Raw genomic sequence first — 117320 nt, 5'->3', positions numbered from 1 at the left:
GCCCCGCGTCACCATGGCGACCGGAAACCTTCACGCGCGGCAGCAACGGGAGGCCACGAGGAAGTAGCAGACAGGGACAGTCGCGGTGACGTCAGTAGGTTGCGCCGTGTTGCCGCGGCACGGTGTGTTGTCCCCGGCGAGTGGCGCCAGCTTCGGATTCAGCGGGTCCCGCGTGTGCGAGGCCGAGATCGCGGGCAAAGAGCTCGACCCTCAACAGTGAGTGAGTGAGGAAGGGCGCGGCGGCCTCCCTCCTCCCCCATCAGTCCGGGCAGGGCCAGGAGCGGGAGGAGGAGGAGGAGGAGGCCCCGCGCCCTCATTGAGGGGGCGGCGGCCAGCAGTGCCAGTGTTAGAGCGGGCGAAGATCCTGGAAGCCGTAGCTGTCGGTGCCGGGCTGCGAATGAGTGCCTCTTCTCCCCTAGCCCATCCATCTAGCTCTCGGCTTCGAGTCGCTCTCTCCCGCGCAGTAATTAATGTCTGACGGGGGAAGGACAAGAGGGGTTGAATGGATTAGGGTCAAGGAATTGGCGATCACACCCACCAGGGCCTTCTCCTAGTCAGTTGCGGGATTTCGTAGGGCAGGGGCGGCCAACGTACGGCCCTCCAGATGATGTTGGACCGCAAATCCCATCTTCTCTCATGATTGATTATGTTGCTTAGGCCTGAGGGGAGTTGTAGGATGCCCTCTCCTCTCGTAAGGAAATGTCCTTGGGCAGGGGGATGGGTATACAAAGCCTCCTCCCACCAAGACCCCTAACGCACAGAGTCTTCTTTTGCAGTTCATGAATTTAAACTTAATCATGATGATGATGGTAAAAAACGTACTGTTAAAAGCATCAGCACGCAGACAGAGTGTACACTTACACCAGCACCTCTCTCAAAATAGAGTGACAGAAAAGATGTCCTTGGCATCTGGCTATCTCCTGAAATCCTTCTCTCTTGTATATTTGCACCTGCCAGTTTCTTTCCTCTCCGTCCTATCCCTCCATATTTAAAAAATCAACCACAGCCTATCACTTGCTGTCCACATTCTTCCCAGAATTTTTCTCCAATATTGATCTTTTCCAGGCAAATTTTCCATGTATCGTTGTATGAAGACCCTCTGTCCCAGTCGTCCTCCACTTCACTAGATTTTCCAGGCTCCTAACTGTTCTGTAACTGTTGCCCTAAAAAACCGAAGTGAATCTAGAACTCTTCAGTTCTTCACTCTTTTCTGTGCTTAGAGTGCATCTGTGTTCTAGACAGATTGGAAGTCCTAGACTTTCTGGACCACTGAGTGTCAGAAAATGAATCCTGTGAAGACAAGGGAGAGCATGTAAGGTTTATGCAGAGAAACTTGGCAAATGGGGTCAAATATATGTTTTCTACCTATCTGTCGTTTTAGAGAGCACTTTAAAATCCTGTTACAATAATTTTGGGGGTGTCTCTAGTTAGAGCTTCAGGCTACATGTGAGCCTTCCTTACTACAGTTATAGTCACCCTGATGTTAGAGAACACAATTCAGCATAATGCTGTATTGTGGTTTGGTGAAGCCTTGGACTCCCACACTCCTCCCCCCCCCCCCCAGTCTTCCTCCGGTGCAGCCCTTTCACTTTGCTCAATTTCTGGCTTGACTTTATGTGCAAACCAGGAATTGTGGTTTATAATAAACTCTAGTGATTAATTGCTACCCCTGGATTGTTTAGCTGCCTTAAGTAATGTAAATACTAGTTTGTTAAAACACAGTTCCTGGTGGCAAGCAAATGGAATCCTGGTTTATTCCTTCTCCTATCTGAGAGGGGAAGTGCTTCAGCCTGGCACTTTGCATTGGCTCCTTCCTGCTTGTGCATGTAAACAGCCCTTGCATGTGAAAGAGCTGTGTGTGTGCACGCCCGCACACATCCATTCACTAGAATTGTTTGGCCAGTTGGGAGTAGCAATTGGATTTAGGCCATTATCTCCCTTTCAAAAGAGAAACAAATAACAGAATAAGGATGTTTCTCTAATGTACCAGAGTTTGCTACATTGCATACACTAATGTATCAAAAGCACATTGGTGGCATCTTCCTTTCCCTTCCAATATTTTTGAATAATTTCACTGCTGCCATCATACAACATCTCTTACTTTCCCATATAACTACTGGTCCCAGGCAAAGAGAATCTAGACATACTCTAATTTTTAATTTTTAATTAATTTTTGTAAACAGCCCAGAGAGCTTTGGCTATAGGGCAGTATATAAATTAAATAAAAAAATAAAAAAATAAAATTGAGACCTAAATGTTTATACATAACACTACACTCTGGGCTGAACTATGCTGCTGCTGTGAATATCCACAATGTTCAAAAGAGCCAGACACATTTTGTTTCTTTATGTATACATTATTGCTAGTAACCTAGTCTTTATAGGATTTTTCCTATTAATTTTCATGTTTCTTCAGGTGTTAATATTTCCCAGTTAGTGTAAAAACTAAACCGATACAAATGCATTCACACCTAAATAAAATCTTCCTCCTAGACTACAGTAATATATATTTAAAAAATATTTAAATCTTTAACATTATATGACAACAGATAAATCGTACACATAAACACAAATAGTAATAACAATAAATGATATTAATAATAATAATAATAATAATAATAATAATAAGTGCACCCCACCCCGGGACCATTATTCTACTTTCCAAAATTGTAATGACTCTTGTGAAAGTGTGCACCCTTCCCCTTTATTAAAACAAACTCTACAAATAATCTCCATGTCTCTTCAAATTCATTTCCATTTAATAATCCTCTTTTAACTTTAATACAGTAATATATTTAACTGCCCCAGATCGGGTGGGTGGGTTGTCAACTACATTTCAGGATGTGAAAGAACAGTATAGGAGATCTTTATCCACTTCTATCCTTTTCCTCTCTTGTTCACCTGTGTCAAATTTTAGATTATAAGCTTCATGGGGCAGTGACTTGTCCTCTTACACCATACAGCATCATGCATACTGGTAGCAGTATATAAATCAGAAATAATAACTATTGCATTGTATTAAAAAGTTGTGTAAAATATCCCTATATGTTATACAGAGAGTTGAACCTAGTTGTGTCCTTCTGTGAACAGAAAGATTTCTTCCATTCTTGGGAGGACTCCGATCCAGCAAAGGCTCCTGCCAGACGAAGAGGGGAAAGCAATTTTCACCAATTCCCCCTTCAGCCCTCTTATGTTACCCCCCATATGCCATTTCCCTTTTGTCTGGCCTTTTTTATCCCCCAACTATTTGATTGCCTTAGACAGTGATCACCTAGGGGGACAGAGCTATTAACATGGGGTGGGGGGAGGGGAATGCTGTAAGACACTGGCTCAGTTCAGAGGGACTCCACACACAACATGTTCTAACTCCACCGTTGTGTGAGTGTGGGCCACCGTTTGAGTGACAGTTCCTCTGCCCTCTCTCCTCCCCTGGTCCTTCTGATGGTATCCCATCAGCCGTTGCTGCGAAGAAACAATCCCACCAGCTCTCCTTAGAGTGGCACTCCCTCCTTTCGCTGCTCTTGCCAGAGAACTCTGTAGCCAGTGGGAAAAGTCAACTCAATGCATCAGAAAAACTCCATGGAGCCCGCCACACAACATGAAACACAGTGGTTGTGCAGGAACTCTCCTCTGCACAGTGTGGGTATTCTGCATGGAGTGTTTTCCAAAAACACCCTCCACCGTTGTGTGGAGTTTGCCCGGTAGACGACATGTTTCTCAACAGTGGTGTAAAAACTCTACCATGGAGTTCTAAAACCACCATTGACTAATGTGTTGTCTGAACTGAGCCACTCAGAAGCCTTGGGATAATCAGGATAGGTAAAAATAAATTATTTAAAAAGTAATTAATTAAAAACGACTTTCTAAAATAAAATATTTTTCTCTCACTAAAAAATTATATAAGTTGCAATTAAACCTAATTGCAACCCTGCTAAGCCTATACTTACAGTGTCATAAAAATGAATAAACGGCTCTGTCACACTCACACCATTTCATTTTTTTTCCTCTCATAAAAATAACTTTGTCCAACATAACTATCGGCTTTTGGTTTTTCATTCTGGGCTCTGCTATAACTCTATGGTAGAGCACACATTTTACACACAGAAAGTCCCAGGTTTAATCTCCAGTATAGAATCCTCCTTGAAACCCTGGAGAGCTGTGACAGTTAGTGTTGACAATACTGGGCTTATATGTACTAGTGGTTTGGCTCAATCTAAGGCAGCATCCTATATTCCTCTGACTAAAGTCACATGTGCAAAAACACAGGATGGATAGGACTGTTGTTCCGTGTTTATGTGGTTGTAGAGTTCAGTCAAGCAACTCAGAAGAATTAGTTACAAAATAGAGACATTGAGTTCACACAGCATACTAACCCATGATTGTTTATTTTCCAGAACTGTGGGATGGGTTAGTGCATTGTGGGATGTTCTCCCCTCCCCCCACATCCATGGTGGGTTATTTCCCCCCAAGTAAGCCACACTGAGAACCCCAGTACTTCAGTAAAGGTTATTTTACATATGGTGGGTTAGCGTGTTGTTTGTTGCACAACGTGGGTTACAGAGATCACCTCCAAAGCTTCTTGGCAAGAGTGGCCAAAAATGCTGCTCTCTCAAGGAATGTCTACTCCTGCTGCAAAGGAAGCTGGGATACCTGCCTTGCTGGGCAGGAGGACTAGAGGAGGAGGAGGAGCCGCCTTCCTTGGTGTTGTAAAATGCAGCATTGAATTATAAATTAACATGTTTTAATTCTGTATCATTGTTTAAGAAATATGTGAAGAACTATCAGTGGCAAACTGGTCTTTTCTTGGTGATTTAAATCTATCCACCTTGGATAGAGCAGGGTATAAATCAAATAATTAAATATTTGATCGCTTTGGATTGTGTTGAAATACGGACCAGCGATTTGTAATAATAACCTTCCTAATCTGTAAAAACGGACCTGTTTTTTCTGAGAAGGAAAAGATAATGTGTGCATGGGGAGGGGCAGGTCTTTATTCCGCCTCCTGGTTGAAGAGCAATACAAGTAGAAGGAATGGTTGGGGGGGGGGGGGGAAACCCTATTTTAATGTGTTTTTATTCTATTTTATCTTGTACACCACTTTGAATTTTTTAATGGGGAGCGGTATATAAATATTGTAAATAAATAGAAGAGCTTGTGGAGATGTGTAGTGCAATCCTGTGCATCTTAACTCAGAAGTTAGTACTACTGCATTCAGTGGAGTTACTCCCAGGAAAGATGGCATAGGATTGCAGCCTTAATATATAGATGTATAAGACAACCCAAAGTACCAGTTATGTTGGTACTTTGAATGTGAAACTTGGCTCTTATTGCGAGAGCCCTGAGTCTTGACTCAGATGCTTGAAATAAGCATTATTTAATTGAATAAAATATGTGCAGTCTGTATTTTATCAAGTTACCAAGAGAGCAAAAGGAGACAATACAATATACACCTTGTAGTAATCCAATTTTATGCCTTTGGAGACGATTGTAGCTGATAGTTGTAGAAAGCTGACTTTATTTTCCTACAATATGAAGGTAGCAGGGAGCTTGCATGACTTTTCCGGAAAGTTTCGTCTTGTAAATATGTGCCTTTTATATATGTTGTGAGCTTGGTGAGGGCAAATTTGTTTGCTTCCTAATTTTCTTTTTAATTACACTAAAATTGTTCTCTCTTTTTAATTCAACCAAGTTGTATTTTGGCAAATATACTAATGAAACATTGAGGTTCTGTTACTTAATGTTTTGTTTTAATCAGATAGCTAAGTAATTATAATTCACACTTAAAAGGGGAAGATGTTTGAGAACAAATTTATGTTCTATGGAAAATAACTAATTAGAATTCTCTGTTCAGTAGAACAGCTTCTTTGTGCACTGAAACAGATGCTTAATGAATGCAAATATGCCTGGAAAATTCTGCCTTTTGTGTGTCTAATGCTAAAGCTGCGAAGGCCTGTTTTTTATTTAGACATGTATAAATTTTTGTGGCTAGACTGGGGTTATTGAAATTATCTACATAAAAGCAACTAGTTTCCATAAAAGTATTTGAAATAAGAAAAACAACTGATATTATGATTCTGTAAAGTGTCAAATTTATAGTAATGTCTTTGAGATCGCAGATTTATTTCATGTTTTTTGCCCTGTATTGTGCTTTGGAAGGGGGTTGCTGAATAACTATGGCCACAGCTAGACCTAAGGTTTACCCTGGGATCATCCAGGGTTCGCCCCTGCCTGAGCACTGGATCCCCTGTGTGTCACCTAGATGAACATGAACAGGTTTGACCCCTGGACAATCCAGGGATAAACCTTAGGTCTAGCTATGGCCAATGTCATTGTTGGTTTCAGTCATGGGTGTTTCTATTTCTATTTGTAATTGCTTTTAATTATTGGACATTGTATTGAAAGGTGGGGTATAAATATTTAATAAAGAAACAGACTATGTAGGAGATGTCATAATTTTAGAAAAATCTTGTTAAGAAGGAAACTTGAAGCATTATAACATGTTTTGTCTGTAACCTACGTAGAGTCCTGGTTAGTAACTAGCTTTCCTGAAGGAAGGCCACTTTACAAAACTTGGGAGGAGTGGTGAGTTGATGCCTTAACCTCCACTGCCTGAAGTGGTTCCACATGCTACTTCCTCTGCATATCTTAAGCCACTAGTTGGCTGTTGAATAGTTGGCATCCTTCTTAGCCAAATTTGGTCCAGGGGCCTCTAGTTGCTGATTCCTATTGTAAAAAATTGCAGCACATAATGGCTGAGTTCGGACAACACGCTAATCAGTGGTTGTTTCCCATTCTGTTCCTATTACCCCCACACACACACCCGGTTGATTAGTGTGTCATCCGAACTCAGCCATTGTATTTTTTTTGTGGGATGAAACTAGTTTAACTCCTTTTCTCAAGGTCTCTTTTGGTTTATGTTAGAATACAAGCAGGTGCATGTCCTGCTTGTGGGTTCCTGGCCGACAGCTGGTTGGCCATTATGTGAACAGAGGGCTGGACTAGATGGACCTGTAGTCTGATTCAGCATGGCTCTTCTTATGTTCTTACCTTAAAACTTTAACATGTCCGTTTCGGTGCTACAACTTGTGAGGTACCTCCACTTTTTTTCACCCACATGTATATGACAGAAGCATGCTTGCTTCCTTATGCGTGTTCTTATTAATGCATATTGCAGAAGAGATATTGTGGCTCAGTAGTAGAGCACATGCCTTGCTTGTGGGAGGCCCCTGGGTCAATCCTTGGCATCTCCAGGCAGGACTAGGAAAAATTCCTGCCTGAAACTAGAGGGCCACTGCCAGTCTGCATCAACAATACTGGGCTATATAGACTAGTGGTCTGTTTCTAGATAAGGCAACCTCTCATGGAAGACCTGTACTCACCTCATAGGTTATAGGTTAAAAGTGGGAACTACACTAACTGTGCAATCCTATACCTGCTGCTCAGAATTAATTCCCATTTAGCTAAATGGGATTTACTCCCAGGTAAATTTACTTACGTTCTTACCTTTGACAGATTTTCATGGATATCAATAGTGCCAGCAGCGTTGTTCTTCAGGTCTTGACCCAAGCCACCAGTCAAGATACTGCTGTGCTGAAACCAGCGGAGGAACAACTGAAACAGTGGGAGACACAACCGGGTTTCTATTCAGTATTGTTGGTAAGCTGCAGCAATTAAGTACGATTTCCGAAGTGTTTTTCTCAATCTTAATCGCTTCTTCTTCTTCTTTTTTCTGATTCCCCCCAGCTTTACTAAAATGAAGAACAAGATACATATTGCTTTGCTCTGCGTATTTATATTGTAAAGCAGGGGTGGGGAATACATGGGCCGCATGTGGCCCCCATCCTCCAGTGCAGCCCCTACCTAAATTAGGCAGTGTAGCAATGTCAAAAAAAGAGTGATTTGCTGCCAGATTTCGGTGGCATACTGCCAGGTTTCTTGCCTCAGCATCACCATGTGGCTGTGGCATGGCAGCAGCAGGAACGTGGTATACGGGGCAGGGAGTTGGGGTAGAAATTATCCGCCCCTGCTGTAAAGAGGCAAAATCCGTCTTTACTGGTGCTGAAAATAGTTTTTTTTTTTTACCTGTTGTAGCAATTAATACTTTTTCAGCAGTGCTTTAGCATATCTTAATACTGTTAAAGATTAGAGGTGATAATAGATCAGCATTCCCAGTAGATGAGATGCAGCTGAGTGGGCACTTACTAGAGATGTACAAGTTCCAGAAATTTTGAGACAATGGGATGAAAGCAGTTTGGAAATTTTGGAAAAATTGAAACATATGCAATACAATGTTTTTAGTGCAGTTTACAGATCTAAAGTATCTTTGTTGTTTTAAGACATCCTTCCCAACCTGATGCATGCGCTCCAGAGATTTTGGATTTCAGATTCCATTAGCCTCAGGTTGGGGGAGGGCTGCTTTAGGAATATAAAGCAGCCTTTCTGTTCCGAAACCTATTTTATGTATTACTTAATTGTATGAGCAAACAATCACTATATTTTTTTTAAATTTTAAAGTAAACTCAGTAAATTTGTAATTTTTGCCTGAATAGATTAGAACTATATTAAATGACTGCTACAGCATCAGAAACTCAGGACTCTATAGAACAAAACCCAAACCGTCAAGAATGCCCAGTGGTTACTCTACTCGCATTTTGGGAAACTGAGCATAAATGTCTATAAGGAACATATACTTTAGATCAATAATTTTAATAAGGAATGAAAGAAATAACTATGCTGGGAAACTTACAAAAGGGGATTAAAAAGAAACATTTCCCCCCATGGCTTCATTTTTTCCAGACATTTTATATCTTGAGTCTTTCTATAAAGATGTTTGTATGGCATAACTTTTAGAAATCATTTTGGGTGAGTAAAAGCTAGGTAACAATGTATAAATACTTTGTCTTAAATGTTAAAATAATACATTTTAAAATCCTAAGCTGTTCAATTTTTTCAGTTGTTTTGGAAAAAAACAGAAATGGTTGCTGGAAAAAATGGGTGGAGGGAAATAATTTTTCCCGAATTTTTCCATTCCCCCCCAGTCCTTCACGTCTCTAGTACTTGCTCTATTTTGTAAATGTCTTGATGGCTTCCAGTTGCTGTTTGAGACAAATAATTATAGATAAGTCTATTAATTGACTTGCTTAAGTGCCTCTTCTCCTTAAAAGTGCAGCTGTCCCCCCCCCAACAAAAGAATCCTATCTAAACAAACACATAAATGACATTTTGTCAAGCTTTCAGCTTTAGCTTGTTGAAATCATGAAGGTTATGGATGTGATTAGCCCTTAAGTGCAGGTAATGTTTAAGACGCAGGATTTTTAAAGATAGTTTTTAAGGCTCTCTGCAGACTACTTTGCTACTTTAGGTGCTGACTTGGAGCACATTTGAATGAGTGCTAGCTGAATGCCTGCCATTTGTGGAATGGGTGGGGAGTGAATGAAGGGCGAGAAGCTTCTTGTGAGGTTTGAAGTTGCCCCCATGATGAGCAAGGGGCGCTATCATTTTTCCCTTGTCTTCATGGGCTTTGTTACACAGGCCTTGAGACTGGGGGATAAAAGTATCTCCAGCAGTGCGATCCTCTACGACGTGTTTCCTTGGAAGCATGCCCCAATGCATTCAACTGGGAATTAATCCCAGGCAAGTGTGCATTGGATTGCAGCTCAAATAGACACTAGCATTATCGCTATATTTGATGCTTAGATCTCAAATCATTCATAGACAGGGATATCAAAGGGTGGAATCCAATGAAGTTCCCCCAGTGATGAGACATGAAGGGGTGTGTTTCTGCTTTGGCCCTGCAGCCCTCCATGGGCCTGTTCAGAAGACATCATAAACCCTGCTAGTTAAGGCTTTCGGTTAAGCAGCAGAGTTTAAGGTCTCTTGTGCGATGCGTTTTGCTAATCCCTGCTCACTCACTAACCACAGTCTGCGGCAAGGTTAGCGGCTCTAACTGTGGCTTAATGTGTTGCGTGCAACAGCATGGCTTGCAGTTAGTGCTTACTCCAGAGCAGTCCCAAGGGCTATTTATGTTAATCCATTTCGTTTAATAACAATTTGACATGGGTCGCGTTTTAAATGATTGAAAATAAGTTTGGGCAGATGTTTTATTGATGTGCCTAGCCTAATGTCATGGAATGTCAATAAAGAATTAAGTGACATAAAAGACAAAATTTAGAACTATAAACAGTGAATATGTGTAAGCCGTATAATGTCAGAAATTTTGCTGTCCTTAATTTTGTTCATTTTCAACAGGCACATTGATGACTATTATCTTAACCTATTCAATTGAACATTGTAAGAACTGAAATATGTATAAAAGGAGGAAAAGAGGGTACATGGAAGTAGCAATCACTGCAAATAAGACACATTGTAGAATATGTTCTCCTATATAGAAGCAGTCTTTGATTTTGCAGTTATTAAAAAGCTACCGTTTTGCTTTGAGATATCACTTAGCAGCATTAAAAACTCTAGAATAACTTTGGTGCAAACTATCCAGCACTGCTCATGTGCAACACATTGACCAACACACTGCTGATCTGCAACACATCATGCCAGTTCCTTGGTTGTTTAACCCAGGAATTGTCAGGGCCTAGCAATAGCGAGTACATAATTTGCTTTTGTTCCTGGGTTGTTGTCATGACCATGGTTTGTTAGGTTAACTCTGGCTTGTTTAACCCCTAAATAACACAGAGTTCTGGGTTCAGACATTACGATAACCCAGGAATGGGGTGTTCCTGGTTTGTTGATTGAAAGCAGAAGTAGCGAGCATGGAGGAGGTAGCATGCTTAGAGGCTGCCACACGGCCACAACTAACTGGGTTAAACAAACCATAGTTAGCCGCTGTGTGCAAAGCGGGTCATAGGCTGCATTCAAATAATCATATCTTGGTTTATTAAGCTGAGATATGCACAACATTTTGTTCACGTGTAGAGTTGCTTTGTGTGAGTTTATTTATTTATTTATTTATTGCATTTAAACCAAGGAGTTGCAATTAAACCAAGGATGCTTCCAAACAGATCGCTCCTAGTGCTGATAAGCAATTGTGCATTATGCAGCTATTCTATTTTGCTTTCTCTTTGTGGATTTTTTTATGTTAAGAAAAAGATGGAAATAAATGGAAAAACGTATGTGGGTTAGAAATGGAAGATGATGATTTCCTTGTTGAATTAGGACAATTGCACAATAAGATCCTCATCTGGAAGCACCTCAAGAGTAGTTTCCCAATTAGTCAGTTACCAGCTTCGGAACACGCCCAGATTTTAAGCAATCATCTGAAGGTGGTTCATGTCTTGGCTTAACACTCCTTTGTTGATGGATTTACTGTGTTTCTTTGTAAACTTGTTTTTTAGCAAATCCAAAATGCTTTATAGTCCCATGTACTTCTCAACAGTCCTCAAAGCAAGTATTTTGCATGATAATTAGTCTTGCAAAGGAACTGAGCTACGTTGCAGAGTGTTTTGCTTTAATACAGCAAGCTGAGCTCTTGGGCAGCCTTGCGTGCCAATAATTTTGCGTACAAAAAGTAATTGAATGTGAAGATGTCTGCAGCAAAGGATAGTCAATTCTGAAGCAGAGGAACCGCAATGCTCCTTCTGCTAAAGCGTATGCTATACAGCAGCTTTGAACACCTCTCAGTGTCGTGATTCCAAGCCCTCCCACTGAGATGTGAGACAATAAAGAGGTCTGCTGTGCAATCCATAAAGCTGTATTCAGTAAATACACATCTCTTCAAACTGCTAGGAGCCATCATCTGAACTTAATTAGCCTAACAAAGCAAGGCAATTGCCTATCAACTAAATGGTCAGTTGCCTGCAGTGCCCAACAGGATTTTTACTGAATCCCCTCTTTAGGGAAGGTTTTCAAGTTGAAACCTCTGGTGAGTGGGCAGCCTAGCGGATCGCCTCCCATTCCTCTCAACTCTACCTGCTTGTCCCTGTGCTGGACTCTGGGATCTGTCAACTCCGATGTTCTCTACCCTTCCGACAAAAACTCAGTTCCCAGGGGTGGGGAGGACAATCCCTGAGCCTGGGTGTCCTGTCTGATAAGCTCCTGGGAAGATTCTTCCTTGACTCCTGGGGAGTCTTGGACAATTCCCTCCCCCGCTTCCTGTCTTGGCTGGTGTATTTTTCCTTCTTCAGACTCTGAGTCCTATTCAGGCTCTGACACCCAGTCTGGGCCTGATCCAGAAACTCTGTCAATTATACAACTACGTGGCCATGAATTATCTTGTGATGCTTGTCGTGACATAGTGGTGGTACAGCTGCTGTTGCACCTTACCCTAAAATTTTATTTGAAGTGCAATAAAAATGCATATAAAACTTGGCCTTAACTCCTGGATCAATTTATCCAAATAATCTGGAATTGGAATACGTGTTTCAGCATGCGTGCACTCGCACACACAAGACATATATTCTGAGTTACTTGCAGTGAATCAAAGTATTAGTATGAACCTCCTTTTATGCCCCTCAAGAAAGATGGGAGCACGTGGTCATAAAAAACTGCCAGTTGATGCTGGTGGCTGGCTCTTCCCTTTTCTCCACTTCTAATCCAGTTTGTGCTCTTCTAAGGAGTGTTGAGTGAGGAAGAGGACTGGAGGGTGTTGATTTTATGCATTCAATATCCTGTGCAAATTAGAGTGTGCTCTACAGCCCCCTCCAGTTCAAACACAGCTGCAGCAGCATGGATAAAGAGTTCTGCAGTCTGTGTCTGCAGACTGTGTCTGCAAGGAATGAGGCCGTTGGGACTTCCTCTTCTTACTTACTCATATTGTGGCAGTAATGGCCTACATCACAAGTGGAGGGAGAGCTCCTCCCTCTAACCCTCCCAAGCCTATATCACAGTCTCAGGCATTTGTTCCCCACAGATAGTGAGAGGAATATAGCAACTTAGGCAAAAGGTAAAGCTTAAACCCTCTGTGTACAATCTGTTGGGTGTCAAGGGAAGTGGCAGGAGAAGGGGAGGAGAGCAGTGCAATGGTAGTGCTGGCCTTACAAGGGATAAAAGGTAAGAGCAGGTTATGTCTTATTAGGCCAAAGATTATGGCCAACTTTTATATTATATCCTATTTTGGTTTTATTTTCGATTAAAACAGTTCAGTATTATCTAGGTTCCTCCAGCAGTAGTACCATTTTCCAGTGCTATGTTGATATGTATGTATGTATGTAATATATGTAGAGCTGTGCTGAACTCTATATTTTCTTACAGAATATTGTCACAAATCACAGCTTGGATGTAAATGTGAGGTGGTTAGCTGTGCTGTACTTCAAAAATGGAATTGACCGCTATTGGAGACGTGTGGCGCCACAGTAAGGAATAAATTTCTTGTCTCTCTGTTTTACAGTGGAAGGTTGTAACAACGTTGCAGTTATTGTGGGGGAGGGGGTGCTGATTTCCTGACTTGTAGTGTTGGAAAAGTGTCTTGTAGGAAACTACCGTGGAATACATTGTGATTTTCACCAGTTCGCAAGTAGAAAGGTGTACACAAAGACAGCTTGAAAAAACAGTTACCATGGTGATGGCCCTACTCCCTCCCTGTTCCCAATTTAATGTGTTGAGGGAGTCTCATCACATTGCTGTTCAGCATCACATGTCTCGTATTTACATCGATAACCAAAATTAACCAAACAGTTCTATCCTTAATCACTTACAAACTATAGAAACTGAAAAATATATGTCCAAACCCAACAAAATTCTACTATAAATACCAATATCTAACTCAGATTAAAACAATTTAATTAGCAGTCAGAAATGCCCCTCATTATATCACATACAGGCTGTACATATTCACAATGCTAATTTCTCAAACACATAGGCAGTTCATAATCACAATACCAATAGGCCAAACACATTTTGACCAATTTGGCCCTCTTCAGTGGGAGAAAATATAGAGATAAATAATCGTTACAGCCCTTACTAAGACATGATTACTGTCATACTTGAATTCGTACCCAGAACCAGTAGTTAATATACATACAGAAACTAAAACTGCAACATTCAACTGGTAACTGAAAAAAATGAAAATGGGAAAAACATTGCCTCCTATGTTCAAAATTATTAATGCCTTCTATCTGTAGCAGCCGTTTACCATGACCAAAATTAATAAAGCTGTTGTTCAGACCAATTTTTTGAATGCTAACTAATCAACTGTTTCCCAAAAAGGACTTAGATGCTATGCTTGAAGGAAAATTGCTAAATTATAAACCGTTTTCTGATAGTGTGACTATTCTGTGAGGAATAAAGGTATCACTTCTACCATCCTGCAGATGTCAGTAGTGCATCACACAAGCAGTTACCAAAAGTTCTTCCTTTTTTATTTTTAATATCCGCATAAAGCCTTATGTTTAAAATGCTTTGGGAAAATGACACCTGAATAGAACTGTGAATTTATCCCGTCCTCAATTTTTTAGCCTGGTACGCATTTTCACGGTTGGCAAAATGTTCCAGATGCCTAACAAGTAACAAGTCCCTGAGTCCTCATAGACTTCCACAAATGTACTTATACACATATACAAGATGCAGAGACTTTTCTTAATGCAAACATTTTAAGGTGGCCTCTGGTAGTGCTTCAATTTGTAAATTACTTTGATAATTATTGAAAATTTGGATTTCTTGGCTGCCATCCAGGTAACTACAAGGGAAGAGCTGCATAGAGGGGAAGTTTCTTTCTTAATAAGAGCTGTTCCTTATTCCACTTGGCCATCTTATTTTAATATGCCTCTGAGTTCGGGGGGTGGGGGAGGCTTCCTGGGCATGGCCCTTGGGCTAGAAAGAAGCAAATAAAGGTTGGCCTCTCACTCATACTCTTGAGTAGAGAGCTTCCCTGCTCCTATGGATTATTGTTAACATTTAAACTTCTCAACTATCTCTCCTTTGCTCCTATTTGCTGGCATAAATGAGCAAGACAAGCCAACCCAAGTATTCATTCCTCCTATGGTATCATGTGGTTGGATCTGAAAGTGTCTTCCATGCCTGGAAATGCTGTTCTCACATGCTAGAACAGGGGAAGGCAATTTGGTGCCTTCCAGATATTTTGGGCTATTACTTTCACAATTCCCGACCATTAGATAGGCTGGCTAGGGCTGATGGGAAATGTAGTCAAAAACATCTGGAGGGTAACAGGTTGCCTACCCCAGTACTAGCACATTCTTCAACTTGCACAGAAAACATAATAGCTAGAACCTACCTGTAGCGCTGCATGAAATCTTATGCGAGCTCTTGCACAAGTGTTTGCAGAACAGGGGTAGGTCACATCTTTAGATCGAACCCATAGACTTCGGACATCTCTCATATCTTTGACTGGATGTCTTCTTGTACTTAAATTCAGAAACTTGAGCCATGAAGCTTTATTTTTGAACCAAACTGTTTTGCCATTTGCCCTTGCATTTGCTCATAACCGAGAAAAAGAGGCACATTTAATCATGTTTCTATCCTGCTCTTCCTCCAGCACTCCCCATTTGATCCTTCCAACTACCCTGCGAAGGCAGGCTAGGGTTAGAGAAAGTGACTAGCCCAAACTCACCCAGCTAGGTTCATAGCTGAGTCTATGAGGTTCAGTGCCTGAATCCATGGGGCCATATCGAACGGGATGCTTACACGGCAACTGATTCCTTTCAACAAGTGTTGAGCACCGCTTGAGAATGAAGATTTTGTGCTTCCAGGCGCAACACGAAATGAGTGAAAAAACTCTTTGCTGGAATAGGGCAGATCAGCAAAGCTCGTGCAAGGGAGTGTAAGTGCCCGATTGGATACCGACCATGAAGTTTAAGTTCTAGTCTTCTTGATCCAAGTCTAATATTATCCACTGCTTCTTGTTGGTTCTCAAAATGGGTTGTGTATATTTTCAGTCATTTCTTAAAAGATAGTAATATGTAGAAGGCTATAAAACATAACAATTTCTACAGTGCTATTGTTGGTCTGTCACCTTAGATCTCTCCATTTTACAAAATATCAGAACGTTTCTTCTGTAGTCTAAAGAAGTTGAGCATTACTAAAAGCATGCTTCAGTTTTCCAGTATTGCCAAGTGCAAAACACTGTCAAATGTTTCAATTTTAAGAAATTGGAAGTTACCTATTCACGTACGTTACTGATGATGGCTTTAATTCTCCAATAAACAGTGCTCTTTCAGAAGAAGAGAAATCTACATTGCGTGCAGGGCTGATTGCCAATTTCAATGAGCCAATAAATCAGGTTAGTGATGATATAAAAGATAAATCTTAAACCTTTCTAAAGATGTGTCTTGAAATCCATTACGTATTTGAGGAACTACTTTGTGTTGGATTTGATAAAGAAATATACTTAATGATAGTGAATTAGCATATACAGCAACTATATACACTTGTGCATTTAGAAAATGAAACAGAAATCCAAAAAGTAAGTCATTTTTACTGTTCCCCCCCTTTCTTAATTTTCAATAGAATTAAAGGCAAAACAAAACATGAGAGGCTTAAATATTTTATTTGGCATAATGAATTCATAGATGATGACCTACCCTAGTCTATCCCAACCAGATGCCCATGAGATGTTTTGGACTGCAACTCCCACCAGCTTCAGTAACATGGCCAATGGTCAGGAATGCTGGGAGTTGTAGTCCATACATCTCGAGGGAACCAGGCTGGGGAAAACTGTCCTATTTTTAGATCCATGACATGATCCAAGAAAATGGGAGTCGAAGGGTGCCTGCATAGATGTGGGCGAACAGAGTCATAGTTGTCTGTCAAGATTCACAGGAAGAAAAATATTGAGCCTTTGTTAGTCTTGAAGATTAACTAGTGTTAACAAGGTGAGAATTAATTTTTGAAAAGGTGTCTTGATTGCTAGAATAAAATTACAGAATTTTTGCATGCTAATTCCAGATAGCAAGATGTCTTTCAGGAAAATTCTCATAGGCAGTGCTGGGAGGCGAATGGTGGACAAGTATCTCCCCGAAACACCTGCCCCCCTCCCCCATTTCTGGCCTCTGTTTTTAATTGAAGGAAAGGCACTTCCCCCATACAAATTATACTGGAAATCTACAAATCTACAAATCATAGACTGGAAATGAAAATAAGTTTGCAATCCTGAGCATTCTTACTTGAAAGTTATCTTCATCAAAACCAATATAATAGTAAGCTACATTGTTAATGCGAAGACTAAAGAGGAAAGTAACCAAGTTGTGGGCAGTGTATCATTCCCTCTATTTCTGAAGTTCAGAGTTGAGTGCCAAGCCTTGTGTAGCCAAAATAACACCATCTGCACACAAGAGGGGAGGTATTAGCAGGATTGGGGGAAGCCCAGTTAGTGGGAGTAGAAAAAATGTTTAGAGAAAAAGGCCTAAGGTGGGGACCCTAAATAGAGTCCAGTAAGGGCAGGGTGTGATCAGAAGCTATGGTAAGCTAATTGACTATTGAGCAGGACTGTTGGAGTTGGAGGGGGGACAGAATGGAGGGCTGACTTGCTGGCAAAGGGAACAGGAACACTCCACGGCACAACATTTTGTTTCTGGTTCCACCTACCTTAAATATTACTTTGTTCTTACAGCATTAATCTTGAATTGAATGAACAGAGCTGTTCAAACAACACTTTAACACTTTGTTTTGAACCGTGGGTTGTTTGTGGAACTGTGGGTTTGCATGTTGTCTGAACACAGAATGTTTTCCGCAGGGTGGGGTAGCATGTTGTTTGAACGCAGCCAGTGTGGCTTGCTAACCATGTAGTGTAGCTTGTTAACCAACCTGAACAACCCAACAACAAACCATGGTTCCCAAACTGGCTTGTTCGAGAAAGTAAGCCACACTGCATAGTTAACAGGTCACCTTGGTTGTATTCAGACAAACGGCTAACCCACAGTTCAACAAACAATCCACAGTTCAAAACAACCCACACTCAACTACTGAGTGTTGGTTAGCATATTGTTTAAACAGCCCTAATTCATTCAATTCAGTGACCTGGTTTGCATGACACAACCCACCATGGGTAATCACTCATTGGGGAATTAGTGTGTTGTGTGAACAACTTCATTGTATCTGCCCTGTGTAACTTACCAAAACGTTGGCTTACATTTCAGCAGTGGCATGACGCTAATTAAAGCGGAAATCAGTTGGTTTAACCACACCTGTCGATGTATTAATTGAGTCCATCATGTACCTGCTTTCTTAACTGTGGGGATTTCCTTTGATTATCTTTGCAGATTGCCACACAGATTTCTGTTCTGATTGCAAAAGTTGCTAGGCTGGATTGTCCGAGGCAGTGGCCAGAACTTATTCCAACCCTTGTAGAATCTGTTAAAATTCAGGATGATCTTCGCCAACATAGAGCTTTACTTACTTTCTATCATGTCACAAAGACTTTGGCATCTAAACGGCTTGCTGCAGATAGAAAACTTTTCTATGATGTAAGTATCACTTCCAGTAATGCACCATTTTAGCCAGGCTGGTTTCTCCTATCAGGCATGCCGTTTCATTGCTTCCGATCCACACCGTTGAGAAACAGAGTAAAGTAACAACAGCACCCAACTGGAAACATGGAAAGCTGCTTTTCAAGTGACCTTCAAGTTGAAAGCATTTCTTTTTAACTTTTAATGTAGTTGATGGCAGTTTGTTAGCAAACTGTGTTGTTTTGAGAATGAGCTCCGTTGCAGCATAAAATCAGTAAATTGGGTGAATTTGCCCCAGTACAAAACAGTACATCCCAGTGTCTTAACCATAATTAAAAGATCAGGAGTGTCCTGTGAGCTTGAATGATCCCAAACTCCCCTCCCCCATAGTGAATCTTCCCTTTTCCTTTCCTTTTCTGCATTAACTCCATTGTAGCATTATGTCTGCACCTAGGCTAACACTGGTCAAAGTTAGCTTTAAACCAAAGTTTGCAACTAGTGTCAAACCCTCATTTCAGGCTCTGCTTTCAAGGAGAACCACTGTCCTTGCTATCCTCACTGTAGATATAACACCATCATTAATGTGAAAAGGGTGGAGGGAACGCATGAGCCCCACACAATACATTAACAATTATCAAGACATATATGACATGAAAAGTTATGTTTTATTGTCAATGTCAGGCTGAATGTGGTTGGTTTTATTTTTTTATGTAGGAATGCACCTTTTTCTTTGTATGCCATTTTGTTTTGTTTTTTTCAATAGAAAAAATATTAAAAATATTTTAAATCACTGATTTGTAAATCCACTACAAACTGTAGTTGCCTATCCTGCTTTGCAGCCAATCCTTAACCACGGTATAGGTTCAGATGGAACATTTAACCATGACCAAGGAAAACAAGCCACATTTAAGTGTTATGTTTGCATTGGCTTACAGTAGTGAGGGTGATCTATTCATTTAATAACATCTGTGCTATGGATATGGTTTAAACATTAAAAGTTATGAAATAAAGATGGGCATCATGCTAGTGTAATGACTTTGTATTTTGGGAATATAATAAGCTTCTCACCTTGTCTTATATCTTTGTAACGTATTCTTTAAGTCACAACCCCCACAGAAGAAGTTTAATTTTTATGAGCTCCATACAAATGAGTTTACCGTGGAGATGCATTTCTTCCACCGTAAACAGTTTTTAACTATAGGGAAACTGCTAACAAGTAAGGATTTGGAATCACGACACTTGTTTTGTTGGGAGCAACAACTTCATAATTCATTGATATATATATATATATATATATATATATATATATATATATATATGGCTAGAATCAAAAGGCCTATAAAAGTAGTTTTGTGATCTCAAAACGCACTTTGCTCAAACAGCAGCCCACCACCCCAAAAATATCTTTAAAAGCTGAGGGGATTATCAAAAGAGTTTGTGGTATGACATGGGGGTGAGGGACAGGAGTCAGCTGTTCAGAGATAAAAATGTCAAAATACCCACTGGGTTGGTACAAGCCCCTTGTAAGAGCTTATACTGAGCTTTGGCTATTGAGCAGTGTAGAAATTTAATAAATAAATAAATAAAGTTCTTTGGATTCTGGCTCGGATCCAGTTAAACTTTAGTCATGAGTAAAGCTGCAATAGAAAATGTTCTTATTAAGAAGTAAGCTCCAATGAACTAAATTGAACTTATTCTGAGTAAGCATTTTTCGGATTGCACTGCATGTCCCAATAAGTCCAGCGGAACAACTTGGCCATTACTAACTTAAATCTCATTACTTTTATGACTCACTGTAGCTGGATTAGGGTCACTGTGTTCCCATACCAAGGACTCCTTTGGCGACACTTGTTTTTTCTATATCAAGCGTTATGATTTTTTTGTTATTACAGCTAGCTTCTGGAATTTATAGCTTTACCTGTTCCTTGTGGAATCACCATACAGATACATTCCTGCAACAGATTTGTACTAGAGATGAAACAGCTATGTCTAATTCATTAGAAAGAACTCTGTTGTCCTTGAAAGGTAATTGACAAATTGAAAGGTTATTGACAAAATGTGTTAAATCAATATAAATGCATACAGTAAGGTGGACTCTCAGTTTTTCCACTCAGGAGTAAAGCATTCTAGTTCTTTAGAGTTTAATATACAGTCTTTTGCCTTCTGATGGCACTCGGTGCTGAATCGTGCAAATTTTGCTGCTTATTATATCCTTAGCATTCTTTTTCTAAGTTGTTTGTGCATTTTGTTTGGAATTGCAGCTATTTAAAGAACCTATTGCATTTCTGAAGGTATGGAGCAGTGGGTGAAAAGATCCTATTCTCTCTTGGAACATCAACAAAAAAATCTTAAGGGCCTTTTGAATTATTTAATACAATTTTCTTTTCTTTATTTATGTACCAGGACTGTGTCTTAGGTTTATAGTACAAAATTTGTCATGACAGAATGCGGATGTTCGCACGTAACCGTGGCAAATCATGTGTTAATTAACTCACAATTTGCTGTGGTGCTTGCTGGATGCGTTCCACAGCCTTTTTGAATATTCAACCACTGATTGGGGTGGATGGGTGTTTGCCTCCATTACAAGCTGTAGCACACAAGTTGTAGCAATGTGTTGGCTATTAGACAACAAGTATCTTTTATGAGAGTAGTAATATTTCGATGAGGCAGTAATATTGTTTCATTTTTTCAGTGCTTCGTAAATTGACTGTTCATGGGTTTGTGGAACCTCACCGGAACGTAGAGGTGATGGTAAGTAAAGCATGTAAATTTGAAGAGTGACCTTTGGAAGAACGACCAAGCATATCAGTGACTGAATATGGACAGTCAGTGGAGGAAAAAAAGCCACTACCCATACCACTCACGCACCCACTCTAACTAGCCTCACCGTAGCCACGTTGTCTGAAGCTGGCGAGGTGTGCAGTGGGGGTAGCTTCCAACCCACCTACCCCGTAACCCCTACAACAAGCCATGGGTTGCAGTGGGGTTTGGAAGCCATCCTGGCAGGGCACCTTGCCAGGTTTAGGCAACATGGCAACCTGCCCTGCGGCGAGCATAATTAGGGGAATGGCGGGCACGCAAGCAGCATGCGCTGGGCGGGGGAAGAAGCCACTGGCTTCTTTTGCACACTAATTGCCCGAACCCAGCCAGTGTAGCATATTTGATATGACTGAAGTCTTTTAAGGTAGTGACAATTTATTCAAAAGGAATATGAAATATGGCTTGTATGTGTGTGTATGATATATGAGAAAGAGAGAGAGAAATTGCAGTGATATGATAGCAAAAGCTTTTATGTTTTTTCCTTGTTTTTATCATAATGTCAGTAGACTAAAATTAGAATCCCAGCACATTTTCAGGGGGGAAAACTGCAAAGCTACTTTTGTTTGTGTCTGTTGTTTTAAATTTCCATGACCACATCTACTTCCATGCTGAACAGCCTGCTCTGCTCTGTGAGTCTGAGTAAACCTAGATTTTGCTTTTATTTAATGTGCCTTTATTTTATATTTATTTACTTATTTCAAGGTCCAATCAGAATCAAGGCCGTGCAAACAGTGCAGAATGGAAGGCCCAAGGGGGCTAAACCTGAGTTTTCGTTGCTCCCAACTTTTCCCCTCTGGGATTCCCCAGAAGCCCCCTGCCCTGGGCCCACCATCTTCTCCCCAACTACTAATTGTTCTGTGGCCTCCTCCCAGCTTTTGTACCACTTTTTCCCGTTACAGAAGGTGGGGAAAAGCCTCTCTGAAGGCTTCGCTGCTGGCACTAAATATGCTGGCATTTTGGACCTTACCCCCTTTTGCCTTTGGCCCCACCCACCACTGGAATGTGCTCCACCCCCAAGAGCTTCTCTGAAATTGAATTTGACCCTTGGACTAAAAGAGGTCCTGCACCCCTGCTTTGCATACGTGTCGTGGTCCATGATGAAGCACCACCCCTCCCCAGCTGTCATTGGTCCTGGCTGGAAGCTTCCATTCCCCCCTTTCCCGTGGTTGCTATTTAAATAACAAAAATCAGATAGGTTAAATGGATGTACACATTTAGCATAAGTTTAGCCCTCGGTTACCCTGCTCCTCCACTCCCCCTGTCCCATAGCTGTTCTGCTCCCTCCCCGTATTTCACTTGTCTTCCTTGCCAATACCACTGCTGCACAGGGCTCCCCTACACCGTTGATGTCCCTAACAGGTTGCTTAAATCATTTTTAGTGCTTGTATTTCCCTCAACTTATTTTAGGGCCAACATAGCACAATTGGTTTAATGTATGTTGCTTTTACATTTTCTAGGGATTCCTCCATGCAGTATTTGAGCGGCTAAAGCAATTTTTGGAATGTAGTAAGTATTTCAAGGCTTACGTTCAACTTATGCATTCTGTTTTAAAGCCCAAGACAAATAGAATCAGTTGAGTGAGTAGTAAAATACGTAATGAAGTGCAAGTGTGTTCTATTGCATTCAGTCTGTGTGTTTAGGATTGCTCACTTACAATGAAATATGCCCCATTGAACTTGATGGATTGTACTTCTGAGTAAACCTGCTTAGGAGTGCTCTCTTAGTTTCTGTTGCCAAATAACAGAATGCCTCTTAACAAAAGGATGTATTACTAGAAATGATTATTGTAAAAAATAAACTACTCAACTAAGACGTTCACAAAAGATATATCTGTATACTGTAAGAAAAGAATGCATGTCACTTGAGTTCTGAAATTTTCTATTGAGGGTATGAGCATTGGTTGTACTTCTGGTTGTACTTCTTTCATATTTGGAGATTTTTGGATCCAACCTTTGGTTGTTATCTTTTCTGGGAGTACTTAATTATGGCAGGCTTGCATGAGTCTTGAATGTTAGGTGTTTTAAGTTGGAAGCAATTGTGCTTTAGAGTATTAAAAGTGCTTCATATGCATTAGCCTGCTGCAATCTTTACAACAACCCTGTAATGTTGGTCGGTATTATTATTCCCCCATATTGTAGATTAGGGACTGGGACTGAGGGAGTGTGACTTGGGTTAAGGCCATCTAGACTCCTGGTTCACATGTAACAATGATCCAGTTTGGTTTATTTAAAAAGCCTGGGTTGTTGTGAACATGCCAGTGTGCTAGTTCATGTTGCTTGATTGCTCCTGCGTGGCTTCTTCTGTTAGTAAGAACAGCTAAACAACCCAGGAATACTCCATCCCTGGGTTGTTTTCCATGAAATCTGAACCTGGACCTCTGGTTGTCTTTCCCCTCGACAAGGGTTTTAAAAAATCCTGTGTTGTTGTTGTTTGTAAACTTGCCCAGTGAGTTCATGGCAAAAGTGTGATTTCACCTGGGATTTCCTGGTGCAGTCTCATTGCTACTGCACTACCTATATAGAATATATAAATTGCTATCCGTTCTTATACTATGTTGCTTCTGGGTGTTATTTATTTGTTGCTTCACAGCCTCTGTACACTTAATCTGCACAATTTACTAACCTGGAATATTGTTAATTCTCTGGCACCAACATTCCTTTGCAAAATGCAACTGATGTTTGAGTTAAACTTAATAAATTAAAGCTTATGCCATAATAGTTCTGTTAGTCTTTAAGGTGTCACAATCTTTTATATATCTTTTTTTTTTAATGTTAACGAACTAGTATGGCTGCTCCTTTGGAATTTAAGACAATTGAAATTAATGTTTTTATTATCATTATTTACCAGGTAGAAGTATAGAAGCAGATCACGTCTGCAGAGATAGACTGGAAAAGACTATAATTCTTTTCACTAAAGTGGTAAGTTATGGAATGTTTTTAGCTGAATAAAACTAAGTCCAAAGTTTTTTTAAAAAATCTTTTATGTGCCTTTTAAGTAGATGCTTGGACTTGTTTTTAGTACTGATGTTAGAAAATCAAGTCTTACAAAACTTGGTTTGGACGGATGAGTAGAATAAATAGCTTTAGTGAAAGGAAAGGACCTGGGGAGAAAGTAGGCATATAGTACCTGTTAATCTTTTTGGTATCTTCTATTGCAACTACAAGAGTGAGGAAACTCCCCCTTCCATTCTTCCATCACTGCTTTCTTATATTTTTCTGTAACTCGGGATTTGTCCATGACTAGTTTTCTGCTCCCTCTTTCCAGCTGTGCCTTCTACCTTTCCTCATTCTTTCCTCATCTCCTGGCCTTGGGGCCCATTGATCCTTCTGCTGCTCAGAGCCACCTATCAGCTCTTCCTTCCCACCTTGAGCTCCTGCTCCAGTTTGGGAAGTGGTTTCTGCAATTACGTGGTGTACAATATTTGCCAGTAATGCAAATCAAGCACATTTGATTTGTGTATTTTCTACTGGGTTCTTTTCTGCCAAGAGTTGGGGAAAGAGGAGTGGGACAGTTTTATTTGGGGGGAGCAAACTAGAGGTGAATTTTAATTGTGTGAATTCAATTTATGTGCATGTACTTTGTTGTGTAAACAGCAAAAGTGGGGAAACCTGAGCAGCTCTGGAACATGGGATGAGGGGTGGAAGTTAACTCTTTCACTTCCTACCAGGGCCCCAACAGAAATTGCCTCTTAGGCCACAGCTAGACCTAAGGTTTATCCTGGGATCATTCAGGGTTCGCCCCTGCCTGAGCACTGGATCCCCTGTGTATCACCTAGATGAACAGATTTGACCCCTGGACGATCCAGTGATAAACCTTAGGTCTAGCTATGGCCATTGAAGCTGCTGTTTGAATTTTAAGTAAGCTCTAATTGGTGCTAATGAAGGCTTTGCTTAAAACAGAAATAGCAGCTTCCAAAAAGCATTTTGTCAGGACTGCAGCAAGTAGAGAACTCCCCTTAACAGGATTTCAGGGCTGTTAGGGCTTACTTGTGGTTGCTTTTCAATAACAAAAACATGCACATTTAAGGGTGCAATCCTATGCATGTTTAGATAGAAAAAAGTCTTACAATTCCCAGCATGCCCCAGCCATCCAGGACTTCTTTCTGTCTAAATACGCATGAATGTAACACAGCTATGCGAAACTCTATAGTGGCTGGTTGCTAATTGCAATAAACTTGACTTGGCCTTGGCATGGCATTGCACCCTAACTTGCATTCACATGCTTGTTGTTCTGGTTTGACCCTCACCCATTCCAGGACGGAGTCTTCTCTCTTATCTGCTCTGCTTTTCTATCTTTTCTGAGTATGAGAGTGCAGTAAAATATATTGGAGAGGGATGGTGAAGGTTGTTTTGTTCTATTACTGCTTATGGCTTCTTCATTGAGTATGAAAATATAAGTTTTCTCCCAAGACTTGAACTTTCTACACACATCTATTAAAAGCATACAAACAAAGATACTCCTCTTTAGAGTTTAGCCTTGTTTAGAAAGAAATGCAATGTCTCATGCACATCCTCTAAATTAGTCCCATTGATTTCTGTGGGATTAGTATAAATGGTTTTGTAGCCTTAGAGTCCAATCCTAATTTGGCTAAATCTCTGGGGAACCTCCAAGGGTCAAATTGGGGGCCCCAAGCCTGAGGATCCCCTCCCTTGTGATAGAGATTATTCGATCCAAAGGGAGAGGTGGGTAAGAAATAAATATATTATTATTATTATTATTATTATTATTATTATTATTATTATTATTATTTTGAAATGCTATTTACTGTATTTTAATAAATCTAGTTCTAGAACACTTAACACAAAGTAATTAGGGTGTTTTCATTATCCCATTAGGCATGTGAAACTTTTAATATCTGATAATCATTTCAAACCACTTGAAGCTTCAGCAGTTATCATAATCTGTAAACAAAATCTACTATTTAGTTTTTGTGTGTAGTATGTAATTATACTAGATATGGGTTATTGATTATTACTGTTTAGAATTTGAATTTTTCTTGTACTTGAATGGGTAAAAAAATAATAATTAAACATTAAATGCCAAGTAGATCCTACCAATTAAAGTAAAGGTTGAAAGATGGTTTAGAAGTCAGTTTTTTCTGTTTGGGAAGAAACCACCCAGAGAGCTTTGGCTGTTGGGCGGTATATAAATTTAATAAATAAATAAAATAAATAAATAAGAAAAACAATAACAACATCCAATGTGTTGTATTGCTGAAATGGAGTAGTATCCAAAGTTAGTCCTACATAGAGTAGAACCATTGAAATTAATGGGACATAAGTTAGTTGTGACTAATTTAGATTTCATTCATTTCAATTGGTCTACTCTACTCTACTCTACAGAGGACTAACATTGGATACTCCCTTCTGATTGTTAGTGGCTGTTACTACCAAAATCGTTGATTGGAAAGATAAGCTATATAGAAAAAATGAATATATCAGCAGTAGATCCTTTATTGTAATCAATTTCCATTTTTTTAAGCTTTTGTTAGTATCACTTTGTTGTGTTTTTGGTTTGTATTTATCTTATGATCAACCTTTATGTTTTTCTCACTTAACTTTTAGCTTTTAGACTTCTTGGACCAACATCCTTTTTCATTCATCCCTCTAATTCAGAGATCATTGGAATTTGCTGTAAGCTATGTTTTCACAGAGGCCGGTGAAGGAGTTGTGTTTGAGCGATTTATTGTCCAGTGCATGAATCTGATTAAGATGATCGTCAAAAACTATGCTTATAAGCCATCCAAAAATATGGAAGGTAGTGTGGCTGATTTTACTTTTGAAATGTTATTTAAGTATTGATAGTTGCTTATTCCTTTGTAATCATATATTACTAAAGTATGTATCTATTTAATGGAACTCTTTATTACAGAGAGCAGCCCTGAAACTCTTGAAGCTCATAAGATAAAGGCATCATTCTTCACATACCCAACATTAACAGAGATATGCAGGCGGTTAGTCACACAGTATTTCCTGTTAACCGAGGAAGAGTTAACAATGTGGGAAGAGGACCCAGAAGGCTTTAGTAAGAAACTATTAATTCTTTTCAGCTGAAAACTATTTTAATGCATCATATGCTAGTTTTCCATGGTATCTAGGAAGAATGTAAAAGTTAAGAGCATGTCTAATGCCGGATAATTAATTTCCACAAACACTTTGTATGTACAAAGTCACATTTTTTAATTTAAATTCCATGTTTGTATCTACTCATACTTTTGCGAGACACTAAAATGAAAACGATTATATACTTGTGTAAAATTTACTTTAATATTTGTATGCTGCAGTTGTGGAAGAGACAGGAGGAGATTCTTGGAAATACAGTATTAGGGTAAGCATACCTCATCTAACTTAAGTAGACATCTTATTAATGTGTTAATGTGTTTTAGGATGTAGTCCATCAAAGTGCTTTCTTGTACTGACAGGACCCTCCTACACCCTCACAAAGACATCCACAAACTGGCAAACCCCTGAGGATTGGAGAGTGTGCAGGCCAAAACTAAGGATGTATGGCTTTTGAAAAGTCCGTCCCGGCTGCATTTCATGGATTGACAAGTTCCTTTCGTTCCGTCGTCCACTCATTGATAGAATTGGATTTTTTCCAATTTCCCAAACTTAAACAAATTCGCATTTACGCAAATTCCCACTTGCAATAATACACAAATCTGAACACCCACCCACCCCCAAATGCACAAATCTCCCCAAAATGCTTTATGTACGGGGAAAGTGCACATTTTTGTCTGCTGATTTTTTTATTTAATGTAGTTTTCTACGAATAAATTTGAATACAGTTCTGGAAAGTCAAAAACAAACAAAAAACAGGTTGTACTCCCATGGAATCTGTGTGATTTGGGAAAAGCCTGTCTGCTATGGAATCCGCAGGTCAGATTCATAAAAATCCAAACTCACTTGATTCCGATGAATTAAAATGAATAGGAGCAATATAGGTATACTCTATGTAGGACTAACATAGGTAGTATCCAATGTGTGGAAAGAGCCCTGGCTCAAGAATTTATTTATATTTATTTATTTATTTTAAACATTTCTAGGCCACCTTTCAGGGTCGAAGCACTCATAGTGACGCTTACAACAATAAATACATAAAAACAGTTAAAATGGAATTGCAGGAAGCTCTGCTTATTCTGGGCAATGTTGGTCTTGGGCGCTCTTCAGTAGAGATGTTGTTCCGTTAACTGCAGAAATAACCATTGCCAATGATGGGAACAACAACAGTGTATGATTGAGAGCTCTATTCAGTTATATTCATGGCTTCATGCTGTTTCAGGCCTATTCTGAAAATTAGCTGTTTCAGACAGCTAATTGCATTTCTGCACTATCATATCAATTCTTCTATTGGTTCAGTGATATTTACTTTGCACATCATACCTTGAAAACCATGAACTTTTGATTCAAAAAACTTTGATGATTATGATAATTTCTTTTTCTTTTTAGGCCCTGTTTTGACATTAGTTGAAGAATGTCTTGCATGTTTGTTTCATGTCCTATTTAGCAATGTTCTTAATATCCTATTTTTTAAAACCTAACTTGTTTAATCTATTTTTGCCTTTTATAATAAACAACTGTAACTTCTTTTCAGCCATGCACAGAAGTGCTCTTCATTGATATTTTTCATGAATATAATCAGACTCTTACTCCAGTTCTTCTAGAAATGGTTCACACTCTACAAGGTAGTTTTAAAGTACTATTTAAATTATATGATATATAGAATGAATACTTATATTTTGAAGATGTTAAGCTTCTATTGTTTTATAAATATTTGGCTACTATTCTCTAAGTTGGGCTCTTATTGGGACTACACTGAAGATTCCTGGAAACAGGTAACTCTTCTGGGGGGGAAATTAGAAGTGTATTAAGGAAATGCAATTAGCTGTCATGTTCTTTTCTTCTGGGATGTTCACCAGCTAGAGTTAGTATAGGAATGTATCCATGAGGCTTATAGCATTTGATTTCGCTAAATTATATCAATCAGTTTTAATTCTTTGCTAAATTAAACATTTCTGAAATCTACACTTCTACAATCAATATTCTTCTTATGATTTTAATGAGCTACCTTGTCCAACATTTATTGAAATGCCTGGGAGCACCCTGTCAATTAAATTAATAAATAAAAGTACAAGTTCGTTTCTTGGACAATCATTGAGTAAGGATGAATATCTTTTATCAAGGTGGAGACAACACTGCCTGAAAATATTACCCAGAGCTGAAATACTGCTCCCCTATGTGCTCCAAGGAATTCCTTGTTAATACAAGACTTTGTACCATACTTAAATGGTGCAAGTACTGCACTTAGTTGTAGAAGTTTTACATATTGTTTGTTGTCAAACACACACATAAAAAAAGGGAAAATGCTAGATTTTTCCAAATTAGTTTAGTGATTTCACTTTCCCTCTAGATGGAGAATGTAACAAAATGAGCCATGTCCCCTAACAAGTAGAGGAGGCAGTTTTTGGGTGATTCAAAAGGATCTCACTCAAATTCAGTAGCCGCATGCAAGTATTACAATCTCTAATTTTCCAAACTGTAATTTGGGGGATTGAGAATGAGCAGCTTGTGTGATTGGGAATGAGTAGCATCCCATTCCCAGTCCTCCAAACCATGATTTGAAAGTTCAGAGAATATGACTTCTGAAAGTGCCCTGCTTTTGTTTCATGTTTATAGGGAACTTTAGTGCTGATAATGCGAGCAGTTGCCTCAGCAGTACACTATACTGCTAGTGCACTCCTACTCTTTCTGTTGCAGCAGCAGGACCCTCCACTACCTCATCAAGAAACTAGGACTGGGTTCGGACAGCATGATAGTCAGTGGTTGATTAAATAGTCAACTGTTGCTTAAATAGTCAACCGTTGACTATTGTGTTGTCTGGCGAGCCTTTTAAGCACCACACTTTATTTCCCTTAAACAACCAATGCAAATAATCAAAAATGTGCAGTGTTGACTATTTGCACAACCGTTGATTATTGTGTCATGTGGTGGGCTCTGTTGACTATTTCACATACCTGCAGACTCCCGGGAAGCACGGCCATGCAACTCACAGTCGATTATTATTATGTTGTGTGTGGGGTGTACCCCCTAAATAGTCAACCATGTAGTTGACTATTAACGCATGGTTGACTATTGTGTCATCTGAACGTGCCCTAGCACTTCTTAAAGCCACCCCAGAAACTAGTGGAAATGCTCATTTTTGGAATGTGCCGTAGAGCTCCCTTCAACCAGCTCCGCTGAGCTGCCCCATTCCGGAAACCAGCGTTTCGGCATGTTTCCCTTTATTTACATATCTGCTAGGTTCATGATGTGCTAATGATGGGTCCCACTAACATGTGGGCAACATCAGATACTGCCCATTGGTATCCACATTCCCTTTCCTAGTACTGTCTGCCCCTCATTATGGAGTGTATCTTCCCACTTTGAGGATTATGCTCTTTAAAAAGCTAATGTATATTCCTTGACATTTGCAACATGCACAATTTATTCATAAGTACACTGGAATATTTATTAATTTATTTATTATTTATGTTCCACCTTTTTTCCTCTTGCAAGGAACCCAAGGGGCTTACATGGTCTTGCTCTCTGTTTTTCTGCATTATAGTTTAACTCACGAATTATTTTTTACACACTTGGTGTGGTTTTTTTTAGTAGTTTTTTATTTTTCAGCTTAATTATTGAAATAAAGTTTCTTTTCTTTTAGGTCCCACCAACATGGATAATACTCAAACTCTGCTGATTAAAGATGCTGGTAAATTACATTTCTCATATTTTACATTTGCAGACGTGTTGTTGCTTGTCTTCTGAACTCTTCTAATAATGAGCAACATTTTAACGCTCCGAGGTTTTGAAAACAAATGTCGAAATAAACAGTGGAAATAGTCCAGCGAGAAGAGCCTGGGATTTTTTTTTTAGCAAAGTTTTTTTTTAGAACTCATCTTTTACATTGCTCTTCCAAGGCTCCACTTTTTGGAGAGTGAGAACTCAGTGGGACTTCTGAGTAGACATAGGGTTGTGCTGTAAAACATATTTTTGGGTGTGTGTATTTGGATGTATGTGTGTATATGTATTCACGTGTACAAGTAGATTCAGGAGAAATTGTAATCTCAAGCTTAGTGAATGGAGATATAGGGAAGGTTTGCTTGATTGGGGAGGGAAAAGAAGTTATTTTCCCACCCCGTGTATGCCCATTGTGCTCTGCCTAATTACCATAATTACCCTTGCTAGGTTCAGTTTGGCATGACGTTTGAACCCGGAGAAGGGAGGTGGTGGGGGTGGTTTTCGACCCTGCAAGCCTAGAACAAGCCATGGTTCCAACCCTGCAAGCCTGGAAAAATCCATGGTTCCAAAATCCCAGCCAAGCTGTGTTCCGAAAAATAAGCCAATATTTTCCCACCCCAATCATGTAAACCCGATCATAGTCTTTTTTCTCTTTATTGTGAACCGCCCAGAGAGCTCCGGCTATTGGGCGGTATAGAAATGTAATAAATAAATAAATTTATACAGTAGGTGTAAAAATTATGTCCAACGATTGCAGAATAATGGTCACTTGCTGCATTGATTCCGAAAGGATTTTTTTTAAAAAAATAAATGATTAACCATAAGAGCTAAATAGACCTTTCTTGTTCAGATGCAGTGGGCTGCTAATTACCAGATACTGGGCACACATACAATGACCTGTTTTGCATGTAATGCTAACTCATGGTTTATTTAAACAATTGTTAGTTTCCTTTGTCAGGCAGATGAGAGGACAAACCATGGTTCGATTTCTCAACCCTTGGGATGTTTCCTCACTGTAGTACTAGCATGTAGTACTGCTGAGGTTTTTTTTTTACCACTCTCCTGGTACCTCTCTAGCCTGGCGAAACAACCCTTGAACAATCCACAGTTCTGGGTTCACATGTAATGGTAATCCACGGTTTAAACAACCCAGAGTTCACAACCAAACAACAAATCATAGGTTCCCTGTGTTGTTCGTGGTTAACAAGCAATGGTAGTTAGCATGTCGGATCGCACATCACGGCAACTAAGATTTCAACAGCCCCTGAGTTAAATAATGCATGGGTTAGCATTATGTGCTAACCAAGTCATTAGGAAATTGCTATCTCCCCTGTTTTCTTCGTGTGAGATTCCAAAGCTAGCCACTGTTAGAATGCTGGCTGGGTTAGATGGTCCTATTGAGCAATGCAATGTTTGCATTTTCTTGAGCTTCCTTAAAATAAGTTTCTCAATGTTTTCAATGTGTTTTAATATGTGTGACCAAACAGAGAGGTTTTAGAATGTGCAGTTATACATTTAGGGTTTTGCCTTCCTCATTTACACCGTTGGGATTGGAAATAACAGCTCATGTCCTGCTTGTGGACTTCCCATCGTCATTTCATTGGCTACTGTGGGAGCAAAATTCTTGATTAGAAAGGCCTTTGGTCTGATCCACCATGGCTCTTTTTGTGTTCTTGTGCTTGGAGCCAAGGCAATAGTTTTAAAAACCACACATGTGGTGTGTGTGTATGTGAGAGAGAGAGAAAGAGAAGGTGTGGATGAAATAACCTTTTGAACTAAGATGTTTACTTAATTTTAAATATGTATCTTAAGTAGTTTTGTTTAAAAACGAAAGGTTATGACATTTAATTCCTCTCCCATCCAGTGTATAATGCAGTTGGACTGGCAGCATATGAGCTATTTGACAGTGTGGATTTTGACCATTGGTTTAAAAACCAGCTACTAGCAGAATTGCAAGTCACTCATAACAGGTACATGCCCTTTCTTATTTGCTGTTGATATAAATTCAGCAATGTTTTGATCTAAAAAGAGCAAAGTCTTCTTTCTTCAGTTATGTTTTACAGTTCAGGAAAATGACTTTTACTTTCATGGTGATATGGACAGTGGCTTGATCCACTCTCCTTTTTTGGTCCATCTTCTTTTAGCCTAAGAGTATAACTGCTTTGAGCTGTATAGCACCCCCACCCGCCACCCCGTTCTAGACCTTGGCTCTGAGATAAATGCTGGAGTAGCAGGTGCTTTGGTTGCTGTTGCTCCTCTCAGTTCTCCTCCCTTAATATGCAGTGGGCTGCGTGCAGCTTTGATGGGTTTGGAGGAGGGACGCATGCATCATGCCACGGTGCTCTGAGTAATAGCTCCGTTTGGGTTGCAGTGTTACAAGGCACCCAGTATTTATTATTTCATAACCTTTGCATTATGGTTTGGCTTAAGATGCAGCAATTTGTAAGTAAATTTAAGGGGACGTAGCTCAGTGTGATAGAGCACCTGCTTTACATGCAGAAGGTCCCAAGTTCAATCCCCGGCTTCTTCAGGTAGGGCAAGGAAAAGAATTGGGGAGCTGCTGCCAATCAGTGTTGACAATACTGGGCTAGATGAACCAATGCTCTGACTCATTATAGGGCAGCTTCCTGTGCTCCTAGGTGACTGCAGAGTCAATGTTACAGATGCAGTAGTACTTTGAATACTTAAAGGTATGCTGTAAATATAATCTGGATGCAAATTTATATTGTATTTTGTATTATGCTTTTATACTGTTTGTTTTATATTTTGAATGGTTTTTATGGCTCTAATTTTTGTAAACCACCCAGAAAGCTTCGGCTATTGGGTGGTATAAAAATACAATAAATAAATAAAATTTCAATATCTTTAATGTATTATACATATATACATACCCATGCACAATCAAGCTCTATATGAAATGATCTAAAGCTAAAGCATTGCTTCTAAGGCTTTTAATTATTATTTTTTAATGAAGAATATTAAATACTGTGGGAGCTATAGATTCCAAATATGTCAATGTTCGCAGTGACTACAGAAAATAAATTCATAGAATGTCTATCTAATTTCACTTCTGGAATGCTTGTCTGGTATGAAAAGTTCTGTAAACAAACATATTATTTCTCTTTGATATGATTAAAACACTGCGGATGCATGTTGTATGTTTTCTCCTAAAAACATCTGTCAATGATTTCTTCTGCAGTATTCTAACCCTGCTAAGTCTGCTGGGGGCAAGGCAGAGAGGTGAAGAGCAAGGCAGTCTATTGATTAAAAAAAGAAGATGTGTGTTGTACTTCGTTGGTAGAAATGATAAACTAATGGAAAATGTTTTGAACATTAACCCTTAAGCAGTTCAGTTCAATACAATTTTAATGATCCTCCCTTTAAACACTGATTATTGTTACATTTAAAGGTATAAACCAATACGTCGGCGAGTGATCTGGCTAATTGGACAATGGATTTCTGTGAAATTCAAGTCTGACTTGAGACCTATGTTATATGAAGCGATCTGTAATTTGCTTCAGGACCAAGACTTAGTGGTATGTATATCTCTTGGATAGATATTTTGGATTAATCATATACCCAGATGTTCTTTTCCAGTTTGCAGGCAGTAGGCTAAAATCAATCTTGCATGAGCAGACTTCAGCTCTTGTAGTAGGAGTTTCCCTTCTCCTAATTTCGCCCACACACACACACACACACACACACACCTCTTTAAATCTGCTGTGGGGAATTCCCCAACCCTTGGGAGCAGATTTGGAGGGGACTATAGGAGAAGGAGTAATTTAGGATACAGTCCTGCGAGGATAGTCAGCTGACCCCTAACTTTGAGGTTGCTGAGTATCCAATGCAGGATGGCTTGGGCGTGGAGACAGTCTTCACCTCCATTCTCCAGACAATCTGCATTTCTGCTAAGTGGGTGCTTTCACCCATCTAGCAGCAGTGCTTCAGAGGGAGAGGGAAAGTGACTGGCAGCTATAGGAAAAGCCATGTGGCCACAGTCCCAGTCTCCTCCTCTCCCCACCCCTCGGGAACGCCCCCCTTTCCCATCTCTGCACTGCATTTCCAAGCGTGGAGATGTAACCAAATCTACACTGGCTACAAGAGGGAGGAGGAGGAGGGTGATGGGCTATTTCAGAGTCAGGGAACATTCAGAATAATAGCTGTGTGCTATTCAGATGTATGCAGACAAAGGTGGATTAGCAAAGTTGGTGACTTTTACATGTTTTTGTTGTAATCATAAACCTTTACATCTGTTTTCCTATATATATATATATATATAAATATATATATATATATATATATATATTCTGTAATCTTTAGTACATCTATTACTTTCATTGGCTTGTCTTTGAGAGAACAGTGGATATTTCTCTGTATAGTTTTAACTTGGGCAACGTATCTCTGTTTCCAAATCTGTTTAGATTGTGTTATGAAATTACATTTACCAAGTAGAGCTATAATGCAAGTTTATAGCTCCTGAATTGGTAGTTCTGACTGGCAGGTAGTTCAAATAGCAAAAAGAAAAGCCTTGAAAGGGTAACATTTTTAATAAAAAAGATAAGACACACTGCAAGGCATATCAGTCTGAAGAAAACTCATATTGCTCTGAATAATTTCCACCACAGGCTTATTGCACAATATGATTTTTTTTCTATCTCTTAGCCGGAATATTGTCAATTTCAAACAAAGAAAATAAATGCACTTTACTTTTGTCCTCAAATGTGAAAGTTGAGTGCCATTTTGGTTGTCAAATGTGAGAGAAAGTTATTTATGGATATCATATCAATATCATTCATTTCAGATACATTAAAATATCTATATATTTAATAAGCATGATGCAGAGTTAAAAAGCACTTTGGGAAGATGTTTAAGGACAAAGTGATCTGCACAAGTTCTTAAATGTAAGATTTTAAAAGCTAAACTGTGTTTTAATTGAAAGCTCTTGAGCTAACTGTGTTGGAATGTATAGCAAGTTTTTCTTTTAAAAGTATTAAGTGTTTCTTTGGAAAATACTTTATAAGGAATGGTAACATGCTGGGAAACATACATTCTGATTCAATTATTTTCTTTCAGGTTCGTATTGAGACAGCTACAACTCTGAAACTTAATATCCTTTTCACCATTTAAAATATTTTGAAATCATATTGATTTGGTGGTGTTTATTTCAAAACATTCTTTATGCAAAGAAATCCATTTTTCTTAACTGTATTTACCTGTGGACGACTTTGAGTTTAGGACTGACCAGTTCTTACCAGTAAGTCCTTTTATTTGTAAGAATAGATGAATAGCTCATTTACCTGGATTTTTTCCTTCTTAAAATACTCTGATTGCCACAGTTAATGTGATATGTATTGTTTTTCAAATGCTCTAAATTTAAAAGCAAAGAATCTCTTCTTGTGGTGGTGTTAGAATTTAACAGTGACTGGAATCAGACAACACGATAACCAATGGTGGTTTAAATAGACAATGGTTGGTTATTTAACCCACCGTGTGTTAACGGCTTGTGTGGAGGGAGTTTTTTTAACCAATGGTTGGTTATTTGGCTGAGATAACCAATGCAAATAACCAAAGATGTGCAGAGTTGACTATTTGAACCACCATTGGTTATTGTGTTATATGGAGGGCACCTTTGGTTATTTCCTTGGCCACCGTTGGTTATTTTGTCAGCCACAAAGTCACAAGGCAAGAGTGGTCAAAGTGGTGGCAGCTGCTCTAGTCCAGCCGGCAGGATAGATTTTTGGCAGCAATGGCTGATGGGATACTAGTAGAAGGACTGGGGAGGGAGAGAGGGCAGGAGCTAAGTGAGTCAATTCAGCATGAACTAATAGTCTACTCAACGCTGATCCTAATCCATGTCACGGTTGATTATTATCATTTCATGTGGGGAGTACCTCCTAGATAAACAACTGTTGAGTTGATTATTATGTCACCGTTGACTATTGTGTTGTCCAAACGCAGCCAGTGATTTCTTAAGTGAAATCTGAAGTTCCCTTAAAGTTCCACATGCTACCATTGCCTTGAGAGTTCTTCTGAACTCTTAACTGAAGGTGTCAGAGTACAACTAAAGTATTTAAAGTCAGTTGTAGAGGCTCTATTCTACATATGATTATCTTGCTGCAGACATGTATTATATGTAAACATATAATGGGATTGTTAGGGTGCATCCTTAGCAGGCTGTCATTTGGGCTGTTTATAAGCCTCTTCGTCACCCTTCCCTCTTTTGCAGTTCCTGATATATGTCTTGTTACTTATTCTTCGGTGGTGCATAACTGGTAGATGTTGTACCCTTAATGAGGCCTATCATTGGTTTTTCCCCCCAAAGCAAATAGAGTAGTTTTCATTTCAATAGCATTTCAAATATTTTAAAACTGCTAGGCATAAGCTGAGAAGGAGAGAAAGGCAGGGGAGAAAAGACAAAAGGTAGGATGTTGAGGAAAAGAGCAACAACGAATAAAAGACGGCCAGGACAAAAAAGTCGTACAGATGTCAGAACAAGAAGGGACTGTGTGCTGGTAGTGACTAAAACGATATCTAATGTTGGGCCTCTATTTCAGATGGTGAACTGACTATTCAAATATTTTTGTTTCAGGTCCCTGGAACAATTGAATGTTCAGTCAAGATCTGTACCAATGTCCCCACTAACTCAGACCCGTATTATCTCTCTCTTACAGTATCTAGAATCTGTGTTTACCCTGCTCTTTCAGCTTCTTCAAGAGGTTAGAGAATGTGACACAAAAATGCATGTGCTTCATGTTCTCTCTTGTGTAATTGAAAGAGTCAGTTTGCAGGTAAGTTAGTGAACATGTAACATGAAATCTCTTTTGCGCTTCTAAATACACAGCTTAAGCTAATGTGTCTTCAGTGATTTGACAGTTTATATAAATATATATATATATTGTGAATACATGAATGTTAATTCCCATTTCTGCGTGTATGCATCCACACACACTCAGCACATTTTTTTTAATTGAGGAAAAAAATAATTTCAAGCAATAATTGAATAAAAATTAGGTTGCCTAAAAATACCACCAAAACAGCTGAAGACAAAACAAAATTAAATAGCAGCATTGCATTACATTAAAATTGTTAGAACGCCCCAAAAGAGAACTGAAAGACAACTGTCTTGGCCTTGCATGTAAAAGCAGGGGTGGAATAACATGCACATTCCCAGTAGGGAGTTCTATCATTGAACTTCCATTGCCTCTTTAGATTCTGATGGAAACACACACACACACACACACACACACACACACACACACACACAGAGAGAGAGAGAGAGAGATGGGTGTCCTCAGTGTATTGATGGGATTGCACCCCAGATCTCCAGATGACCACAACCAACAGTTTCATACAGATATTAAATAGTATGGGATGGGCACCATAACTTCGTGATTACTGGCTGCCCGATTAAAATATTTACATTATATATGTTTTAATAACTCTGTCCATTCCTTTAATCCAGCTTTCATTCACAAGCACTCCAAAGCTGCAAGCCTGAACCTTATGGGGGAATAGAACCCTATCCCAAAGTGGCTGCACATCTATCCCTGTTTGATTATATATAAGTTGTGGGGGACTACATTTTCAAGTAACTGCAGTATCTAAAGGAGGTGGAAAACCTACAGCCGGTGGACCAGATAGTGGGTCCTTCACTTAACATCATCCGGCCCATGGGCATGTTCACCGTGCTATCATCAACACCCCCAGTAAAGGCATGTAATGAGAGAGGCCAGCTGAGCATCTTCCAGCAGCAATTCCCCCCAGCCCCACTGGGCCTTTCCTGAGTGAAGGAGAGCAGCCGATTGGGCAGAAATGTCCCATGATAGGAGCTGGTCTGAGTCTTCACCTGCTTCCATCTCCAGGGATAACTAGAGTATTGTTCTACTCTGTTCTACTTCTCCTGTTAGTCTGTTGATCCAACCTAAGTATAATCCAAGATTCATGTGATGGCAGCACCACAACACTATCTTCCTAAGCATTATAATATTTTTATTGATTTATGGTATTTACAATACAATTAAGAACTTATAATACAATTAATATAATTAAGCAATTGATTAATAATTATGTGTGGTCTACAACTGGGTTTTTTTCTGTAGGTCAGTGACAATTGATACCAAAAAGGTTGCCACTCCCGATCGAAAACAAAAAAAAATTGTTAAAAGGTGGATAAGTCAGGAAATGGGTATTTCTAAAGGCAGATTAGCATAACACTAGATTGTTTCACTCGCAAGAGAAAAAAACTGAACAAAGATACACTTAAGAAGCAAAATATCATGTGAATGTTAAAAGTATTATGACTTTAATATTACTCAGACTAGAGATGGTCATCTGGTATCGATGGACCGTGAGCTGTCTTCAGATACCACCCCCCAGAAAAAAACCACGTTGTTATGAAAACCCTTTTATCAATATCGGAATGAACATTTAGATGTAAAGTACAGGTGCCGTGTCACAATCCCAAATTCTCTCTCAAGAGTTCTGAGAAAATTCTAATGTTACTTGTTTTTAAGCCTTTTTCTTGACGCTCTTCCTACAAAATCTTATGTGGATCAATATCATTTATATTTTAGACAAGTTTTTTTCTACCATGAGAACATTAAAAGTTACAACTAATAGCCATCAGTACTGTGTTACCTGATGGTTTCACTTATTTTTTGTGGAAATTATGAAAATATCTATGTTCTTGTAAATAAGCAATCATGGAGCTTCTCAGAGCCTTCATGAGCGCAACTGTGAACAAAGGAGATGTTTCTTTGATTTCATAACTGTAGAGCTGAGAGCTCATTTAATTTCAGAACAAATGCATTAATCTATTAAAACGGTGTTGCTTTCATTTTAATTACAGATACGGCCGTATGTAGGGTGTTTGGTTCAGTATTTACCTCTTCTTTGGAAACAAAGTGAAGAACACAATATGTTGAGATGTGCCATCCTCACTACCCTAATTCATCTTGTCCAGGTAAAATATCTACATCTTCTCTCTTTTCCTTTTGTTATCGTTGGCTTGTGTAGTAATGGTATCCTGGCAGGGTATCCCTTTGTCTTTCCTTCCTCCTGAAACAGCCCTCTAGTGCAGGGAAAGGAGTGTGTGTGTTTTAGCCTCCAGGATACTTATTACAAGCTATTAGTAGCTTGAACAGGCCAGTTTCCTCTCTCCCTGACTTCCATTTTACTTTCCCCCTCAACTTTCCACTGGCATCCAAACATTTCATGTCTCAATTGTTCTCAGCCATACATTTAATTGCTAGACTCCTCCTGGAAGCTTGTGGGGTTTTGTTTTTGCTTTTCCAAGGGAAGATTCCATTTTTTAGATGGAATTCCTCCACAAATCTGCTTTCCGGATGCATTTCAGTGTATACTTGAAGTGAAACGAATGGGAAAGTCTGCTTTCCCCTCTGGACTAGAGGTATGAATCTCTTTTATGGGGTCACAACTTGATAATGTGCATAAAGAGATTTGACCTATTTGGCATAACCAGTCCTTGTCCAGAGGGAGATACTTATTGCTGTTTAAAGTTAGGTGGTGCTGTTGCTGCATCTGGCGTATCTTACAAAATAATATTTGAGTAAATTAATTTAATTGGGTGGCTTTTTAGAAATGTTATTAATCTCAGAAACCAATATTTCTTTAGGATCTGTCTCTAACAATCTCTGCTAACGTGATAGCAAATCTCAGCACTTTGCTTGCAATCTAGTAGTTCTTGGATTCTGTCTAGATCAATGCCAGGCAACTGAATTACATAGAAGTCCAAGTGGTTATTACAGAAGTACTGGTAGTGTCCAGATCCTGCCCAAAAACATATATACAAGAGTATATTAATCTGGAATAATTACCATTCCCCATACTGATTAATTGGGGGGCCACTACTGAAAAGGCCCTCTCCCTTGTTTCCATCCTCCTCCCTTTAAGGAGGCATTCATGGGGCTAATAATAAGCTCTCTTACTGCAACAATTTGACCAATCTCCTAAACTGGATTAACTAAGAACAGTGAGTGCACATTTTGTCCCCTTGCTGATCTCCTTCTGTGAGCTTGATGTATGATCAAAGAAAGAAAATAGTTTAAGAATGGTACGCTGTCTGTTTTGTATCTACACTTTGATCCACAGTATTTAGTATTTTATCTAATTCTGGTAGTTCTAATTCTTCTAGTTCATATCCCTGCTTAGCCGTGTCTTATCTAAATACTACCTATTTTATTAGTTTGAATTATAGCCGCCTGCCTGTGTTCTGTTGTGCTTATTTGTACCATTCTGGTCTGAAACTCATTTATTTATAATATTTATATACCGCTCCCCATTCAAGAATTTCGGAGCAGTGAACAAATTGAATGAAAGAATGAAAACAAAATAAAAACACATTAAAAATACATTTTTAAATTGCAGTCATCTGTCATTAATTGCAGTCATCTGTCATCCCTCTGGTTAGCTGGAGCAGAAGTAGCAGCAAGTATTCAGATCGTCTAACCAATGTTTGCTCTTTCCATAGGGCTTAGGAGCAGATAGCAAGAATCTTTATCCTTTCCTGCTCCCGGTTATTCAGCTAAGCACTGATGTTTCCCAGCCCCCTCATGTGTACCTTCTTGAAGACGGATTAGAATTGTGGTATGTCTGCCTTCCTTTCGTGCCGTTGACAAGAGAAAAAACATTGCATTCTATATTGGAATATGGCTAAGCTTAGACCTACTCTGTCAGTCTGGCCAGTTTCCCATTGTGGATTCTGCTCGCCTGTTTTCCAATCTAGCTTTCCCCAAATCAGAGGCAAACGGGGAAGCTGAACAGGTGGGGAAAGAGCATGGCCAGCTGGGAGGGGCGTGGCCTCCAAGGAAACGCCTCAGGAGGCCAGAGGAGGCAAAAATAAGATACTATAACTCCAGCAAATGTGGCTTTAAAAGGAGCCGCGGTGAAGCTGCAAGAACAGAAGGAAATAGGGACAAAGATGACCAGGGAGAACAGGGTCCCAGCTCGCAGTGAGAGAACTGGTATAAGGACCCCCCTGAGAGTTAGAAATCAAGGCTCAGGCTATGAAGCCATCTAGAAAAAGAAGCTTAACTTGACCCTGGGGATTAGGAAGGAGGCATGAAGAGAATCCAGAAGAGAAGGCCAGTTAGTCTGGGAAGAAGAACACACTAAAAAGAAGGGAGCATATAGCCTATGCTGCAAGCCCACTTGGCCAGGGTAGGATGGGCAAGTGCAGTAGTGAAGCCACAAGTAGTCAAGTCTCCTTATACTTGCTAGGATTATTAACATTTTATTGTTTTGAAGGAGCTTGTCTTGTATCCTAACATCCTAATGGAGAAGACAAGCAAAAGGGTAAAGAATTGAGCAATCAGGGCTGAACCTTTCCATAATGCATTTTAAAACACATGCACTGTTATGAATGACTGATTTTGAGATTCACCTGCTCCTTTATGGGTTTTTGTTGTTGTCATCTTTTATTGCTGCATAATGATTGTAGTGAGCCACTTTGAAGGTCTTTTAACTGAAACACTGAAAATTGAAATATTTTAAATTGATAAATTGGATGAATTTGACTGGTGGGATTGTTCTGTAGACATTTCCTGCGTCTTCCAGTGATTCTAATTATTAAGGTCAGAGTACAGGACATCGTATCTACTAGGACCTTGTGTTTAAACAAAGTATTTTATTGCTGACATATAGCAGAAGCTAAAGGATCATTCAGGCTGAAATTGATGCCATTATATAAGGAGAGAGAATGAGAGTTGTGGCTCTAATTTAAAAGACATTTAAAAGATAAATTTAACACATTATTTTAACAATAAACTGCACTGTATATTAATGTTTTATGAAACAATAGCTTCTGAACTTTTATGCACAGTTTCCAGTTGACAAGCACTACTGTTTATAGCCAGGAATAGTCTGAGATGTGTGCTATGGACTACTTTTGAACCAAAGGCCTCTCAATCCCAACCTTGAAAATGGCATACTGTCACTTGTGCAGTAGTTTATATGCAAGAACATGGTATATGGAGATGAAGAGGAGGGAACCTATGCCTGCTGTTGAACATGAATATCCTATCTGGTGTACTGAGCCACTATTCTACATCTTTTCTAAGATGGATAGGACTGTGGCAGAGAGAGAAGCAGGTCTGCAAACAAAAACACTGGCAACCTGTCCCTTCCAGAAATCAGTGTTTTCACTGGTATCAGAGCTTGCTCCCAGAAGTCCTATGTCACAGCCATATGGACCAGAGCCCGGTGGGTCTGGCCATGTGCACTTGGTCCCTATTGGTTACTATCCAAAGTACTGAAGATGGGGGAGGGGGGCAGAAAGTACAGATGGGATAAATTAAGGTTACAGTGAGGAAAATAATATAGGGTTATTTATTAGTCATTCACCTTGGAGTGACATTATAAAGCCAGCATCTTTAAGCCCTTTCCCTTCTTTCTGTTTAATAGTTCATTTCTTCATTGCATAAATATCTCAGCACCTTTAACCAATCTTTTTTAAAAATAAAATAATAAATGTGAGTGACAAATTTATAAACCTTGAAAGCTGACCAGAGTGCTTCACTTTCAATGTTTTCTGTTGACTGTCTTTCAAAACCGTGTTTGATTTTTTTCTTCTTCTTCCTTAGGCTAGTGACATTAGAGAATAGTCCTTGCCTTACCCAAGAGCTGCTGAGAATTTTTCAGAACATGTCTGCTCTTCTTGGTGAGCTATTACTATTAGAACCTATATGCGAACTGTATGGATGTTACCATATTTATGAGTTACACAAGCCTTCTTTATGTACAAAGTTGGTTACTATCTTCACTTTGTTCATCTAAACAGCTCAGGATGAACTTGGAGATAAGATGTAATAGTATTTTTAAAACTGTAGTATGTCTTCTGAAACAGACAGAATTTTCCTTCCACATATGTTCTGTATTTTCTTGTATCCATAAAAGCTGCAATCCAAGAACAGTTATGAATAACAACACATGGATTGCATCCTACATTTAAAAATTCCCACTATATTATTTTTTATTTCTACATCATCATCTTTTTATTATTGTTATATTAGATTTTTAAACCACCCTTCGTCTAGAGATATCATTTTTTTAATTTCAAACAAGTAATGTCATTTATTATTTCTGATTTTTCTTTTAAAGGTAAGAATTGTTGATGGTTGCCTTAGATGCAAACGTTTTAGTTTTGATAAACACTTTTGTGCTAACATTCTGTTTTCATTGACCAAGTATAATGAAATTGTATTTGGGATCACATTGGAGAATTAAAAATAAAAGATATTCCTTTGGCCTTTTGAAAGCACAATGGTTTTAATAGGTTTTGTGACTCTGATACTGTAAGGCACCCTACACTGCTGTATCCCATCTCTTCTCTGCAGGTGTAATTGAAAACAGCTTCTTTCTAAAGCCCCCTGCATATCAGTAAGGGGAGCATGTATAAAGATATTTTCTGTGACTTTGCCACAGCTTGCAACCTCTTTTCTTCCTGACAATTTTCCAGGCATTTATCAAAGCCCAGACTTGAGTAAAGTTGTTTGTGTATAGGCTAATGTACAGTGGTTAGGAATATGTAGGGCTTTGGTTTTAACTGCATGTTTAATATATTTTATATTTATTTCATAGTGTAGTTTTAAACATTTTTAGAGAGGTAGTGGAGGGAGCAATCCTATGGCCCCTAGATAGAGTTTGGGGGACGGGGCATAGGATAGTTTGAATTCCTGGTTCTGAGGTCAGAGCAAGCACTCCGACCTTGGAGCCAGGAATCCAAGCTCCCTCCCCTTCCCCTCGCAGATGGCATGAAGAGAAGTTGATCTCAGAGATGAGGGAAAGGGGGCATGTCAGTGGGAGGGGAGGGGACTGGGGAGGCCAACTTACGAGGTATTCTCATGCCTCCCCAGCCACCTTCCTTCCTGCTCCACAGAGCCCCAGCTAGTGAGGCGAAAAAGCCCATCTAGCCAAAATGCAGAGTGAATTGAGTGAGGAGGCAAAGATCACTTCTGCCGCTCCTCCTGCTCTGCATTGGATGGCCATAAGCATACGGGTTTGGAGGCTTACGGCCGTCCTAATAGGCTTGTGCCCTAACCCACTCTTGAAACTTCGAATATGTCCGACTGTGAAGTGTTTTTCAGATTGTGGGTTTAGGGGCATTGTGCTTAGCTGCTATTGGAATTTGCTCCAAGGAAGGCAAGGGCTACTGAGAGGGAAGCACTTACTCCTGAGTCCGGCTTCTGCTTTGTCAGTCATGGCTAACAGGGAGTCAGCATTATTTTTGCACAGACTCTTTCTAGCAAGTCACAGAATGAAGAGAGAATTTCCATGTGGGCAGATTGTATCTTTTGAAGACTTGAAGCTTTGTGCGTAAGCTTCCTTATTTCTAGGAATAACCATTTGCAAGTTTGCTTTGTTTTTAAAGTCTGTTGTTTCCCATTATTGCATGGTGTGGTAACTATAGGTTGAGTGTTTGGAAACACAGTGATGACATATGCCAGTAGTTCTGGGAGAGTAGTACTTAACCCTTTTTAGTTGAGCGAAACTCTTTAACAGCACCTGCCCTTCCACTTATTCTTTTTGCTGAAATATTTGTTTCCCCTGAGGTAGGAGAGTTCTACTTTGCTCCTTATCTTTTCTTCTCTCAAACGTAGTGGGAGGAGGCAAGGGTGGTTACCACAGTCAGAAACTTTATGACTCGAAATTGCAGTGGGGAGTACTTATGGAGTTTGTAGATACATGTTGGCTACATTTAGACAATGCTAAACCATGATTTAGCGTTATAAGAACCAGCACTTCTTTCTCTCGTCCAGTTTTAGTATGTTATCCAAGCCCTAAGCCGTAGTTAATTTTAACTATGTTTAATTGAAACAAGCCAGCTTCATAAACTATGGTTTGAAGTTGGTTTGTTTCCCTTAAATGCAGTTAAGATTAACCACAGCTTGTCCAGGTTCAAATGACATGGCAAGCAGTAGTTAATCTAAAATGGAGGCAAAAGCTTCCAAACTTTTCCTTACAGCTCTGCCAGAGGAGGAAGGGTGAGTGCATGTGCCCAGGGCTCTCTGGAGCTCATTCGCATAACTCTAAACTATGGCTTAGCATGATGTCCAAACCAGCCAAGTACGTTAAATTCAATGCCGATTAGATGATAGAATTCTGCCATTATAGATAATGTGCAAAGAATTGTGCGTCTGAAAGGTTTTTCAGTCAGCAACGGATTTTGTATTGAAATTAGCACAAAGGCTTAGTATAATTCTGGTCCACGGGCATAGCATTCAATTAGTATTTCACTGCTATTTCTAAATGTCTAAATTAAGCATGATGTTTTCTTAATAATACACTGGTAATTTTAGAGGTGTTTTTTGGGGAGGGGTTTCTTTGCTCTATAATGTGATTTTTGTGATTTTTTGTGTGTGAAAGCACCTCTATGATTCCCTCAATTAGAAAAGTATGGCTGTTCAGACAGACCTTATGACTATGTGATTCACTAATATACTGGGCTTGACAAAAGCAGGCCATGTTACATTTTTGCCTCTTTTGAAATGAAGAGGAAATACTTGATATGAACACCTCGTTCCCAGCTTATTTGGGCAATGTGATTAATGCTTAGTTTTAAGTATATAACAGCGAAATCCTGTGCTTTCTGAGGGAGCACTCTGTCAGAGTACTCCAAATATCTAGCGGTCTGCTGGAAGATGTCCGGTAGAACAGAAGGAGTGATCTTCGCCTCTCCATCCTCCTTTTACTTTTATAACTAGACACACATTTGAGCTCGTCTAGTGAAGATGCAAGAGCTGGGATTGCTCAGGATATAGTGGGTCCTCAGCACCTCCCCTCCTTACTCCCTTCTCCCTTGTTTGCATCCTTTTCTGAGGTTGGGCAGGGGGAAACCATCTCTGTTCAGACCTCCCATCCTGAGGTCGTAGCAATGTCTATGGCCTTGGAAGGAAAACTCCGAAATATCCTATGGTTCCTGGAACAGTCTTCCAGGGATCATAGGATTGTTGCTCCGCTTAATGTCTCAGCTTTACTGATATATCTTAGTTTAAATGGATGGATGCTTTCATTACATCTGCTCATCCTAAGGTATTTATTTTAGTTCCATAACTCTGAATACTGTTGTCCACATCACACCTATACTGAAGTACTCAAGAACTAGGCGATAAGCTGATTTTCTTGTGAAGAGCTATCCTTTGGCATGGCGTCTTTTGATTCAACTTGACTATGTACAAATGGGAATTTTGTAACAAATCTATTTTGTGTTGTTTGATTAGAATAAAATGACAGTTCTTTAACTAAGGGAACAGAATATAAACTGTTTACTATTATTTGAACAAATTAAATATAGTGAGAATTCTGGTAGTTGGTTCGGATATCTCTATACTGTGTTGTGTTTCTCAATCTTTGGAATCACCCATTCTCTGTAGCAAACTACCTGAAGAAAAACCACGTTTTTTTCAGTCATTTGGCATAAGGACCATTGTGGGACACACTGGATTGCTGATGCGATCACTTCTGGCATTTCAGGGATGCTTTGAGCATTCTGTTAATTGTATGAGACTACATTTAGGGAAATTCCAGCATGAATGGGAACTGATTCTCTTTTCAGAATGCTTTCTTTCTTTTTTTCCAAGTGATGGTCTGTGCTGCTTTCATGAGTGAGAACGCAGATCTTTTGTATTTGGAGTTAAGCATTGTTTCGTTGATTGTGCTGATGCATGCAGCTTTGAGTGTTGTTGCTTGTGCATTTAAGCTGCTTTTTCTAAGAGTACCCCAAACCACACCCAAGGTAAAATGCAATTTAAAAACAATTCAGTGCAGTAAGTTCCCTTACAGAAAAAAAATGGTGAAATACAATTTGGTGAAATACAATAAAATAGCAACAATAAAATGTACTCATTGCCTAAAACACAGGGTGAGATGTCTTTCCCTAATCTTTTTGCCTTATGACAGGTACTTCTCATTCATGGATGAGGAGCAGATAGCTATACCTATTTCATCCAAGAACTCTATTACTGGCATACAAGTAATCCCAGCCTCTTCTGTGCCATTACCATGTACTGTGGCTCAGTGGCCCCATATCCCTGAAAACCGGCTCTAGATGTTTGAGGGATAAATTCTCCAGAGTTCTGTTCCATACAATAGAGGACCAGTTTCTATTCATGCTGGAATTTCACTAAATGTAGTCTCTAAAACCAAACCAAAAAGTTAGCGCCTGTATTCATCTGCAAATACTATAGAAACATACATTTAAAAAAAAATGGGGAAGAGATTTTTAGGAGGCAGAATTCTGCCCCCAGTATTAAAGTGAATATTAGGTCATTGTCATTTCCTCTTTTTCCATTGTTCAGAGGTGAGTGGCACAGGTAATGTAGCCAAACGAACTTCATCCGTGCTCCAGAGGGTCGGGGTGGGGGTGGGGGTATCAACAGGCTTCAGGAAACCCCAGGGTTTGAAGAAATACAACAAAGGGGAAGGGAAAAATGTTAAAGGAGTGAGGGACCTGACCAGTGGAAGCTGGTGGCTCTGATTCTGGTGGGGCTTTGAATCCATTCTGGGTTTCATTCAGGAACAGCCAGCCCTTTAAAGGAGTTAGCAGCTTGGATAACTCAGAGTTATGGCTGGTTCTGACTGAAATTCAGAATGGATTCACAGCCCCACCAAAATTGGAGCCACCAGCCTTCACTGCTTGAGCCTGAGAGTATTCAGTAACCACAGAATGCTGATTGGGAAGATTTAGGTGAATAATGAGATTTGAGTAGGTAAAGTGCTTTCCAGTAAACTGGCCTCTCTGGATGAAATGAGATCAGGACCATAGTTGAGTGGTAAAGCACATGCTTTACCACTCAACAACCAGCACCTTCGGCTTAAAAAGGATTAGGTGATACGAAAGAGCTGTAGCCTCAGACACTGCTGGCCAGAGTAGCTAATCCTGGTCAGGATGAGCTGATCTGGTGTGAAGTGATTTCCTGTGCTCCTAAACATCTGAAGTTCCTCTTGGTATTGTAGCAAAACATTTTCTAGCAGTTCTTTTTAGAAATGTATCTACTGTCATTTGGCTGAGTAGGTTGGGAAAAAAGAATTCTGGAGCTCTGATTGAACACACATTCCCAAAGAACCAAATTAGGTGTTCGCAATTACGCTTGCGAATTAACTCCGTTATCTAAATCTTCTTGTTTACTCTGTGTTAAACATGTTAATTGGGTCACTTGAATCAATAGTTCGTAACCGCCAGGAAAGAGCTGAGCTCAGCAGCTGCCTGCAGTTGGATGTGGCACTATGTGCCTCTTCTGCTAGAATTAAGAGTCTGCTGCTCCTCACCGGCAGATTCCTTTTCCCCTATGGGTAGTACAACTTAATGTCTACTTTCCAGTGGTAGCTGATGGAAGGAGCAATTTTGTACTGATGTGAATGCTCTTTGAACACTGCGATTGCAAACTAAACTTGAGAGAGCAGCAGTTACCATGAGATACGTTTAGGGTGAGGATAGTGGTCTTTGCCCATAAGAACATTAACAGGAAATAGTCTTGTATTTGCCCTACTAAACTTTAGCACTAATGGGAATGGAGCAGGCTTTTTATTACCATCTAATTGTTACCTAGTATAGCTATAAATGAGATTTATGCACTCTTATTTCTAGGCCCTCAGGACCTCACTTTTCTTTTAAAAAGATATCAATATTTTTCAGGATTCTGATAAATCTCCTGCACTCAGCGTGTGAGGGGAGGAGCTTAGGCATGCAATTTTTCATACAAACGTAAATATGCACAGTAAAGTGTTTTTAGAATACATTGTGCAGTAACCAATGGAGTGCTTATGCCTCTACTGATTCTTTTTCGCCCCGTCGACTCCATTGCGCAATAGCAATGCAGCACTTCCAGGAGCAAGTTAAAAGAAGTGCAAATGTTCATTTCTGGAATGGGTCAGGTCAGCAGAGCATGCAGAAAGGAGCTCCGCCGAGCTGTCCCAGTCCAGAAGAGAGTGGTCTGCTTATTCCGGGAATGCCTTTGGAAGCGCTGAATCTCTGATGTGTAAGCGTTGGCTCCCTCAAGAGAATTTGTGGGGTGGAAAGGAATTGCTGCAGGTGTGAGCTCCCCGTTGGATTCTGCCCATTATAAGAAGAAAAATGTTCTTTTAAAAATGGTGTGTCAATGTCAGCAATTATAATGTATGTTAACATGATTTTAGATTAAGGCCAAAATACTAAAATGATCTGATGCTTACTTTGTAGAATTAAGTTCAGAAAACCTCAGAACCTGCTTTAAGATCATCAATGGCTATATTTTTTTGTCTCCAACTGAATTCCTTCAGGTATGTATAAAGTCTGATTCATGATTCCATATTGCATGAAACTTTGTAAGCATAGTTTTGCTTTGAATTATGGTAACTAACTGTGCAAGCCAATTTTTTGTTTGTTGAACATTGAGCCTGTTCAGATGACATGGTAAGCCGTAGTTAAGCATTTTGAGCTAAACATTATGGCTTAGTGTGTCATGTGAACCATGACTTAGGTTGTCATATGACCCATTCCTAACCATGATGGCTACATAACCATGCTTTAAACATTAACCATTTGCTGCAAAAGGCCCATTGAAGAGGGAGGGCATATTCAGACAATATGCTAAGCCATGGTTAGGCTGCTAACCCTTTTGCAGCAAATGATTAGTGAGTGTGTTTAAACCATGGTTATGTAGCAACCATGGTTAGGAATGGTTCACATGACATGCTAAGTCATGGTTCACACAACATGCTAAGCCATACTTTTTAAATGCTTAACCACCGTGGCTTAGCGTGACATCTGAACAGGGTCAAAGAGACCACTTCAGTTCTCACTGGCTGCATTCAGACGTAACACTAAGCGATAGTTTGCAAAGTCAAACCCTGGTTTGGTGTTATGTCTGAACTAACACCAGCTTAGAAACCATGACTGTCAAGGGGCTGCCAGGCTAGGTTAGCAAACCACAGATTGTTTAGGAGCTAAACAACCCAGTGGTTAAACCAACAGGAAGCCATAGTTTAACCACTGTGTTGTTTAGCCCCTAAATAACCTTTCAGTCTGGATTATTTAGGGGCTGGGTTATAGAAACTGAAAGCGGCTCACAGGCAGCATGTTTTCCCGCAAATCATAGGTTAAGTAAACCATGATTTACTGCTAATACATGTGAACTGGGTCACTGACTACTAAAAGGGGGCTAGCCACCTTTGGAAACTCCCAACAAGCTGTTTTGTGCCCATGCCTGAGTTCAGGTGCTTTTGCCATGCATCTAGAAGCATCTTTACTTTGTCCCATAGATGCAAGCATTCTGTTTAGGAGTTTAGGGCAAGGGAGGAGAACTGCAGTAACAAAATCTGCTTTACAGGAGTATTTTCCATAGTGAAGTGTGAATGCTCCTTTTTTGGCTCAAGGGTCATATTCCATTTTGGAGAAACTCCTAGAGGAGTGCATTCCCATAGTGGGCAAAGCTAGCACCTCCCCAATTCCATTGTTACTAATTTATAGTAGGAAGCATGTCCATTCAGCAGTAAGCACGAGCAACATGTCTACTCACAAGTAAGCAGGGCAAGCCTCTGCATGAATAATCACAAGTACGCAGGACTGAATCACTCAGCAGCTGAGAGGAGAGTCTTTTTCAGTGCTAAGCAGGGGAAAGGCCTTATCTCCAGTCAGTGGCTGATTATTATTATTTTTATTTTATTTATATATTTTATTTATTTATTATGATCAGAGGTAAGAGCTTTTCCCTCTGTGCCAAAGATGGGGACCAGAAGTTCCCCATCCATAGTTTACAGTTTTGTTGAAGATAAAGATGGTGTTTTATTGAAAGGTACTGTAATGCTTTTCTAAGCTTACTGTATACCCTAATACTGTGGGATTAAAATAAATAAAACCATATTTTAAAAGCTGCTGAGTTTATCCTGCAAGCTCTAAGCTTCTGAACTAACCAATAGAGATTAAAAATACAGTTCCTTTTTTCACACTCATTAATGTTCATTACATCATAATGTGTCTTACCACTTGTTGGGTGGTATAAAGTGACAATACGATGTTCATATATAAATTTAGCATAGATTCTGACCTAGAATACGAAGACTGTTTGCAGCTAAACTGGATTTTACTCCTTTCTTGGGTATTACCTTTGAAATTACTTCAACTTTATCTATTTTCTGAAGAGTTAGTACCTAACACATTGCACATATTTTAATTGGTTCTGCTTTTGTCTTTGCTCCTATTGTGTACTTCATGCTGCATTTTGTTCCTGTTTGCAAATACACACTTGTGCTAATGTGCATTTGCACGATTCCCCCTCCCCCCAAAGTAAAAAAAAACAGTCCGCAAGTTTTGCAAACTTGCAGGTTGAATTCATAGAAATACGAACTCCTTTGAATGCATTGCAGATTTTTCTGACATCCTTAATTAAGCATCTGTGTGTTGTTTGCACAGCCAATCAAGTATGTCATTATTTTGTTGGTTATTGTGGATAATTTGCTTGAAAACAGAATCTTTGTTCCTGCCTCTGTTCCTTCTGTTGATTACTCCTACCAGACATTCTTATTATTTAATTATGATACTATCTTTATTACAAAAGGTTATATGTTCTTATGTTCTTATCTAAGAGCCAATTGAAACATTTGGGGCTGAGGGGCACATGGTACAGTCCCTTTAAGGTAATGTATTATTTTATAATGCCCATTGGATTTCTGGTTGGAAAGTTTTCCAGTTTCAGAATCTCACTACACATGGAAAAGCTATTGGTGAGATGTATTTAACTCACCTTTTCCTTTATAAGTCAGTTTTCTATGAGCAGAGGATGATGATATCTGCTAATCTTCACATATGTGTTTGAAAAAGTCACAATAAAATTCTATTTAATTATTATAAAGTATTTCCTACCAGTTCTTCTCTCCCCCAATAATCCTGCTACCTGAATTAAGATATTTGAGACACACAAGCTGTGATCTAAATGGCAAATGCATATTCCAAGGCTTCCTGGTCCTGTTCCTCCCCATGTGAACCGCCCAGAGGGCTCCGGCTATTGGGCGGTATAGAAATGTTATAAATAAATAAATAAATAAAATGTAGCCCCCTTCAAAAAGCTGTTCCTAGAGGTTGCTGCCTGCTCTGTGGCAACAGGCGGCGTGGAGCGGAGGGGTGCAGTCGGAGAGAGAATCGATGACCCACCCTCTGTGTGTGTGTAAAAGTGCGTTTGTTCAGGCATGGATGGGTCTGTTCCCAGCCATGGCGTGCCAGAAAAATTAGTTTTAACTCCATGAACAATTTCCAAGATTTAGATATATTAAAACTGAAAGGAGAAGAAAAACCATACAGTTGGCGGTTGGTTTAAATGTTTACTAATATAAATGTCAAGCTTGCCTATTTGACAATTATTAATTGCTTTTGGATTCAGTAAACGCTGACGTATAAACAGGGTTGATTACAGAATTGTGTATGTGTTGATTTGTGTTAATTTTTATTTTAGGTCTATGCAGCTGAACTCTGCAAATCATTTTGTGAGGTCTTAAAGGATATAACTACTGAGGGACAAGTTCAAGTTCTGAAGGTAAATGGTTAATCTTCCAATTTATTCTTCAAATATTCTAAGTATGAACAAGAACAGCCAGAATTATGGTATGCATACATTTCTTTTGTTCCATTGTCATTTCCAGTCATACAGGTTTTACAGGTTTTTTAAATAATTCAATAATACGCATGTTAATATTCCTTATGCAATTGATTGTTCTTTGATTTTGAATGTTGCTTTTGTTGCTTCTGGGATGTAACATACTTAAGAAATGTTAAACTTTTCCCTAGCAAGTTCTTTGAAATAAACGCAGAAACCTGGAGAAATGCCTGGTGAATATAGGCATTTCACCTACTGTTACAATCTTCAGCCTTGTGTATCCATCCTTCAATACAGCACATGGCAGTTGCTTTGGGAGGGGAATATTCAAAGAATTTCGCTCCAAAGACACAAGCAAGGGAGAAAGGAGTTGCTGTGCTCTAGCAGTAATAGAGAAAGGAAGATGGACTCGGAGCCATCTGGCATGATAAAGGAAGGGGGAAAGTGAGTGTTTTGGTAACTTTGGTCATTTTGTGGATAGGGAGACATTTTTCTCTCTCTCCCATAATACTAGAACCCGGGGTCATCCTATGAATCTGATTGGTGGGACATCCAGGACAAATAAAAGGAAGTAGTTCTTCACACAGTGCATAGTTAAATTACGAAACTATCACAAGATGTAGTAATGGCCACCAAATTGGATGGATTTAAAAGAGGGTTGGATAAATTCCAGGAGAAGTAGGCTGTCAATGGCTACTAGCCCTGATGGTTGTGTGCTAGGCAGTAAGCCTGTATGCACCAGTCGCTGCGGAACATGGCTAGGAGAGTGCTGTTGCACTATGTCCTGCTTTGTTGGTCCCTGGCCGACAGCTGGTTGGCCACTGTGTGAACAGAGTACTGAACTAGATGGACCCTCGGTTGGATTCAGCAGGGCTCTTCTTATGTTCTTATAAAGAAGGGATAGGAGAAGTTAAAGACACAGAGGTCAGAACAAGCAGGAGAAGAGAGTAAGTAAAGGCAAGCAAATAGTACTGAGCGTGTTGCTAGATGAGGGGGAGTTTATTATGAGGTAAGTCTTGTTTACTGGGATATCAAATTTTGCATTAGGGAGCAGAACCCATGCTTGTGTAGTAGTGATCAGTGTGCACAACTCTAGCTTTGTAGTTAACATTAAGTATAATTTCACAAACACTCTTTTCATAAAATATGTAAATGTATTTATGGTTACCCTCAAAACAATTCTAGCTTCAGGTTGTTGAAGATAAAACAGCTATTGCTGAAAGCTAATTTTTCTTGAATGCATTTCTTATCAACTCATGGAAGTGTTTTTTGTGTGTGCACATGTTTTCATAGAAAGCAGAGGGAGACCTTTTACAAATGACGTTGTTGGAATAATTAAAGTATATTGCTGTCACTGCTTTGCAAATGTGATACCTTACTTTATGGCTTCTTCATTGTGACTTGCGTTATTAATTATAGATAGAATGTCACATAAAGTCTGCAAGCAATTTTTCAGAATGCTGTGGCAGCCGTCATGATGTTTATGGAATTTCCTTTTCTATGAGAAGGGAAGGAGATCATTCTATTTTGTATCATTATGTTGAAACTTGAAGGAAAGCCTAAATTATCATTTCATGATTTAAAAAGATGAAGCTGCCATAGAGATTATTCTATCTTTCGCACCAACCCAATGGCTTTTCTCATTTCAGGCAGTGAACATCTCTGTTAGTTAAACTCTAAAAGCTCTGTTCCAGTGGTACCATGCATGCCTCAAAATAACCTGATTATCTCCTATCACTAAATGGGCACAATCTCAGAAGTCTTTTTCTTTCCTATGCTTTTCTTGCCAGTGTTTGATGTGAGTCAGATTTACTCCCTACACAAGTCGTAAAGAATGCATTCACAACAGTTGTGTTCAGGCAATCCGCCAAACAATGGTTTTAGTGCATCATGAACAAGTGCTTTGCTTGCATGTGTCTGTTTTCCCCTCCCTTCACACTCGGAGCTTAATTCATTACTTCCTGTTTTAATCAAATCCTAGTTTTCTGGTTCTGATATAACAGAACACTGTGGTTCCATTAAAACCAGAAGTAATGAAATCAGCTCTGTGAAAGTTGAAAGGACTTTCTCAGCATAGCCACAGAGAAATGTGAATATGTGTAGATGGACAAGAGTATGCAATATATAGCATGCCGTACATGAAGAATAGTCAACCTTTGGGGGCCTGTAGACACATTTTGCAATTTTAAGAAACTGTTCTGGGCACTATCACAAAATGGGCAAACTGCAGATGACAGCATCGGGCTACCACTTTTATTTCCCAAGAAAACATCTAATCCTCCCATGTGGCCCAGAGGCATTCATGGGAAAAGAAGATGGGAGCAGCTCAAGGTCCTAACTTTGCTTTGATGCAATACCAGCTGCCACCTCAGTAGATGTGTCTGAGGGCAACCTGGGGACCACAGCTGCCATGTTGCCTGTCCCTGCTGTACATCTTCTGGGTCATTAATTTTTTTATGTTCATTTACCAAGAATGATATATGAGCAGTTCCCTTAACCACTTTGTAATCAGTATCTATCTGATGTCTTTCAGGTTGTAGAAAACGTCCTCAAAGTGAATCCAGTGTTGGGCCCTGAAATGTTTCAACCTCTTTTGCCATCTGTATTCCATGGAATTATAAATGGGGAGGTAAGGGTTTCCTAGCCATCTTAAAATTCTTTTGTCATGGATTGGTGGGTTTTTTTTAGAAACAGTAGTAAGAGTCATCATAAGTGGAATGTTTTATGTACAAACTTGTCTTCCGTTGTATCTAATTATTTGGTAAAATGATTTTCTACTCTTCCTTCATTGCCACAAATTCCGTTCAGGTATTTAGGTTAGGTTGTAATGTATCTTACATTCTGAGATCATACTAATAGTGGAATAGTCATATTTATTTATTTACTATATTTATATACTGCTCCATATCTAAAATGGATTTATATGAGTGATCCCTCCCAGAGTTAAATCAAATACAGATTAGATGTAATTAGAAGTAATTTTTATCATTTCGGTAGCACTTCTCAGGACAGTGAAAAGGTACTCGCAGTTCTAACAATTAGTTCCTACAACTACATTATGAGATGGATTCGGGAAAGGAATACACTTTTTCAAGGCTTCACTGTGAACTTTTAATCTGACTTGAGTGTCTCATTTTTAAACCCAACACTTTAGCTATGGCACTACACTGGTTCTCTATGGGATACACTTAAGGCACAATCCTCTGTATGCTTAGAAAGTGTGTCGGCCAGCCCATATAATAGATATAAGAAGCGCCATCTTGGATCATACCAAGGGTCCATCTAGTTCAGCACTCCGTTCACACAGTGGCCAACCAGCTGTCGACCAAGAACCCACAAGGAGGACACAGTGCGGCAGCACTCTCCCACCCATGTTCCCCAGCAACATGTGTATATAGGCTTACTGCCTTTGGTACTGGAGGTAGCAAAGGTGGGGGACCTTTTTCCCCCACCTGGCACAGTCCATATGTTTTGAACCCCAACTCCCATCATCCCCAGCCAGCATGGCTAATGATTAGGAGTGATAGGATTTTTAGTCCAAAACACCTGAAGGTCCCTGAGTTAACATCATCCCCAGAGGCAGGTAAAGTGCAGACTTTCAGTTCCAAAATAATCCCTCTTCCTGGTGGAAGATAGGATAAACATGTGAATTCCTGGGATGATGGAAAAGCATCTCTTGCCCAATTCCAGGTTAAAATGGGTCAAGTGGTGGTTGAATGAAGCTCCTCAGCGCTCCTGTTCTAGCTTTCATTTTAGTTGTGTGTCTTTTTTCTCTCCAGCTGTTTCTCTTCCCTCCTTCTAAAACTTCCTTAGTCCTCTGTGATATTCTGAGAGAAAGGCAAGAATTTCCAGAAATTTTGAAGCCATGGAAAGAAACTGGTTTTTTCCCCCGAGTTTTTTCGGGGGAAACAGATTGTTTTTTGAAAATTTGGGAGGGGGGATTCAATATTAGCACTTTTTACAGATTGAAAGTCACTTTGTACTTTACGAACAAAACATGCAATTACGTACAAGTTGGTCTGGCATAAAATTAACACATTTGGTATATTAAAAGTACAATATATTCAAAATTATTACAAATTGAATTTCCTTTTTTAAATATTTGCTTTTTTTTGGTAACAAATGGAACACCTGAACTGTAAGGCACCTCTTTGGTTTTGCCAGTTAATGAGGAGCATAAACTCTACCATAAGCTCTAATTGATCATCTAGGTGTTAAGATCTTAAATTGATAGAGAAAGACAGATTGCTCAGATATCTAGCTTTCCTGCTAGATTTGAGAAGATTTAACAAATGCATCAAAACAAGGTGTTTGTATATGGAACTGTTAAAATTCATGGTCTCCCTGCCGTGAGAATCAGTCCTCATTTGATGATGGCTTTTTATCCATATCTTGAACAAGCCACAGCACAGATGGTTCTCATAGAGATTGCATTCTAACTGGTTACCAATCATTGGGTAAGATCACTTGTGATAATTTGCACATTTCTGCAGATACTCTAAACCAGATTTGCAAATAGTTATTAAATGTCTAGCCTTCTTTTCTATTCTCTTCCCTACAATGATCCAGGTGGCCTTCTTTCCTCTGCAGTGTTCATTTCCAAACTGGAACATTGCACTATGATGCTATCAGCCATGTCTCAGCAATTTAAGGCCAGGGAAAATAGTCCCAGTAGCATTGTGGCACATTGCTTTGTAGGGTTCTTTATTTCTGGCAGTAAGTGGCTGCAAGAGCTGGACAGAAAACAGCAGTGCAGTAGCTGTATGACTGTTACTCATTTGCTTTTAAGGATATGACTTCTGGCTTAATCCAGAAAAGGTGTTGGCAGGTGCTCATGTGTGAATTGGTACTTTCACAGGCAGAGAGATCTTGCAGCTCTGCTCTAAATTGTCTGTTTTCCAACTTAGGCTTCATTATTCACCACAAACATCTTAGAGGTTTTTTTTTGCTGTTCTACAAAAATGCTTTTGTGTTCAATGCCTGGAAATAGGACTCCATTCCTGAATTTAACAAAGCAATTTTCATATTGAAGTGATAATTTCCTGTTTCATCTGAGTTTTTAATGAAAGAGAGCATTTTCTTTGGATCTGCATTTTTCCATGTTGTTGTTGTTGTTGTTGTTGTTATTATTATTATTATTATTATTATTATTTGTTACATTTATATACTGCCCCATAGCCAAAGCTCGCTGGGTAGTTTACAAAAACATTGAACATTTAAGAAAACAGATAAACAAAATTTAACCTGTAAAAACATAAAACAGATAATATTCAAAATTTAAAAACCATAAAAACATAAAACAGGTAATACACAAAATTTAAAAAACATAAAAACATAAAACAGATAATATACAAAGACAAAGATATACAAAGATCTTTGGAAGCTCAACATATGCTGTTAAATGTCTGGGAGAAGAGAAAAGTCTTGACCTGGCTGTGAAAAGATAACCATGTTGGCACCAGGCAGACCTCGTCAGGGAGGTCATTCCATAACTGGGGGGCCATCACTGAGAAGGCCCTCTCCCTTGTTGCCATCCTCTGAGCTTCCCTTGGAGTAGGCGCTCAGAGAAGGACCTTAGATGTTGAGCATAGTGTACAGGTAGGTTCATTTCGAGAGAGGTGTTCCGTCAGGTATTTGTCCCAAGCCGTGTAAGGCTTTATAGGTTAAGACCAGCACCCTGAATCAGGCTCGGAAACATACAGGCAGCCAATGCAAGCAAGCCAGAATTAACCCACCAAATAGGAGCGGAACCACTGCAAAACAGTACCTCCCACTCCCAACTCAGCCACTCATCTCAGAAGGTGCCATGGTCAATGGTATCGAAAACCACTGAGAGATCAAGGAGACTCAACAGAGTCACACTCGCCCTGTCTTTCTCCCGACATAGTTGGTATACTGTAAATTGCACGTTCTTTCATGCTGTTTGGAAGGTGTGCTTCATTCTCCAGGAAACACATGCCCCTTGGAATTGCCTTCGCATTAGTAGAACATTTTTCTCTTCCTGGAATGTCAAATGAAATACTTCTTGGAGGATAACTATTATGCTTCCTAACTATAGGAAATCACAGCAATTCCCATAATGTTAAGAGAAAAACTTGAACAAAGAGAATGCCTTTACAGAATACTACTTGTCTGAAATTTCACATCAGACAATTTAATCCATATTCTTGTCATTCAGGTTCATTTTTCTCCCAGAGGTAGTCTTTCAAATGTAGCAGTACCATACTTTCCTCGTGCCTAAAATCACTTCTCTGCTTTACTCGTTTCATAGTCCCCCACTTTTTTTCCTAAGTGTTTCTCACTTTAAGTGCAAAGTCTTCAAATAGCCAGTAGTTGATAATGGGAAGTGTTAAAATAACACAATTTAACACTTCTATCTATCAATTGGGTTTTCACCCATTTATGTCACTTCACTATACTGTTCCATAAAATCTTTACACTGAAGAGTGTTGCCACCGAGAATAGCAACAATGAGCTGCTTTGTTGATGGATTAATAGCACTTTTTAAAAGAAAAAAGTATACTATGTTAGATGGGGAAAACGTAGCTGTTTTGAGGATTTCTTCTGGATCTCATACATCAGAAAAGGAGAAGGCGTGAGAATAATAAACATTCAGGCGGTAACTGATGTTCACTCACAGCTATTAATGATGGAATGCACTTCCTTTATGCAACATATTCCCATTAGGTTTCCATGGCTTAGAATTCTGTATTCCCCAGTCAGTTGTGCCATTGTATAAATATTGTGCTCATTTACAAAGTGATGTGCACATGGTGCCATGAGAAAATAGTGCACCAGGAAGAGGGAGTATAGAGATAACTTATATGTGATTTCTCCTATCCGTTATACACTAAAAGCTCTGTTTGAATCTGGGGAGATATTTCAGGGACAGTTCATTGGGGGAAACATTAGGTATATTTGAGTCTCTGTTCAACTGTATCCAGCCATTGTAAAAACCCATGCACCATAAAGATGAATTAAAACCACCTTGCCTTTATATTTTGAAGTAACAGTAGAGTAAAACTTTGTACATTTGAGTTCTTTTAGGAACTCAAAAGCTTGCTTACTACTTTGTGACATTTTAGTTGGTCCTAATAAAGGTAGCTGCTACTTCTTTTTTCCTTGGGGGGGGGTGAGGAGGTTGTACCAGCACAACTACCTGCAGTTCATTTCAATCTCACTTTATAAATTTAAATATACATGCATTTTAACCGTTCTAGACAACTGGCCAATGTGTTATACAAAGGCAGTTACAGTGTTTTGGTGGTGATATGGTTTCATCTCTCCTTAATTTTCAGCATTGTATGATTCTTTCATGTCTGATAGTGGGGATTACCTACCAAGTAGGTGACTGCTTATCTCACATGGACTTCAATGACAGTGTTTCAAGTTACTGCTTGCATTGCTAAAGCTAAAAGCTGCAATCAGCATTTGCTTAAAATAGGAAGTTATTTCATTATAATTTATGCTAACACTGGTGTATTTGTGGAGTGGTATTAAATTTCTAATTGACTTGATCATATGGAATAATTCTCTTTTATTTTTGCAGTATATGCATTCACCATGTTTATATTTTTGGTCAGGTGCTAAAGCTAAGATCATTTGATTTCATTTCAGAGATACCCAGTTGTAATGTCTACTTACCTGGGAGTCATTGGTAGAGTCTTGCTGCAAAATAAAAGTTTTTTCTCATTGCTTTTGAACCAGACGGCTTCTGAATTTGGCCAAGAGGTAAGTGCTTATATTTTAAATTAGTTGTATGTGAAGGTCACAAATTGACACTTATGATATTCCTTTCCTAAACACATTTGGGTACGTGGGGGGAGTATTGATAACTAGACATATTGGTCCACCCTGTTTCATCTTTATAGCTAACTTTACCTTCTGTTGGGAGGAGCTGGAGTTTATCTATATGCAGGTCATCTTGCTTCCTTGAACTGTTCCTTCTCCCCTCTCACGCTTTTAATTTTATCTTTGCCCTCGTAGTTACCAGGATGGGTGTGCTAGTTTATTATAACTACATTTATCTATCATCTGGATTGAGGAAAATAAAGAAATATAACATCCACACTAGGCTGGAAAATAAGCCACCGGGCCATATTTTCCCTCTGTGATCGTGTGAACCTGGTCAATGCCTTGGATCCCAGCTGTATCTCAGTATAGGTTAAGCCAGCGAAAATCACTGAAGTCTTTAAGATTATTTGTTTTTTTGTTTTGTTTTTGTTTATCCTGCTCCAACTGTCATTCGGCTGCAAATAAACAGACATCTGTCTTCACTTCGGTATACACTTTTTAAAGATCACCATAATTTGTTCAGTCTGTTGTACTGTTCTTTTCCCAGCTGACTTAAATTAATTTAAATAACAAAAAATATTCTGTTGAAGCAAGTGTTTTCTGTGTGATGTTCAGTCAGTGAGTAATAGCTAGCCTGTTAATTTTTTCAGTCTTTCCGTCCAGGGAAATCAGCCTCACACAGCAAGGAATACCCTCAAAGATAAATGCTCAGTGCTCCTTAGCAATCCCACTATAATCAAAGAAACAGCACACTAGATTTCAGTTGCTTTGGGCTTTTCGTGACTTCTTGTTTGATGCATATGAAAAGAACATAACATGAAACTTATGAAAATATATATTTCATAAAAGCCATGTTGGCACATGTCTTTTTATGGAGGGGCAGTTCACACAACATGCTAACCCACACTCTGGTTGAGTGTGGGTTGTTTTGAACCATAGGTTGTTCACTGAACCATGGGTTGTCATGTTGTCTGAACGCAGCCATAATGCTTGTTAACCATGCAGTGTGGCTTATTTTGTTGAACAAGCCACCTTGAAGAGCCTATAGTTTGTTGTTGAGTTGTTCAGGGTAGTTAACAAGACATGCTGCATGATTAGCAAGCCGCTCTGGCTGTGTTCAGACAACACAGTAACCCAGCCTGCAGAAAACTTGCTGCATTTAGACAGCAAGTTGACCCACAGTTCAACAAACAACCTGCAAATTAAGTCAAGCCACACTGAGTGTGGGTTAGCATGTTGTGTGAACAGCCCCACTGGTGCTTGAGCATTTATTATCATGGCACAGACTTACATTCAAATAATTGTGTGTGTGTGTGTGTGTGTGTGTGTGTGTGCATGTATTCATATGCATATAGACACCATTTATCATGCGTTTATATCTGCATTGTGCATGATATGAACTGTGCATGATCATCCCAGTTATAGAATCTGAATGTTCTGCGACGTATTTTATAGTTTTAAGTTACTGGCTTAAGTTTGGCACAGTGACACAAATTTCCACATGAGACTTCTTTTATTCTAATGTGAAAGTAGTTACCTAATGGCTAACTTGATTACCAAATTACTAATGACAAAAATTTTCACCAATGTCCTCTTTTTCCAGCCGGACCAGCTCCTTGGTCACATGATTGAAATGTGGGTTGACCGCATGGATAATATAACTCAGCCAGAGAGAAGGAAACTTTCAGCATTGGCATTACTTTCCCTTCTGCCATCAGATAATAGGTGAGCAAAACTTAAAGACGTGTTGACTGAGGATCCAAAGAACAATCCCACAAGGCATCCCGCAAACTACTTTGAGATTTCTCTTCAGTTTAAATGCACTGGAGATTGCTATGCCAGAAACACAAGTCCAAATCCCCCTTGGCATACCAAACATGGTGCTTTCGTTCCTGGCTCTTAACTTGCAACTGACAGAGATCCATGAATGTTTTAGCTTCATCTCTCTCCAGAATGTTGAGAAATTTTGTTGTTATTGGCCAAAGAAACAAAAGATTTGGGCAGTTAATGCAATCAAAAAGGATGAAATCCATGCTGCATTATAGGTGCCTAAATTCTGTTGAAATCTGTGAGACGTAAGTGTTGAGTATGCAAATCCTTTTGATTACAGTAAAATTTAATCTTCCCCATCTTCCTCTTCATTGTATTGGTAATAGATTGGATCCAGACATCAGATCCCACAAAAAGAAAGACTCTTTCCATCCATGGAAGGGATTTGATTCAGTGGAGAGATCCTGCTGGTGGAAGCAGGAAGACACAACATATACCACTTCCCACCTCCTCCTACAGCCACTTGGGCCCGATGAAAATCTGCTGTGAATGGCCCCCAACCTTCCAGACCAGATTTTTGAAGGGTACAAGCTGCTTAAGGGGGGGGGGGGGAATGGAATTGGCGAAGTTCACTATCTTCCTCTAGTTGGGAGCAAAGACTGGATCCAACCCATTGTAATGAATTTGGTTATAATAAAAAATAGAATCTTATGATAAGTGAATTGATGTCTTGCGAACAGCTTCATGTCTCAGAAGATGGAAGAAGTAACAAAAGGATCTACTATATCTTTGACCAGGGAGAAACTGGTTCATATAGTTAAAGTGAAGGAAAGACTTCCATGTCATCTTGGAATTTGTGTTAATGAGGGTTGTATATCCTGGATCTAGGAAAGCCAATTTCAAAAAGCTCAGAGAAATGTTGGGTAAGATCACACAGCTAGAAATTCTGAAGGAAAACAAGCATTTAGTTAGTTAAAATATTTATAAGCTGCCTTGAAGGGTAAACTCTCCCAAGATGGATGGGAGATTCTGAAAAATGAAATACCGAAGGAATAATCACAAATGATTCCAATGAAGAGGACAAGTGCGTGACATCTAATGAAGCCAGTGTTGCTGTACAAGGACTTCTCTGATGAGCTGAGACTTAAACAGTAGGCAAAGGAGATGGAAGGCAAAACATATAACCAAAGAGGAGTAAAGTAGAGTAACCTGAACCTTTAAGCATGGTTTCAGGAAGGCTAAGGTCCAGCATGAGTTGTGGCTTGCAAGGGATGCCCAAACCAACAAAAAGGACTTTGGTTTATGCTTGGAGCAAAAAGAACAAGGACGGGATAGTTCCACAGCTAAGGAGGCAGAACAAATCATGCAACACCAGCATTATATCTTAATTTGATAGAATTCTAATCTGGTAGGTCATGGGATTGCCGTAGACATAGTTTATCTTGATTACAGTGAAGCATTTGATAAGTTTTCCCAGCTGCAGGTGGTTGAGCAACCATGCTCAATGAGTGCTCATTAGTGGTTCCAAGTCTACCTGGAGGGTGGTCTTGCGTGGTGTGCAGCCGGGCTTAATCTTAGATCCTACACTGTTCAATGTTTTTATAAATGACTTGATCAAGTGTGAAGAGGAGATGCCTCTCAAATTTGTAGATGATACAAAACTGGGGGAGATAGCTAACACTAGAGAGAGCCAGTGTGATGTAATCTTTGGACTGCGACTCAGGAGATCCAGGTTCTAGTTCCCGCTTGGCCATGAAGTTAACCGGGTGACTTTGAGCTAGTCACTGACTCACAGCCTAACCTACCACACAAGGTTGTTGTGGGGATAAAATGGAGAGGAGGAAGACCATGTACGCCAACTTGGGTTCCTTGCAAGAGGAAAGAAGGAGGGACATAAATAAATGCAGAAGATGGGGCAGAGTTGTTTAGTGGGTGGAAGTTGCAGAGAAGAAGATTTTGGCTAAACATTAGGAGAAAATTCCTAAGGGTAGGAGCTGTTCAACAATGGAACAAATTGCTTCAGGAGGTGGTGGTTTCTCCTACACTGGAGGTGCTTAGGCAGGCTGTTAGGGAAGTTGTAGGTGCCTCCTGCATTACAAATCTTGCATTGAGCAGGGAGTTGGACTAGATGACCTCCAAGGTCTCTTTCAACTCTGATTCTATGATATTTCTATTAAAGTTCCTCAATTCATAGTAAAGAATAGTTTCCTAACAGTTGTTCACATATGTAATGAGCTATATCTCTCAGAACTCTTAATTTTCCACTACATTGACCAATTTACTGTCAGTCATCATTCACCTGAAAGACAGGTCTGGGTATGTATGAAGTATACTCATGCCACTTATGTGGCTTTCTCTACAGTGAGATCAAGATAAGACTGTAAAGCAGAACATGTATTTTTCTCCTCCATTCTAATGGCCACCATTAGAGTGGAGGGAAAACATCCACAATTTCCCTAGCCTTGGGGAAATCACTTTCCCCCACCCCCATGCCAATCAGGGCATTAAAGGCCCTCTTAACCTTGCATTAAGAGGAATTTTAAGGATGTTATTGGGGAAGGGGGAGGCAAAGCGCATTTTCCGAGACTTCTGGAAAGTGTGCAATTCCCCCGGCACACCATGAGCTAGTCAATAAGGTTTAAACTAATTATATTTGAACTTTTTATTTGTAAGCATATTTATATCCTATCTTTTGACAGCTGTCCCCAATGGAAGGGGATCATTAAATTTCCCCAGCCTTGGGGAAATCATGTTCCCCCACCCCTGCTGACAGGTGCCTTAAAGGCCCTGTTAATAGGGCTTTTAAGGCCCCCATCTGCACAGGGATAGGGGGAGAAAAACATGTAATTTCCCCAGCTTTGTGTATTATCCCCTGCTGCATTAATGGCAGCAGCCACTAACGCAGCAGGGGAAAAGGCAAAGGGTGTAGGTCAGTGCAGAAAGTCTATGAGCCCAATGGTGGGCACCATCCCAAAGTTGTCGAATACCTTCCAGGTGGTTCCAAGAACAAAAATTCACAGTAAGGACATTTCAGCTTTTCCCATGTTAGATCAACTGTCTTCGCTGCCAGGGAGCATAGGATTGCTCTGAAGTCAGAGACAGGGCTCAAAGTTTGGAATGGGGAGTGAGAGATCTGCCACACTGGTTGCTCCTGGAGGTCAGAAAACAACTTCAGAGGAGGAGGAAAGGGGCTGTTCCAGTGGGAGGGGAGGAAACTCCAGAGGCCAGGATACGAGAGATCCCGCCTCCTTCTCTCCTGCTCTAAAGTACCTTCGCTAGAAAAGCCTGTCTAGTGAAAGTTGCCAAAGATAGTCTACGGGAAGATGTAGACTCCCACCATGCCAGCTCCAACCATCAGGGCATCGGAATCTCAGAAGCCTTCAAGTTCAAACACTTCTGAGCATGTGTCCACAATTGACACTTGGAGCAGAAACAAAGTGTTTCTGCTTCAGGTACAAATGGAAAGAAAATGCCTTAGTTAGTCTGAAACGAGTACTTTAGTTTGTTGACATATATAAATCCTGTGTGGACCATAGTATTAGTTTTAGCAACAGTTTTGATTTGTAGGCATAATACTTTCTCAATGCTTAAGACAATAAATACTCCTTTTCCTTCCTGTGAAAGATTGCTGTAATCAGTTATAAACACATACCATGTCTCATTGCTATTATATTTAGGTTTTCTTAAGCACGTGCATTCTTTATTATGTGCAAGAATGTAAAGAAGATCTGGATTGCATCAGATTATGGGAAGACAAATTTATCTAACTGAATTTTAGAGGAATAAATTGCAGAGATTTGCTATCCAACTGTACTTCAGGACTAGAGATAAAATGACTTCCTGTCTCTCAGTTTCCTGTATCCATGGTAACCTATTTTAACCAGTCATTGTGGAGGCGCCAATGGGAAGAGGAGCATTTCCTGTAGGAAGGGTTGCAGAACCTGCGACAAAACGTGAGAAACCAGAATGTTGTCTAGAAAGTTCTTAAAATAAATTCTAATATATAAAGATACTGGGCATTTTAAAGAGCTACAGAAGAAGAGATTTTAGCAGACAAAATGAGCCTCATATTCTGGGTGAGAACAATTTTAATATATTTTAAACTTGGAATAATATAATAATGTAAAACTAACATTAAAAGTTTAAGAAGCAGGAAATGGGAAGGTTTATATATAAACAGTATTTCCTTTTAAATTTAAGTAGAATGAATCACTAAAGGTGTTAAATAGCTCATATCTTATTTAAAAGCTATTAGTTTACCATTCCTTTTGCATTTTAACTCTTGAAATTATTTTAAAGCATAATTAATGTTATCATTAACCATTTATAATTTAATAAATTGTAGTTATTGTACATAAAGTAAACTATGTGTGGAACTGTGGGACAATAGTAGAACAGACAAGCAATTATAGACCAGAAATAGAAATAATATTTAATTACTGCATGGTTTTTATATAATATGAGCATTTTGAATAAGCAGGTTTTAACTTTTTTCCCTGATAGCACAATCAGAGATGACTGGCAGAGTCACACCCCGAGATATGTGTCAACTTCACCACCTTGGATCATTTCGGCATATTCTTAATTGTTTTCTTCTGTTGCTGATCCAGAAGGATATATTTTGCTGTCCATCTGTTTGCCAGCAGTGTTCAGGCAGACAAGCTGACTGTCGTAATTCAGGTCTTTCAGCTATTCCAACGAATTTCCCACCACATACTACATTTTTATATTTAAGTGGGAATAATTTATCACACATAAATCCAAATGAACTCATAGAACTCCAGCAACTTGCTGTGCTTCACTTGGATAATTCTAGCATTTTATATGTTCACCCAAAGTCATTTGCTGAGTTTAAGAAATTGTGGTACCTACATCTGAATAATAACCACATAAAACACTTGGATCCTGGAACATTTGAAGGACTTTCAAATCTTCATTCTTTATCCCTGCAAAATAATGAAATTGCTTTTGTTCCTAAAGGATTATTTAGTGATCTCACTTCGGTTCAATACCTAATGCTTCAAAGCAATCACCTCAGCATCCTTGGTAGTGGCACTTTCTTTGGAATGAGTAGTCTTCGGATTCTTAACCTAGCCAACAATAAGATTTCGTGGATATCACGCTCAGCATTTCATCATCTTGACAACCTTACATGTTTGTACCTTGAAGGTAACAATTTAACACATGTGCCATCAAATGCGTTTGTAGCATTGGACAATCTTGAAAGACTTTCTCTGTCACTTAACCCTATTGGATCAATACCTCCCTTTGCATTTAAAAGACTGGGCAGGCTTGAGTATCTGTCTTTGAAAAGTGCAAACATAAAAGCGATCAGTGTGAATGGCTTTTCAGGGTTAAATAATCTTAAAAAGTTAGTTTTGAGTAATAATCATTTAGAAAATGTCAGTTCCAGCACCTTTGCAGTGTTGGATAATTTAATGTTTCTGCAACTTGATAGAAACAAAATAATCCATATTGCAGATAATACATTTGAAAGAATGGGATCCAGTTTGAAGATACTGGATCTAGCATTTAATAATCTGACATTCTTGCAGCCTAATGCGCTTAAGCCTTTGGTCTCTTTAACGCACTTACAGGCAAATTACAATCCTTGGAATTGTAGCTGCAGATTACTTGAGCTGGTTAATTGGCTAGCTTCTTCGTCCATCTCTGTAAAAATTAATTGCCAAAATCCTTCCAGTTTGCGTGGAAGGCACTTGAATTATGCTAAATGGGGATTGTTTACAAAGTGTTTCAGCACTACCACAAGACCTGAAGTATTCAAGAATATTAAACCTGCAGGCATTCTTCACAGCACCACTACTTTATTGATGGCATGGGGTAAAAAACCCACAAGCAATACAGCTTATAAACATTTTAGTATGGATGCAACAGATACAGTGACTTTATGGGCCGAAGTGCCTACCCCGTCTGCTAGTCAAAACCTTTATGAAGCGTATTCCAGCGGGAAGATGAGACACACAGCTTCAGTCGTAACATTACAAATACCAGCACAGAAGATACCTGTTAATTTGACCACGGAAGAAAACACAGTATCTTCTTCAGAAGCTGCTTCTGTATCCTTTAAAGCTTCTCTAATCTGTTCACAGCAGGTAGAGAAACTAAATCAGGCTTTTGACATTTTATTAACCTTTTTTATTTTGGCCTGTGCTGTGATCTTCTTTTTGATCTACAAAATCATTCAATTTAGGCAGAAGCTCAAATTGCAAAAGAACTCTGACAATGGGATAGAATACTATAGCTTTTATCAAGCTGGTAGATACAAATTAACGGATCCAATTCAGCCTGTACCTCAGAATCCAATGGGAAGTTCAGAACTGGGCTGTGTTCAGCTTTCTAAACCAACAGCACTTGAAAGTCAAGCACAGGTCATCTTAGTTGAACATTCAGCATTGTAATTCAGCGGGATTCCTGTGGCTGCATGTATAAAGACCAATACAGCAATTGCATATCATGTTTTGTGGGAAATAGTTTAGTTGCTGATATTGGGGGGAGGGGAGGGGGGAGAGAGATCTTGACTGGTGTTTCTCTCCAAATATTTTCTTAATTGCTGTCATTGTTTTTTAGTAGATGCGTTTTTGCATGAAACTTAAGTTTGTTTTATCTATAATGCTTCCATTTTGTTCTATCTGCCTGAGGAAAACCATTCCTTGATATCTCTAATTTTGCATTCAGTGTTCTGCTTTTATCAGATAGTAAATCCTTTCCTCAAAAGATCACAGCCTTTTCAAATATTCATTAGAATTAAATGATTTATAGAAACAATATAAGACAGCTTGCAAATAAGCAAGTAAAACTGACTATAACTGGCAGCATCATGAAACTCAATTATTATTTTTCTTGTGGAAAGATTGTGTTATAATAGCACAACATGCAATGCATCACAATTTCTCAACAGAGCACAACATTCTAAAGAGATCTGTATGCTGTTGTAATTAACTACATTTTTTTCTGGAAGATTTATCTATTATACTGTGTGTGTAAGTAAAATCTACATTGCTAATGTACCAACTGTCTGCATATTCTGTATTACATATTTTTTTGTGTGTGTGGTGCTAATTAGAGTTAGAATGTATAAGGAAACTTTTTTCTTTGGGTTGGATCCGGACTTTCCATGAGTGGAACTCTGCTTATAGGGTACTACTGACAGAAGAGAGCAAGGAGAGGTGATTTTTTATGATTCCTCCTTCCCCCTGAAGCCCAATGTCTCCGATGAAAAGTTCTGGAGAGTTAGGGGGACCCACCAGAACAGTTGCACTGAGGCCTAAAAGAGAAAGGGGAAATCAGCTAAAATCACATCTTCATCCAGTAAGAAGCTGTTACTGCAACCCCTTTTCACAACTGCCCGGGGTGGGGTGGGGGGAACCCAGTTGTGAAAAGCAAGTCTGGATCCAACCCTTTATATTTTACATTGATGGTGCTATATAAATAAAGAAGAAGAAGAAGAAGAAGAAGAAGAAGAAGAAGAAGAAGAAGAAGAAGAAGAAGAAGAAGAAGAAGAAGAAATCGAATATAAATATTGCACTTCCTACTATCACAAGCTGAAGCTATTTATAGACTTCCATCTCATCTATTCAGCACTCTCTTAATATTAAACTGCACCTCAGAAACCTAACTGAAATAGTGGGCCGGGTCAGTAACAGTCTAGCACTGCCTGTGTAGAGCTGACAAAGCCAGTGCCAACTTGGAAATCAGCTCATGACAGTATGGGATGATGGTATTCCAGCTGGATGCGTAGGTGGCATGGATCTTGCAATGGGTTTTGCAAAAAAACGGGGGGGGGAACCCTCTTTCAGAAACATAGTGTGATCTCTATTGACTTTGTATCTCCTTTTAGTTGAGCTGGTGGGTGGCTACATTAGGTATTTAGGAACCCTTCAATAACTGCACTAACATCCTTCTGAGAACTTGAAAAAATTATTGGGGTTATTTTATATCCTCAGCTGGGCAAACTATACTTTCAATAGGGCACAAATTCATGTACATGTGTACCACTGCATGTATATTGTGTGCGTGTTGAACTATATGTGTGCATCCCTGCTCCTTCCCATGATATTTCCAATCGTGTTTGAGGTGGAAGAATCATGAGAATGAGGTCAATTTGTGAAAAAGTCAGTGTACATATGTCACCATAACTGCAGTGATGTGGGTGTGTCCATCACACCTAATGCATTGCTGGATTAGAGACTGTGTGAACCTGCACTTGTTTTCAAGAAGATTTGATGGTTCATATCTGACACTGGAAGACACCTAATTGTACTGATACTATGTTACACTTGGGTCCACAAACCAATAATATGCAACCAAAATGTTTTCTTTGAAGGTATTTCAGAGGTGAACCATCAGTGTTTCCAGTATTACTTTAATTCAAAAATTATAGGATCCATTGTTACACTATTGTCATATTGCTCTTTAAATAACAGCCACACACAATTCTGCTTTTTCTGAGATTTTTAGTACTTTTTCTGATCAACCGTCAGTCTTAATTGGTTTTTAAAATAATGATGAAAGCTTAATTAGCCAGTAATGTGACTGACTAATAACTGTCTGCACACGTTCTTCCATTGCCTTGGGTGAGAGCAGAAAAATATCTCATTGTGATGGAATGTTCTTCACAAAATGTGTCCTTATTTGATCAGTAGGCTTTGATCAGACAGCTTATAAAAGTGGTTAAATGGAACAAAATAGTTAACTTCCCACCTGAATATTTCCATATTGCTTGAAGGGTTGTTATCCCACTTAACCAGCTGAGTATAAAAAGTATAATTTGAATTGCAAGAGAATGGTACAAGGCTACCCACCTGCCACTCAATCCTCCACACCAGTGACCCTCTTTCTTCCTTCACCTGTTCAGGGTATATAATATGTATAAAGCCACAGTGCCCTGAACAAGATGTGTTCAGAACAGAATGGCAGAAGAGATGATTATGGGAGTTGTAGTCCAAAACACCTGATGGTACCAGGTTGCCTACACATGTTATTGGGGGCACACCCTGGTGAACAGTGAACAGTGATGAACAGTGAGTGGCGTGAAATTACATTCACAGAATGGAGCTTTCTACCTTCAGCCCATTGCACACCCCACAAATAGCTGCTCTTGAGGATTGGGGACCCTAAGGGAGAATTGGTAACAATTCAGGGACTCCCCTTCGCATGAGAAAATGCCACTTTTGGAACCAAGTACATTTTTCCTACATAAAGTAATTCTGGATGCTGTAGCAGAAGTGAGGAATTCCTAAGATAGGTGTTTCAGACCAGCGGAGACTCTTTCTAAATGTTTCTACAAGGAGATGCAATTCCCTCTTCTCCAAACTTGCTGAACTAGTGGGCAGCAGCTGATGTATCAACAGAACTAGTATTAAGCTGGTTCAAAAAGCAGGTCTTGGTGGTCACTTTTTATGACAATTGAATTAATCTATTTATTTACTTATTGCATTTTTATACCGCCCAAGAGCCGAAGCTCTCTGGGCGGTTTACAATATAGCTTTTCATACAATATGATTATTAGGATGGTCTGTATTTTTTATTTTATTTTTGTGGTCCCTCACATGTAGTTTTTCTTCATGACAACCATGGGCAGGGCAGTAATCCACAATGGGAGGAAAGCTTCCACATAGTGCAAATTTTCAGTGAATCATTTGACTTCACCCTTAAAAGAAGACTGGGAGTACTCAGAATATTTTTAAAAATAGCCATGAAAGATGTCTAAGGTATACTAATAATTTTGTATATGGGGGTGGGAGGAGAAATCATTGAAACTTTTCAATGCTGATAGTTAACCGCTTCCTGGCTACTTCCTCGTGGAAGCTTTACACAAATACACTTATTGCTTTCACCAGTCATATTATAATTTAGATATAAGATTATACATCTAGATTATAATATGACTGGGGAAATAATATAATATGTCTAGATGTCAAGACAATGCATTGGTGGAAGAATTCTATACCATCACTGGGTGTCCTGTTGGTGTTTTGGGATTTGGCAATGTACTCTCCACAGTGCAGAAGAGTACATGATAACTGATGTTTAACATCAGTTTATTATGATTTTATTAGAATGTAAGCCTATGCGGCAGGGTCTTGCTATTTTATTGTTTTACTCTGTACAGCACCATGTACATTGATGGCACTAAATAAATAAATAAATAAATAATAATAACAACAACAACTTTGGGTACGTAGCACATCACCATATTCCAGCTGTGAAGAAGCAGGTATGATCATGTGCTATGGCCTAGTGTTTCATCAGTGGCAAGGTTGGGCAGAATGGTGGCTGAGTTCCAGACTGTATGTCGATGGTTAGTGATTTAAGGTAAACAAATTTCAGGTTGTTCATGTCAAGTAAGCAGCTGAACTTGTGTTTAATTTTAAATGCGATTCAGCCATGATGGCTTTAAATAATACATCAGCCTTTCCAAAACCTAATTTAATCGTGCATTCCTTATCTGTTGCTTTTAAACTAAAGATTCTAAAAATAAATAAATCCATATAACACCCAGATTCCTGAAATTAAAAAAAAAATGCTTAATATGTTTCTAAAAATGACTACACCATTTTCTCTTTGAATTGCAATTGATATTCCGCTACCTTGGTAAAACCTCTGAACACAAAGAAGTTCACAAAATAGAAAAGGTCACTTTGGTAGAAGCCACAGTAGGTAGAGAGGCCCATCTTTCATGCGGTCCTGTCTGGGTCAGGGGATTGGGCTGATCGATTTGGGCCTTCACCTTCTTTAATTCTGAACTTAACTGCAAGATGTAGACATTGTGCAGAAATTTCAGTGATGAATGTGTGGAGCAATTAATAGCAATATTCTTTCCATTTACTGCATAGTCAGCAATTTTATTTAAGAATACGGTAGTGTAAGGCTTATTACTTGAGATCTTGCAGACCACTTTTGCTCATTTTTGTGTTAAACTGAAGTTTGAGCAGGGTGGACGTGCAGAAAAAATTGAAACTTTGAAAAAGTTCAAAGCATGAGCTTTGGGCAACTTGGGAAGGGAGAGGGATGAAGCAATGGGGAGGTTACTGCACATGCCTCACACTGTGCATGTAATGTAACATTGTGACACGGGCCGTGGATGTGCGTTCAATAATGCTGGGCCAGTGAAAGGACAGGGACAGAATGATGGGAAAGAGGCTGAAGAAAAGTCAGATGGTGATCGAGGAGGAGGAGGAGAAGCTGAGGAGAAAGAGCTTGAAAGAACACTAGTGGGAGAAGAGAGAGAAAAATCTTACATCACTTCAAGAAATGGCAAACGATCTTTAAAAAAAATAACAAAACCACATTCTCAGACTACTAGCCCCTATGGTGACATGGGATTTGCACGAATATTTAAAGATCAAAGGGAGATCAATACTTAAAAATAGGATTTTCTGTGAGCATCCTGATTTTCTAGATCAGATTCCAGCTGTATGGTACCTGAGCTTGTGTACACCTTCCATTTTTATTTTTGCTTTTATTTGGCATCACGTGCATCGATAACATCGGTTCAGTGCTGTCAGCTTTAACAGCGACTGCTTGGAAGAAGAGATTGTGTTGTTTCACATATGAACTGTGCCAAAGTATTTCACAGGTGTGTGTTTTCTCATTTTCCCCTTTAGCAGTTTTGCAATCTTAAGGTAGAAGCTCTCTAATGTGGGTTGTTACATGGTTTTAGGTCATTTTTAGCTTTTGGTAAGCTGCTTGTCAACGTGCTCAGCGAAGCCCTAAATAATATAAATAAAGCTCTAGAGGTGTGCCCTTAAAAGCACACAGCACACTTCCTGTTTAGCCACTTGAGCTAAATCATTTTCCTCTTCTTTTCCAGTATTATCCAAGATAAATTTTGTGGTATCATAAACATTTCAGTAGAAGGGTTGCATGATGTCATGACTGAAGATACAGAAACAAGAACGTTCAAAGAGTAAGTGGAATACTCCGTTTGTATGTGCTCGTTACATTCCAAAATGAGTCTCTCAGCCCAGACTTATTTACAATTCTGCAGTTTGTCAATAGAAGAAATGAGTATTTTTATATTCTTCTGTACTTGCAAATATGCTAAAGTGTGAACAAGTGTGGCAGTTCTGTATTGCTAAAGTCTTCACAGAGCTTGGCTCATAAAGGTAAGCAAGGTATCTTGCATTCAGTTTTGAAACTTATGTTTAGAGTTGCACCAATACAGGTGCAAACATTATTTACAGGTGCAAACTTCTATACAGATGAGCAAGGCTATTTTATTATTTATTAATTGATTGCATTCTCTATACCTCCCCATAGCCGAAGCTCTCTGGGCGGTTTACAAAGATTTGGGCGGTTTACGAAGAAGTAAAAGTACAACCAGAATAAAACCGAGCAACCATACAAAGATATAAAATACAGATTTAAAACTGAAATGTTAAAAGACTAAGAAGATAAAATGTTTAAATATTGGAAAAATAAAAAGGCATTGAGAAGAGTATAACGCCAGGCGAACCTCTCTAGGGAGCTCATTCCAAAGCCAGGGTGCCAGAGCAGAGAAGGCCCTCCTCCTGGTAGCCACCTGCCTCACTTCCTTTGGCAGAGGCTCCTGGAGCAGGACCCCTGAAGATGATCTTAGGGTCTGGGCAGGTACATATGGCAGGAGACATTCCTTCAGATAACCTGGCCCCAGGAGGTTTAGGGCTTTGAGTGTTAGTACCAGCACTTTGAATCGGGCCTGGACCTGGACTGGCAGCCAGCGAAGATGGAAAAGGACTAGCGTAATGTGGTGTCGTTGGCCAGTCCCCCATTAACAATCTTGCTGCTCTGTTTTGTGCCATCTGAAATTTAGTTTTGATCAGCATGCGTTGGTATCATTGCTTGTAAATTCTGCTTAAAATGATCAGGCCTCATATTTGAATTGACTTAAAATGATCAGGCCTCTCATCTGAATTGGGACTGGAGAGAAGAAAAAGACTCTGGCTTCTGCCATCAGGCAGGGGTCCTAGGATCACCAGGAGGCAGCATCTCCTGCTTTCCAAGATTAAAATCAAACCAAGCCCAGCTCATCAGCCAGAGAAAGAGCATTTGAAAGAATGCTAGAAAGAACACTCTGTTCCATCAAACTGTTGCCCTGGAACTGCGGAGGTGGTGAGGAAGCACGTTCTGGCTCCATCCATTGGCCAAAGGAACTAGAGCCACCAATTGCTATTCATGGAAGAACGGCAACGGAACACCAGCCTGGCCTGAAATGCATTAAATGCCCGCTTATAGCTCATCACCTTGTTCTAGCCTTGAAAAAGTGATCTTCCTCCTCTTTCTTTTCCACCCACTTCCCTTCCCTTATGTGTCTTGTCATTTTCATTTTGTAAGCCTGATGACAGGGCTCTCTCTCTCTCTTTTCTATTACTGTGAGCTGCCTCAGGAGTCAATTATTGTCTGAAAAGTGGGATAAAATGCAGTGAATAAATTAATAAATGAAATAGCAATTACAGAAGACTTCAGCATATTGTAAACACATACAAATCTTTCCTTCAGTGTTACGGAACAGCTTTGTTCTGTGTTTCCTCTCATCTCTTTTCACTAGCGCTCTTTCATCGAGATGTTTGTGATATTGCTGGAGAAGCAATCTGTGGTGATTGCCTTTTGTGTCTGATTCATTTACGCTGTGTTTACACAGTCAATTTATCATGTGATTGCTGCTCGAGAGATGAAGAACCAGAGCAATGATCAATGAGGCTTATAGTAGCACACTCAGTGGGCTGGTTCACACATCACAATAAGCCACTCTGAAAATAAGCTACGGAGGGTTGGAAGCGAATCCATGTTACTCCCAACAGACATTCTGTTTCCCCTTTAGTTCTTCTGCCCAGTCCTGGCATGTATCCCATTGGCCTTTGTGGCACAACTTCAATAGCCTACGCTGCTACTCCGCTAATCATCCCAAATGTACTCAATAGCAGAGTAGAACTTACCAACTTTTTTTTCACACCTATGGGGAGATTTGTGCAAATTTAACTTGGGAGGGGACTTTTTGGAGAGATTTTCACAAATTTGCCAAAACCCAGTAACTACTGTGCATAAGTAGTTACTGCATTTTTGTGAATTTGCGCAAATCCCCTAGAAGGTGAAAAATGGGCTGTCATTGTCTAGGGAGGCAACTAAATAAAGGAGTAAATCGACTAGTATCATTTCAAGACTTAATAGAGAGGGGATATCGTTAGCAAGATTGCAAGGACTGGGTTTTTATCTTCTCTTGCTAGGTGGCTCTGTAGCTCTTTCTAACTAGCCACTGTGCTGGGTTCTCATGCCTGTTTACCCTACCCTGTGCCTGTTTGCATTCTCTTCCCCTCCTTATTGTTTTATTATGATTTTATTAGAATGTAAGCGGCAGGGTCTTGCTATTCACTGTTTTACTCTGTACAGCACCATGTACATTGATGGTGCTATATAAATAAATAAGAATAATAATAAATAATAAGCCACTCTGAAAACAAGCTACCCTGAACAACCCAACAACAAGCCATGGTTTCTCAGGGTGGCTTGTGTATAGTAAAAAAAACGTGCAGAGGACATCACACCAGGTTTGGACATCACGACAAGCCACCTTGAAGCAAACAAGGCTGACAACCCACCGTGGGTTGTCGTGTCATGCAAAGCAGGTCTTCTACCCTAGTTTCCTGGAGTTGTTACATTTGTATCTGAAGTAACAACCTTGTTGTATGCAGCCAAAAGATTTTGGACTGAGTTATAAGTGGAATAGAGAGCTAGAAGCATGGTGGGGATGTGGAGAAAAAGGGAGGGACAAAGGGTTCTTCCCCATTTTTACCCCAACCCCCCTTCCCCCCCCTTGTATTTCTTCTTTCGAGAGCAACACTTACATGTTGCTCTTGATTTTAAACCCCTGTTGTGAAGCTTTGCACTCTGCGTAGCTTCAAAACCTATGGAACTAATTCTAAGTATCTGGCCCCAAACTTGAAAGCTAGCTTAAACTTGCATTTGTGATCTTATGCTCGAAGTACATGGTCCCTTCAGCACAATGTACCTCTATCAGGATGCAATGAGCATATTTGTCCAATTTGTTTTTGTACGTTAGAAGTCTAATTGAAAGCATTTGTATTCACGGTTTTAGTTGCATGCTGATGTCTGTTTCTGAGGAGCCCAAAGTGACAGAAGAAGAAGAGCCTCCCACAGAGCAAGACAAAAGGAAAAAGATGGTATGTGTCCAACTCTTTTAAGTATCAAAGGATGCAGTTTAGCAAGCTGTAAACTGTTTGTTGCTTGGTTCAGCTGAGTTCTTGCGGTCATAGGCATTGTTCTTGAAACATTTCAGCTCCAACACAAATGGTAGAAGAAACAGTTATAGGCAAAAATGCCATATCAATTTAGGAATTTCTGGATTTTAAATAAAACAAGAAGAACCGTATTTAGCCCCCACAAAAAAGTATAATGAGCTATTATCTTTTTATAGAAGAAGTTAGAAAATGTGTAAGGTAATCATACCCCCACACCAACTTGAAACATACCCTGAGGATTCCTAGAACCCGGTCTGGCTGCAAAGAACCAACAGACCGCTGCAAAACATTGCAAATTTCTTTTGAAAGGCCTCTCAGTTTCAAAAGCCATTTACTGGTTGGGTGTAGAACTATCATTTGAGAAGCATAAGCCAAAAGCAAACTTGCGTATATGGAGTATAGCTGTGCAGTTTTTTGGATCCTGGACTCTGCTCACACTTCCATCCTGCCCACTCACTAAGATTAGAAGGAGAGAACTCTGCTCTCTATGTCCCATCAAGGGTGGAAGCACATTTCATTAGAACATGAAAGAAGGCCTTCTTGGTGGCTGCACCCATATTATTGGAACACCTTGTACTGTGAAGTGCAGTTACCTCCCTCTCCCTGTCTTGGTGGTCATGGTAAATGTTGGCACCGATACCACTGGATATTGAATCCTGGCCTAGAAACGATATGAATCAGGGTTCTGTTGTATCACTAGACAATAAAACTAAACAGTTTAGCTACTTTAAAAAATGTACTACTGCTAGCCTATACTGTTTGCATGTGGTTGTGGTGTTCCTCAGTGCCTAACAAATTCAGACTTTTTCTCATCCACACTGAAACCTGTACCTCTGCCTGTGTAGTTGGCCCTATACGTGAAATCAGTAACGTTCCTGAAAATGCAGCTTTGGAGGTTCTGGATTTTAATGCCCTACTTAACTTAACTTTTTCTTCCAGCAGCATATGAATAGCACTACAAAATGTTACTACATAATAGAAACTAAGAGCAAATCCAAGGAACTGTTTTGGGAATCTCTATTTAAACACTGCGTCACTTCAGTGAAGTACATGTCATTGCTCTAGATTCTGCAATTGCCCAATGAAACACAGAAGTTAATATTATAATTAAATAATATATGGTGATTAAAAGTCTAAAAGAAATCCAGGGAGGGTTGTTATTTTGTTCTTAAGATGACTCACAGGACAAATCTTGTCCTTCATCTGTGGTTGAGAGAGGTTTACAGTAGAATTCTGGCATCTATACTCAGAAGTAAGCCCCATTAAATTCAGTGGAACTTACTCCCAAGTAAGTGTGGATAGAATTGCAGAATCAGAAATGTTTTAACTTCAAACTTAACAAGCGTTTGAAAAAGTATAGCAGTAGAAAATTTGGGGAAATAAAAATTTGGGATCTATTCCTGCATCTGATGAAGTGGGTTTAGCACACAAAAGCTCATGGCTTAATAACCAACCACTCTTTAAGGCGCCACAGACTCCTCATTGTTTCCCTTCACTGTAGTGCTGCATAGCGTTTGCATTGAACACGGAGCTCCAGTCTTGCCAGATGCTCTGTCTCTGCAACTGAATTCCTGAAGAGTTTTGAATGGGGACCATATGGCTGTAGCCCTATAATAATGACGTTAAGCATGCCAAAATACCATTGGTATCAATGTAATGTAGCTTGGCATAGAATTGCAGTCTTAAGTGCTGAACTGTGGTAGGATGTGGTGCGGATATCAGTCTGGAGAGGGCTAAAAGGGTTGCTTAGTTCCAATGAAATGATTTTACTGATATGTAAACAACACTTCATGAAAGGAATAACCTGCAACGTCTTTAAAAAATGGTCCTGATAACACTTTTACATATCCATTTCAATTATAGTGCAGGTAAGACGTGTTTCTGTGGAGTTCCTGCTCAGCAAGGACACTGATAAAAAAAACGTCAGTATGCATTAAGTTGAAATGTGTATTTGATCATATGCTACAGCTGGCTCATGCATTGTAGGGTAACTCTGAAACAGAAATGACTTGAGTTATGAAATACATCACCTTTGTTGAACTTTGACTGGCATATTAAAGTTTGGTAAAGAATGACTCCTGCTGGCTAAATGAAGAACTGTCACGAATCATATGAAGGAGAATGATAACGATCCTGGTTTGTTTGTTATTGTAAAGTTAAAATCGCTCTCTCTCTCTCTCTCTCTTTTTTTTTTTACATAAATAGGTTTAGTGACTGCTATACCAGTTAAAAGTCAGAATGTTCCTTTTATTTTGAAAGCTTCCAGAGCTGTTCTTGTTGACTCTGATTACTTTAAGTGACTCTTGTGTGTGATGAGAATTGAGCTTTAATCTGATTGGCAGTCCCAGTCAAAATGTTGGAGCCATTTTAGCACTAAAATCATAAATCATGAAAAAGTGTCTTCGTACGGAGAAAAAGAAATGCACTTTAGGGGGTGTATCTTTATTGTTAGTTCTGCGATATCTGTCCCACTGGCTTTTGATCTAGAAGGATATTAGCATAACAAAACATAGATGGGTACATTTTGAAATCCATGTGCATAGAAAAGCCCTCTGCTACTGGAGGGACCCCTAAGTGGGTGGTTTGAGATGATAAGGAGAGATAAGGAAAGTTTAGTGTTTAAGTGTTTAGTTTATTTGTTGTTTCAACCATCATGGTCATACCAACTTTACAAATGCAATACAAGTAAGCACACAAAAACTCTACAATACGTAAAATACGAAAGGATACTAAAAACGTTTTCATTAGAAGATGCCCACAAATATGTAAAAGTTCATTTTAATACAAAAGACTTAAAGTAAGAAACACTAAGAATTTACATTAAAAGGTCCATAAATGTATAAAAATTAATACTACTACTATGTTAAAACTTCATGTTAAATTTCATCATTACAGTTCACCATATTGACCGCTATGAACCTTCTTCTCAACTTTTGGGCAGCCACTGCAAATCTTGCAACACTGTCTGTCACAAATTTGTCAGTTTAGTGTGTTGCACATGCAACCAAAGGAAGAAGAGGCCATCTGCAGCCTCTGATCCAAGCCTTCCATGCCTGTTCAAAAAGCCAGAGGACAAAGGTGTAGTAACATTTGGCTTACCCATGTTGTGGAATGCTATGGAATTGCAGCTTCTCCTGATGATAAGTTTTTAATGGCCCATTACTTAACTCCCTATCACCTGAATACACCCTTTGTAGAGATGCAGCAGCAGTCACATGCAATCCATAACATCAAGTTTCAGCCATGCATTCCTTGCCTTCTCACAAGGAAATACAATAATCCTGCTTATTAGAAACCAGTGATAAGTTTTAACTGCCCGATTATTTTGAAGTTGTATATTTGATATGTCTTGCTTTAAAAATGTGTTGATTACTATTGAGTAGTTTAGTCTTTGCAGCATCTAATAGTACTACATAGTGAATAGTACTACATAGTTTTTGGTGTTTTTTGTTTTGTTTTGTTTTAAAAATCAAACTACATTTTTTTCCATTCTGCCTAGTAATTCACTCTAATGGAAAATTATGCTAATGAGTCCAAGAATTTGTCTCTTTGAAGTATTTGATTTCAGAGAGTATAATTAGGTTACTTCTCACAGTTTATTGACATGTGATCAACTAAAATAGGTTTCTGTTTCATTAAGCATGAAATCTAATGTAATTAACATTAGATTTCACTTAGGTTTTTGACATTTGCTATACATTCTTTGGTGTGTGTGAATTAAATAAAATTGTAGTGATTTTCCTTTTTGAATTTTTTTGATATCTCCTTCATCTAACAACAAAAGATTAGGGACTTGTTTGGGCAGGAGTGTTGATCTCAGCTGGAGATTACTCATTCTTTAAGTTGCATGAGCTGGTGGAGAAAATTATATTATTTTTGTATATTTTCACCCTGATTCTTAAAACAGCCCCCTTTCCTTTCTTTTTTTTATAACATAGCCACAAGTTTTATTGGTTACAGCTCACAGAGTTTGATATGGGAGTTTGGTATACTATAAACTATAGTATCTACAAATTAGAATTAAAACTAGAAAATAAAACATCCGTTAGCCAACAACAACAAGCAGCAGTCAGACCGGGAAAACCTTAGAATTCAAAAGCTCAGCAAAATATCCAGGGTATACTTGTCTATACAATGTCATTCTGACCTCTCAAAGGAGGGAATTCCATCACTTCAGAGGCCTCCGCATAAAACCCTCTTAATTTACAACATTGGTGGGACTACAAAGCCAGGGGCTGGATAAATTTGGGATCTCTGCTTTATATTGTTTCATGTAGTATCCAATGGTGTTCAGTGCTGGTGTTTTATATTTCAACGTTATGACTATTTTCTATAAGATAAAGGCCATAATAAATGTTAAATAGTTGTGCACCGTGATAAACTTTAGAATGAGGTTAAAATCTATTAAAAATGCAGCAATACACATACTAATTGAACAAAATATTCATTATTAATATGTCTGGCAAATTACTTTTCTCTGTGGTACTGAACAATTTGAGAACTGTTTTGTCTTTTAAGGCAATTTTAAGGTGTTCTCAATTTCTAAAACCCAGTTAAGTATTACTTAGTCTCTTGGCACTGAGTTTAATTCCATGAAATAACATTTGCATTATTACGCAAACTAAATTGCCACGGTAGTCGTTGCCATTAAACTAGCTCTTATTTTCTGAAAGATGCCTCAAACTATATTTTTAAACGTTTTAGCATCAAGATGAGCCCTACCCCCAAAAAAATCTCCAGTCCATGCCAACAGCTTCCCCAGATGTTTCACATGATCAGTCCAGTCATGTGGTGGGTTTGTTATAGCCTGGCTGCTCACACAAATGAGTTGTTCTTTTTTTTCCAGCTCACCTGGCTGTGATTTAAAATAATCTGAAATCAGATGAAGTTGATGCTTTCACAGGGCTGCATGAGATTACCACATGTCAAATCAGATGGGAAATCATATCAGGTTAGCATTTAATCTGGGGATGACAGGTTGCCTAGTCCTGGGCACTCACATATTAAGGGGTGGGTAAATTTCCTCTTTCCAGCTTTTTACCCACAGCATTTTTTTGCTCAAATAGGGTGGCTTCCTGTCAAGTGAAAAGGCCTATGGAAATTTTGAGGCACAGGTTTACGGGAACGTGCAGGCAAAGCAAGTGTTTTTTCTTAATCACAATTTAGAATTCTTAAAAATAAACATAAATGGCAGGCTGAAAAAAGCAACATTGAGCATAATTATAGAAATCACTGCTTTACTAAATTTAATAGAGGAGGAAAATAAGCACTCAGTCTGCTCTTTCCAAATCCTGGAGTTCCCAGGCTTGCTTGTTATATCCAAGCCCACATGCTCTACTGTATTGCAAGTTAAAAAGATGGTCTAGCTATGACTGTGCCATGCCTGCCTTTTGATCAGCCTCTTCCCCCTGATCTCTGATCAGTAGATTTCTGCAACCACCTCCCTCTTTCTCCCTCCAACTCTGGTCAGGAAGGATGATATATAGCTCCAAGATAATTATCTGCTTGTGGGGAGGTAGCATCCAGCTAGAACTTGGATATGTAACTTGTAAGCCAAAACATCTGGAGCACCACAACTTCCATCAGCTTTAGCTAACATAGCCAACAGTGAGGGATCATGGGAGCTGTAGGCAAAAACAACCTGGACCTAGAATTTCTCATCACTGGATCTAGAACTTCCCATCACTGCACCAAAGCTGCTTTCCTTCTTATTTCCCCTTAGGCCGAAGTAAGTGAAACTGAGTTGCTAGGCTGCTGGGGGGAAAAGCCTCTCTTTGGATTTGTCAGAAACTCACACTCAAATCTTGGGTCCAAATTGAAAGGAGATGTTTATCAAAGGAAGTTAATAAGAGACAAAAGGGGAAAGCAGAATGAGTACTTGAAACTAAACAGTAAAATAGCTTGCTAATGTACGCTAAATGCTTAAATGCAAAATATTCACAATGCGGGAGTTACCTAGCGACTTTCAGCATACATCGGATCTTCAGATGGTCAGAAGAGGTGACAAAAAGTGTCAGGAATCTTAATACATTTTATGGTGGTTAGACAAGAAGGGCCTATACAGTCCAGGTAAACAACCTTAGCCAATCCAATGACTGATATATAATCAGAAAGGGCATGCCTGACACCTTTTGAGTGAGGAGATGGGTTGTGAAGGTATGAATTAAAAGGAGATGATTTAGGCTATCTCTGGCAGATTTGATAGATCAAGAGGCATTCTGTTTTGTGAATCTGGAAGCTCCAGAAAAGGCAAATGGTGTTCCATGTCAGGTATAGATGCCAGAACCTTGTTCAAAAACACTTGTCACTTTAGAGAAGGTCACCGAAGAGCAGCTGCCTGACACAGAAATAGCCGAGGGAAAAGTAGTAAGAACAAGAATGTAATGGTCTTCCCTCAAGAAGCCTAGAGAGGTTGTTTCAGCCTAGTTCAGTTGATTGATATGTCACTTCCATAGTAGAATCATAGAATCATAGAACAGCAGAGTTGGAAGGGGCCTACAAGGCCATCGAGTCCAACCCCCTGCTCAATGCAGGAATCCACCCTAAAGCATCCCTGACAGATGGTTGTCCAGCTGCCTCAGTAAGGGCTATGGTCACTGGTCTTTAAAAGTGGGCCGCAAGATCAGTCCAGATGGGTTGCAGCAAAGCTGTTGCCGCCATGCTGGACATGGAGAAAATTGCGAAAGTGGCTCCCACGTTGCAGGTTGGGAGTCCGAGGTGGGTCTTGGGTCTGGACCAGTTGAAGACCACTGGGTTAAGTCATCCCTCCTTCATCATCTTATGCCAATCATAAGCTGAGATACAGTCCACTTAGGCAAGAGAGGCTGGACGTATCCCCCTTTAAAACTGTTTATAGTTAAAGATAGCAAGAGCATAGCAGGTTATGGTTTCCATCAAGAGTTTGGTTGGAGGCTCATCAATGGATCAATTATCTCCTGGAAGCAGCCATTTCAAATTTTATCAAACACATTTGTGGGAAAGGATAAATAAAAGATAAATCTGCCTAGCAGAACTGTTTAGTTACTCAGCATTGCCTGGCAGAGGTCAGGGCAGAAGTATTTTGAAAATATGAAACCAGGCTGTATGGGAGGCTGGATTTTTCCATAAAACTATAAGCCGAAGCCTGCTTCTGCCAGAGTTGTTTACAAACATTGAATCCTTTGCGTGGCACACCATGAAGTGGAAGCATTTTTCATTGGTGCTTGCCTGGGGCCATAACCTTTTTACTGGCCTTGTTCCATTTTTAAAAAATAAATAAATCATATACTTGCTCAGTCCATTATTGGACCTATAATTCAGCCCAAACAGTTTCATTTTTAGTAGCAGATCCCAAAGTATCTGTTTCCTGGCCACTGCCTCCCTGTAAGAAAAACCCTCCTTTCATCAGAGGGCCATGCAGGTGTTCTTAGGCATAGTGGTGCAGCTAGGCCTGGATACGGCCAAGTTCCAGGGCTTCACAGCCCTAGGGGTCCCCAATTGACCACTCAGAGAGTGGCAGGTGATCAGGTTGCCAGAAATAGCAAACTCTGTACTCATGATGATACTATGATTTAAGTGAGTTTAAAATGCAGAACTACACATGCTCAGAGCATTTTGATTTTTGAATCAGGGTTGGCAAACAGTTTCGGTGTTACTACACTGGAATATAGAGGTAGTGGTAAAGCTTGGAATGGTGGTTAGGGGGCAAAGAGGAATGAGTTCTGTGCTTCACAACTGAAGTAACACACATGGCCATCTAAAGGGGGTCCCCATAAGACCATTAAGAGAGCAATCCTATGGCCACTAGACAGAGTCTGGTGGGGCATAGGATAGTTCGGATTCCTGGATCCGAAGTCAGAAACACCACTCTGACTTCAGACCCAGGTGTCCGAGTTCCCCTCCCTCACACAGCTGGCACAGAGAGAACTGCACCAGCGGTGTCTCCGAGCTCGCAAAGGTGACCTCAGAGAGGAGGAAAAGAGGGCAGTTCAGTGGGCAGGGAGGAGAAGGAACTAGGGAGGTCGGCTTACAAAGGATTCTCTGGCCTTCCCAGCTTCCTTCCCTCCCGCTCCAAGGAGCCCTAGCTAGAAGGGCAAAAAAGCCTGTCTAGCCAAAATGCAGAGCAGGAGCAGCATGGAAGCAAAGATCACCTCTGGTGCTCTTCTTATTCTGCATTGGATGACCGTAAACCCACAAGTTCATAGGTTTATGCCCACCCCCATGGGATGGTGCAGTAAATCCAGGGTTTAAAATTACCTAGCTGGACCACTGCTTAGGCACAACCTGAACCCTACTAAGGGATAATCGGCACTCACTGGTGTGGTAATGCCATTCTTTCTTTAAAACCAACATATCAACCCCCTGTGTTCTTTAAACAGTACTATGTTCTAATCTGAGCTTTCAAATTCTTTAATAGAATAAATATAATATGTGGGAGTGTGACTACTCTAAAATACACCTACAAGTGGCATCACTAAGACGTTTGTGTATCTAATTAACTGATAGATTGGCGTGCATAACCTCTTTTGGGCCTGAGAGCTGGGGCATGAAGGCAGGTAAGCATGTGCGCATACATGCACACACACATGCATGTTACAAAGATACATGGTACAGCCACATAAAAAATTCCTGTCTATCTGATAGATACTTAACCTGGGAATTTTTTATATGATTGGACCATGTATCTTTGTTTAGTTCTATAAACGCCCATGTCAGTTGCTTCTGTTCTGCTGTATTCTGGAAGTATGGTGGCTTTAATAAAGTTTAATGTTGAGACTGTGTTGGTATGTAATAAAGCTAGCTAAGCTATTCTGTATGAAAGCTATGCCTGGCTAAAAATATTTTGTAGAGACTCTCATAATTAGAAAACTGCTAAGGTTGGTTAAACTAATCTGACAGAATAAGTGATTTCTTATTGTTGCCTAGGGAGATGAGATACTATTAATAAGTTGACAGTTAAACTGAACAAGATGAAGTATGAATACAGTGTTATCCCTTTATAGGCCTTTGTTCAGACAACAATACTGTGGCAGGCACTCAGCATTAATTTGTTGGAGTAATACATAACAATTTGCAGAACAGAACTGCAGAATTTAGCAAGTGGTAGTTTTTAAATTTGCTCTTAAAGGTCGTTTTAAAAAAACAAAAAAACAGCACAGACCCTTTTCTTACACCCCATTCTGTGGTCCCACTATGCTAGGGCAAATGCAGCCATCACATAGCCATAGTCCAATGAGCAACCAGCAGGAGAATCAACAGTACAACAATAGCTGTAGAAAATAAAGGCTAACTCCGCAACACTGACACTCCTATGGGGTTATTCATAACTCCAGTGCTAGTCACCAGTAACAATGACCCTGTTCAGACAACACGCTAAACTACAGTGGTTAAGCATTTTGAGCTAAACTTTATGGCTTAGTGTGTCGTGTGAACCATCCCTAACCATGGTGGCTACATAACTACAGTTTAAACACGCTCACTAATCATTTGCTGTAAAAGGGTTAGCGGCCTGATCATGGCTTACCATGTTGTCTGAACACGCCCAAAGTCACAGGCTGATGCCCACATATTAACCGTGCATGAAAGGCACAAGGTTGAAAGCAGGATTGTTACACTGATGTTGCCCTACCCTGTATGAACACACAAGGCATGCACATAGCTTCAGGAATAGGCAACACTGCCTCCCCCATTGGAGGCCTCCCTTGGCTCAGCAGTCAGGAAGCATGCATACAGAATCCGGAGGCTTCCTAGGAGAAGAGTTCCAAGTCCTGCTGGGGTGGATCTACAGCAACTAGTACGCAACAGACAGCACATTGAGCTGCCTAGGAGGAAAGAGCACTGTAATGAGAAACAATGTCTCAGTTCATATCCCACAACAGGGAGATACAGATGTGGCCTCCACAAGACGAAGTTCGCCTTTCGAGCATTGGATGGAAAAAAGAAAGAAGAGCAAGTCTAGAATCCAGGTGTCCCAGTCTGCAGAGCAACACTATAACCAGACAACTATAGGAGGAGATAGGAGAAAGACACTATGACCCATTTCGGACGATCACTTAAACAAGTTGTGTTTGGGCGAATAGTGAAGCAAATGACGCCCATTATCAAGCCAATAAAAAAGAGATAGACTCTAGTGCTGAAGAGTAGAAAAGTTTTTAATCTCTTTGTCCGAATGTCTCTACTGTTTAAAAATATGTTTTTTAAAAAAACTGTTTGAAAAAGGGCTCGATGTTTCAAATCTATCGATCCTTCCTCAGGAGCTGATTAGAAAGAATAACATGAAAAAACAAAGAGTCAAAATGGAGCAGTTAAAAGACTTCTTTACATTCTTGTCTTCCGTTGTCTCTGCAAACGTTTGCTGCAGAGATTACAAACTTTTCTAGCCATTAATGATAAATTGACATGTAATATTAAGTGGAGAAAAGGCGTAACTAAAATAAATGAGTTTGAAGGAATCTGGAAACAGTTCCTAATATTTGTGTTTACTAAGGGAAGTGGGAAACCGCCAGCAGAGGAAACGATTAGATTTTGGACTCAGGAATGATCCCGAGGTGGAGGGTGCACTTTTATGTTAAGAATGATTATGTTGTAGTATGATAATGTATAGGTAATAGTTATTCAACATATATGTACTCAACATTTATTCAATATGTATGTAGCAGTTGTTTAATGTTTTTCTTTTGTTATTATTATTACTATTGTAATGTTTTATGTATGTTTATATAGTGTAGAAAACAAATAAAAACTATTAAAAAAAAACTTTTCTACTCTTCAACACTGGAGTCTATCTCTCTTTTTTATTGGTCCTACATAGTGTTTTTCCCTCTTTATCTTGACAATAGCCCAGTATCAAGCCACCATGGCTTGTTTAAGCTGCAGTGATTGTGTGAACCGGGTCATGATGCGGGCTAAAACGGTATAGAAAAGAAGAGAAATTGGGCCTTGAAAGGCAGAGTTGGTTTGTACTTCTAGAACAGTGTAGGGATGTGTTGACTATGCTGGCTGAGATGGAAGTTGTAGCCCAACACTTCTCTATGGCACTTGGTTGAGAGGTTGATCTAGAGAATAGAAGAAAACTGAATTGAAGGAAGATTCCTTGACCAGGGATGATTGCGCTTCAGGAATGTGGAGCTAAGAACACCCATGTTTGACTTCTAAGCTGATCCTTGTTTTCATTTCTAATAGTCTAACCTTCCACTTCGTAGTTTTGGTTAAACCTTCAGTTACATATTATTGAAGTCTGCTGACTCCAGGACCACCAGTCTTTACTTTTTGCCAAAGACAGAATGTTATTTATGTTAGTGATGAATTCAGTTTTAATTTTAAACCCAAGTCCCAAATCTTGGTCACAGACTCTCTTATTAATTCATTGTAAATCACTATTGATCTGCTTTTCTGTCTTTGTGTCACCAAAGAGCACCTGATGGGGCTACGGGTCCTCTTGTTCTGAATTTAACAACGAAATGTCAATACATTTTTTTATTGATCCTGCAAAATTTATTTAACTGTCCCTATACCTGTACTAAATTTAGAAATGATAACTGGGAATCTGAGAAAAAGAGGAATTACAAATATGTCAGAAACTCATTGGGCAATATCCAAAGCTAGCTGTTAGCCACTGCTCATTACTTGTGCTCATGGGAACAACCACTAGCGTAACAGGAAGCTACTGTTTCCTAGAGCAACTTCAGAAACTAACTGAATTTGTATAGATGCAAATGTAGAAAAAATGCAATAATAATAATGATAATAATAATAATATATGATGCATCTCACCATAATGTGGAAGACTACCCAGGTGACCTGCATGCCTGCTCAGTCTGCTGTCGGGGTGTTGATGAGTAACTTCAGTGCCCCTACTCTCCTGCCTTATGATTTTTACCTTACACTAGGCTTGGATTGGACAGCCCTTCAAACAGAGGATGTTTTCAAATAAAGGGCAGTCCTCTGCCAGCCCTTTAAATATGGGGAAGTCCTATGTGAAGTAGGACTCAAGGTCACTCTACTACTAAGCCTATACTTTTTCGACAGGGAACAACAAGATTTGTCCAACCCTCTGTGGACAGAACTGTAGACAGAATCTACAGCTTTCAAATAATCTTTTATAAATACATACCTTTTAAATGGAGATGCGGGGTAGGGTCATGATTGATCAAATCCAGAAGAACCACAACATTGAAAAATGGCTTGGCCTATTGGCTGAGTCTGTAGAGCTATGGTTCCTAGTCTAGAATTTCCGAGACATTTCTTGGTCTAACGTGTGCCGTTGATGGGTGATGAAAAAACTAACTGTGGTACCTAGGCTTTTAAAATTTCCTGATCGATGACAAGTGCAAAATTGAAAGTGTTTTAGCAGCTTCCCATTTGGGGAGTTCAGCACTGCTAATTAATGGGCATCAAAGCTAAAGGTTAATTTCATTGGATGAAGTAGCAGAATTTCTCTTTGAAAGGATTCAACTGGCCGATCATGCTTCTCCATGTAAGCATTGCAGAAAACAAAAGCTTTTTCTCCCCTCCAGCAAAGATTCTACAACAGATGAATGAGTCATAGTTGCACTTGGTTTGCCTGCTGTGTTTTCATTAATATATATTGTTCTTATCTGTATTCTGCAGCTTGCACTAAAGGATCCAGTACACTCTGTGTCGTTGCAACAATTCGTATATGAGAAGCTAAAAGCACAACAGGAATTGCTGGGAGAGCAAGGTTTTCAGGCACTCATGGAAACTGTGGATACAGAAATCGTCACACAACTACAAGACTTCTTACAAGGATTCTAAATAAGCGCAGACAAGATTTTTCTACATCTCTTTCTTCACTTCAGCATTTAAGAGCAAACTAGGCAGCCAATCCAACTGCAAAGAAAAAAACAGCTTTAAAAAAAAGAGCTTCTGTTTGATATGAAGAAAGAGAGGCTATGACACTGATCATTCTTTTTCAAATTAAGGGAAGATTGAAATAATAAATATAAACTCTCCTAATTCACATGAGATGCTTGTTTCAAAAGACTGTAATTTATACATGGAGTAAAGGATTGCAGAAGAGAGATTCTGTAAACGCAGGTGTTTCATTTACTCTTAGTAGAATGGTAATGGGTTTGAACTTACGATTATGTGCTCTTATCACTTAAGGAACAATGTCTAGCTATACTGCTTTTTCTGCAAGGGCATCAGCTCACCTAAGCCTTACAATATTGTTTACTATTAAAACTAATAAAATGCAAGGACTGGAAGTGTTAACAGTGGGAAAGGATGTCAAGCATGCATCCTCCATCAAGCAATTTAAATTGTACAAATATAGTGGTATAAATAGTTGAAAGCTTTCTTAAGGTTTCTTCTATGGGGAGTTGAACACTAGTCTTTTGCATGAAAAGAAAACTACTGAAGTCATCCGGGTGTTTTAAATTTGCTATGTTGATCCATGCAGAAGGAAAGGGTTTAGTGATTTTCTCTTGTATTAGCTCTGCAAAAATGCTTTTGATTTCAAATGTAGCACATAGATACAGTGATGAGTTTCTCTATGTGTGAGATCCAAATTGATCCTTGATCTTCTCCTCCTCCCAAGATGGTGGGAGTGAATGTATTATACACCCTGAATGAAAAAAGGTGATTGAATATATATTTTCTGTTGTAGAAAAGTGAACTTTTTAGGTGGTGAACAATGATGAGCCAAAGCTTACTAATTTTATATAGTTCTGGATTACTCTAGAACAATGGTAATGATGAATTCTAAATATTAGGTCTTCATCTAGGAAAATGAAGATTACAGATCAGGGAAAATGAGTTGAGATAGCTTTTGCGTTTCAATGTTGTCATAAAAGGTCATTTCTGCCACTTCCTCCTACTCTAATTCCCAGCCTTTATCTCATACCTCCTATTTTAAGGAGAGCCTTTTTTTATTTTTAGGCAAGACTTCTTATGTCCACTGTCTTCTGAGGTAAGAAATGTTTTTTTAAAAAAGAAACAATTGACAGTATACTAACCAAACGTTAGTGTAATACTCGTGCAGAAAGCTGGAAAATCTATGTAACCATGGGGAGCAAACATCTCCTTGTAAACTGTAGATTATAAAGTGTTCTAGAAAATAAATTCTGATTTTCTTCCCAGAGTACAAAACAGTAACATGTCAATTAAATTTTCTAAAGATATCTCACTTCTGATTTATTCTGTATGCTTCTCTCAGACTGCATAGAAGTCTTATCATTAATTCAAAGGCACTGTCTCCTTTAACCCACATGTAGCTATAAGAAATGGCAGTACAATGAATTTTTAGCAGCAATATTGCCATGCAGCTTTCCATGGTACAACTCTCGTGACCTTGGGTTTACCTTCACTGTCAGCGGTTTAGTCTCAAAAACATTGCTTAGCATAAAGAAAAACCCAGAACTAAGATAAATAACTATTAAATATTTTGCAATACATTTTAATTGGAACATATTAAGTAGGCTTAGGAATTTTCGCACAGTGTACAGCTTGACACCTGGCTGAGTTTGGCTGCTAAAATAGCTGTAACTAAATTTTGGAACATAGATATACCCACATGGTGAGAAATCTAATCCCTAGCTGAAAATAGCTTTTAGTACACAGTATTCTGAAAACCTAAACATGTTTATGCGTGGCTGTGGTTTTTAAACTAGATTTTTTTAAAGGTAAAATTTCACTGTTTGCCCAAGAGCAGGTTGAAGGCAAAAATCACAGCCTATTAACTCCAAGAGGATGTGAGGGCACAATGACTCCCTAAGGAAGCCACACCGTCTCATCACCTCTCCTATTAGCTGAATGTTCCACTTTCCTAGGTATGTTTCAACCCTGGCAAATCCAGCTGAACTCTTAGAATTGCCACCCCTGTAGCTGATAAAATTCTCATATGTTTCCTCCACACTGAATAAACCTCCTTGTGTCAGACCACTTTATTGATTAAGATAGGTGGAATTTTTATTCAGTTGCTGTGTTCGACTGTTGTTTGAATTGTATCTCCAAAGCAAACCTATTTTTATATTTGTTTTCATCATTACTGAATTTTTCACCTCCTTAAGAAAGTGAAGATATCCAGATACTAAGGGGTAGGACGGGGCCCAAGAGAGAGAAAGGAAGTGATCATCTCCTGTAGACTGGAAAATCTGCAGCAGTGAATGAGATATTTCTGCTGTTCAGCCACTAATCAAAAATCAACTAAAATCATATTTACCAGAGGCTCAACAAAATAGACTAATCTCTTCATTAGAAGGCTGATTAGGTAAATATTTCAATGAATGTTAAAAAGGGAAATTGCACAATCTGTACGTGCTTTCTCCAGATTTGGGGGCGGGGGGAAGGAGGGGGTTGTTTTTACAAGAAGTTCACATTAATTCGGAAAGAGAAAATCCTTGGGAAGGTGGGATGATTTTATTTATTTCTGCATTTATATCCTGCCTTTTTTCCTCCAAAGAACCCAAGGAGGCATACATAATCCTCTTCTTCTCTATTTTATCCTCACATCAACAACCCTGTGAGGTAGGTTGGGCTGAGAGTCTGACTGGCCCAAAGTCACCCAGTGGGTTCCCATGGCCGAGTTGGGACTAGATCCTGGATCTCCCGACTCCCAGTCCAACACTTTAGCCACTGTGCCACACTGGTTCCCTGGAACCTCAAATAGAGTGGTGGCTGTAAAGGTTGCCAAGCAGGTCTGGGGTTTTTTAAGCCTTGGAAATAGTCCCAGGACGTAATGGTAACATTTCGGAACAAATTATTTGACTAGCCCAATATATGCTCCTAATGTGAACCAACCTGCCACAAATGACAGAATCTTCAATCACAGTAGGAGGCGCTTGTGTCCATGTACAGCCATAACTTAAAAGAGAAGAAAAAGTACACAATTTAATGCAGGAGCAGAGAGAAATTTTCTGACATGCTATCAAGAGTGTCTGAAGGCACCTGATATTCTATTGGTGAGATTAAGCATCCCATAAATTGCCAGAATTGGAGTCTCTATGGAACCATATTTAAGCTGTTCTGAGCTCCTCAAAGAAAAAGCAGGAGGTAAGTATGTTGAATGAATACATAAATATTAATAATCTAACTCCTGCACCCTCAAAAATCATAGCTATTTAGGCAAGCATAATAGTGGAGGAAAACAGAGATGGGTAGGTTAGAAAGTTCCTTGAAAATGGGCATTGTTCTAAATTCTGGCCTACCAAGATTAGGATTCATCACATTACCTGACTGACTAATCTGTTGTTATTTAAAGGCTCGTCTTCTTTCACTGAACATCTGCTATTATTTATTCAATTTTAAAATTGCATCCTCCACCTACCAAGTATCTCGGGTGCTGGACAATTAAAAATGTTAAAACTTTACAGAAGTACCATAACATTTGAGAGTTGCGTTAACACTGAAGAATGACACAACATTCAACATTAAAAGCCTGACAGGAGACCTTTACTGCCTGTCTAAAATAAAATTAGGAAGGAGTCAATATAACAATTGGGGTACTACTACCAAAAAGGCCCTGTCTCACGTATACAACAACTTAGGTGGCAGGACATATAACATGGCCTCTAATAATGACTAAATTATTGGCAAGTTCAAATGGAAGGAGGTGGCCCTTCAGATATACTAACCTCAAATGGTTTAGAACTTTGTAAATCAAAATCAGCGCCTTGAATTGAAGTTGATTTAAGACCAGTGTAATGGGGTTTACAGAGTTCACCCCGATAAACGTCTAGTGGTATTTTGCACTAGCTTTTAGCTTCCAAATAGTTTTCAAAGGCAGCCCTGCACAGAGCATGTTACAGTAATCTAAATCTTACCCAGTAACCCCTTAAACCTGGGTCAGCCACTGGGTTGAGGGTTTCATCCACTCTTTCAGTTCAGTCTGGAAAGGGAGAGGATAGCCACTCTTTGGAGGAGGAGCTACAAATGTTGGACTCTACCTCTTGAATAAGGGGAAGAGATTCTCCTAAAGATTCTGAAGCGCCATCTGAGTCAAGAAGAGCAGGAATGCACCATACTTTGCATTTTTCAAATGTCATCTAAAATGTATTTACCTGCCATCCTTCAGAAGATCATTCCAGAGGCAGGAAGCCACCACTGAAAGGGACAGGGCTGCTGTCCAGGGTTGGCATGGTTGGGCACCTGCTGAGGGGCCCACAGGGACATTGGGGACCCATTGACAGAGCCTCTTCAGTCTGCTCCACCTCTTCACCAGTACAAGATACTTCTTCACCTACCTCTTGCTCTGGCCCAGAAGGGCATGAGCAACCAAGCAAGCAAACAGTGTGGTGAGAAGGAGGAGCTACCACTGCCTGCTTACTCACTGGCAAGCAAATGGGTGGTAGAAGTGAGGAGGAGCTGGTGACAGTGACGATGATGGGAAAAGCTCACTGAATGAGGGGAGCCCATCGAGGGTGTCTTGACCAAGGGGCCTTCAAAACATGGAGCTGACACTGGTAAAGCATTTCCCAATATGTACTTCAGGAGGCGAGGGCGCCTGGGAGAGAGCCCCGATGCCATCTCAGTGACTGGGTGGACTAGTACGAGATCTTTCCAGTTTTAATTTGTCAATAAGGATGCAGTCGTTATTCCTTTTGTTTTTGTTTGAGTTTTTGTTTTCATTTTGATATGCTGTACATGTTTAAAAAGCTTAACAAATATAACGTTCCAAAACAGCCCTGTCTTAAATTTTCGCTCTTATCCTGTGTCCTTCACGTGTCCTTTTGGATTTTGCATCTCCTGCGGTGGTTAATGTATGTATCTGTACCAGTGTCATGCTGCATGGTAGAACATTTATATAGCTTCTCCATTCAACATCAGGACATGCTTTCTACTAAATCCTTAAAAGCAAGCAATTTCTTCCACCAGGAAGCCATCAAGTTCAATGTCTTCTAGTGGACGTTCCATTACTTCGTATTCTTCATCAGTCTTGGTCAGGTATGCTTTAAGGTAGATTACTGCAATGAGCTGGGGGTTGGACTCGATGGTCTTGTAGTCCTTTTCCAACTCTACTATTCTATGATTCTAAGAAAGTGATCAGGAAACTGTTGGAGTACAATGTTGTCCTTATGCTAGATTTACTGAATATCAATAAGGTTCAGATTCTAACAGGTGTTCTGTCAATAGTGTTTTACTTTATCAGCAAATTGGCTAATCTGAAAAGGTCTCGATCAAACTCCAATGCCTGACAAATCTGTTATCCTAGGCCCAGTTTACAGGGTCAGTTATACCATTAGGCAGAATGTGAGAGGTGCCTCAAGCAACTGCATTTGGGTGTCATGAAAGGACAGAAAACTGTTGCTTATTGAATTTATTGTATTTTTTGTGGTGGAGATGGGGACAGGTACTGAGGGAGGGGTGCCTCAAGAGACAAAATAACTTGAGTAGTCTTTGACTTGGGAGTAGACATCTTTTGCTGTTCTTCCTCATCTCAGGCAGTAAAATGTCTTGGGCCAGTGCTGCCACTTCATATGCTTGATACCACCACAAACACTGCATGGTATTTTGTGGGAAAGCACATGGGCAAGGGTGGGCTTGCAACCTGCCCAGGATCACATGGAAATGCTGATTATATGGATTAATTCTTTTAGGCAGAGGTTACGCAGGCAGCTGCCAGTGGAGACTGGTGGCTCCCATGTCAGCGGTTTCAGTCAGAACTCTAAAGGAGCTATCCAAGGTGCTGAACCTGTTTTGGGCTCCTTTAGTATTCTGGCTGGTTCTGACTAAAACCTGGAGTGGAATCACTACCCCTCTGACACAGGAGCTACCAGCCTCCACTGGCTCTACCACTGAGCTATGATCCTTCTCCAATCACTGTGGCCCCACAGAGATGTATGGTCTGCCCAGCAATCAAATCTATTACATACCCTAACAAGGAGCCTTGTGGAAGCTGGTCGGCATCTCAACTGGGCTTAGTTTTGACCTGTTTCCTCCCCCGCTCTCTTTCTCTCCTTAAAATGTATAATCCATTATTCCATTTCCCTATTCTTAAAAGAGAATTGTATAGTTCTAGCATAACTCCTAGGAAGGTCACTGCTCTGAAAACTCTGCTTAAGTGGCTTCCATAAAACCTCAGACGCTTGTTGTAATTACTTTCAGCTGCGTATTCACCTGTGTGTGGTTTGCCCCACAACCGTGGCATTCTTAATATGTTGGGGATGAGATGGCTCTGTTTCATTTCCAAACAAAAACTCCTGAGGAGGAGGACAGAAATAATTGTGGGTCTGCACAAAGGGCTTATGTCTCAGGCTGGCACAGGTACCCTTAGTAACTGTGGCTAAGAGGTCAATATTGGTATGGGCACTATCCAACGTTGCTGCAGCACTCACAGAAACAAGTGCGAGATGGCACTTGCTAGCGCAATTGGAAACTAGCCTAAATTAATACTTCCAGGCATTAATTTGGGCTAGTTTCCAATTGCAGTAGCAAGCACTGTCTCTCTGCTGCTCTATCATTTGTTTCTGAAAGTGCAAATTTGGGTTCAACTCTGCTAGCGCAACGTGGTTAAAGCTAGTAGATTGGTAGCATTGGATACTGCCCGTTATCATAGGATCAAGCTTTTCGTTTCCATTCTCAGCTATTCACCTAGCATCATAAATTTCATGTGAAACACATATGGTTTCTACCATCGCTCTTCATCCATTTTAGCTGCCTATTATCTTAATTTCTTTACAACTTAAATTCCTGTAATTTCTTTCCTATCTTTACAACTAGAATGTGGTCAATGATCATCATTACAACCCATGCTCTGAGGTTTTTGTTTTCTTCTTTACTTTATTTATTTATTTCATTAAATTGTTTATCAGTTGCTAAAAAGAGCTTCCAAGGCGACTTAGAATTTAAAAACGTTAACTTTAAAACTTTAATTACTTGCTTGCCATCTCTTCCTAGAAAGAAACATGGTATCTGAGGTTGTTGGTTATTTATTCTTTAAGTAGATTGCTTTTCAGTATGGATTGCAACTATTTGCTTATTAAATCCCTTATTAAGCTGAGCTCTAAATATGGTTGGAAACCTTCTTTTAAATGCACAGATTATGAAACTTTAAACTACAAACTTAATTATAGCAACAATATCAAGTACTGTCATTTCTCTTTGTCTTCTAAATGCACAGGCTAAATGAGAGGGGGGAGCCTATCCCCAGAGTTAACAGAAGAACATTCATATTAATTTTAAATACTAAACACAGTCTTTATCTCTAAGAAACATATTCTTCTGAACTTCTTCCCATTGGCATTAGTCATGTTTGCATTGTAAAATGTCAATAGAAATTTCAGTAATAAAAAGTTACAGCTCACTAAGTTCAGGTACAACTTACCCACTGCTCTTTGTTCTTGAAGTTTTCTTGGCTAAACTGAAGTGCTAATTCATCTTGGCTTTTCCAATAAAGCAGATGATTATCACCGGTAACATTGGTAGTGAGAGCTCATAAAAATGTTAACATCCTGCAAATGGGAGTCTAGTTTATCTTATGCACCCATTATGGTAAGAACATTATGGCAGCAGTCAGCAATATATAGATCTAGATATATAGATATATCCTGACTACAAAACCGAGTCATTGAGAAGTTTAACTACCATCGTCAAAATTTAATAGCCAATGCAGTTAGCATATTTTTCTCAGACTGTTCTTATTTCAGTCTGGCTGATGATTAATGATGGGCAGCCAGATCTTTTTCAAATAGCTGTGCTGTGCACCTGGAGAAGTTTAGTCTTACATATGTGCAGACATGCAGTATTCACCCAGAGATCCAAGCTTTAGCCCCCTGCAACATGATGCATTTTTATACTATTAGCAAGGGTAGAATGAATAGTTGGGGTGGCCACTTATACATCACCAACAAAGAGGACATTTGTATATGCGAATTTATGGGTACAGATGCAAATTTTGAAAGAATTACTATAACTTGAATAGAGATACAGTCTCTTACCAGAGTGGAGAAGGTGATGACCAAGTGACCTGTGTGACTACTTAGCCTGCAGTCCAGTTGCTAATAGGGAATGGGCAACTTCAAGGCTGCCACTCTCTGGGGCCAGCCCTACCATTACGCAAAGTGGAGCAGCCTCCTTAGGTGGCAGGTGGTGGTGGTGGTGGTGGTGGGAAAAACTGTTAGAGAACATAACTATATGAGCCGTATGGCTTGCCGTGTACATCCTCTAAGGTAGCCTGCAAGGCTCAGGAAGACACTGTGTCATCCCCTGTGTCAAAGGAAGATTCAATCGCCAGCTTCTGTGCATGGACTTTGGGTGAGGGGTGTGTGTCTTTCCATTTGCTTCAGGCAACAGAATGTCTTGGGCTGGCCCTGCTGCTGCGCTCCCTTCTTATAGTTCTGGACAGTCCTTCAAATTGAGAACAGTTCTCTGACAGCCTTTGAAATAGAGGACTGCCCTCTGTATTGTATTGCCATCCAAAGATCAGCCACAGAGAAGAATCCAGCACAGCTCTGCCTTACCCCAGCCCTAAATCTGTCGGGGGGGGGGGGGGGAGAGAGAGAGGTGCTAAGTAGTATGGAAGACTGGCTACAACATAAAGGCTACAGTTATTCCAGGAAAAGCGCTTATCAGAAGGCAATTCATCAAACTAAAACTGAAGCCGTTTTTCTCCACACTGTTGCTCATGCTTTTGAGTTATTTGCTAAAAAAGCAACAATAGCAAGCTGCAGCCTAGCTACTGCACAGCCAAGTCTGGGAATCTGTAAACTTGGGAGGGAGATCTGTTAACCTAAATAGCTATCTAGAAGATTGCTCACTGATTAGACAAAGACAGATTTGGTTGTAAAAAGAAAACCCACAAGCAGAAAGAATGAAAGAAAGAAAGAGCTGTTGTCTCTTTCCATGCTGCATACAAATGCCACAAGGTATTTTTCAACATGAAAGACAAAACTGGAAGATCATTTTGTGGAGCTGGTGGATGAGCCCAAATAATTTACAGTATGAACCTAAGGCTATACTGAACGCAGGAAAATAGTAGCACAGCTGGGTTTGGATTACTGGAAAGAGGCCAATGGCAGGGAACTAAAGGTTTATTATCTTGCTTGATAAAGGAAGAAGATTCTGCAGAGATTGTAACAGTTGCAGATCAATTGTCTTTCCTCCGCAATGCCAGCAACATTTTTGCCCCCAATTCTCTTTGTTTGCTTTCAGCTGCTATTGATGGCCTACCATTGTCCTAAACAATCAGATCTTGCTGCCAGGAGACCCGCAGTGCTCTACTTTCATATACGTCTTATGCTCAGAAAATGCTCGCGGTCATTTTAGATATGGGTGATGTAGGGTTGTCAGATCAACAGGTCTTGTTTAAATAGACACAGGCAGCCATCCATTGGGACCAGCTCGTCCTTGTGTGTTTGTGTTAAACCACACACATATCTGCATTTTGAGGTAATCGCAGCGGCCAGGATCCGGACATGCCTGAAGGGACAGTAGCCAATTTCTATTCTAACGGCAGCCCCTCACTTTTGATATATGGGATCTGGAGGATCCCTGAACCTTCACTGCAGCTATTTGTGGGCAACTACTCGTGAATCACCCCAAAGAGGACAAAATTGGGCACTGAGTTGCATAAAATTTGCATGTGCTAATTAATATGAATGCACGTTTAGAAATAGTTACTACAATTTAAATAGAAAGCCCATGGCCGAGTGCTTTGTGATCCTTGCTCATTCTGCTGTTCCAGGTGCTGTTGACGGGCTACTTCAAGGCCCAGTTCTTCCTTTGGATGATTCTTCGTCTTTATACCAGATTAGACTGTATAGCCCTTCAAAGAGAGGGGTGTTTTCTATAAGAGAGGACATGTCACACTAGGTTGCTTGAGAGATTTCCTGTTTAGAGTTTTGTTGCAGATCCCAAGTGGGCTATTGAACTACTTCACAGGTCAATAGTAAGGATCATCATCATCTATATAAACGCTAAGGCAATGCTTAACACAGAACTTTGTACACTGGAGGTTCCGAACTATGACACGCTGGAGGTTCTGAGCTATGAGAAGAACTTTATGTTGCTAAGCAGCAAGATATATAAACACAGCTAAGAGCGGCTGGGAGCAGGGGGGAGGGGAGGGGCTGGGAGGGAATGGGGGAGGGGAGCCCAGAAAGGAGGCCGTGTGGCTTGCTGGCACACACAGAGGCCTCAGGTAAGTTCCACAGGTCAGCAAGCAGGTGATTGAGCAGGGGGGAGTGGCTGGAAGGGGGAGTCCAATGGAAAAGTCTCGCACCCAGCTTTTCTGGCCACTCATGTAAAAGCTGGAAAAGTATGATACTGAGCAATAAAGTACTAGCGTCTATATGATCTCTGTGAGTGAAGCTTATTATTATTATTATTATTATTATTATTATTATTATTATTATTATTATTATTAACAACACCTTGAGCTGAAATGTGTATGGCGAAGGCTGCATTTTCCCCACTTGGTTATGTGCAACAAAGCTCTAAATAGGAAATCTCTCAAGAGGCCTCATTCTGATAAAAGCCATTTGGCAGCCCTAAGCAGTTCAGATGAGGTTTAGATCAGCTTTCTGACTTCTGGGTATTTAATGTGCCCAACCTCTGAACCTTCTGAAGTTCACAAGATAGGACTTAATGCTTCCTTCAGATATAAAACTAAAGTGCCCAAAAAGAAGAAGAAAAAGCTGCTTTTAAAAAAATCCTTTGAGAGATGGGCCAGTTTGTGATTTGTTATCCAAAACCTCCAGGCAAAAAGCTAAGGGAGCAAAATCAAGTTGATTCTGCTGTAACCTTTGTTTAAAGCAAAAGGTACTTCTGTCAAAATAAGTGTAGGCTAAATTGTATGAAGAGTGGAGGTTTGATGAGGTTACCATATGAACAAATCTGAAGATTGAGTTATTTATTTATCTCAGAATTTTTTACCCTGCATTCCCCCTCCAATAAAGAAGTTCCTTAAGGTGACTTACAGACTGTTAAAAACACCAACACACCAACAACTAAGCATTGAAACCCATTATGTTAAAAGCAGCAGCAAACACACACAAACAAAACTAACAATAAAATGAAGCAATAACAGAACGAAATGCCGATTTAAAAAGAAATACCTTCACCTGCCAGCAGAACACAGGTAAAGAGGAAGATGACCTAACCTCTTGGAGCAGGAAGCTCCACCCACAGGGCACAGCCACTAAAAAAGCCGTCTTGCACAGTGCCACAAACTGTGGCTCTGAAGGCAATGGCACACACAAGGGAGGGGTGTGCAACCGCTGACCTTAAACAGGCAGATTCACATGGAAGATTATAATACGAATGTGATCACAGATAGAAATATAACTCCTCCCCGCATTTTAAAAGGTTGAATTGCTGCCCTCTCCCATAATACCAGAACCAGGGGACATCCCATGAAGCTGACTGGTGGGAGTTTTGGGACAGATAAAAGGAAGGACTTCTTCATACAATGCATAGTTAAACTACGAAATTCACTACCACAAGATGTGGTGATGGCTTAAAATTTGGATGGCTTAAAAAGGGGTTGGATAAATTTCTGGAGAATGCTATCAATGGCTACTAGTCCTGATGGCTATGTGCTACTTCCAGTAGCAGAAGTGGTAAGCCTATGTACACCAGTTGCTGGGGAACATGGGTGGGAGGGGGCAGTTGCACCTGTGTACTGCTTGTGGGTCCTTGGTCCACAGCTGGTTGGCCACTGTGTGAACAGAATGCTGAACTAGATGGACCATTGGTCTGATCCAGCATGCCCCTTCTTATGTTCTAAGGCATAGTTACTGGCAGCAAGCTCTTTAAGCTACAGTATCTTTAAACTACAATATGCTGATATTTTAGTCTCTGCCCTTTTCACTTTTGACTCCATCAGCCATTGGAATTTGGCCCTTCAGAGCTTTTCCAAAATTGAATTTTGCCCTTAGATGTGGTTCCCCACCCTTGCATGAGAAAAACTCTTATGGGGCACAAGGAGCTTATAAGAAGCTTCTCTAAACGAGCAATTTATAGCACGCTCATGATTGGCCACACACAGAAGGCTGCGGGTTCATTTCACAAAGTTGTCAGCAGCCAGGGCCAATCCCGTGCTGTCCCCTGGAAATTGTGGGTTTAAAAAGCCCGGAGAACATGTGGGAGTATCTGGGAAATGGCGCCATTTCCCCACTTGTAATCTCAGCATTGCGCTATAATTAGGCCACCAGAATGCACTGTCTTAGTAAAGTCAATTGAGCACATGGAAGAGGAAGCATTCAATTTCAAACTACGTCAGCACCCGTGTAATGCCGCCAATCACATCCAAGAAAGAAAGCGGATGCAGATAGTCACAGTAAGGCAGCGCTATTTTTTTACTTTTATTTTAATGTAGAGAAGCCACCACAGGGACCACATGGCAACTTTAACATGGGATTGATGTTCACTTGGTAGGTTGCTATAATTCCATGGAGGATTTTTGGGGTGGTGCTCATGTACCTGCCCCTGATTAAGACTAAGAGTGCAATCCTATGCATGTTTAGATAGAAAAATGCTTGCTGGGGAATGCTAGGAGTCGGAACTTTTTTTCTGTCTAGGAATGTATAGGATTGCCCTTAAATGACTGTGATTTTATTTATTTATTTGCCAGCACTTTTTTGTCAGTATTTTGGCTGATTTGCATGTAGTACCATTAAATTATTGAGAGAGAGAGAAATTGGAAAAAAAAGAGCTCCAAATTAGGCTTTGTGAAACAAGAAAGCAAGAGAAAATGAAGGCTAAGCTAAATTGAAAGACACCTGTGGATATAAAAATAATTTAAGCTAAAATACATTCAATTAGTTGGGGGTAATTATAGGAGGGGATGATAGGAGAAGGATTTTTTCTCGGGCCTTGCCGTTTTATTTAGTATATGTAAGGGGTATCACCTGTATGCCGACGATACACAATTATATCTCTCATCTCCGGAACTTTCTCCTGATGTTCACGATCGTATCTCGGCATGTCTCTCAGATATCTCAGCCTGGCTGCTTCATCGTCGTTTGAAACTTAACATGGCAAAGACTGAATTGCTTGTTTTTCCTCCTAAACCTTCTCCTCACCTCTCATTCTCTCTTACTGTCAACGATGTCACGCTTACTCCGGTCACGGAAGCTCGTAGTCTTGGCTTTATATTTGACTCCTCGCTCTCCTTTACTCCTCACATCGAGGCAGTAGCTAAATCCTGTTGTTTCTTCCTGTATAATATTGCCAGGATTCGACCATTTTTGTCTGTCTCTTCTGCCAAGACTCTCGTTCACGCACTGGTTATCTCTTGGTTGGACTACTGCAACCTTCTTCTCTCTGGCCTTCCTTCGTCTCACATCAGTCCGCTGGTCTCTGTCCACCACTCTGCCGCTAAGATCATCTTCTTGGCCCGCCGCTCTGACCAGGTCACTCCACTTCTGAAATCTCTTCATTGGTTTCCAACTCACTCCAGAATCCAATATAAACTTCTCCTGCTGACCTTCAAAGCTCTTCACGGTCTAGCTCCTGCCTATCTCTCCTCTCTCATCTCACACTATCGCCCCGCTCGTGCTCTCCGCTCCTCTGATGCCATGCTTCTCGCCTGCCCAAGGACCTCCACTTCCCTTACTCGGCTTCGTCCTTTTTCTTCTGCTGCCCCTTACGCCTGGAACGCTCTTCCAGAACACTTGAGAACTACAAACTCAATCACTGCTTTTAAAACTCAGCTAAAAACTTTTCTTTTCCCTATAGCCTTCAAATATTGAGTTTGTTCTGACTCTATACTGTTTAGCTTCACCCTACCCGGTGCCTGTTTACACTTCCCTGTGCCTGTTCGCATTCTCCTTCTCTCTTTATTGTTTACTACAACTTATTAGATTGTAAGCCTACGCGGCAGGGTCCTGCTATTTACTGTGTTATCTGTACAGCACCATGTACATTGATGGTGCTATATAAATAAATAATAATAAATAATAATAATAAGTAGGGTGACCACATTTTGGAAACCAAAACGGAGAACACATGGCCAGGCCCCAAGGCCATGTGTCAGGATGCAGCAGGTTGAAGTGCAAGGAAAACACATTGCTCTGTGGGCGACATCCGGGAGAGTCAGGGAAGCCACCAAGCGAGTGGCAGCTTCCTCAGCTCTCCTGGAAGTTGCGGGAGAAGGGGGACTTCTGGGAGCAACATGAGGCCTGGCAAATGCACGCCCAGCTTCCCCCCTGCCTGTGCCAATTGAGGCTGAAATGGGTCTCTTGCAAGTGTTAAGATACCTTTTCAGCCTCAATTGGCACAGGCAGGCAGGGTGCGAACTGGGCACACATTTATTGTGTGCCCAGCTCGTCCCTACCCATGGCTTTCCTGGCGTTTTTAAAATAAATTGAACCACCACCACCCCGGAGACACACACACACACACACCAAGAGCCCCAGAACCTGGAGATTTCTGGGGGAAACCAGCAAATTAGTCACCCTAGTTATAAGGACTTGTTAGCATAGCATAGGGAAAGAAGCTTTTGGGAAACAAGAAAAGGCATGAGAAATATAGAAGTAGTGGGGGTAACACTTTATGGTTAAGGAGAGCAAGTAAGAGAACAAGAAAACGTTGTATTGGAGGCTTTTAGATGCATTGTGCGTGTATTGATAAGAACTTCTGAATTAAGTTCAAACTGTCTTATTCCTTATAAGAGGAACTCGGTAACTGGTCAAGGGTTATGGAAAGGTAGATTTGTGGTTCAGAAATCCCCATGTCTAGAAGAAAAAAGAAGTGGACCAGACTGTTGACCGCATGAAAAGAAGAAGGAAAGTCCAATTTAGGGACAAACAAGCTACATCAGAAGGGGAAGGGACGTTTTGGGGAAATGATGGGACATTCTGGGAAGTGGATGGTCTAAAAGATTACATAGACCAATGGACTCAGATATTTTAAAATAAGTTAATATATATTTAGAGGTTGGTTACTGACGTTGAGAAAGGTTTTCCATTCCCTCAAGCATGAGACTCGGGATGTTGCTCTGAGCCAAGCATGTAAACCTTAGTAATTCCTCAGTTTTGGCTGGGAGAGATGGAAGGCTCCAAAGAAGGAATCCCTTTGCAGAGTCAGTGGCTGTGTTTGGACAACACAATAGGAAATGGTGTGGTAATAATCAACTTGACAGTTTTTTATCTAGAGGGTACTCCACAGACAACATGATGATAATCATGGTGTGGATTAGGATCAGCATTGACTTTACTATTAGTCCACACTGACTTTACTCACTCATTCCCCACCCTCTGCCCCCTCAGTCCTCATGCTAGTATCCCATCAGCCATTGCTGCCAAAAATCTATCCTGCCAGCTGTACTAGAGCAGCACCCGCTGTTTTGACCACTCTTGCCTTGTGACTGTGTGGCTGATGAAATAACCAACGGTGCCCTCCACACAACACGATAACCAACAGTAGTTCAAATAAGCCAACTCTGCACAGCTTTAGTTGTTGCACTGGTTTTAAAAAAAACTCCTGCCACACAACACAGTGGGTTAAATAACCAATCCTCTACTATTTAAACCGTCATTGGTTATCGTGTTGTCCGAAACCAGTCAGTATGAGTGGTGCAGGATGTGTGAGTATTGAACTGCAGGATTTGTGAATATGCCTCATTTTGCTTTGCTGAGTGAAAGGTTACTTGTGTTAAACTTTCTCTTTTATTTAATAAAAGACATTTCATTTTAATGTTTGAGTAGACATTTTAAGTCTTTGTGTAATCTGAGTGAATGCAAACATTCTGTCTCAAGTCCTCGAACACACAACTATAATATTTGGGCCAAACCAGGGCTATTTGAGATGTGCGTGCCTGAGTATTTAATACCAGGGACCCTTACATAGGTTCATAAGATGAGCTCTACTGGATCAGACCAAGGCTCCATCTAGTCCAGCATTCTGTTTACACAGTGGCCAACCAGCTGTTAACCAGGGACCCACAAGTAGAACAAAAGTGCAGCAGCACCCTCCCACCCATGTTCCCCAGCAACTGGTGTACATAGACATACTGCCTCTGGTACTGGAGGTAGCATAGAGCCACCAGGACTAATAGCCATTGATAACCTAATCCTCCATGAATTTATCTAATTCCTTTTAAAACCATCTTGAAACGATTATTTTATTTAATGATGTGTGAATTTAGGGTTATCATACATTGGGCACAAATGGTTTATGGACCTGGCTTCAGTGGCTATGTACCTTTTATTACTTTTGTAATGCAGCGTTAAGACTTCTCCACCGGCTACTGACAGCCATAATTCAATTTTGCCATTCCTTGCTGTTTTAACTGGAATGTTCCCTCCCCCGCCCTACAGAACAGATTACATGCTGCCCATTACAGAACCCAATGCTGTTTTTAACTCTGATATAATACTTCCTACATGTTTTATGGTTATCTTGTATTTACTCTGGTTTATAATAATCTTTTATCAGACAGTCCTCCTGCTTTATCAGGAAGGAATCCCTGGAGAGCCGTTACCAGGTTTGCCACTAGCATTAATAGGGAAAATATTTGCTATGTCTCTGACATTTTAATGGTAATTGAATACAATAGTGGGCTGCACAATAAAGTCAGCTCAGAACTTACGGATATTAAAATATGTCTGACTTGTCCTTATCAGTTTTCTTCAGAAATGCAAATCTGACTGCAGGAGAGAGAGATAGGGTGACCATATGAAAAGAAGGACAGGGCTCCTGTATCTTTAACAGTTGCATAGAAAAGGGAATTTCAGCAGGTGTCTTTTGTATATATGGAGAACCTGGTGAAATTCCCTCTTCATCACAACAGTTAAAGCTGCAGGAGCTATACTAGAGTGACCAGATTCAAAAGAGGGCAGGGCACCTGCAGCTTTAACTGTTGTGATGAAGTGGGAATTTCACCAGGTTCCTCAAATATACAAATGACACCTGCTGAAATTCCCTTTTCAATACAACTGTTAAAGATACAGGAGCCCTGTCCTCCTTTTCGTGATTTTAGTTTTTGTGAACTACCCAGAGAGCTTCGGCTATTGGGCGGGATAAAATAAATAAATAAATAAATAAATAAATAAATAAATAAATAAATAAATAAATAAAATATGGTCACCCGAGAGAGAGAGAGATGGGAAACATGGCCCTGCTCCATTGGCTCTGTGCAGTGACCACAACCACCTCTTCTTCCTCAATCATTTTAATTCCTGCTCGTGATAACAACTATGTCACTTTAAGAACTGGTGCTTGAGTTTGCTTGTTTTCCTTTTCCCTCTTCATCCCCTTTTCCTTTGCATCTTCCTAGATCAGGGGAGGGCCACACACAGTCCCCACCTCACCCCTCTTTTTTTTCTTTTTACCCAGACAAAAATAGAGAAAGCATTATGGTTTGCCGTTGAAATTTGCTGTAACAAACTGTCACAGAGGCTTAGGTAGGGCAAATTTAGCTGTAAAACAAGCCCTGCCTGTCCATTGGCACACAGACTGTGTGAAGTTTACCACAAGAGGTACTGAGGGCCGCCACTTTGGGTAGCTTCAGAAAGGGGTTAGACAAAGTCCTGGAGGAAGAGGCTATCAGTGGCTACTAGCTCCGATGGCTCTATGCTACTGCCAGCACCAGAGGCAGGATGCCTTTGTACACCAATTGCTGGGGGAAATAGGTGGGGAAGTGCTGTTGCACTCTTGTCCTGCTTGTGGGTTTCCTGTGGGCAGTTGGTTGGCCACTGTGAGAACAGAATCCTGAACTAGATGGACCCTTGGTCTGATCCAATAGGCCTCTTTTTATGTTCTACCCCGTCCTAGATTGTAAACTTGTGGGGAGAGACCATCTTGTTTGCTATTGATCTGCGAGTTTTTCCTGCTGAAGAGTGGGATAAAAATTAGGGGTGTGCACGGACCCCCCCGCTCCGCTTCTCTTCCAGATCCGCGATTTGCAGATTGGGCCGCTTCGCTCCGCCCCCGCTCCGCCTATGTCCGCTCCGCTCCGCTGCGGAGCTCCGGATCCGGATCGGAGCTCCGTTCCCCCCCCCATAGGCTTGCATTAAGCTAAAAAAGTATACAACTTTTTTTTTCTGTTAAAGTTAGAAACCTCAAGTTTGGCACCATGACACCTCATGGAGGTATACACTCACCCGCCAAGACTCAAGGTAATCCCATCATCCCCTGATTTTTGGGGAATTTATGAAAATCGGACACCCCATTCACACCCCTTTTGATAGCTCCGTCAATTTGCACGTTAGAAACCTCAAACTCACCACCATAATAGCTTATCCAGGGATACCCATGCACGCCCAGACTCAAGGCAGTCTCATCATCCCCTGATTTTTGGGGAATTTATGAAAATCGGGCACCCCATTCACACCCCTTTCAATAGCTCCGTCAATGTGCACGTTAGAAACCTCAAACTCGCCACCATGATAGCTTATCCAGGGATACACATGCACGCCCAGACTCAAGGCAGTCCCATCATCCCCTGATTTTTGGGGAATTTATGAAAATCGGGCACCCCATTCACACCCCTTTCAATATCTCCGTCAATTTGCACGTTAGAAACCTCAAACTCACCACCATGACAGCTTATCCAGGGATACACATGCACACCAAGACTCAAGGCAGTCCCATCATCCCCTGATTTTTGGAGAATTTATGAAAATCGGGCACCCCATTCACACCCCTTTCGATAGCTCCGTCAATGGACCGCGGACGGAGGCAGGTAAGGGAGAGGAGGGCGGGGGGGTTACCGGGCCCTGCCGCCATCACCGCCCGTGCGGCGACGGCGGCAGAGCCCGGTAAGGGACCAAGGGGGAGGGGGGCCTTACCTGCCTCTGTCCGCGGTCCGTCGGCTTCTTCAATTGAGCCCACGGTTCAACCAGGAAGTCTGTGCCGCAAGTGCCGCCTAGACTTCCTGGTTGAACCGCAGGCTCAATTGAAGAAGCCGACAGACCGCGGATGGACGCAGGTAAGAGAGAGGAGGGGGGGTTTACCGGACCCTTCCGCTGTCGCCGCACGGGTGACAGCGACAGCGGCAGGGCCCGGTAAACCCCACTTACCTTTCCGGCGGAGCTCCGGATCAAGGCGAAGGATCCGCCTTCACCTCGATCCTCTTCGCCATGCTCCGCTGGCCCCCCAATCCTCTTCACCTCCGCCTTAAGGGCAGGCGAAGCCCCCCGCTCCGCTTCTAATTTGCTGGTCCAATTAGAAGCGGAGCACATCCCTAATAAAAATGCCTTAAATCTGACATACCTCAATCCTATGTCCCACTACACAGCTGCAGCATGGTGTAGCATCTGGCACTTGGTCTCTAACTCGTGCTGCTTGTTCTCCAGATTTACACACATATTTATTTCCCCGTTTGCATAGTTCATGCATTCAGCTGAGTCCGCCTTTCTGAACCGTATGTGTCATCCCCAGCCAGCACACCCATAGGTCTTGCTGGCTGGGGTGATGGGACTACAGCTCCGATACACAGGTAGGGAGCCAGTTTGGGGATGCTTGAGCAAAGCCATTGCTTATTGAGATGACAAGTGCAACATAAGAAGCAACATAGGAAGCTGCCTTATACCAAGTCAGACCACTGGTCCATCTAGCCCAGTATTGTCGGCACTGACTGGCAGCAATGGCAGTCGTGACAGTTTCAGGCAGGATTCTTTCCTTGACCTACCTAGAGAAGCCAGGAATTGAACCTGGAACCTTTCTGCATGCCAAGCATGTGCTCTCTCACACTGAGCTATGGCCTCCCCACAAAGTGATAATAAATCAGGCACTGTACATGCATGTGTGAAGCATCCCTAGGAGAACCACCAAGATGGAATCAGTTACCTAGGGAGGTTGTGGGCTCTCCCACACTGGAGGCCTTCAAGAGGCAGCTGGACAACCATCTGTCAGGGATGCTTTAGGGTGGATTCCTGCATTGAGCAGGGGGTTGGACTAGATGGCCTTGTAAGCCCCTTCCAACTCTGCTATTCTATGATTCTATGTCCTCTCTATGTGCTTCTTCCATTCCAACAGATGGTATTGTTATGACGTGCTCTTCATGAATCTTGGGCATTAGAACTAGAATTCAGGACATGGAAACAGAAGACTAAAGATGTAATGTAATTAGTAACCTTGCCTAAATAATCAAGGCTAGGTTTGACCAGGAGTTTGAGATAAGGCTCTTTTACCCTTTGGCTCAGAATCACTCCGTTATTCCTGGAAAAGTCTTTCACCTTAATTACTGGCATTCCTGAGTTATCTCAATTGATAAAGCAATGGTTTGCATGTGTTTCAATCCGATTAATAATGCTTGCAATTACTTCACTCTAAGAAAACGGAGCGCTATCATTAAAGATATTTTTTTCCAGCGTAGATTGGGAAGGCTTTGGCTTAATAGGCAATTAAGCAGGAGAACAGAAGGGGCCAAGTGGCAAAATGTTCTGAGGGGGGAATGGGGAAAGCTCTTAGTCTGGGATAATCTGACAAATTGTTTCCTGGGTTACGAAAATATTTTGATCTTGAGGGATTTTTGGAACTGATTCTTCATCACTTCTAGCTGAAGGGCATCTTTGTGTTTTTAAAAAGCATGGCTTTTAATTCCCTAAATGCAGTGGTTGGGTGCAAACGCCACATTTTGAATATACCACAGTACCAAAATGTAGCTGTAAAGATGCCCTCGTAGCTACGGTGACCATATGAAAAGGAGGACTGGGCTCCTGTATCTTTAACAGTTGTATTGAAAAGGGAATTTCAGCAGGTGTCATTTGTGTATATGGGGAACCTGGGGAAATTTCCTCTTCATCACAACAGTTAAAGCTGCAGGTGCCCTGCCCTCTTTTAAATCTGGTCACTCTAATATAGCTCCTGCAGCTTTAACTGTGGTGATGAAGAGGCAATTTCATCAGGTTCTCCCTATATACAAATGACACCTGCTGAAATTCCCTTTTCTATGCAACTGTTAAAGATACAGGAGCCCTGTCCTCCTTTTCATATGGTCACCCTACTCGTAGCTGAAACATGCAATCAGGAGAATCACATGGTGAAGCTCTCATTGAAGGACAGCATTTCCGACAACTGAGCAGGATCTTCATGTATGCATGCTTGTGCATACACACATACTTCCATGCACACACAAAACGTAGCATATCTTTACATTAAGGGGAAATCACGTTGCTTACCTGGGGTGTTTGTGCTTCCTGCTTTTTGGTGCAATTGCAATGGGCTACATTACACAGGCAGAGAGGGGCAACCATGTGGTTTGAATTGAGTACTTCCCTTCTAAGCATGCCCTGTGCACTTCCATTGAGACAGCACCATCTAATGGCAGAAGATACCACTTTTTCCTGGATATTACCATGTTCTAGTCATCCATGATGTCTTGTAAAAGACCCATGAACTTTCATAAGTTGCCAATCATGAATGTGCAATAAATTGCTTTTTTTAGAGGAACTTGTAATGCAGATATGCTCTTTCTCCTTGAGATGCTAATATTTGTATATTCATGAAGAGTTGTTTTTTTTTCTTTATATGAGACAATCACTCCTTGGTGATTTCCTTGCTTTTGCACAGGTTTTCCCAGTTCTAAGGATGAAATACCTCTCCTAAGGTACAGTTAGTGGCAGTAAGAGCATTGAGCTACAATATTCTGGAGTTTTATTTTTCATATTGTTAGTCCCTCGCCCCCTTTGCCTTTAGCCCCAGCCAGCACTGAAGTGCAGTGGCGGGAGCTCCGAAATTGAGGTCTTGGACTGGAAGAGGTTCCCCACACCTGCTCTACACAGTCTGGGTTCTGTATCCCTTAGGGGACATCTTCTCTTATATGAATCTCCCCATCAGGTGAAGAGAAGACAATCTTTGTAAGGGCGGAGTGGTGGGCCCACCTTTGTGAAACCCTTGTGTTTAGGCTGGCTTTTCCCCCCTCTAGTTCAGTGTTTGGGAATCATTGCAGATGTTGGATATTGCCATGTTTGTATTGTGCACCCATTATTTATTATTATAACTAGCTGATATGACCGGCGTTGCTCGGGTCCATGAATAGTGTTTATAACATGCCAGTACTATGGAGTCATATAGAGGATTAAGCAGTTTTCAATTGGGTGAACAGCTTTACGGCAGTACCATATGTGGAAGTGGGTAAACATTTCAGGACACATATACTTTCCACTTTATAGGTAGAGATCATTATTATTTATTGAAAACATTTCTTGGCTGCCGTTCAGGGCTGAAGCCCTCACAAGGCTGCTTACAACAATAAAATACATAAAAATATTAAAAGCGATAAAAACGTAATCACAATAAAATAGCTATTAAAACAATAAAACCAACAATAAAACCAGCAGGAGCAACAATAGCAGCAAGGATCATGGGAAGGCCGTGGTAAAATAAAATATTTTTTAAGGCCTTGCAACAATGGCACATGGCAGACCTCCGATGGGAGTTTCTTCCAGAGGTTTGGGGCCACTGTGTTAACTTATTGGGGTGTTGGACTCAATGGCCTTGTAGGCCCCTTCCAACTCTGCTAGTCTATGATTCTATGATTCGTTTATGTAGCCTAAGCTTTCTTGGTAAGCATATTTATTTGAATAGAGAGGGAAATATTAAGTATTAAGTAAGTATTAAGAGCAAAGGTAAGTATTAAGAGCAAAGATTAAACAAATAAAATGAAAGGGGGGAAGAGGCTGCCAACTGCTTTCCGTATCTTGTCCTTGCTAGCTGCCAGCATCTCCTATCTCACTTAAAAGGAAAACACCTTTGTATAACCAGCAGCACTGGTCAGTATGTACACACTCAAATTAGCCTTTCTCTTGATTAATGCTGTTGCCTCCAAAGAAGCTCTGGCATTTCAGGCAGAGCTAATGGTGACTTCAGCCTTCCATATTCATACATTCGAGATGAAACAATTCCCCCTCCAGCAGAGGCCTGGTGAATATTCCATGAATGCGGAAGAAGGAAAGCAGCAAAGCCACAACCAAGAATTTCAGCGCCTTCACAATTAGCAAACAGGTATTTATTTATTTAAAACATTTGTATCCCGCCCTATATCATTAGGATCTCAGGGCGGCGTACAGATAAAAGCATACAGTATAAGGGGTGGTAGGCAATAGATTCTGAAATGTGACCAACCGATAGCCAGTTATTCAGGGGCCATGAAAAAACAGTTAATTAGATGGTCCATGAAATTTAGAGGCGAAGCAGGACGTGCAATTGTGAACACCCTTAAAAGACATTTTGTTTGGTCCTAATAAAGGTATTGCCCAACTGTGGGATTTGATTTCTCTCCTCCACACCCCAACCTCATAGACCGACCAACATGGCTATCTAGTTTTTAAAATGCCTTTAAGGGCAATCCTACCTGGAGGCCCATCACCCTCCAAAGTCAGGGACTCATGGTTGGTTATCCTATACAGAGTGGGAGGAGGGAGGAGGCAATCTTTGCCTCTGCACTTCTCCCACTCTGTATTTCAGCTAGACAGGCTTTTTCGCCCATCTAGCTAAAGTGTCAGGGAGGTGAAAGGAGGCTGGAGAGGGCTGTGGGTAGCTTCTATCCCCACTTCCCAGTTCCCTCCCCGCCCACAGAACCACCCCCTTTCCCTCCTTTCTGAGGTTGCATTTGTGATCTTGGAGAGACAATCAGTGTAGTTCTCTCTGTTGTGGCTGTGAAGGGATGGTGGGGAATTTGGACTCTTGGGTCTGAGGTCAGAGCGCTCTCTCAGACCTTGGATCCAGGAATTAGAATATCCTATGCCCCCCTGACTCTGTCTTGGGGCCATAGAATTGCTTTCTAAGTAGCTCGGGACCAAGATACCTAATGAGTTGCCTCCTCCTGCAACCCATCTGTACTACATTCAGTGGAAGAGGCACTCCTTTGCATCCCAGGTTAGTCACAAGCATTGCTGATGGAAGCCACAGAAAGAAACTTTTCTACTGCAGCATCCAGGATGGGGAACTCCCTGCCACTGGAGATCTGACTTTATCTCATTGTTATTTTGCTCTCTGTCACCTTCTGAAGACACAGGTTTGCATAAAATGTGTGGACGCTAATGTATACGCATCAGTACAAATTTGGAAAGATTTGCTGAAGTTTAAATACAAATATAATCCATCTCACCATAGTGGGGAAGGCTGTGACCAGGTGGCCTGTGTGCCTGCTCAGTCTACTGTCCAGATGCTAACAGTTGATGATGAGCAACTTCAAGGTTCCTGCTGCCCTCTCTTCTGATGGTTTTTTATCTTTAAAGCAGACTTGGACTGGACTGATCTTCAAATAGAAGACTCTTCTCTGGCAGGGGAGGGTCCATGGCTCAGTGGCAGAGCACCTGCTTTGCATGCAGAAGGTTCCAGGTTCAATGCCCAGCTTCTCCAGATGTTCAAAGAATTCTGCCTGAAACCCTGGAGACTCTCTGCCAGTCGGTACTGACAATAGTAGGCTAGATGAACCAATGGTCTGACTGTATGCTGCTGACCGCCCCTCAAATAGAGAAGTATCCTCTATAAAGTAGGACACATGGCCACCCTAGGTGCCTTGTCCATTCATCACATACCTCTCATGGACAAGAGCAGAGCAAGGAAAGACAAAACTGACCCATGAGTACTGACAACCTGAAATCCAAGGCCAGATCTACACCAAGCAGGATAAGACACTTTGAAAACATTTTGAAAACTGTATATGGAGTGTGTCCTGGTCCCCAACAGTTGTCACCACTGTTATAAACTGTTTTAAAGCAGTAGTGTAGATCCTGCCCAAGTTGATCCCTCAAGTAAAGCAACAAGAAGAGCTTCTACCAATGAGAATATGAGGCCTTTGCTCTCTTTCTATTTTCCTGTGTCAGCGTTCTGCAAAGGGCTTATATAGTGGTAGCTAAATATGGACACTTAATCAAAGGAAATGCCATTAACCTTGGTAAATTTTGCCAGAAGAGACTGGACCAAGTATCTCAGCCATCTGATACTTAAGTGATTAGCTTTCATATTTATAAATGTGCTTTCGAATCATGTCGCTGTAGAATTAGAAGGGATCTTTGAATATTCCAGCTCAACTCACTACAGTGATATAATAATTCTTTAAGTGCACACTCCTATGCATGTTTAGACAGGGGGAAAAACTCCTGCAACTCCCAGCATTCCCTGGCCAGCATGGATGACTCGGAAATGTTGGGGGTCGTAGGACTTTTTCTGTGTAAACATGCATGGGATTACACCCTCTGGCTTGGAAGACATACTTGGGAATAAACCCTGCTGAGTTCAGGTGGGACCTTCTGGTTTATGTAAACATTCCTAGGACCTTCCAGGCAAGAAGGTTCTTTCACAGCTTCCTTAGCCTTGATGATCAGCTCTTTCAATGCTACCTTTGATTGGTTCTATATGTCAATTAAACAGCTTTGTAATCAATTTCTGGACTTCTGTTCTGATGTGATCATGGGTAATTTGTACCTTGTTTCTCACTTTTTCTCTGTATGTCACTTTGTGAAAGTGTAGCCCTCAAAAACAGCTTTAAAATGCTTTTAGTAAATAAATGTTACTTTGGGTTGTGGTAAAATCACCACAAAGGAAACTTTCCCCACCATTTTGGAGTGGTGACTCGTCCAGTGGGATGACCCCTCATTTGGTGAAATGTGGGACCATGTGACACAATAAATATGAGAACCGTATTCAATTCCATATTCAGCACCCTACTTTGCCAACTCTTCTTACTTTTCTTGGTATACTACCAGAACCTACATTATTAGAGGAAGGTTGCAATTAATCACAGAGATGAATTAATATGAAAATAGTCCTTCATTAATGCCCCCCATTTACCATCTCTGCCTTTTTAAAAAAAAGAAAATTCTAATTGTCTTCTTCAAATTGTAATTTTACCCTCCACTCATGCTTGGCATTTTTATTTATTTACTGTTTCTTTAAGTTGCCCAATAACCAAAGTTTTCTGGGTAGTGTACAATCCATTAAAAACATAAAATACAAATGTTAAAGCCAAAAAATAAAAATAGCCCAGAATGAAACCAAGATAAAAGCAGTAAGCAAACAATAAAACAACCTCAGTTCAAGAGGCAGCTGGACAAGCATCTGTTGGGGATGCTTTAGGGTGGAGTCCTGCATTGAGCAGGGGGTTGGACTCGATGGCCTTGTAGGCCCCTTCCAACTCTGCTATTCT

General features: G+C 40.2%; 2 protein-coding genes across 3 annotated transcripts; both read left to right on the top strand.

Annotated features, from left to right (window-relative positions):
• The first annotated feature begins 7517 nt into the window (after positions 1-7517).
• On the top strand, positions 7518-92495 carry IPO11 (importin 11). Its single transcript, XM_063128025.1, has 29 exons — positions 7518-7655; positions 13200-13300; positions 16110-16182; positions 18161-18364; positions 20239-20371; positions 21039-21097; positions 22624-22672; positions 24014-24084; positions 26731-26923; positions 27038-27190; positions 27450-27493; positions 28760-28850; positions 30869-30916; positions 32810-32915; positions 34355-34481; positions 36019-36052; positions 36159-36199; positions 37617-37733; positions 39794-39907; positions 41435-41550; positions 43545-43621; positions 50138-50217; positions 53385-53465; positions 56059-56154; positions 61143-61256; positions 62923-63044; positions 74923-75018; positions 78184-78268; positions 90935-92495. The coding sequence occupies exons 1-29, from the start codon at positions 7518-7520 to the stop codon at positions 91097-91099; spliced, it is 2928 nt and encodes a 975-aa protein (XP_062984095.1). The 3' UTR covers positions 91100-92495.
• LRRC70 (leucine rich repeat containing 70) lies at positions 62997-69586 on the top strand. 2 transcript variants are annotated; one of them, XM_063128023.1, is made up of 2 exons: positions 62997-63044; positions 67593-69586. In XM_063128023.1, exon 2 carries the CDS (start codon positions 67604-67606, stop codon positions 69506-69508), a length of 1905 nt encoding a protein of 634 aa, XP_062984093.1. In that variant the 5' UTR covers positions 62997-63044; positions 67593-67603; the 3' UTR covers positions 69509-69586. The 2 variants fall into 2 exon arrangements, with proteins under 2 accessions (XP_062984093.1, XP_062984094.1); XM_063128024.1 differs by lacking the exon at positions 62997-63044 and adding an exon at positions 67053-67165.
• Positions 92496-117320: the final 24825 nt, after the last annotated feature.

The sequence above is a fragment of the Elgaria multicarinata genome, chromosome 6 (genome assembly GCF_023053635.1).
Source record: "Elgaria multicarinata webbii isolate HBS135686 ecotype San Diego chromosome 6, rElgMul1.1.pri, whole genome shotgun sequence".
NCBI classification, from domain to species: Eukaryota; Metazoa; Chordata; class Lepidosauria; order Squamata; family Anguidae; genus Elgaria; species Elgaria multicarinata.
The sequence above is the reverse complement of the archived record's forward strand: the minus strand, read 5'-3'. Positions and strand labels throughout refer to the sequence as shown.

Bases quoted from the DNA above. Each gene is read 5' to 3' on its own strand.
- LRRC70 (XM_063128023.1), top strand. From the start codon at position 67,604: ATGACTGGCAGAGTCACACCCCGAGATATGTGTCAACTTCACCACCTT.
- IPO11 (XM_063128025.1), top strand. From the start codon at position 7,518: ATGGATATCAATAGTGCCAGCAGCGTTGTTCTTCAGGTCTTGACCCAA. The intron at 13,301-16,109 runs GTAAGGAATAAA...TCCAATAAACAG, and splicing joins TGGAGACGTGTGGCGCCACA to TGCTCTTTCAGAAGAAGAGA. The intron at 24,085-26,730 runs GTAAGTTATGGA...CTTAACTTTTAG, and splicing joins TAATTCTTTTCACTAAAGTG to CTTTTAGACTTCTTGGACCA.